At 33.0% G+C, this 144,179-nt stretch overlaps 8 protein-coding genes and 1 long non-coding RNA gene across 9 annotated transcripts in view; 6 read left to right on the top strand and 3 right to left on the bottom strand.

Moving 5' to 3' along the window:
* LOC134718886 (heat shock 70 kDa protein 12B-like) overlaps window positions 1–2,318 on the top strand; it is an 11,272-nt gene extending 8,954 nt beyond the window's left edge. Inside the window, exon 5 of the mRNA XM_063581723.1 lies at window positions 1,190–2,318. Coding sequence (XP_063437793.1) covers window positions 1,190–2,271 — 1,082 coding nt within the window. The 3' untranslated portion in view covers window positions 2,272–2,318. The remainder of the gene's footprint in view (window positions 1–1,189) is intronic.
* A 5,791-nt stretch (window positions 2,319–8,109) lies between these two features.
* Window positions 8,110–10,486, bottom strand: LOC134719688 (E3 ubiquitin-protein ligase TRIM36-like). The gene is made up of 2 exons (XM_063582661.1): window positions 10,383–10,486; window positions 8,110–9,791 (listed from the first exon to the last, which is right to left on the bottom strand). The coding sequence occupies exon 2, from the start codon at window positions 9,783–9,785 to the stop codon at window positions 8,115–8,117; it is 1,671 nt and encodes a 556-aa protein (XP_063438731.1). The 5' UTR covers window positions 9,786–9,791; window positions 10,383–10,486; the 3' UTR covers window positions 8,110–8,114.
* Window positions 10,487–27,523: 17,037 nt separating this feature from the next.
* On the top strand, window positions 27,524–33,113 carry LOC134719687 (uncharacterized). Its single transcript, XM_063582660.1, has 3 exons — window positions 27,524–27,783; window positions 30,673–30,816; window positions 32,824–33,113. Exons 1-3 carry the CDS (start codon window positions 27,534–27,536, stop codon window positions 33,003–33,005), a joined length of 576 nt encoding a protein of 191 aa, XP_063438730.1. The 5' UTR covers window positions 27,524–27,533; the 3' UTR covers window positions 33,006–33,113.
* Window positions 33,114–39,973: 6,860 nt separating this feature from the next.
* Window positions 39,974–43,168, top strand: LOC134719686 (isatin hydrolase-like). The gene is made up of 2 exons (XM_063582659.1): window positions 39,974–40,263; window positions 41,457–43,168. The coding sequence occupies exons 1-2, from the start codon at window positions 40,064–40,066 to the stop codon at window positions 42,064–42,066; spliced, it is 810 nt and encodes a 269-aa protein (XP_063438729.1). The 5' UTR covers window positions 39,974–40,063; the 3' UTR covers window positions 42,067–43,168.
* Window positions 43,169–47,243: 4,075 nt separating this feature from the next.
* Window positions 47,244–49,926, bottom strand: LOC134719685 (uncharacterized). The gene is made up of 3 exons (XR_010107659.1): window positions 49,777–49,926; window positions 48,614–48,698; window positions 47,244–47,424 (listed from the first exon to the last, which is right to left on the bottom strand). It is a non-coding gene; the product is annotated as an uncharacterized LOC134719685 (long non-coding RNA).
* A 975-nt stretch (window positions 49,927–50,901) lies between these two features.
* Window positions 50,902–52,529, top strand: LOC134718000 (isatin hydrolase-like). The gene is made up of 2 exons (XM_063580498.1): window positions 50,902–51,119; window positions 52,154–52,529. Exons 1-2 carry the CDS (start codon window positions 50,914–50,916, stop codon window positions 52,527–52,529), a joined length of 582 nt encoding a protein of 193 aa, XP_063436568.1. The 5' UTR covers window positions 50,902–50,913.
* Window positions 52,530–55,939: 3,410 nt separating this feature from the next.
* LOC134719684 (isatin hydrolase-like) lies at window positions 55,940–58,546 on the top strand. Its single transcript, XM_063582658.1, has 2 exons — window positions 55,940–56,265; window positions 57,793–58,546. The coding sequence occupies exons 1-2, from the start codon at window positions 56,039–56,041 to the stop codon at window positions 58,418–58,420; spliced, it is 855 nt and encodes a 284-aa protein (XP_063438728.1). The 5' UTR covers window positions 55,940–56,038; the 3' UTR covers window positions 58,421–58,546.
* A 4,553-nt stretch (window positions 58,547–63,099) lies between these two features.
* Window positions 63,100–65,857, top strand: LOC134718885 (isatin hydrolase-like). Its single transcript, XM_063581722.1, has 2 exons — window positions 63,100–63,368; window positions 65,210–65,857. Exons 1-2 carry the CDS (start codon window positions 63,160–63,162, stop codon window positions 65,832–65,834), a joined length of 834 nt encoding a protein of 277 aa, XP_063437792.1. The 5' UTR covers window positions 63,100–63,159; the 3' UTR covers window positions 65,835–65,857.
* Window positions 65,858–68,534: 2,677 nt separating this feature from the next.
* On the bottom strand, window positions 68,535–102,751 carry LOC134717998 (balbiani ring protein 3-like). Its single transcript, XM_063580496.1, has 12 exons — window positions 102,672–102,751; window positions 99,950–100,052; window positions 97,825–97,974; window positions 94,313–94,477; window positions 93,500–93,670; window positions 90,387–92,206; window positions 78,416–78,512; window positions 76,436–76,549; window positions 75,512–75,676; window positions 73,190–73,366; window positions 69,717–71,570; window positions 68,535–68,626 (listed from the first exon to the last, which is right to left on the bottom strand). Exons 1-12 carry the CDS (start codon window positions 102,723–102,725, stop codon window positions 68,616–68,618), a joined length of 4,881 nt encoding a protein of 1,626 aa, XP_063436566.1. The 5' UTR covers window positions 102,726–102,751; the 3' UTR covers window positions 68,535–68,615.
* Window positions 102,752–144,179: the final 41,428 nt, after the last annotated feature.

Here is a 144,179-nt window from a genome sequence, read left to right as displayed (position 1 = left end):
TGTCTGCTACATGATTAATTTGCAAATATGAAAACAAAATCATAGAAAGCGTGAAAAAGTAACACACGGGCATACCATGAACATTCTATAATTGCAAAGTAGAGAATTTATTGCGAAGTTACTTGAAATTTTTAACTTAGTCTAAACTAGATTTATTGTAGATCTATGTCCACTTGTGTTGGAAAATCCATACATCTGAATGTCTGAGTATCCTTTGATGAAACAAGTTTATAGTTTGTTGTTCGGAGTGAGCCAATGTTCTGTGTTGAAGGCCGTTCTTTGACCTATACTTGCTTACATTTTACACATTGTGACTTGTAAGGAGGGCTGTTTTATTGGCACTAATATCACATCTTTTTTTTATTTCTATTGTTCGATTTGTCATTGCTTTATATTTATGGTTTGTCATTTTGGGGCCTTTTATAGCCGACTATGCGAAATGGGCATTGACAAAGACCGTTCGGTGACCTGTATAGTAGTTGTTAATTTCTGTGTCAAATGGTCTCTTGTGGAGAGTTGTCTCATTTGCAATCTTGCCACACCTTCTTTTTCTATATTGATGAAAAAGTATAAAGATGCCAAAGGGGAATCAAAACGTGCAAGACCTCGGGGGAAAGATAGACAACACCCGGTATTACTGTCATTAAAACGATGAAGCGCATTTATTGTACACAGAATCGGGAATCAACCAATCAAAATATAAAAATAAGATTTGATATGATTGTCAATTCCTACCAAAGACGTTGAAGTTAGCAACTATTATCTAGGTAATCGTTCGGCCTTGAGCAATCATCAATGAACAAAACACATAACGCATAGCAAGCTTGTCCGAATTTTGTTTTATACCAAACTATGTGCACTAATAACGACAAAGTTCTCGACTATCGAAAAATAGAACTACCGAGCTGTCTGTAGCAGTTTAGGGGTGCTGTATTGAAAGATATTACTTTCACAAATAACCCGGCGATCTCCCAGACCCTTATATGTGATATAACAAATTCGGGTCATACAATCCTGGAGTCAGTTTCACAATAAAACTTACGACTAAGATTGGTCTTAAGTCGTGAACAAATCAGTATACTTACGATCAATCTTAGTCGTAAGTTTTTTTTTGTGAAATTGACTCTTGAATTCTTGCCAATCAAATAATAAATTATCTCTTAAAGAAAGTATGCTGTTATCGTTTCAGGTGGTACGGCGGATATCACGGTTATCAAGGTAATAAAACGTGTAGAGAAACTGACCTATATAGAGCACGTGTACAGAGTTACAGGAGGGGCATGGGGCGGTAACCAGGTCAATAAGAATTTCGAAAACTTCCTAGAAACGGTTTTCGGAAATGACGTCATCAACGAGTTTAAAAGAGAATATCTTCCTGCATACATGGAGATGATGAGCGATTTTGAACTGAAAAAGAAAACACTCTCAACTTCCGGTGCAAAAACTGGTGTTGCAGTAAAAGTTGGAGGCGAACTTTTTCAGATTTTCAAGGGTAAGCGAGGTAAAGAAATTAGTGAAGAACTCAAAGGCAAACTGAAAGGTACGGTTAAAATAGTAGGAGACAAATTGCGATTTGACGTTGCAATCTTCAAGAGATTTTTCCAGGACTGTGTAACAAAAATTGTCAATCACATTAATGAGACTTTTTTGAAAAGAGGATGCGCATGGCCATCTGCGATGATATTAGTTGGTGGATTTTCAGATTCTCCGGTTATCCGAGAAGCAATTGTCGATGCTTTTCCCGTTATCAAAAATGTTGTGTCGCCTGTAGCGACTTCATTGGCCGTTTTGAAAGGATCAGTTATATTTGGTCATGAACCAGCCATTGTTACTGGCAGAGTTTGTCGCGAAACGCTAGGAGTCACCCTGCGTCGGCCATACATCCCAGAAGGTAACACAGAAAAGAAAACGTTTAAAATGGACGGGGAACTGCGAGCAGACAAAAGTTTTCAAAAAATGTTTTCAATAAATGAAATCATTAAACTAGGGCAAATACGAACTGTTGACATACAAGATATCCATAAAAACAAAGAGTTACGAAAACAACCGAAGATTATCGAAGTTTACGCTTCAGAAGATGAAGACCCAAAATATATTACAGATTCCGGATGTTCCCTAAGAGGAAAAATCACTGTTAATCCGCCGAACGGTCAATGGCCGGAAAATGCTGAAGGTTTTATTGATATGGAAACCGGAGGAACTGAAATAACCGTACGTTACAGAGACAAACATTCTGGTCAAGTTACCGAAGAAAAAATAGATTTCATGTGATTTGTATTTGTCTGAATATAGTTTGCTCTACAAATATTAATATATAAAAAAAAAATTAAAGTGAAAATAAAATTTTAAATAACTTTGATGAAGTGTCTCAGTGTACTTATATGTGTGTCACTATGTATCTGCTGTATTCGTTACAACTCGCTTTCAGTCATTTGAATCACAAATCGGCAAATTAACGTAAAGCAACTGTTTTTTTCTTCATTTTATAAATGTCGTCGTTACTACAGTCCCCTTCCCTTTCATAAATGTGACCTACCGAATGAGACTATTTACCGGATTTGTTATCTTACAAGCAACACGACGGGTACCACATGTGGAGCAGGATCTGCTTACCCTTCCGGAGCACCTAAAATCACCCCTAGTTTTTGGTGGGGTTCGTGTTGTTCATTCTTTAGTTTTCTATGTTGTGTCATGTGTACTATTGTTTGTCTGTTTGTCCTGTTCATTTTTAGCCATGGCGTTGTCAGTTTATTTTCGATTTATGAGTTTGACTGTCCCTCTGGTATCTTTCGTCCCTCTTTTATAAAGTATTCCAATGGACGTTTATGAGCTTCGCTTCTTGCTTAGAAATTGCTCTCGTCTTTTCTTTGTTCCGCTGCTGTCTGGTTGATATTTTCCACAAAACCAGCTGCAGATGTTTAAGCTACATATACTCTGTAAATAATTCATAATTATTTTCCTGTTTTGAAATTTTACAATACTCATCGTTCATTAACTTATAATAGATTACTAGTGTTATATACATATTTTTGTTATAAATAATGGTTGCTAGTTCACAGTCTGGTATCTATATCACTCCGGAATCTGAAAGGGTTATTCCGTATCCGGACTGACATTACCTCTCTCTCTTTTTCTTGTCGATGAGGGTAGCAGGCGTTATTTTTAGCTCACCTGGCCTAAAAGGCCATGTGAGCTTTTCTTATCACTTGGCGTCCGTCGTCGTCGTCGTCGTCGTCGTCGTCGTCGTCGTCTGTCGTCGTTAACAATTTTTCAAACATCTTCTCCTCTGAAACTACTGAATGGATTTGAATGAAACTTAGCATGATTGTTCCTTAGAGTATCCTGCACAAAGTGTGCGCTTCGATTTTTGATCCGTCAAAAAACATGGCCGCCGTTACTTAAAATAGAACATAGGGGTCAAATGCAGTTTTTGGCTTATATCTCAAAAACGAAAGCATTTAGAGCAAATCTGACATGGGTAAAAATGTTCATTAGGTCAAGATCTATCAGCCCTGAAATTTTCAGATGAATCAAACAAACCATTGTTGGGTTGCTGCCACTTAATTGGTAATTTTAAGGAAATTTTGCAGTTTTTGGTCATTATCTTGAATATTATTATAGATAAAGATAAACTGTAAACAGCAAAAATGATCAGCAAAGTAAGATATACAAATAAGTTAATATGACCAAAATTGTCAATTGACCCCTTTAGGGGTTATTGTCCTTTAATGGCAATTTTTCACAATTTGTTCATCATATTTGCTAACTTTAAAAAATCTTCTCCTCTGAAACTACTGAATGGATTTGAATGAAACTTAGCATGATTGTTCCTTAGAGTATCCTGCACAAAGTGTGCGCTTCGATGTTTGATCCGTCAAAAAACATGGCCGCCGTTACTTAAAATAGAACATAGGGGTCAAATGCAGTTTTTGGCTTATATCTCAAAAACGAAAGCATTTAGAGCAAATCTGACATGGGTAAAATTGTTCATTAGGTCAAGATCTATCAGCCCTGAAATTTTCAGATGAATCAAACAAACCATTGTTGGGTTGCTGCCACTTAATTGGTAATTTTAAGGAAATTTTGCAGTTTTTGGTCATTATCTTGAATATTATTATAGATAAAGATAAACTGTAAACAGCAAAAATGATCAGCAAAGTAAGATCTACAAATAAGTTAAAATGACCAAAATTGTCAATTGATCCCTTAAGGGGTTATTGTCCTTTAATGGCAATTTTTCACAATTTGTTCATCATATTTGCTAACTTTAAAAAATCTTCTCCTCTGAAACTACAGAATGGATTTGGATGAAACTTAGCATGATTGTTCTTTAGATTATCCTGCACAAAGTGTGTGTGCTTAGATTTTTGATCCGTCAAAAAACATGGCCGCCGTTACTTAAAATAGAACATAGGGGTCAAATGCAGTTTTTGGCTTATATCTCAAAAACGAAAGCATTTAGAGCAAATCTGACATGGGTAAAAATGTTCATTAGGTTAAGATCAATCAGCCCTGAAATTTTCAGATGAATCAAACAAACCATTGTTGGGTTGCTGCCACTTAATTGGTAATTTTAAGGAAATTTTGCAGTTTTTGGTCATTATCTTGAATATTATTATAGATAAAGATAAACTGTAAACGGCAAAAATGATCAGCAAAGTAAGATCTACAAATAAGTCAATTTGACCAAAATTGTCAATTGACCTCTTAAGGAGTTATTGCCCTTTAAAAACTTTTTTCACAATTTGTTCATCATGTTGACTTACTTTTAAAAATCTTCTCCTTTGAAACTGCTGTATCAATTTCAGCTAAACTTAGGCTAAATGAGTTTCAGAGTTTCAGAGTATCTAGTATACATTTTATATTTCATTTCCTTGTATGTCAAGAAACATAGCTCCTATGGCTAAAATAGAACATAGGAGAAATTGATTTTTTTTTGGCTTTTGAAGAGAATAGGACGATTTAAAGAACATTTAAATAAATTGAAAAGCCAAAATAATCATTGATGAGAGATTAAACCAAAAAAATTCAGGTGAGCGATTCAGGCTCTTGAGAGCCTCTTGTTATTTGAGTGCAAAATATTACAGCAAAAACTATCTTATTCCTTAGTAAATGTGTCCTTACTATACAAAAGTCCCCTAACTAGTAAATAGTTTATCAGAATGTTTATATGCCATGCTATACTGGGAAGCGGACATTTTGTTTCCTGTGTGTACATTGCTCTGTTCGTGTGCACGTCTCGTTTCGCTGATAAAGGTTTTGGTTCATGGCGGTTAACCGTGAAGTTGCATTGTGGTCACATGAACTTGAAATTTAAGACACATATTCATTTAAGAATCAAGTTGCTTCTTTTTGTAAATTCGTTGGGGTGTAAAAGCGTTGACCGAAGTACACTTTGTCACGATGAAAAAAATATTTGAACTGAAGAACATGGTGAAGTTTCACATTACCGCAAATAAAACTTAATGCATGGTAACTGTTGCAATACTAATCTTTATAAATGAGTAACTCTATTGTTTTCTATAATAGGATCACTTAACACGTTATTTTTGAATTAATGACTCGGTTGTCGACACGAAACTTTAAATGGAAGGTTGAATTTTAAAATGGTTTTAACAGAAGGTAAATTTGAAATTCATATAAAATATTTCGATGTTATCATTTTGATGAAATGTAAATGCACTCATCAGACAAAAATATAAAGATGGAGAGTAATTCCTAATAATCAAAACATTCAACGGTAATATATGACTAATGTTTAAAATACTTTGAACTGATTTTATGGAGTGCAATTAAATTTTGTACATGTATACCGCACTGGTTCTTACTTCGTAACTCGTTACCGAGCCGTCACTTGAAGATACAGTTGTGATCAGTTGTATAAATGGACTATGAATCGTTCACTCTTTTTGATTTACTGTTTACTTACAAACGAATATGAAAGTTGGGCATTGACAATAAATTTAAATAAAAAAAAGTGCGTTTCGGAATCCGCCATTTTTTTAATTATTAACATATTTTTTTTTAAAGAAAAGTACTAGTAAAACTGAGATAAGATAGGACGCTATGTTCTAAAAGACAATGTGTAATCGTCATAAATAAATTAGGTAGTAACACAGTAGCTGAGGCTTATGAAACCATTTTTAATTTGATCTTTTGGTGTTTTTGGTTTGTTTCCAATTGCCATTGATTCATTTTCGCCTTTTTCATATTCATGTATTATTTTAGAAATTAGGTTTGAAGAACATGGTGAGAATTTGACAGTCGTTGGCAAAGGCTTAGCAGTGACGTGGGAGCCAATTTATTCTGGTGGTTTGTCGTTTACAAACTTGCCTGTCAACCAGGGCGATAAGATCACTGTCCAATTATCTGGAAGTGGTGAGATACGGTTTGGTGTAATCCAGATCGACCCAATTTTCTTTGGTAACCTCAGAAAACATGTGCATGGAGCTGATATAATTTCACAAATAAGTAGCATAACACTCTCGAACGTTTCACCAATATTTGTTTCGATCAAGCGCGGTAAAAGACAAGATGGCGATACTCTGACTTTACACTCAGCTACTACAGGCAAGCGCTTTGCCAACGTGAAAAGAAATAGAGGCGCTTGGATTGTCTTTGAAATAGTGTATGGCACGGTTTCTGTTGAAATAGGTAAGCAATATACTTTTCTATAGTTCATAATATTTTTGACACCTCAGCGTTTCGTATGTATCTATCAAGAAGAAATGGTATGAGTTTCCCAAAAGACTACCATCACCATGGACCAAAGACGTAAATGATGTTAGCAAGTACAGTTACGACCTTCAACAAGGAGCAGTGTGTTGTTTTATCGTAGAATAACTGCAGAACGTTTTTGGGATAAGAGTAAACATTTTGACATATGCAATGATCCATCAGGCAGTTTTTGAATCCTTAAACTGCATTCCTCAATAAGTTGTTAAAGATTGCTTTTCCATCACGCTTTTTTTGAAAAAATGAATGATTGAGTAACGTTTGTTAAATTTATGGCATGGTGGGGTTGGAAAGCGACTGACATTCTATACATATAAATATATATGCTTTAACAATAAAACTATGGAGTCTAAATAAATAGTTAAATGCAATCTATATTTTTTTCCAGTGAAAATTGGTGGTTACAAAGATTATAAAATTCATGAAAACATGGATGTTAACGTCATATCAAGAAATGGAAGTGACGCCATTACTAGTGATTTGGTTAGAATACTGTTTTTCTCTCCTACAAAAATAAGCTTGGTCCATCCAAACCCATGGACATCGTGTACTTTGAACAGACCAATTAATCGAGGAGAAATAATAACATTCAATTGCCAGCCTATTGCTAGAGGGCGTAGAAAACCCAAATTATTTTACTTAAAAATATTAATATCGGAATCGAAACTGGATTTAACTGCAATTGAAATCGCGGAATATTCAGGTGTTTATCTCACAAAAAAGTGGGAAAATGATGAATGTCAAGGCTATATACAGCTGTCGTTATCTTATAGTGGACATTTGATAATAATAAACAGTAAAGGTGATTACTGCACGGCAAACATTAAGAAAAAGAATGTTTGTGTGGTTTTCACATTATTCAAAGTCAAAGTTCGATTTCTTACATAAACGTCGCTGGCAGAAGACAATGGTTAGAGCTGAAAATCAAATATGTTAAAAATGGTTATAATTCGCCTAAACTTGGAGACCATTTACAATTTGAACCAATAGCAAAACAAATTGAAGTCAGAACCCTGTAGTTCAGTGGTTGTTGTTGGGTCATATTTGGTTTTGTTAATAGTTTTGTTATATTTAACACCCTCGGGACCTTTTATAGCCGACCGTATGGCCTTCTGTATCATTGTTGAAAGCCGTACGGTTGTCTATAATTGCTTAAATCCACTTCATTTGAACTTTTGTGGATAGTTGTCTCATTAGATATAATACCACATCTCCTTATTTTTGTATGTAGAAGTAATTGAAAAAGCTGACACTAAAATATAAAAAGACTGTGTAGTCAACATTAATATTAGGTTACAGAAACACATGTATATAAAAGATGAGGAGAAATATCTGATTATTTCACAAAATTTATTTTAAAATCTTGCTGGGAAAGAAAATCAAATATATTTACAAGAGAAAACAGAAATAGATTTCCCTAGATCATTTGAAATGTATAATTTCGAATAGTTTTTATTGAACGCAATGCATCTTGGAAAGTTTAGTTCGTCACTCTCCGTCAACATTTCTTTATGAAATTTTCCTTTAGGAAGCAGGCGGTGCAGGTTATGAGACTTCATTCCGAGCAGGTATATATTATCCTGCACGTCAGTTGCCATGTTAACTGGCCATCGGAAATCCTCGGAATTATACGTAAACATGACTTTTCCATCTAGGAGTCTAACACATCGGAACATCCCGTCTTCACCCTCGCAGCAGTAGATGGTCCCGTTGATACCGGAAGCGAGGCTGTGTATTATTCCCTTTCCGAATTCCAGTTGTTTGATACGACCCCCTTCCTTGTTGATAATGACAACCTCGCCCCATCGCCCCAATGCAATATTATCGTCTACCAAAGTTATTCCATAACATTTAGGAACTTTAATTGGTGGATCGACATTCATAGAATCCGCATCTACATGCTGAATACAACTGCTTTCCGGAATGGTTAACCATGCTTCGTCCGAATTCGGTACGATTGTTATATCCCATGGTTTACCTGTTAGTGCTAGTTCGGAGAGATACTGTATTTTACTGGAATAAATCATCAACTTAGAACTGAGCTTGTTACAGAGAATTAAACGGTCATTTCGTGTAACTCCAATCCCCGTTACCTCAATCTCAGCATTGTTTTCACTCACCTCAAATGTTTTATCCAACTTAAATCTCGTAGGCACGTAGTTTTGTCGGCGCTTGCCAATATTGTCCGTGGCAAAACCACATTCATAAGTATAACAACCTTCTTCATTTATAGTTTCAACAGTTATTGTTCCAAGAGAGTTAATTTCAGATATCAAATTTGATTTTTGAAAAGAGACCTCCGTTTGCGCACGTGATGTCAAAGCTACTTTGAGATCCTCTAGATTTTTCGCAATAGTTTTCGAATTAGAATTTAGAACAACGAATAGATCGCTATCTGTTCCATTCTTTTCGAGATATTCGTACTGATTGCACATTTCGTTAACGTGCTCCGCTTGTTGATCAATTATATTTACCTCATTTTCAGCGTTCGATATAATAGATGAAAACACCGAGTCAACTTCCACCATCAGTTCTGTTTCAACACTATCAATGTGTTTAATAATGTTTGATTTAAATTTTCGAATCCGTTTCTTTATTTTAGCCTTGTTGTCAGACAGATCTTCTTTGTCTTGTTGTGTTTTCTCCTTAAGCTGGTATACCGTTTTTTTCATCATGGCAATTGACTTTACAAAATCATTAAACTCTTCGGATTTTTTCACGCCTTTCGAAGCAACATCGACTGGTTTTACTTTGCCACACCTGCTATGTCCGTCTCCTATGCACGACTTGCAGCAAAGACACGCATGCGCGGTACAATAATATTCCATTTTGGAACCCGGATGTTCTATGCAGAATCTACTCCTCAAAAACGCATGTGCGTCAGTTCCATCAATGTCTGTGATGCGGTGAGTGAGCAGAGGTTTAAACGTAGCATGGACTTGGAAGCATTCGGAACACAACGTTTCTTCGCAGTCATGACAGTGTTTTACAGCAACGGATGACCTCCCACTTCTTGAACATGGCTTGCAGAACTTTTCAGACTGCGTCATTTTTATCTGAAATATTTTTCAAATCATTTAACTCTCTGATTTATTTATAATAATAACCCAAAGACATTTCACAAGAACTCAATAACTTCGGTCCTCCACTCATTTTTCGTGTCTTTTTCCTATGTGATTTTGAAATTTGTTCACCGTCTTCAAACAAAATGTTGAAACAGTTCAGCGAGTAAATTTGTCTTATTGGAAAAGCTTAGTATTGATATAAAAAAAAAATATACATGTTCTGTATGTATGTGCCTGTCCAAAGTCAGAAGCCTGTAATTCAGTGGTTGTTGTTTGTTGATGTATTACATTTTACATATTTGTTTTTGATACATTATTTTGTATAAAAATTAGTCCAATATAGTTTTCTCATTTGAATTGTTTTTTATATTTGTAAATTCGGGGCATTTAATAGCTGACTATGCGTTATGGGCTTTTCTCATTGTTAAAGGCTGTACAGTGAACTATATAGTTGTTAATTTGTCTGTCATTTGGTTTCTTGTGAAGAGATGTATTATTGGCAATCTTACCATATCTTATTTTCATACCATTTTTAAATTCATTTCTAATTCATTTAAGATTAAAAACAAACTGTATTGTTACCTTTTGCCTGAATTACACCAAGTATATGTCACTCACAATAGTTATATGTAATATCCAGATGTATAATATGCTGAATGCATACCTTAGCAACCTATATATCAGAGAAGACCATACTATATAACTAAATAATAAAATGTTCACAAACATAAGACGTTAGAAAAACAATACCAAAATAGGTAGATACAATCAGTCGAACAATACCGTGCAGCTTTGATACAATCAGTTCAACAATATTACGATGTGATGATGACTGTGACTATGACCCATGACATGTAACATTCAAATTGGACAATGAAACATAAATAAAAGATGTTAATATTAGAAATAGTTTAATGATTAACTAAGGGATTTTAAATTTCTATTACACGTTTAAATATACCATTGAAGTTGTGTTATCTCATTGAATATCGATATAACCTTTTTATTCTCTTATATCGTCTCCTACATTCAACTTGTCTTCATCATCCGATAGAAGTGTGAATTGAAACCAACAATATGCATTATTTCCATGGACTAGACTTATAAAGATTGGTCATCCAAAATTTTTACTGGGATATACAAAAATATGGTCACACCTGTTCTGACAATATAACACAAAAGTGGGAAATCTGTTTGGCTGTGAGAATGTGTACAAATTGAACAACAGCGAGGGGGAATCGGGACAGAAAATACATGCGTTGTTAATTAAGGACGCTTGGATATTGCGGTTTCTATAAGTAAAAGAACCATTCACACAACTCGGTGATTGGTCCGTAAATAGACGGTGGCAACAAGACTGTAACCATTCCCCCATTTTCCTGTGGAATTACAAATGTCTCGTCCTTCATTCCCGTCGACCTACCCTAAACAAATCTATCGTATGAATTGTTAATTTGTTATCTCCCTAAATATACATGAAGTATTTTCCACTGGACGTTAACAAGCAATGATCAATCATTCACACGAAACTATTGGCTTTAAGTATTAATACAAGTGGTGATTTTGATATTATACCAATAATTAAAAAAAAATCTTATAAAATACTTGCTTTATTCTCTTTCTTTTCACACACAAACATGCTTTTGATTTTTACAGAAGAAGTTTGAATAGCAAACTGCCTTAAAAACAATTTACTCTTTAACATATCTTTTGTTATGTCTTTAAATTACCATGATATTACTTTTTGATAAAGCATGAATAATATATTCAATTCATATGTTAGCTGTATTCACTGTTTACGATTTATTTGACACAAATTGCTTGATAAAAGCGAGACAACTCAAACAGCATCTAGTCGTTGGTTGTCATTGCGAAGATACGATGCGAAACAGATAAGAAGTAAATCGTTTAGAATATGTTGTGTTTTACAAACCATAGCACATAGTCTTGAAAGAATTCATCTATTCTTTATATATATTTTATCACTCTATTTTTTTTATATTCTTACTTTGTGTCCCCGTAATTTCTTCATTCTTGATTTTTTGGCCAGAATGTTATCTCGTCTTGACCCAAACTCGTATTATTTTCTTTACATTTTACATGTTTAATGGAAATATTATCAAAAATCTAAAAGAACATAAAATCAATTGGAAATCGTTTTGCTCATTGGATTTATTGTTGTATACTCCTCCACTTAGTCGCATTCTATCAATGTATGGTTGTGATGTATTCATTACTAAGTATATGATACGAAGCCAAATTTTGCAGAACATGTTTACCTAGTATTAGAGGGACTGGCTGGAGTTTATAGAAAAGAGAATTATGACAAATTAAAAATAACAAAATGGAGAAAAATGAGCACTTTAAATGAAAAGAATAGAGAGAAGTTGGAAAAAGGTATACAGAATAACTTATTAGAATAAATTAAAGAATAAGATATCATGTTATATCCGCAACATGCATGATGGACAAAATAAAGAAGTAATCTTGCTACAGAAAATTTTATTTGAAAAATCATCTTCTGGAATTATGTTTACATATTATGTGTTATATTTTAAGAATAACTGTTATAAAGTTCACCTCACTTTATTGCCGTATCATCTGTTACAGTAATAATAATTGACAGATCACCAACTCTAACGTGTCTGCACGTTCTTAAATAAACATGTAATTAAATAGATCAATTGAAGTTCTTATACACATGTTGTCATTCTGTAGTCTGACCATCAAACGATGTACTTGTTAATAAATTAGTTAAAGAAACTGGATTGTATTATTACATAGCAAATATATTACAATTACCACTTTCCATAACTCATACTAAACGGTGAAAAATATGAGCAGGGCTTCTATTCTCTTTTTTTTCATTTGAAAGTTTTACATGTACCATGTCATGGTAAGTAATCCGCAATTATTGATCCCATATGGACCACATGTAAAGTACATATAAAGATAATTATTTTAACCCCCCCCCCCCCCCCCCCCCCCCCCCCGAAAAAAAGGGGGTGATTATCGTATTATCGGGCTCTGTCAGTTATTTGAAATAAATAAAACTGGAACCAATATATAGACGAAAATAGTTACACACTATAAAATTAGGAACAAATTAAAGGCAATAATTTCGTCCGCCTGGCATACATTATAAACAATAACAATTAATATTCTGATTATAGACCAACTTTGAAAGTTTATAGACACCCCTAAGAAACAAATGGTAGCTTCTAAACCATGAACGGCTGTACATTTGTAACGTGTAATCCTATTTTTAGCACATGTATGTTATAGCCATAGAAATACACATGATTAGTAGAAACGATAAGCACTGTAGGTTGTCTCGCACCATTAACATATCTGCTTTAATTAAGCACTTCTTATGAACGGATTATCGTAATTTATCTTATGCATACAAATACATACATTTACTGTGCAAAAACATCATTAACATGTTTTATATAAAAAAGAAATCAGTTGTTGAAACAAAAATAATTTTACAAGTGGTGTGTCGTTAATTTTAGTCAGCATACTTGTTTCTACGTACGGATCTAAAATATACTGACTGACCATGGAGAAACTTTGCCCGGTTGCGTTCGGAGTAATTGCTCTGTTGTTACTAGTAACTGGTGCATTTTCACCGGGATGGATGGTGATGGATTCATCGAGTTTCACCGACCTGAGTGAACAAGACATTTCAAATGTAGATACTTTACATATGGGATTTTTTTAACCTTCTTATCGTGGGAAAGGATTTCTCAATGACTATAGGATACGGCTCTATCCCTGATGACCTCGGGATATCTTATAATAAGCTAGGTATGTTACGGCACTTTGTCAGGGGAGTATATTTCCTGGATTTGTTGTGTAGTTAAGGAAGTTCGCTTCTCAGTTTCAAAATAAATAACTTTTCATTAAACGAGTATATATCGATATGGGATTAATTGATGAATAAAAAAAAATAGGGGGCAATGTACTTATTTTCGAGATATCAGCCATTGAAATTTTGGCGAAAAAATGTTCTCTCTTGATTTTTCATAGCTTTATCATTGATCAGTTAAAAGTTCTCAGATACTTTAAGAAATAATAAGATTTTATAAGACTTTTACATATTATAATTATGCTTGTAAAAGATTTATAAAAAGAAAAATGGGGTCAATGGGCAAAATTTTGTAAGGTATTCAAATGGATAAAACCAGAGAATTTCGAAAATGTGACAAAAATTGTAAAACATGGCAACCAAACATCCTTATATATACTTTCCTATGAAGTTAGTTATTTTAAGGTACTGATCTATCGGTAAGGCATATTTTTATTGTAAGATATCTTTCCTGAGTTAGTTGTAATATCTCTGAATGTATTACTCATTTTGTTTTTTATGTCTAGTATTAAATTAGTAGCATGGAACGTCAGGGGTGTCATGTCCTCTACTATTTGTCTTAGTAAATTTTTAAAGGACACTGATTGTGATATATGTGTTATATCTGAACATAAATTGAAAGAAAGATCTTTACATTATTTATCTACTATAGAAAGAGGGTACAACTGTATAAGTAAAGCTGATGCATTACCCATAGGATATAACGCATATCATGGTAAGGGTGGTATTGCCATATTATACAAAACTTCACTTCAGTTTTCTGTAAATGAAATAAGTGACATTAACTCCAGTAGAATAGCTGGTATTGAACTTAAAAACCAGTCTTATGGTTCACTTTTTATCTTTGGTGCGTACTTACCATCTGATGACTCTATTGAAAATTATAAGAGTGAATTAAATATACTAGATAATTAATATACATACTATAGTGTTTATGGTAATTGTATAATTGCAGGTGATTTAAATGCTAGTTGCTTAGATAAAGACAGATCTATGTCAAATAATTATAAATCAAAAGAGTTATTAAAATTTGTATCTAGGCATCATTTGTTGTATGCCGGGGGTGAAATACAAATTAAAGGGCCAAATTATTCGTATATAACAAAACAAACAATGTTAGATTATATCTTATGCAATGAAAGTATGTATAGAAAACTAAGGTACTATGAAATCCTTGATGAAGGGAAGATAAGTAGCACGTCCGATCATTTGCCAGTTGTAGCTGAATTTGTGATAGACTCAAACCCGCATCGTGTAATGAACTCTTGCGACAAGTTACCTGCTTGGCATAAAGTTTCAGACGCGCAGATAAATGAATACAAAAAAACTGCTGAATGATCCCGTTGATATGTTGATTGATAAAATGAGGTCTTTTTCTTATGTCGATATTGACGCCATCAATGACGAATTCGTTAACATTTTACACACTGCTGCTGGCATTGCAATCCCGAAATGCGGTTTTAATCCACATACAAAACCTTACTGGAACGCAGATGTAAAACGAGCACATGACGATGAAAGATCAAAGCGTAGATTTTGGGTACTAGAAGGTCGGCCTCGAGGCATGCATTTTGACTCATATCGAATGTACAAAAGGGCCAAGTCCGAGTTTAGACGTGTACAACAAGTGGCTAATGAACAGTATATACAGAGCTGTTATGATGATCTCAATGAAACTGCCGAATGTGATGTGCGTCTGTTTTGGAAACAAATAAAGCGTTTTAAAGGTCGTTCGTCTAAAGTTTATCCCGAGATTGTGTACGAAAACAAAGTGTGTAATACTCCTGAGTCTGTAGCAAACTGTTTCGCCGAATATTTCCACGATAAGTATATATCTTTATTTCCTCCAATAATGAAGAGCATTAGTTAGATCGATAGTTGAAGTAAAGTTGGAAGATAGGACAGTATATGTACATACAATATATCAAAATTAACCTTTACACAAATATATAAATCGGAAGAATGCGTAAAGAGAATAAAATTAAATGTTTATCAGCCTAAGAAAGTAGCAATTAATGTTCACACAGTAAAAATCTTTAACATAACTAATTGTCTAATATGTAGAAATTGTTCTTTTCATCTAATTCAAGTCGCACACATCCAGTATATGTTTGTGATGCAGGCCCTTTGAAACATAGTCCGTTCATCTTCGTTTAGATCGAAGTCTGTATGACATGATAAGATGCATGCTAAAAAGTCTTCGTCAGTTAAGCTATGTAGATAAGCACTGAATTCGATTGGACCTATATCTATTAAATCACACCAAAACTTGTCCCTTTTTGACTGGAAATTTCCACAAGAAAGTACGATGTGAATAGTTATATCACCGAAAAACCTTCCGCACTTGTCACACAGAAAAGACGGTTCTTCATATGGACGGGGTAAGGTACATAGATTGACAATAAAACGGCACTGTTCTATAAGTAATGGATGTTTTCGGCTAAAAGTCCAAGCAGGATGAAGACCTTTGGAAAGTGTATGTATACGACTGAAGAATTTAAAATCTTTGTCTATTTGTGTCCTGAAACGCCACAACGATTCCTCGATTTCTTGGACGGCAACTTTAACTTTCTTCTTCCATTGAATGTAAGTTGGGAAATGACCTGTACTCAGGTAAGTATCAAAGTCTGACAATCCATAATTGATCAAAATTCTATGTATATCGGGAATAAATCCAAGTTGGTGTTTCACACAGTTATATTTAAATTCCATAGCTCGGGTGAGAAATATCTGCTTTGGAAGCATAGAGTCTTTCATTAGTACTAACTTTCCAAGAAATAATAATTTCCGTTCATCTATGTATGACTCGGCGGACTTCCATCCAATCAACGCATTTACCATATCAGATCTAGTTTGCCTTGGTAGTCCCTGTATAGATTTACACACATATCGCTGTGCACGTTCTAATAGTAAAATCTCGGTGTTGGTAATTTCGGTCCACAATTCACATCCGAAAAAGGCTTTCGTGAAACATACCTGACGAACTATACGGTTACAAGTGTCAATACTGATAACAGAAGGATGTAAACCTGATTTGATTAACCCTAATGCTGAAGATCTTAATGTTCTGCAGGCTTGAAGTGTTCTGTCCATAGAATTAAGGTTACTGTTCAATAGGACTCCTACGTGTCTAGCGGAAATTTCCAATTGTATGCTGCTGTTGTACAGTAGAATATCCGTATGTTGTTTTGATTTGGAAAAATTAAGTTGAATGCTTTTTAGTGGATTAAACTTAAATTTCCAATCAATGCTATAATTTTCGCATATTGTTACCATCGTTTGCATGTTACAACAGTTAGTACTGATCAAAGCGATATCATCTGCTTGAACGGGTGATGAAATATGAATGTCCGTTACGAGTATGCCGCGTCTACAGTCGGAAAGCTCTTCTAACAAGTCATTAATGTATAACAAATACAATTTGGATGATAAGCTGCTCCCTTGGCGAACACCACGATAAATTGGGAAGAAACGTGAGATTTGTCTGTTGTAAAGAACTGCACTTTTAGCGTCCGAGTACATATTAGCTATAAGCAACCATAGTTTTCCAGTTACTCCATATTCAAGCAGTTTGTACAACAATCCGTTGTGCCAAACCGTGTCAAATGCCTTTGTTGAATCAAGTAAAACAACTATAACTTTTCCAAGTCTTTCAATATGGTGATAAACGGATTCATGGATATTGAATTATGTATGTAAACACGATAGACACTGTTGATATGCCGTTTGCTGTGGGTTTGGAAAACATTTGTTGTCTTTCTTCAATTCAAGTTTTAAATCAATGATTTTATCAAACACTTTTCCAATACACGGTGTTAAACTTATTCCTCGATATGAGTTTGGATCACTTTTACATTTGTTTCCTCCTTTAAATAAAGGAACAATCAAACTTGATTTCCAAGATCTTGGAGAATAAAAGTTGTAACAAACTAAGTTAAAAAGTTTTGTCATGTGATTTCTCAAACTGTTTCCACCGTATTTCAGATGTTCATATTCGATGTTATCCAATCCAGACGCTTTATTATTTTTTAGGCACTTCACTACCTTTTCCACTTCGTTAACTGTAATATGTAGCTTAGTATTGTCATAAAATGTTCCTCTGAAATCTTTGTGAGCAACCTCAACAGTCTTGGTTATAGCCCGTTCCTTGTCACTAACCGGTTCTGATTCAGTATTTTGTTTGAAGATTGACTCGAAGTGATCTGCCCATCCATCTAAGATATCATCCTGAGTCGAACATTGTCTTCCATTTACAATTAGTTTTGATAAGCAGCTTTTAGACTTTTTATTTTTGTTCAGAAATGACCAGAGACGTTTTTGATCTATATCGAAATCCTTTTCGAGTGAATCATATGTTTCTTGCATATGCTCTTGATATGCATTTCGTAATTCCCGTCGGAAGTTTCGTTTGGCTGATTTGTATTCTAGAAATATGACGTGTTCACCTCTTGGTCTATTACAAGAAATCCATTGTTGGCGTTTTGAAGCCATATTTTCATGCAGCGCTTTTACGTGATGAGTCCAGTATGGTTGAATACTTACCTGGTGGGTTGGTAACTGAAAAAGAAATTACTGAATTAATAGGACAGTTAAAGTATAGAAAAGCCGCCGGACATGACAGAGTCCAAAACGAACATTTGCGTCACGGAGGTATCTCTGTTGTGAAGTGCGTAACTGCTATATTCAATATCATCGTCAAAAAAGGGCGAATACCGCAGAACTGGAAGCTAGGTCTCCTTGTTCCTATCTTCAAAGGTGGAACCAAGTGCAAGACTTCACCGGATAACTACAGACCAGTTAGTTTACTGTCCTGTATTTTGAAACTATTTGAAAGCGTTATTAAAGCTCGGTTAATAAATTTTGTGCTATTTGATAAAAACATTCCGAATCTCCAACAGCAAGGATTTCAAAAGTACCTTAGTTGCTTCACAGCATCATTTAACCTACATGAAACTATTTATCATAACCTTGAATTATTCAGTAAAATATTTGTTGCATTTTTAGATAGTAAAAAAGCTTTTGATACTGTATGGAGAATTGGGTTAATGTATAAATTGTATAATATAGGGGTAACAGGTAAAATGTGGTCAGTTATAAATGACTGTGATATTGGTACCATGAGTTCTGTAGTTGTTAACCAATGTCATTCTGATTTTTTTCCTGTATTACAAGGTGTAAGGCAGGGGGGAGTATTGTCTGGTTTATTATATTTAATATTTATAAACGAAATGTTGGTTGAACTTGAAAAATGTAACCAGAAAACTGGTGTATATCATATAGCCAGTTGCTCTCCTGCTCTCGCTGACGACATTTCATGTATTGGCACAACCCCGTCAGGTTTACAGCGAATGTTAGACACATGTACTGACTATGCTAATAGATGGCGATTTTGCTTCAATGCGAAGAAATCTTGTGTAATGCAATTCTCACTAAATCCACGAGAAGTTCGGTTACAACACGATTGGCATATTGCAAACAGTGTTCTCCCGTTAGCAGAGGATTATACTCACTTGGGTATTGAACTAAATTATAAATTTAGATCGGCAGAAAGGACCTCTAACTCATGTAGAAGAGGCAAAAACTCATTTTTCGCTCTTAACGGTGTATGTCTCAAGTCAGCAAATCCATGCGTTCTACTTAAACTGTATAAATCTATTGTGTTACCTACTGTACTGTATGGTTGTGAAATGTGGACTCATTTAAAGTCAAACGATATAACAACGTTGAATTGTTTTCAGCACTTTATAGTCAAGCGTATTTTAGACTTGAGAACTTCCACTAGGTCGGATATGTGTCAAAGTATACTTGGATTGCATCCCATTACTTCAACTATAGAGATAAAGAAGTTATATTTCTTACAAAAACTGTGTAGCCTTAATGGTAAATTCTTGACGAAAAAACTATTTCTTGTGCGCCTGTACTCTTATTTTATTGACACCGAACGTAAACATTATGGGTTCATTCAAGAAATTATGGATATCTTATATAAATATTATCTTCATGAATATGTGATTATCTTTATGCGAGATGGAGTTTTCCCTTCAAAACAATCTTGGAAAATTATAGTAAATAATACGGCAGACAAAGTACAAACTGATGAATGGACTCGTCGAATACAGAGTGACAATAACTTTTCTCGTTTTAGAAACATTCACCTCTCGGTCAAAGTCCCTGATTTCTGGAAATGCGCTAGATCATCAAGAGAAATCATAAACGCATACTTCATAACAAAATTACTAGCTGACATCCCTTACAACACGGGAAGTACTTGCGAGCTATGCGACAGACCATTTCTAGATGTGTACGTACATGCGTGTTGTAGTTGTTGTGGTATTCAATCAATCAGAGATGCATGGTGGGATTTCATTATTGAAAGGTTTCCATTGGAATTATTTGTCGAACTGTATTCATATGATGATGAACAGTTATATTGCACTCTTTTGGGCAAGCACATATCAACAATAAATATCGACACTGACAGTTTTCTTAGTTTGTGCCACGTACACGTTGCACTCTGTGTTGCTGAGTATAGCAGAGTAACGAGAAGGATGATACAGTAGCGTGCTAAGTATATGAACTGTCGTTAGTGAGAGCAATTGTCTTAAAATGAGATTTTGGTAATTTGCTTTAGTTATTGTAAATAGTGTAATATTGTAATGTTGTATTGTGTTGCCTGTTATGTAAACTTTTGTAATTTAATTTGTTAACATATATGTTGTTCATTGAATCTCTTGATAGAGGAAATAAAGAAATGAATGAATGAGTTTCAAAACAATTAGCTTTCGATAACAAGTATATTGATAGAGGGTTAATTAAGGATTGAAAAAAGTTAAATAAAAATAAAATAACAAAAAGAATAGAGGTCAATATACTTGTTTTTGAGATGCTAGCCTTTGAAATGTTAGCGGGAAAATGTTCTCTCCTAATTTTTCATAGCTTTATCAAGTTAAAGTTCTCAAAAACTATTAAAAACAATTAAGATATATAAGACTTTTACAAATTACTTACAATTATCACAGGCACTTTTTTTCTGTCAATGTGGGGTTTACTATCCATACCCAGTACAAAAAAACTGTGTCTTCCTCCTATTCTCACTTTTAAAAAATACTATTCCTTCTATTCCCACTTGCAAATAAGAATAGATGTTTTGATAAATAATTTGTTTTTATAACAATCAAGGTTAATCATTATATTTGTAAAATGTTTCTTTTTTCATCAAAGAAATACTTGAAAATAAAGAAAAAATATGATAAATAGATTGTAGTTAAGAGGTATTTAAAAAAAATGAATTTGTACTTAAGTGCCAGTCTTTGTAAGAATCAGGCAATTTAGGTAAACATTAAATCATGATTAGAAAAAAACCCACCGAGATTATCATGCTTTTTAAAACTATGCATCATCCTGAGTTAAAAATTATTAGTCTTTCGTTTGTCTGTGTCTGGTAATATCAAATAACTTGGTTAGAAAATTGGTTAGAATAATAAAAAAATACAGAGTTATCTCCCCTTATTCGTTAATTTCTAGTGCATTTCATCCAAATAGTATCTTCTATTACCAGAACAGAAAATGGAAACGAGTGTTATTTTTGTGCATAACTATATATTATGAACTGAAATCAATGTCAAATTGGATGTTTTTTTTGTCATGTTTTCACCACTGTCGATTCTTAGGCAGACTGGCACTTAAACATAAAAAAAATATGCTAAATAGATTGGAGTAGATTTATTTTCAATTTTTTGAATTTTTACTTAAAAATAAAGAAAATTTATGATAAATAGATTGGAGTTAGATTTATTAAAAAAATATTGAATTCGTATAAACCTGAAAAAAATTGACTGCTGTACTAATAAATCATGATGTAAATAATATTTTAACCAAGTATAACCTTAAGATGTGGAATAGAAGTATACATGTACTCTAAATATATAATTACTTGGACCAATAATCAAAGATATGAACCCTTACAATGGCTTTCATTTTACGATTGTAAAATTTGACTGGCGTAATGGGGAGATTATTTCGACTTAGTAGAATCCTGGTTGTAATCAAACATTATGAAACTAATGCACAATGCTAATTACAACACTACTTTGAACAAGCACGAATTTAGGAAGCTTAAGTTTTCACCATTTTTGAGTGATGTCTTTTTCTAGCGTTATATGCAAGCGATGTAAAATCTGTGTCCAGAGGTGGATTTAGGGGGACATGGGTTCCGCCCCCCTTCTCTGGAAAAAATTTGGTTGATTCTACAGGGAATCAATGGAGCATGATCGGAGCAGCCCCCTCTTAGGCAGACAGTAAGCCCCGACTTATAAACATTGCTGGATCTGCCACTAATGTCCTATGACTGTGTACACATTACACGTTTATTAAATTATATAATATGAAATGTCTTTTTGTTCTTTTTTTCAGATTGAGATTTATTAGAATAATCATAACCGGAAGCGGAAGTATAGAAATATAATGTTTTTTTTCCTCTTTCAGGATGGAATTTATTAGAATATCAGATCGAGGTCATCATTGGAGTTGTACTATGTATACTTACGCTGATACTTACTTTAGTGTACAACAGAGACAGATCGCCATCTATGTTACTGGCGCCAATTATTACAAGCGCGATTGCAGGTATGATCAGTTTCGTTTTTTCATTGTTTTATATGAAATTGAGAATGGAAAAGGGGATTGAGTCAAAGAGACAACAAAACAATTCAAATTTACATCAATGCACTTTTATTTGCAAAAAGTCGTTTTAAATGTGTCGGAATTAGTTATTTTATTTTATATAACATACATGTAGGTATAAAGATTATATATGTTTTCGGGTTTAATCTTTTTTTTTTGTTTAATTTTTTTAATCCGTTATTCTCTCTTTTATTACCTGTTATGTTCATAGCATATAAGTTAACATTTAATTTAGGACAGTGTATGGCTTGACCAATGAGCAAAACCCATACCTCATAGTCTGCTATATAAAGACTCCAAAATGACCATTTTCGTACCTCGGGTACAAACCCTATGGATTTTACTAACCCTCTATGAATCCGTAGTGGGTCTGTTGCAAACATATTACTTATAATGTGTTACAATTCAAACGAGAAAACTATTCGCCTGATTTATGTACAAAATGCGTTAATTCCTGATTTTCGTAATCATTTTGCCTGATAAAATGATACTGTTTTATAAATTGTAATCAATGAAATTTAAACATTTTTTTAAAAACAATATATATAGGACCCTGACTAACATTAAAATATTGAAAGTTGACATAGGCATCATCTATAAAATTGGTTGTTTTATTGGGAACATCGTGTAATGCTGAATAGCACCAATAGTATCGTGCGTATTAATATACGTCTTTGTAATTTCGTTCAATACATCGTATATCGTAAACAAGACTGAAAATTTATGACAAATTGCACGACCCCTCTTGATGAAAAAAGTCTGGATATGGGGTCTCCCATTTCTGTATTCTTTTAAATTGCTTTTGCTATTTTTCTGTATTCTTATTAATTTGTCAGAATATCATTTTTAGGAGGAGCAACCGGGGTGGCAGTTTGGCGGTGGCTTACTGGAGTAATTGTCGTGGCAACACAAACGAACATAAGCATGGGAGTTCCCTATTCCATTATTTTGAGTGGACTCGGTGGAATATTTTGTTTCATTTTAATGATTTTATTAATCGTCATGTACAGGCAGCACACTCGATGACGTCAGAACAGGAACAAATGACTTAAGTAAGGGACTTTTTTCTGATGTCGCAATGACAGCATATCTTCCAGAACAATTGAATTCACAGCAATAAACACATCAACAGACGAATAATTGCTTTTAATGAAGGTCATCGAAAGCATAAACTTTTGATTTTGTTCGTATGTTATTTTCTTATGCAATCTGTTTCAAATCATATGGCGTTGTGTTGGCGTACTTATTTGCCGTTTCAGAATCAAATGGATTTTGGGTAATGTTTTCAAAATTGGACACCAAATTGTCGTAAATCGTCAGTTAAAAAACAAATAACATTCAGAATGAAAATGGGGAATGTGTCAAAGAGACAACAACCTGACCATAGAAACAACAGCAGAAGTCCACCAACAGGACTTCAATGTAGCGAGAAATTCCCGCACCCGGAGGTATTGATAATATATCTTTATTGCAAAATTACACACATAAGGGTCAAGCAATACACACAAACAATCATGCATTTAAAATACAATACAATACAGTGAAATCCAATACAATATAATAGAATATATTTTAAGAGTTCAAATGATGTAGAAAACACAATCATAAGCTTGTCTGACATGGGTCTAACCCCCCATTTCTAAAGACTGCTTAACGAAGACTCCAAATATGACAAACTAGTTCAGGGGTGATACATGAATTTTAATTAAAAATCGTGTTTAGAAAATATACACTTGTATTTCATGTTTAGTTTTGTATATGTTTAGGATTTTGTTTAATATCTTAACACATGTCTTAGTAATCACATCACATATAAACATGTCTTCAATTTAAACAAATATTTATTTTTAGAGTTTGAATAGGAATACAACATTTATGTGTGAGCTAAACATATTTCAAACTTAACATGTTTAGAACTGATACGTGTTAAGACCAAAACGTGTAAAAAAGTGCTCAAAAGATGTGTATAGAATAGTGGGAAGGAGCTCAACACCATGTTTATGTAAATGTATAGTGCTCTATTGTTATTATCTATTAAAAGAATTCAGTTTTGGTAAATGTTTTATTACTATGTATCATTTTTTTAAATTATTTTTTTCATCATTTGACATGAATTAAAGTTATAGATCTTAAGACAATGTCTGTATTAAATACCATTTCCACTAGCATGGATACTTCTAGTTATTAGTAAAAATTGCCCCGAATAGATATCATGTATAACCCCGCTCTGAAAAAGTGGGTGTAAACTCATAACTCTGTCCTTCCGTCAGTCTATCTGTCCGCATCAAAATTTGTGTCGCCTCGTTAGGGACTGCAACATAAGATTTGCATGATTTTAAGGTTGATATAAGTCACCTATATACCGTGTGGTGCGTTTAACTTTTCAGATTCATCACTCAACAACTTCCAGTTTACAGAATACTTGTATCATGATAGCTATAACTTTGCCATGGCGGTTGAGTAACATTAAACTTTCTGGTCAGGCCGGGTATATTGAAATAACGGATGATTAAAAAAAACCACATGTTCCAATAATTCGTTGTCTTGTTGTCAAAGAAATAAACAAGTAAATTCACTAATCTATTTAATAAAATTCCATTCGTAACACTATTTTACATAACATACAGTTTACAAAAATGTATAGTTGAAATATTCATTAGCAAATTACTTTCACACGGTATAAAATCGGCAACAGTGTCTAATACTGTACACACACAAAAACCCACGCATAGCGTCCAATCCTATGCGGACAAAACCACGCAACAGTGTCCAATACTGTGCGGACAAAACCACACTTCAGTGTCCAATACTGAGCGGAACCACGCAACAGTCTCCAATACTGTGCGGACAAAACCACGCATCAGCGTCCAATACTGAGCGGAACCACGCAACAGCGTCCAATACTGTGCGGACAAAATTATAAGAAATAATAATAATTTCAAAGCTATCAGTAATCAGCAAAGATATATCTAAAAATGTTATGAGCTTGAATAACAAAAATATGAACCTTATATACACATCATCTCCAAATATTCTCCAAATATTCTCCAACTGACCTAAATATTCTCCAAATATTCTCCATCTCTTTGTTTACAAAAATAAAACATATAAATCAAATAAAAGTTAATACTACGTGACCTTGGAGAACATGCAATGCTAATCTCTTATAGCAGGATAGCCATTTGACTTAATGACTTTAACAGATGATAACCAAAACATTAATATGACAAAATTAAATACAGTGGACATAAAATTACATTTGTACAACTTGACAAACATTTGTCACATTTTACTCAAGAACTACACTTAAAAAGTACGCGGCCACGTCCACTTGTATTGTTGTCCATGTGATGAGTTAAGCCTTTTTCAACAGATTTTTATAGTTCGTTCTTATGTTGTAATTTTCTACCACTGTCCCAGGTTAGGGGAGGGTTGGGATCCCGCTAACATGTTTAAGTCCGCCCAATTATTGATGTATGTGCCTGTCCCATGTCTGGATCATGTAATTCATTGGTTGTCGTTTGTTTATGTGTTACATATTTGTTTTTCGTTCATTTTTTTTATTTGAATAAGGCCGTTAGTTTTCTCGTTTGAATTGTTTTATATAAAAAAGAAGATTTGGTATTATTGCCAATGAGACAACTATCCACAAAAGACCAAAATGACACAAATATTTAAAACTATAGGTCACCGTACGGCATTCAACAATGAGCAAAGCCCATACCGCATATTCAGCTATAAAAGGCCCCGATAGGACAATGTAAAACAATTCAAACGAGAAAACTAACGGCCTTATTTTAGTAAAAAAATTACGAAAAACAAATGTGTAACACATAAACAAACGACAACCACTGAATTACAGGCTCCTGATTTTTCACTGTCATATCGGGCCTTTTAAAAATGACTATGCAGTGTAGGCTTTTCTCATTGTCGAAGGACGCACGGTGACATGTAGTTGTTAATGTCTGTATCATTTTGGTCTCTTGTGGACAGTTGTCTCATTGGCCATCATACCACATCTTCTTTTTTTTTATTAAAAGATATCCAAAATTCGGTTTCAGGGTTTGAATGAGTTATCTGTACATGTACCTAGTGATACGTTTTCAAATTAATTTTATCATCTGGCAACTATCTGTTTACATAACACTTACATCATTGCCCGCCCATCCGTCTCATGAACATTTTTTTGTCGCATCTTCCTTAGGAACCAAAGATTTCTGAAATTTATTAACAGTGTTTATAAAAGTAAGCTATATATTGTGATGCGTTTTCCTATTCATCACTAAACAACTGTGCGGGCGGGTGGGGTGTCATCAGTTAACATATACTCTCACCTTTTACTTCTGATATGTACATGTTCTATGCTCAAGTAACTAAATGTTTTGGAAGTATTTGAATAGCATATTGCTATGAGGTATGGATTTGCTCATTATTGAAGGCAGCACGTTGTCCAGTAAATGTTAATTTCTCCATTATTTGTTCTGTGGTGGAAAACGGTCTCATTTACAGTCATAATTCATTCTTTATTATGATTCCCATTTTTTTAAATTAAGAAAATCCTTCAATTTGATAGCTGCTGGGTAAACAGGAGTTTGAAAAAAGTGAAATATAACCCATACGCTTTCCAGTTTGCGATAGGAATCTATACGAGTATAATTGCAGAAACAATTGAATTTCGAATGGAAATAAAATAATTTATAATTGTTCATTTTTTTCAATGAACAAATTTTCTTCTTTTTGCAATTACCAATAATTTGAAAGCAAACATTATAATTACGTCTAAAACAAAATTTCTGATCACACCAAAGTTTATATACACACTCCTCAGAATAAAATAGTTTCTACCTAACCTTGAACCACAGTACATTCCTATTTTTAGTACGTGAATGCTATTGCTATAGAAATATATACATGATTTGTAGGAACGATTAGCACTGCATGTTGTCTCGCACCATTAACATATCTGCTTTAATTAAGCACCTCTTAGGAACGGATTAACATGATCATGCAAATTCAAAGACATGCACATACTGTGCAAAACACATCATTGAAAGACTGGAACACAATATGATTACGTGTTGAATCAAAAATAAGTTTACTAGACTAAGTTGTGTTATTAATTTTAATCAGTATACAACAAATTTTTAGTACAAACTGATTTATATAGTACACTTGAGACAATGGAGAAACTTTGCCCAGGTGTGTTCGGAGTTATATCTTTGTTGTTTCTGTTTGCTGGATCATTATCACCGGGATGGCTGGTGCTGAATGTTTGGCATTTCACCGACTTGAGTGATCCCGATACTGCAGAAGACGCCACTTTACACCTTGGATTATTTTACTTACTACAAGTTGGAGAGAACGTCTCAATTTCATTAGGATACGATTCTATACCTGACGAAGGGGCATCTTACGGCGCGGAAGAGTTAGGTATGTTTGCATGTTGGTCTGTCGGAGGGATAAATCTCACCTGAATAAGTTATATATGTACTCTACTCGATTGTTGGAGAAAAACCGTTTTTGGATTGCCAACTATATTGCTGCTCTATATAGTAGTATATTTCGCAGTGGCGGATACAGAACATTTTGTAAAAAGGCTGAAGGGACGTTGACTGACGTTAATAAAGGGTGGTGGGGGCTTATCGGTCATGCTTCAGTGATTCCCTATATAACCCAATGATACTTTATTTAAGGGCATACATTTTGAAATTTTTCTCTGATTTTAAAGGTAAGAGTAGTTTTTGGTTTTTAGTTACTCACAGTAATTAAGTTGCACAATGGAAGTTTTGAAAAACGAAGAAATTTCAAGAGCTATATATGTTTATATATATGTAACACTCCCAAACGTGTCCTGTCCCCCAAACGAGTCCGATTCCCCCAAACGTGTCTATTCTCCCTAAACGTGTCCGTAATATCCAATATTCCCCAAACGTGTCTGATTTTATAACCCCAAACGTGTCCGATAATTGCAATTCGCCAAAACGTGTCCACTATTTAACGCCAGGACGTCTCACGTCTTTTAGCGCTAATACATGAATAAAATCAATAACGTTAACGGCAATTCTATAATGGGGGACACAGTTGATGAAATGATCATTTATTAGTATTAGTTGGTTCAATGCCGGTTGTTATTGCAAATTTAATCTGTAACATATAAAGCGACTTTTAACTGAAATTTCTTATATTCCAGTTGCAAGTATTATGCTCGTTTAGAGCGCACATACATGTAGAAACAATTCTAGTTCAGTTGTATTAAGCGTTTACCATAGGATAACACCAAATTAAATTCAAATATAATATATTCAGGTTAAACTATGCCTATACATATTGTTTAAAGATGTCAGTCTTATTTACAAAGCTTGTATTAATAATTACACAAACAAAGCAAGCAAGCCAAACAAAGTTTTACTTTGCAAGCATTAGGAAATCAGCTGTAATCCGCGAATACTGCACGGTAGGATTTTAAAAGAATTGACTTCCTTTTTTTCAATATTTTAAAAGATATTCAAATCATAAACTGGTTATCAGGTATTTAATAAATTTTAGATTTCCAGCATGATTCTCTTAAAAAAATCTCTAAAAATCTCTAAAAATTATAAACTGATAGTAAGGTTTTTTTTCGAGCCTTCGACTTTAGTCGAAAAAGCGAGACTAAGCGATCCTACATTCCGTCGTCGGCGGCGTCGTCGGCGGCGTCCACAAATATTCACTCTGTGGTTAAAGTTTTTGAAATTTTAATAACTTTCTTAAACTTTAATGGATTTCTACCAAACTTGGACAGAAGCTTGTTTATGATTATAAGATAGTATCCAGAAGTAAATTTTGTAAAAAAATAAAATCATTTTTTTTCGTATATTACTTTTAAATGGACTTAGTTTTTCTGTGGGGAAACATTACATTCACTCTGTGGTTAAAGTTTTTAAAATTTTAATAACTTTCTTAAACTATCCTGGGTTTGTACCAAACTTGGACAGAAGCTTATTTATGTTCATAAGATAGTATCCAGAAGTAAATTTTGTAAAAAGATAACTCCATTTTTTCTGTATTTTACTTTTAAATGGACTTAGATTTTCTTCTAGTTAACATTACATACAGTCTGCAGTTAAAGTTTTCAAAACATTTATTAGAATCATTAACTATCCTAGATATTTACCAAACTTGGACAGAAGCTTCTTACAATCATAAGATAGTATCAAGAGGAATATTTTAACTGATTTTTTTCTTTATTGTTGTTGAGCCTGCGATTTACATCAAAAGTAGGCGAGACACTGGGTTCCGCGGAACCCTTACAAATTTTTTATTATGAACTTTTAGTTTCGAGCATCACTTAAATACACGCAAACAAGAGACATTACGTCCAGTGGCAAATAGTTCGTGCATGGACAGGACGACAACATACTTTGGATAAGTAATATAATGAGATGCAGAAGAATATTTGCCGGAACTCTTTGATTGTACCTTAATTATTCCGGGAATTTGGGATTAGGCTTAAATGAATTGTGTACAGTTATAAGAATTTACACTTTACGGTTTTTAGGTATCTACACTAATCGTAATTCGAAATTAAATTATATTTTTTTGGGGGCGGAAAAGGACAGTTTTATTTTTACGGAAATCAGTGTAACAATCTTTTAGTTCCCTTTATATTATAGGACAAGTTTGGGGGATTGGGCACGTTTGACGGATTTGACACTTTTGGGTGTTTATTAAAAAATGGACACGTTAAGGCGTTTAAATAATACAAATGACACGCTTTGTTTCACGCCCTTTTACAACAAGACATGTTTTGCAGTTCAGTGACGTCGATGTGGACACGTTTGGGAGTATCGGACACGTTTGGGGGGAAGGACACGTTTCTGAGTGTTACATATATATGAATCGATTTCCGTATAGTTTATGCACATACACAAATTTGCAAAGTGGAAAGGGATTAATATAAGTTGTAAAACTTGTTTCCCAATCCACTATAAATAAATATGTTTAAACTAACCTGCTAATATCAAACTTGTTTTGATGTAATAAACGAAAATAGTGTATAATGGATACACAAATATAATATGTTTGTATTACTTAAGAAATGAAAAAGTTTACCTTCTTCAGACTGGAATTGATTAGAATGACCGTAGCCGAGAGTTGAAGTAAAGGACTATACATAGACTATTTTCATTTTCATTCTGTGATTTATTAGACTTTCCATAACGTGAATCAGAATGATACGACTATTAATGAGATTTTGTTTTCTTTCAGTCTTCGATTTATATGAATTTACCCAACCGGAAACGGAAGTATATAAATATCAATACTTTTTTGTTCTTGCAGCCAGGGATTTCTTAGAATATCAGATCGAGGTCATCGTTGGAATTGTCTTATGTATACTGTCGCTGATACTTCTGACGTCATGCTACAAACAGTACAGTCCGCCATCTATATTAATGTGGCCAATTATAACTGGAACTGGTGCAGGTATGATCATTACATTTTTTTGCTTTTATTTGGAAAAAAATGCCCCCTAAATTTATTTATTGTTGAAATCAGTGCATTTTTTACTTGCTATCGGTTATGTATAAAGTGTCCTGGTAGGTTAATTCTTATAAAATATGAAAACCGTATGAAAGTTACATTAACTTTTTTCTATGTTTGATAAGAGTGTATTTTCTTGTTCATTTAAAAGGCAATCATACATCATCTTGGTTATTTTTAACACGGTCATAAAACTTTCGAGCATGATTTTCGTACTCAGACTCGAAAATCAACCAATCAAATTGCTGGATTTCATATTTCGAGCATAATTTTGTGCTCCGAGCACTGAGCAAAGTTTTATGCCCTGATGGGTTGTCTTTAATATGTTATTCGTTTAAATGCTTCTGAATGAGTTACTTTTATAAAATGTAAATACTCTACGAGTAAGGTTACTTTAACCTTAAGGTGATATGGGTGTCTTCCTCCATCTTTGATTATAAAAAACAGAGAACCAAAGGTCCAGATTTTCTATCAAGTCAGAAAAATTTGATGCAGGAATGCAATTATTTAATGTGAATTTTCATTAAAAAGAACCAATTTATATATACATGATAAAACTTATAAATATTAATATTTTTGCAAATGTTGATTAATTATGATTGTTTTATTTTTTTTTGAATTGGCATTTTAAGGGGAGGTAACTCTAAAACTGTGCATTTTCTAAAAGAATCTACATGGAATTTTCCTATTTTGTATTTTAGCCGGGAAAAAACGAACGGTGACCCTTATCTTTTGATATTCTCAAAGCATTGTCTGAAAGCTATCTTTTCCTCTAGTATTTAACAATTCTATCATTGTGTTTAGTTTCTAATCCCAAAATGGTGTTTTTTCCTGTATAATCCATACACAATATGTCATTTTGTCACGTCCTATAGCTTGAGAAAAATGCGCGGTGACCTATCATTTTTATTATATTTTTCAACATATATCAATAGATACTACGTTTTGGCAAAGTATGAACAAATTCTATCATTTTTATTTTAGACTCCCATACCACCTTAAGGTTGTTCAATCCTCTTGTTTTGAAATGCATGTCGGATATTCAAAATCCTCGGGTTTTATCCATATATTACACTAAATATATTTCCCTGCTAACCTCTACCTTTCTTTTCATAATTTTATTACGTGTAATTTATATGGCCGTAATTATTCTAGGAAAACTTTATTATTTTTCATTATTTTTTAAAGAAAAAAAGTGCTGATGGTATATATTTGAGAAGTCTAGACAGCATGTTTTCCCGCCAAATTTCCAATGGCTTATATCTCGAAACCAAGCATATGGAACTTTCATATTTGTCTGCCTTTTGAATTTCTGTTTATTTGTATTCATAAATTTATAACGGTCTTTTTAAAAGATTGTTATTTTAAAACGGAGAAGCAAACATCTTTAAAGGCGTTTGCAAATATTTCTTCATTTAGAGTCTTTAGAGAGATGCAGCTCTTTTATCTGTTCGAAGTTCAATTTTATAGAAGGTAAATGCATATAAACAGAAGGGAGCTACATGTATACACATAAGTCACCCTGTTTATGTAATAGTTATACAGCCTTTGCCTACGATTGCCACTGATGGTTTGGGTGGTGAGAAAAAGGAATAAGGTGGTCCTTCATTTAAGTATTCATAAATCTTAGGCTATTTTCCATATTCTTTATACTTTTAAAATTAAGAATGGAAATGGTGAGTGTGTTAAAGAGACAACACACTGACCAAAGAGCAGATAACAGCCGAAGTAGGGCCACCAATGGGTCTTCAATTAATCCATTATAACTATATATCTCTGGTATCATTTTCTTTTGGACCGGTATAATCTTGTATTTTTTGCCCTTCATTGCCTATTCTGTTTACTGTAAACCCCCCACACTATCAATTGCTCCTTGGTCCTCGACCCTACTTGCATTATTATTTGTCAATGATAATATATAACTATATAATTTTATATTTTCATTTACAGGAATAGCAACCGGGGTTGCAATTTGTCGGTGGCTTACGGAAGTAATTGTTCAGGCAAAAAAAGCAGACGTAATCATGGAAGTTCCTTATTCCATAATATTAAGTGGAATCGGTGTACTGTTTTGTAGCATATACTTGATTTTATTAATTGTCATGTACAATAAGCATTTGCACAACGGATGACGTCAGCCCCATAACCCGATGACGTCAGCTCCATTACCCGATGACGTCAGATCAAGATAGGAACGGTATTTTCTATTATTACAGAATAAAGAGTATTTTAATGTTTTATTAATATTTCTATACTATTTGCTATTTATCTGACATTTTTTGTTCCATGGTATATTGCACTGGAAATTATCGTTCTATTGCACCTATTGAAGTCTATTGCACTGACCTGTTATGACCTGTTATTCTGAAATATGATAAGTTGAGAGGTATTCATGTTGTCCAATCAAATTGGGTCTTTTAAATGTTCTTATGTATGTATTAGATACTCAGTATGTGTTAGGTAATAAAACAGTTATTGAATGTGTAACAGTGCAATGCATTATAGATAGTGGAGGAACGAAAGATACCTGAGGGACAGTAAAACTCATAAATAGAAATTAAACTGACAACGTCATGGCCAAAAACGAAAAAAGACAAACGGACAAACAATAGTACACATGACGAAACATAGAAAACTAAAAAACAAGCAACACGAACCCCACTAAAACTAGGGGTGATCTCAGGGGCTCCGGAAATGTATACTGTAAATTTTAAATATAAATGTGTAACACAATGTTTATATGTATATATTATATCTTAAAAGTCTCTCATATTTTGTTTTACATTGTAATTGGTGCATACAATGCAAATGCTTTAATGTATCAAATCTATTTATCTATGTGAATATCATTTTATGTTTGTATGTGGTGAGATATTGAATCTAAATCTGAATTAGATAAGGTGTAACATCTTAAATTAATTAATTGGTGGTAACAAAATCTTTGACTTAATGATATATCAGTTTTACATTAAGTACGTTGATTTAAATCTAAAACTTCATTAAAGGTATAAACCACTAATTGAACAAAGTCAGCAAAGAGCAGTACACATTTAAAACAAAATAGTTCCTTCGCTTAGCTGTATCTTTGGCAATAGGTTAAATATTTAGGCAGTTTTTGGTATCAACTGAAAGCTTGGTCTCCGACAGGTAAGCAGACCGACAAAGATCACACCTGCTCCGAAGGGTAAGCAGACCGACAATGATCACACCCGCTCCGAAGGGTAAGCAGACCGACAATGATCACACCTGCTCCAACGAGTAAGCAGATCGACAATGATCACACCTGCTCCGAAGGGTAAGCAAACCGACCACGCTTCACACCTGCTCCGACGGGTAAGCAGACCGACAATGATCACACCTGCTCCAACAAGTAAGCAGATCGACAATGATCACACCTGCTCCGAAGGGTAAGCAAACCGACCACGCTTCACACCTGCTCCGACGGGAAAGCAGACCGACAATGATCACACCCGCTCCGAAGGGTAAGCAGACCGACAATGATCACACCTGCTCCGAAGGGTAAGCAGACCGACAATGATCACACCTGCTCCGACGGGTAAGCATACCGACAATGATCACACCTGCTCCGACGGGTAATCAGACCGACAATGATCACACCCGCTCCGAAGGGTAAGCAGACCGACAATGATCACACCTGCTCCGACGCGTAAGCAGACCGACAATGATCACACCCGCTCCGAAGGGTAAACAGACAGACCATGCTTCACATCTACTACGAAGGTTAAGCAGACCGACCATGCTTCACACCTGCTCCGACGGGTAAGCAGACCGACAATGATCACATCTTCTCCGACAGGTAAGCATACCGACAAAAATCACACCTGCTCCGACGGGTAAGCTGACCGACAATGCTTCACACCTGCTCCGACGGGTAAGCAGACCGACAATGATCACACCCGCTCCGAAGTTTAAGCAGACCTACCATGCTTCACACCTGCTCTGACGGGTTAGCAGACCGACAATGATCACATCTGCTCCGACGGGTAAGCAGACCGACAATGATCACACCTGCTCCGACGGGTCAGCTGACCGACCATGCTTCACACCTGCTCCGACGGGTAAGCGGACCGACCATGCTCCACATCTGCTCCGAAGGTTAAGCAGACCGACCATGCTCCACACCCGCTCCAACGGGTAAGCAGACCGACAATGATCACACCCGCTCCGACGGGTAAGCATACCGACAATGATCACACCTGCTCCGACGGGTAAGCAGATCGACAATGATCACTGCTGCTCCGACGGGTAAGCAGACCGACAATGATCACACCCGCTCCGAAGGGTAAGCAGACCGACAATGATCACACCTGCTCCGAAGGGTAAGCAGACCGACAATGATCACACCTGCTCCGACGGGTAAGCAGACCGACAATGATCACACCCGCTCCGAAGGGTAAGCAGACCGACAATGATCACACCTGCTCCGAAGGGTAAGCAGACCGACAATGATCACACCTGCTCCGAAAGGTAAGCAGACCGACCATGCTCCACAACTGCACTCATCATTTCAGTAAATGTTAATACGTTCTGCACAGTATACTTCATTCGTTAAGTACATATACGCACACGCAAATCAAATCAAACTGCTTGGTTTTATAGTGGTTTGAATTGAATACCCAGCATATATATGTTCGAATTTGTTATCTTTCTACCAAATGTAGCATTTATTCGATTGTGATATTTTGATGAATAGTAAAAGATGCTTATCCGGTCCTGTCAATGCACAAATTTTAAATTTATAAACTTTTCTGGATTTTGCTTTTCATTTTCCCCCCATTCCGATAGAAGGTGCAAACATAAACTTAGTTTGGAACAATGGACAATATATGGACAACAGACATCTGTTAACAATAGGTGATTTAAACTGTGTAACTGAATTGACCGTATCAAATGAAACTCGTGTGTTTGTTTATTTTGCTATCTTCTGCAGACTGGAAAAAAATGGACGTCAAAATTCAGTTAAGTATTAAGTAATTTTCTGAAACATAGAATAGCATATTAATCGAATGTAATAAAAATTCATAATAACTAATAAAATTTGTAATAAAAATTCATAATATCTGATAAAATTTGTAAATTTAGCTAACAAAGTACTTATATTTGCATAAAGTACCATTGTTTATAGTGGAACATTGTTTTAACGTTAAATAAGCTACAATTAAAAATTGTTTGCTAGTCCCTCTCTGTGATTAATATTAGATAGCTCTTGTTAATTTCTCAATCAATCTATCATGAAGGATACATGATTAATTTTAAACGTTTCAAATTTATGAAATTATATTAGTTCATCAATGTTTTTGATACACCAATAACAAAAAACTAATATATATTGAACTGATACATTTTGTAATTATTCAAAATTATATCAGAAACATATACTTAATTATAAAATAATGAACCTGTTAAAGGGAGACAATCCTCGCATTACTTTTTTTCGAATCGGCACATAATGCAAAGGAATGTCACTCTTGCATACAAATGGCACATCAATATAATTAATTAACTGTGCATTCGTGCTCCACCTTCAATGAAGATTCTAAATTATAAGTATAACCAAAAGTTTTTAATCTATAGGAAAGTGAAGACTAATGAAAGCTAACCGACTGTAAAAATATTTCTTTGAATTTTTTTTTAAACTTCCTCAGAAAAATGCTCGAGCCAATTGACTTTCATAGCTCATTATTAACGTTTTTACACAATATTTTAATTAAGTAGTTAAAGATTATTTGCTTTTCAAAGTGTAAGACGCAATAAAAATCGTATGCATGCATCATCTTACCCAAATACAGATTTAATAAAGTCCTGAACATTTCGACATTTGTTGGTTTATTATAAAATTTATATAAAAATACCGGTTTGTAACAAATCACAAGTGCATGTTAAGATCCGACTTAATACCGATATCCCGACATCGTCAGTTAAATACGCTACATAGTCTTCGTATATCGTGTATATACCTAGGTCCATCAAAGCATTAAAAGTTTCCTAGATACATCAGTTTGTCTGTTCTCAAAGTAGATTTTTGGGTGTATAAACAGCAATATTTTTCAATTCCTTCAAATGAACCTGAATAGATATAAACATCGGCACGATTAATTGTCATTAAACAGATCATTGTTGGATGATATCATAAATGATTGAGTCAGAAAATTGTGAAAGATGTTTCTATAACAATCATTGAAGGTTAAAACAATAGACAAACACGAAAGATTATAAGCTTATTCATTTAATTATTGTAATATTTCTTCATCATTTTTGACGCTGGAACTGTTGCAAATATTCTGGCAGGTGCTCCACTCCCATCGTATATGTTTATAGCTGGAACAAATACGATGGATCCCGAGGGAGGTATTTTGTCGAGATTGGCAACATTCAATATCACAGGTATGTTTCTTTGAAACAGAAATATATGAAATTCTTGATTTCGACAACCCAATTAATGGAGTGTCGCCCCCAACAACGTTAACAGAACGAAATTTCGCTAAAAATGTAATTGCATTAAATTCAAAGGTTGTAAATCGATAAGATGTAACATCCGAAGTGTTTTGAGTATTGAGCACTTTATACGGATCTGGGAATCTTTTATCCCAACCGGAATTCATCAACACGACTGCTACCTTCGGTATTCGTCCATGAGTTGCCTCCCATCGTTTAATATCCGATACTCGTACTTTATAGTTCACGTTTCTTGAGACCTGTCTCCTGATATCTATGATAACTCCTGGTCCATATAAAGGAATCTCGTGCATGCGTTTTCTGTTTCTGTAGAACTGTAAAGGGGCGTCAATGTGTGTTCCACTATGCTCTGTTGTGGCAATATAGTATATTTCAAACCTGAATAATATCAAATACAGATTAAAAGTAGTGTTAGCTGAAATCTTAATTGTGTTTTAATTCAAAGTAAAGTTTTGACCAGTGCGTGTTTATGCCTTTCCGGATTACCTGAAATCAATCCCTTTTGGGGAGTTTGTGTCTTCTAGACGAGTTCGCAATTTGAATATATCATTGAATGGAAAGTTCATCTACACTTAGTCTGCTATTTTGTCCAAATATAGGGTCGTGATTCTATTTCTAACATTTATAAGCCTTGAAATACTAAGGGTTTAAACTTTTATTAAAATTATGTACACCCCTTCCTCAATTTGATTCTTCCATTCAAATCTAGCCGCATCTATTTGTACTTATTCTTGTAAATTGTAATGTCTCTACAAAACATCGTGATCATATTCGGGAACAAGAAGGTAAACAAAATAAAATATATATAAAAGTATGTGTATTTATACTGGTAATATTCCCAGGTTTTGTCTCTTAAAGGAATGAATGTAATATTTTTTTCTGTCTATAAAGAAATGACAAAAAAATGTGGTACACACTTAATAACTCGCGTAGTGTGTTATTTTAAGGTGTGCACCACATTTTTGATGTTAGTTCGAAAAGGCAGAAAAAATATTGCAAATCTTTCTTAATTCTTAATTTTGTTTTAAACTAGAGCAAATCATGAACAATTGATGATGACGTCACGTTCACATGACAAAATTATGTCTATGAACTGATAAACCAAACATCGTTGCCAATCATTAAATTAAATTATACGACATGAATTATAGAGAACATATCGGGTAACAAGTAGATTAACAGAACAAAATATCTTTGAATATTATACATCTTCCAATAGATTAACGGTACCAATTTTCTTGCACCATTAAGAGACTAATGAAACAGTTGTATTTACAAAGTGTAAGAACTGTCATCTCCAAACCTGGTACAAGCAAAAATTACTAAAGAAGATTCTATCAATGACATATGTTACTCACCAATTACCTCTAAACATCGGGCTGTACGATCTGTTCACAATGGTAAAATTTTACTGTGGAATGAATGGAGCCGTCAACGGTTTGGGCCCATGAACGTGAGACAGGTCTACAACACGAGTATCCGAACAGCTTGAACGTTTTGAGGCAATAATTCCGTTTACAAGACTCAGAATTATAACGATATTCGTGACGAATGACATATTCGTTAAAAAATATATTCGAAAGTCTTGTTGTGCAATGAATATCTTGTATTTATAGTTAAAAAATAAGACAGTTTGTTGCACATCATTTAAAAATGATGACAACCGATGTATTACGAATATTGACAAATAATTTTTATGTCTTTAAATCGCAATGGAAACCACAAAACATGTATAAATAGTTATTATTTGTAACATTTTCCAAAAAAATATTGCATTGTGTAATTTAAAACCACAGAAAAAATAAAAAATAAATTTTTTTGTTAATGTTGTTTTATTTTTAATTTTAGTTTTTTTTTATATATATTTTGGAGATTAGTATGACTGAACTATCGAATTTTATACCCACAAAAAATAAGAATTAGTCAATATATAAGTCGACCACATTTTTCCTAAACTTTTATTTATACCAAAACTTTTAGGGCATACAAAATACAGGAGAATTTTCAAGGTAAAACATTTGCATGTACCCGCGTGTGCGTGACGACCATGACTTGATAACTGACTGAAATATTAAAAAAATAACCAACCTTAATTGATGTGTAGGGTTACTCCCAATATAGAAATTTTTGTTGCATTTTGATTTTTATGATCAAGTTATCAGCATCATGTCAAAACCCCGGCCGAAAATACTGCTGTTCATGTTTTATTTCACAGTATCACTAAAAGCCGATTTCAAAAGTTTAACAGAAGACAAACAATTTTAACAGTAGTTTAAATTCCAGTTATTTATACCTGATTGTAGTCCTTGCATGAGTTCCAGATGAAGTCGTTTGCATAGCCTGGATTTGCAACTAACAAATATATGATAAGGCTTTCCATAAGAATATGTCATATTATAGGAAATGCAAATCATGTAATAAATTGAGGTGACAGATGGACATATTTCTTATTCGGATAATTTTGTTTATTCCCCTAAGTAAGGTTATTAATATATATCTAATGACTTATAAATTTTTATTTGTATATAAATACATGTCTTAACGCACTTGGAAACTAATGATTAATGACCTAAACACATAATTATACTATTTTAATTATAATTTGCACTGTTGATATGTTTTACAAAATAAACCACTTAAATGCGTGTGAAAGAAAAACTTATTTAAGTATGACATGTATTACGCAACTGGATTTTTAGATTTGTAGAAGAAAATGCGTTGCACAACGAAAATCGTTTTACTTCTTAGCTTCGTAAATGAAATATTTGCCACACAAGGTTCAAGCTGTTCTGATATTCGTGTTGTGGACCTATCTCGTGTACATGGACCAAAACCTATCACGGCGCCATTCTTTCCTCAGTATAATTTTACAATTGTTAACAGATCTTACAGCCCGGTGCTTGGTGGTAATTGGTAAGTAGAACAACCCTCAGAAAAATGTTAGTTATCAAAGGTACTAGGCTTATTATTTGATACACTAGACACACGTGCTGTCTACATAAGACTCATCAAATTAGTTAGAAAGCCAAAGAATTATAAAGTTGAAGAGCATTGTGGACCAGAAATTCTATGAGTAGAAATTGCAAAAGTTTAGTAAGTAAACGATGCAACTGGAAGAATGTGTTTATTAGTCTCAAAATGTAATTCACACACAATGTGGCACTAAATTCAATACCTTGCAATTAAAAGAAAAAAAAGCGAACTATTTGGAGTGGATTCTTCTAGTCATAAAGGTGTAAAAAGGTAAGATCTGTTTATTTAATGAATCAACTGATAATGCCAAGAATACTTTTCAGAATGAATATGAGTTTAGGAAAAACAGATACAAGTTCAATCCATATTCAAACTGCTAAGAACGTTTTTAATATGAGCAAAATTAAAGAAACAATTAATTTCAAGTATTTCAGAAATATGTTTAAGATATTTCCTTACAACCAAAGTGTGATACATATCTTACCAAAGAAGGCTAAAACGACATTGTATTGTCCAATAAAACATTAACAACAAGTTCGCGGCAATCCCTATGTTAGTTTTTAATATTTAAACAAGTTATCATTTAATATGTATATTTTTTTGGCACCTGTGATCATTGTTAATGATTGCATTTATTATAAGAGATGTACAACGTACAATATTTTCCCCAACTGTTTACAATAAACAAAGCGATCAATTATTCCCCTGTCATTCAATGAACATGAAAATCCAGACTTGTAAAAGGTTTCTAAGAATTGATTTATACTTGTGCAATTTTAGTCAGATATGATATAAAATGTATTTTATTCTGCTTGTTATAAGAAAAGTTTTTAAGTAACTATAGATGTCAGAAACAAAAATGCCTTTTTGGACAATCAACAAATATGAAGTTTGTAAAAGAGAAAGATACGTTTTTACAGTCAAGGCCATAACCAAATTGATTAATAACTCATATGTATAATTTTGTAGGTTTTCAATAAATGTTATGATACCGAAATCTATATTTTATTATATAATTTTTTTTACAAATAAAGATAAAATCTAATAGTTCTCGATATTTTTTGCTTTGATATATGCTTAATTATGAACTCTACCAACACGGCTTTTAATCTGTTTTTGATATATATTTTCAGGTTTGAAGTGAACTATATTGGTACATCAGAACACAGCGGAACACATATAGATGCACCTTCACACTTCTATAGAGGTAAACTACGCATGCATCAGATTCCATTGGAAAGATTGTATGGAGCGGGAGTTATCATAGATGTCAAGAATCAAGTATCTAGGAACCATGGATACAAAGTTAGCATTTCTGACATACGACGCTGGGAGACATATCACGGACGTATTCCGAATGGAGCAATAGTTTTGATGAATTCCGGTTGGTATCGAAGGTATCCTGATCCATTTAAAGTGTTCGATACTAATAATATTTCGGATTTTACATCTTATCGCTTTCCGTCATTCAACGCACTTAAATTTTTAGCCAATCAGCGTTCCGTTCACGCTGTCGGAAGTGACAGTCCGTATATTTACACTTCGCCTTCATCTCCACCAGAGTTTTCCGGATTTGTGGTTTTGTTTAAAAGGAATATTCCCGTCGTGCTGAGTGTTGCGAATGTTGACAAACTTCCTTCATCTGGATCGACAGTGTTTCTACCAGCTATAAACATTTATGATGGAAGTGGGGCACCAGTCAGGATATTTGCTACAGTTCCTGTTTCAAAAATGAGATATTAATAGTAAAGTTAATATAAACATATTAACTGAATATAAATTATGAATTAGGATTATGTTTTTTTTCACGGGTTCAACCGAACATAAAGCATTTCTTTTTTCATACAATGCTAAATAACACAAAACACAAATATACTATGGAATGTAGGTTTGCAGCATCCAGTCTTTTAATAAAACATTCGGAACATAATAACATGTGATAAAAAAAATAGAATGGCAGGTGTTACGTCCTTGTCACATTCTCTTTACTAGAAGTATGATCAACAGCCTGAACAATCTACAATATGTAATTACAAAAATTAGAAACAATTCACAACTACATGTAAATGAATGAATAGAGAAAATTGATTAAATACTGCAAATTGGACAGTAAACATGTGCATCTATTGAATTGGACAATTCTATAAGAAGAATCTTAATATATATACGTGTGAAAGACAGTAGAACAACAATTATCCTTGTTAAAATACACAAAACGAACACCATTTCTCGGGACACATACTAACATCAATGGCAAGGTCTCTTAAGCTTTTTCCCTCATATGTCTTTTAAAAAATATTCGATTCGAGAGTCACTAATTGTCTTTTGACATCGAAACGTCTGGTGTAGACAATATCAATGATGGTATCCATGATGATTTTGTTTTCGGTGCAACAGAACAATAACATGACAGAATCACGGTGTATCGTATATTGCTATTCGATTACTGACATTCTGTTGATATGGAGAAAACTTCGAAAAAAGAATGACAATTAAATCTGCTTCCATCTGAGCTTTAAATGCACTTTTTACACTAAAAACATTTTTTTGAACCATAGCTGGATTTGCTTTTTTGAACTTTCAGATGGTTTTAAAAAATATTACTGCAGTATATAGATTCCGAATCTATTGCGAATAATCCTACTGAGAGAGTATCTCGATTATAAGAACTGCACCTGTACGCACATTGCAGATTTTACCTAAATCGAAATAATGAAGATTGCTTTTTGTTAATTTTGAAAAATACACTCCAGTGTTAAATGCGCACAATAATTTCTGAATTTTACAGTTACTTTATATCATGCCTTTGTATTTGCTGAGGTTTAGTGCTTTTTGGTTTTCACTCATCATTATAATATCAAACAATAATACATCCTTTTAATCTAAAAGTAAAATTAACCGATTCATTGCAATTCTCAAGTTCCAAACGATTTAATTGAATAGAACAATGAATTAAACTTCAGACCAGAGACATTGTCTAAACAACCCGTATTACAGTTTCATATACTTAAAACTAAACAATGTCGAGCCTTTTTTGTACTGACATATATCGTAAAATGGTACCCTATATATCGACTAAAATAGAGTCGCTCTTTTAGTTTGCATCAAATATTTTGACATTATATTTACTTTGATCTATTGACAAATATATAAAAAAAGATTTAACCACAAAACAGTTTCACAAACATTGTTACGATCTTTGAGAAGTTTGATTTTTCTACATTAACAGTATTTGATTAAAAGGTTTATCTGACTTTTAAAGAGAAAACACATTCCACTGTTTTTTATCGAAATATTTGAATCGAGGCAGGATTGGCACGATTTATGATAATGTTTCGGATCTATTGACGGATCCGTCTTAGTTTGGTATGTAAGAGGATTCATTTATGAAAATAGCATTTCACAACAACAGCAATTAACTAGAAATAAACACTTAGATACCTACATCTAGTCCGAATGCACTTATCAAACTATAATACAATAATGATATTTTTTATGATGGCTGATATCCTATTTCTTTGTTACATATATGGCGTGGTTCTGTACTTATACGTCCCGTCATTGTGTTAATGTACTATGATAAATGTGTGTATTCTTGTCCTCAATTTTTGCTGATATGCTTGATCTATATGCAATTTGGTGCTTCTTTGTTACATATTGTTTTTGTGGTTTAGATTTTAAAACAATGTTGACTTTTGTATTTTTGACATTCTTACCTTTAATGTCTGTTTGTTTTGTTCAATCATCGTTGTCAATAAAAGGGAATTTAATGCGACGGGTATACAAGTGAGAGGTTGAACTAGCTATTCAACCAGGTCTAAACTACCATTTTGTACATAAACAGCCTGTGCCAAGCAAGTAATATGACAGTTATTATCCATTCGTTTGATGAATTTGAGCTTTTGTTTTCGCCATTTGATAAGGGACTTTCTGTTTTGAATTTTCCGCGGAGTTCAGTACTTTTGTGATTTCACTTTTTATGATACAAATAAATATCAAAGACGAAATAAGTAATATGTGAAATATTGCAGGTCATCAACATTCGCCGTTATGTAATTTATTAAAATCACCAAGATGAGAACAATTAATTATTATTTAATAACCGGCTGTTTTATACAACGTCAATACACGACAAGCAGTGGCGACGTTTAGCACGTTTGCTGTGATCGCTCAATAAAGTTAAAACTCATATATCAAGGGATAAATAATCTGTTATAAATTAAATCCAGTATGAATTCCATGAAATTGTTTTCATTAAAACTATTTTGCATATAGAATGAATAAGTTATGAATGTTATTTTACAAAAATTCTAATATTTTCACCTGTGTCCGATTTATATATCAGTTACAATTTCACTGATATAATATTACCAAAATACAAAATATAACCGGAAGAGTTTTGTTTAGAATTGAAACATCATTCAAATCAAGCTGCTTTTCTGCTGCAAAAAGTTAATCAATTGCATATACTTTTATGTCTTTATGCATTTTTGAAAATGATGGATAGATTGTTTTTCATGCTTTAGTTATAATTGCTTCTCCGACAACTAAAAAAGCGATAACCCTATTTGTCCCGAACATAGAAAATGCACATTGTAAGAACCACAACTTTTCCATAAGATATTTCAGTGTCAAACTCTTGTCATTCGATAATATCTTAATTTAAAAATTTATCCGAGTAGTTCATCTTTAATTGATAATTATCATATGTCTTTTTTTTTTTTGTAGGATGAGAACATTTCAGAAATATTATATAACAATGTTACTGTTTTGCTTATGTGAATTGATTGTTATAAAACATTACATATGAAACACGAGGAACATTACATCTATTGCTATAGAAATTGAACTATATGTATTTACAGTTCAAATATCTGACATAAGACGCTTGGAGAAATACCGTGCTTGAATTCCTAATTGCGCAATATCTCGGATGAGACCAGGATGGTCTCTTAAGATAACCGGATCTAAATGAAGACTGAATTAGTTGTACATAGTAAAGAGACATTATTCTTATTGTTTTTATCTTTTGAATTCAATGCACTAACATTGTTATCAAATGTTTGTTCTGTTCCCGCTGTTAAAAGTGACACTCCGTCTATGTTCAGTTCGTCCGATAGGTAATTTTGATGCACCCGAGTTTGTTGTTTCTCTTTCATAGAAACAAACTGAGTGTTGTCAATATTACTGCTTCTGGATCGACAACATTGCACTTGTTATAAACATAACTGATACTGATAGTGGTGGACAATTACCAATTTTACTACGACTTCAGTGAATATGGGTTGAGTTAGATATTGCAACATAAAAGGTTTTAAGGACTCAATGGTTGTCGTCTGTTTATGTAGTTCATACGTGTTTCTCGTTTCTCGGTTTTATATAGATTAGGCCGTTGGTTTTCCCATTTGAATGGTTTTACACTAGTAATATTTGGGATCCTTTATAGCTTGCTGTTCCGTGTGAGCCTACCCAGTAAACAATCCAACGTTGGCATTACGTCGTGACAACGTAATACTATCGTTGTGACAACGTAGTGAAATTACGTCGGTACAACGTAATTTTGTGAACTCCAAGGCACGTGCTGACAACCATCCACACAACGTTGTCACAACGTAATTTGTGACGTAATTTATGACCTTCATAAGACGTTGTGACAACGTTGCAACTCAACTGTAAATGACCCTTGTCCTCATTTGATTGATAAGAGCAATAAAATTTCATTGAAGAAGTAAACAGGGCCTATATTTTCTTCTTTTCACCTGTTTTTTTAGTAGTAAAATTTTCAATGTAGGCAAGTTGGACACAATAGATATAGGAAGATGTGGTATGAGTGCCAATAAGACAACTCTCCATCCAAATCACAATTTATAAAAGTAAACCATTAACGGTCAAGGTACAGCCTTCTACACGGAGTCTTGACTCACACCAAACAACAAGATATAAAGGGCTCCAAAATAACTTGTGTAAAACCATTCAAACAGGAAAATCAACAGTCTAATCTATATATATATATATAAACAAGAAACACCTATAAATTACATTAAAAAAACAACAACAATGTTGATAAGTGCTTTACTTCCAAACTGCCAGCAGTTTCCAATATGGTTACCTTTTAGTCAGGTTTAAATATCAAATGTATTTTGTCCAATTCATGATTCACACAGTTTAACGTTAAAGTTTTATTTTTATTTTTTGCAATACTGAAGTACAAGATTTACACATTTACATTTAACAAAAGCAACTTTCCTTCTAAAATTTAACACATAATACTATTCAAAAGGCGAGATTTTGTATGATGGCCAATGAGACAAGTAAAACCCTCTTTCCTAAAATCAAATATTAAATATGTTAGCAATTATGGTAAATGTACAGCCTTCAAAATGACACTTTGGTACATGCTACAACTTCTAAATGTTTAGGGTTTCAGTGTCCTAGACTAATAGTTTCACTATATGACGGTGGAAATTCTAGAATCTAGATTTCGTTTTGACAATGGAAACATTTTTCAATGAATTATTCAGAAGTACAAAAAAACTACCACATATACCTTAATATGTACTGTAGAATCATTCAGCTGGATTCCCTACACAAGAACAGGCTACGAAAAATGTTTGGAAAAGTCCCCAAAGTCTGTAGTTTTCAAATATATATTTCTACACAACTTATACAACTCGTCTAAACATCAACCTAACAATGTTAGGTCTGTAAATTTGCTTTCACAAATTTTTTGTTCTTCCCTCGCCGAGATTCAAACTCATGCTACTATGATATCGTGACACCAAATCGCCTGCACAGCAGCCATACCACTAGACCACACGACCAACTTATACACACTTCTAAAAATATCCCACAATGAAGAAAATAACTGAAATTCAATCAAACCAACTATTGCTTTTTTCCATTGACATACCAGAGAAAGACCTACCCAAAAGTTAGGACTTCTTTTTTCTTATGTACATGAACCAATAATAAAATAATAGTATGTTTCTGATTTTTTGAAATTTTATTCCAAATTCTAGTCTTGTGTCGGTTGTATACGTGGCATTCAAAGTTTTGGTTTTCTGCCCTCTCATCAGCTGGTCTTGTGTTGGTTTCCAGTCTCTGAAAAAAAATTCATATATATTATAAAATATTTTTTTTTATCCCAACTTAGGAATAACAGCAGTTCTTAAAACATATCCTTGTTTAAACATAATCAATATTTTTTATGCGCGGTCGGTGGTATAATGAATCTTACAGATTCATAATCATGTTGTGTTGTTACTGAGATGTTTGTATCTGCCAATTTTATAAACATATTTTGATAATGTATGTTAGAAATTTGAACATAATTTCAGCAGAATATGATATTTATAACTTTTAGTTAACCTTTGTCCTTGTTTAAAAGAAAATATGTTATGAAATTATGGTTGTTTCCACCCCCAGGGACAACCTTTTTTTAAACCCCCAGCACAGACAGAATGAAAAATATATAAGAACAACACTCCCTTTAATTTGCATCTTGGTATTTCAAAAACAACCACCTCAGTATTAAAACAGGCGTACATGTATTAAAAGGAAGTATATGGTTTCTCAAAATTGTCATTCATCAATTCATTTAAGATATTCTTAGGATTTTACCTTAATCTGACATGTTAATAAATTTATCATTCACATCATAACAGCAAGACCTTACACTACAACTCAGGTGGGTTTTGCTTCGTCTACCCGTTCACAGTGGGAGTGAGCACCGGGTGGGTAAAATTACTAGCTTGTTAAATCAAAAGACTTGCAAACTTACAATCAATTGAAAAAATCAGATAAGCAATTATAATCAATATTTCTTACAAAAAAAAAAAAGAATTATAGCTGGAGTGGGCACAGGTGGGCTGTTCACGGTGGGCCGGTGGAAAAAACAAAATCCACCCAGGCTGTTGTGTATATCATATATGCCAATGAACCCAATCTTATTATTATCTATAAATGAACCAATTATCATTTAATTTATAAAATTAATCAAAGAATAAAGTGTCCATGAGCCACAAATGATGTTATCATTGAAGGACATACTAGTAACTTATAAAGAACAGTTAAACAGATGGTCTCAAAAATCAAACTCTGCGTTTTATGATAACAAGCATTGTGTATAAATTTCATAACATGTGGTTCAGGCAAACTAAAGTTAGAGTTCAGAAACCAATTTTGAGTTCAATGTTCATGTACATGTATGTACATACAGTACAAGAGTAAAACCATATGGCCCAGTGAAGGAGGGCATAAAAAGAGCTGATCAACTGATCATGATGTTTACCTTTTTATATCTTGGTCCATCTTGTGCATTCCACAACCTCAGACACATGATCACACATTGGATCTGTGAATTTTTATACAAGATTCTGGAAAAAAATCATAAATACAATCAATTATCTTCTATATTGATCAGTCTGTGTACATACATGTACTACATGTGTGTCAGTCCAACAAATCTTTGGGAGAACCAGGTACAAAAAAATGTAAGTGAAAAATGTACATGCATTCCATACCATAAATTGAAAAGCAAATAAGACTTCGCTATATACTGTTTTTTTTAACCCCAGTAAACTAGGTTTTACCCTAACAAAAGGATAATTTTACCCAATTTTTCCCAACTGGTATGTGCACATGGATCTTAGTCTAAATAATTATGACATCTTGGAAGGTTTTTTTTTTAAAGTTTCTGTGACGCGTATCTATGACAGTTTTTATTGGTAAAATTGTCTATTCCTATGTCAGACCCAGTTAACCATTGATTGATTGTTGGTTTCGTTATGTTCAGTGGCAAATATTTCATGCAGGTCTAGGACGACCACCAGTTATAGACTAGTCTTCACGCTTGCGACTGGTGATACATGTAGTATTATCATTAATAGGACGAGTTTGTAATATGCCAAGTTTGTAATGTGCCGAGATTGTATTAAATGTGGCAAGTTTGTAATGTGCTGAGATTATAATCAGGTAATGGGGCGAGTTTGTTATGTACAGAGATATCTAAAAAAAAATGTAGCTTCGCATTTGTGATATTGATCAGACTTTTATGATTCCAACAATATTTAAAAATAAGTGCAAAAAAACTTCCAGCTTTTAAATATAAGGATTATAAGAGGTGTCATGGAGAGAAAACAATTGCCCTCCCCCTTTTTTACTTTCTATAGTCAATTGCTTAATATATCTTTAAAAAAAACACAAGTTAATGGAGAAGTTTGAAAATGGTTTCATAAAACACAAATGTTGGCTTAAATATCCTGTACAATGTACCAGTGCAATAATATATTGACATTAAAAGAAGAAGTATCATATTTCAACTCGGTAACTAGTCAATGAGTCAACAGATTTGAACGAGGCGTCCTACACGGCGACAGATGTTATATTTTTTTGAATTATACTTGTTGTTATCATGGAAAACCTTTTTGAAGTAATGTGCAATTTATATTTTACCTTTTTCTTTGTTCTGGAATCTGAATCGAGATAGATTTCACTGCAACTTTTATCACTGTTTTCAAAATTCAGGCGGTAAAAGTGCGCATGCTCAGAGTTTTCGTAGTATGCGGCGGTAAAACCCGAGGATTGCTGAACATGCACTATTATAAAACGATTATAAAATTATTAAAAATAATAAATGACAAAACTTGATAATGGTATATATTAAACAATAAATATTCATATAAAATATTTATATGAGAACATTTAATTTGAATTTGTAATATTTTCTTGGATATATTGGTGCAAATAATTTTAATTATGTCTGTGCGGGGAAAAAGGGGTGATATTTTGAAAATCGAAAAAATCGTTAGCACATTTCAATGAAGGTGAATGCTGTATCTAGTCAGACTCATAACCACAAAATTCTCCCATAAAACCAGATTTTAATGTGTAAGCTGGTATTTACAGGGTCTGTTCACTACGTTATTATAATGTTGACAGAACGTAACAAAATGTTACGTCGGATTATGACTGTTATAAGCACGTCGTCACAACGTAATAAAATGTTACGTCCTGACAGGGTACTAAATTTACGTAAATCCGACGTAATTTTATAACGTCGTCTCTACGTCTGCATCCAACGTTGGGATTTTACGTTCCCACAACGTTGGTACGACGTACAATCCAGACATGACGTTCAGACGACCATTAACCGACGTTGGGAGTACGTCGTGTGTTTACTGGGTATGTTCCGTGTTGAAGGCAATACTCTAACCTATGATGGTTTTCTTACATAAATGGTTACTTTGATGGAGAGTTGTCGCATAGGCTGTCATACATCATCTTCCTATATCTATCATAGTTTTACTTTTACATTCTACTTTTATTATTTTTATGCAGTTTTACATAATTTTATCTTACCTTTTATGTTTGGAAAATGATTACAGATAACAAACTAATGCATATGATTTGGTTTCTTAAGTGGTTTTAAAACCTGATTAAACATATTTGTAAATATTCTTGATAAATCGGTTGTCAAAACATTGTCATAATTTTAAATGGATGCGCAGCAACCAGCTTTTACTAAAAAAAAACCCAATAAATACGAGAATCGTTTTGAATCAATTCACAACATAGTTACATATTTATAGAATGAAAATGCGTTGCACTACGACAATATTCGTATTTCTAAGTTTAGTAACCGGAATTGTTGCAGCAAGACGCTCAAGCTGTTCTGATATTCGTGTAGTTGACCTATCTCATGTACATGGACCTAAACCTCTTACGGCTCCATTCTTTCCACCGTACAGTTTTAATATTGTAAACAGATCCTACAGTCCGATGCTTGGTGGTAATTGGTAAGTAACATATGACATAAATAGAATATATAAAAGTTATTTTTTTGCAAATGGCTTTATCAAGTCAGGAATATGTCAAATGTTTCCTATCGTTGTGTTGGTCGACCGTTTGTGAAGCTTCGTGTACTTTCATTTAATTTATCTTGTAGTTTGTTGCTTTTATTTATACCTTTTTGTAATGCGGATGCAGTATTAAACCATAAACCCTATAATCTTTTTAAAAGTATTACCACAATCATTTAAAGATATTTGTATTTCAAATGCTGCCAATGAAAGAATGTTTGTCTTAAAATATACCTCGCTAATAATTTGTTTGGAACATTGCATTTTGAAGCTTGACCAATATGAAGTGATTGCAAATTTAATTAACTGTGTATCGAGGTAATCTATGTTTGTATAATTATTGCATGGTAAAATGCCGAAAGCAATTTCTAATCGTGGTAAATAAAGAGAAACGTGACAACACATATGTAATCAACGGGTTGTTTATTGATGTTTATCAAAACATTGATTTAAATGTTCTCTGAATTAGAAAACGCTTATTATAAGTTCAGTTAAAATACAGGATACAGAAAAGAGCAGTAAACATCTAGTTATAATATTAATCAGTGGAAAAACAAACTAGCATAAAAGCAAAGAAAAACAAGGAGATATATATTCTTACCAGTACATATTATTCTTACGCCGAGCAAATCAATCTTAGATCTTACTCCTAAACACTGCATACTTAGCAAAACGTTGCAAATACCTTTTCCAAGTCTATAGTTTGATTTGGCCGATGTTCGAACCCCGACATTTTGCATGTGTGGTCAACAAGATACAATGAGACCAACAAGGCGGTATCTCCTATTGGCAAAGAAATATTACTTGCATATAAATTGTTTATTAACGGTTCAAATGTCCAATATACCATTTCAAAAACATGTCTCAAGGTACTGCACGCTCAATAACATTTGTGTTGGCATAATTTTGTAATGAATCCATTAAAAGATTCAACACTGCTTAAAAACGTTGAATATCTTTTATCTATACAGGTTTGAAATTAACTATATTGGCACATCTGAACACAGTGGAACACATATTGATGCTCCATCACATTTCTACAGAAACAGAAAACGCATGAATGAAATTCCATTAGACAAATTATATGGACCAGGAGTTATCATAGATATTAGGAGACAGGTATCGAAAAACGTGAATTACAGAGTAAAAGTATCGGACATTAAACGATGGGAAGCAACACATGGCCGAATACCGAAAGGAGCAGTCGTTCTGTTTAATTCCGGATGGTCTAGCAGACATCCAAATCCAAATAGAGTGTTCAATACCCAAAACACTTCTGATATTACCTCCTACCAATTTTCATCCTATGAATTCAGTGCAATTTTTAGCGAAATTTCGTTCTGTTAACATAGTTGGAAGTGACACTCCGTCTATTGGTGACTCACCTACCAGTAGAGTTGATTTGTCCAATTTCACATTTCTATTTCAAAGAAACATACCTGTGGTACTGAATGTTGCCAATCTGGACCGACTCCCACTTTCCGGATCGACAATATTAGTTCCTGCTATCAACATATACGATGGAAGTGGTGCACCGGCCAGAATATTTGCAACAGTTTCAGCGTCAAAATTGAAAAGAAGATATTAGATTAAACTGAATAATAAACATTAATCTTTTATAGAGTGAGTCACATTCACATTGATAAAAATCGTTTAGTTTTTCTTTTTTTTAAAGAGCTGTTCCTTTAGCTTCTTCGTACGGTGTGTGAATTTCAAAACTTGTTTGTGATGACCACGTTTGTGTTGACGTTGAATACGTCATTAAGTGAATTTGATGTTTCACTGATAAATCATGACCTCAAAAATTTAATTTTTACTTGTATGTCCCTTATCAAGTCAGAAAAATGGCAGTTGCATAAGTTCGTTTCTGTGTGTGTTGCATTGACGTTTTGGTTTCTTGTTGCACTTCAGTGTTTCTCTTGTTTCGTTATCTTCCTATTAAAGTGGATGTTTTCCTTTACTCAATTTGAGTTTGTAACCCAGTTTTGTTTTCTCTCAATCAATTTTTCACTTTCGAACAGCGGTGCACTACTGTTGCATATATTTATTAAAGTTAAACATGTTTAAGTAAACGTTTCACTTGATTTTCTAATATATCCACATATAAGGTTTGTAGTTTGTCTCAATCTGTAGAGTTCATACGAAAAACGGGATATCATACCACAATGTTTACGGTTATTCTGTTTAAATCGCTTTTTGAATTGTGTTATACTCAGTTAAAACTCATTTGTCAATGGGATAAACTTATTCTCAAAGGTTATCAATTCAAAATTAATTTTCAGTTGGTTGTTTGATGTGTTCCGTGCTATTATGTTCGGCCATTTGGAACTTATTTGTTTAGCCTGTTTTTATATTGAGCTGTTCCAGGTGAGACGCGGATGAGGAGCTAACATTCATGTTGAACTACGCCATATTCTGTAGTTACATGTCTAATGTCGTTAGACTTCTCATAAAATCCATAACTATCATAAGCAATTTTGTTAAATCTAGTTTACCCTTTGTATATTCTCATAATACCATTCGTTCAAAAATGGAACTCGATCCAAGACCATTATTATTTATCACTTTCGTTTGGTTAAAGCATTGTTCAACACACAAACACATTATTCTTTTCCTGATGTCAATTATATTAACTAATTTTATAAGGATATTTGCAAACATATACTCATTCTTCTTCAAGGGATTATCGAAGACAGAATGAAAATCTGCATCAGTTATAGAGTAGATATCTGAAGTTATTTATTATGGCAATGGTCGATTTGTATAATTGACAGACAACCGGTTATAATTTAACTATGGCTAGAGACAGTTAAGTAAACTTGCATACAGGGATAATTACACAATTACACAAATTCCCCTAATAATTTGTTTCTCATATGTCGTTTTTTGGCAGTACGATTAATTTGACTACCTGGTACATGTGTCCTGGAGTTGACAGTACTTTGATATATACTATAATTTCAATGTCATTGTTGTTGTTGTTTTATCTTTTATTTTCATATTTATTGATTAATGTATGTTAAAAGGGATGATATCCATGCAATAAAGACGAGATACGTGGTAGTTGAACTGTGTCATGTAATTTATGTAATCAATTCTAAACAACTACATGTTTAAGCATAAGAAAATATAACCGGAAGCGGTTCATTGATTTGAAACATTAATTAAACATGCATTTTTCTCAGCTACAAAATGAAATGTATAAGAGAGCCCTTTATAGCTTGTTGTTCGGAGTGAGCCACGGTTCCGTGTTGAAGGCCGTACATTGACCTATAATGGTTAACATCTTTCTATATCTATTATGATTGTTTCCAATTGTTAAATTAAAATTGAATTGCCTAAGAATTCCGAGACCTTGACATGTGATTACATGTTTATCCTAGTTTGGGTTTCGAATTGATCACCTGAATCTTAAAGCAAATTTAATGAAATATATTGTGTCGCAAATTTATCACAAGAATTGCATATCAGCCAGACCTGCTTAATAGCTTTGAACTAATTTTACCGCTCAAGTAGTGAAGTTAGTGTTCATGTATAAGCCATTTGCTGGGTAACTTTTTGCGACCAGTGACCCGTATTTGATATTCCTCTAATTCTGAGCTCATTTATACTTTCCCAGAAAGTTTTTGATACCAGTTCCTCATTGGTCTAAATGCAATTCTTAGTCATACCCTTGCTGTCTTCTGGTTTTCTATTTTGTGAAGACAAAAACAACGATGCACTGAAGATGACTTAAAAAGAACACATTCCTCTTACACATCATTGAAAAGTATGCCTGCACATAAAAGATCACGAGAGAATCAGATTTTACACTGCATCAAACGCAATACCATATACACATTTCAAATCGTAAATTTATAAATTGAACTGTTCAAAAGAAAACTGTGGTATCAAACTCGATGCAGTGAGAGAACATATATCTTTTGTGAGCCATATACATGGTATACGTCAGTCGTATATTAAATTATATTTTTGCCATAATATCATTATCTAGTTGTAACATGCTATATGTATTTATTTAAATTGATACAGGAAGATTTGGTATGAGTGCCAATGAGACAACTCTCCACCCAAGTAACAATTCATAAAAGTAAACCATTATAGGTCAAGGTAGGCCTTTCAACACGGAGCCTTGGCTAACACCAAACACCGAGCTAAAATGGGCCTAAAAATACTAGTGTAAAACAATTCAAAGGGGAAGACCAACCGTCTAATCTATATAAAACACTTATAACAAACATTAAGGAACCATATAAACAGACGACAACAACTGAGCATCAGACTCATGACTGAGGACAGGTGCAAACTATTGCTGCGGGATTAAACGTTTTAATGTTACCATAGTTTCCCCCTTTCCGGAAAAAAAGTATCACATCACAACTATAAAATATCAATTGGAAGGCTTAACTCAATCACAAAACGTAGTAATCCAAACTAACACACAATGAACGATTACATTTGTGAGACAATGCAAATATATAGTTAATAAAAAATAGGGAAGGATAATTAAGGTAAACAGTAAATAAATAGGTTTAAATTGAGGTAAAGATATAAAACCGCTGTGACTCAATATTTAGAAAAACATCAACTTTGAAACAAAATTACGTCATATTATACACAGGTCAATGAAACTTATTTTGTTGTTATTTAATGTTTTCCAAGAAACATATTTACTTCCTAGAATTTGTAATGCTTTATGCGGTCTTAAGGGGGAAATATACATTTTGATACATTAGTGATATATGTGTTCTTAAGGTCATTGACGTTGTTATGTAATTAATTATGGACGCTAATATACATGTAATATTGAAAACAATTAACACAACATACTATTTATAGTCTACACAAGATGATGTATGTTTCATACAATGAAAATGCATTGGACAACTAAGACTGTGTTTCTTGTTTTATTTATATGTTCAGTAGACGGAATTAATGCCGCACCATCTTCAAGCTGCTCTGATATTCGTGTAGTGGACCTATCTCACGTGCATGGACCAAAACCTCTGACGGCTCCATTCTTTCCACCGTACAGTTTTGAAATTGTAAATAGATCTATCAGCGAGGCACTTGGCGGTAACTGGTAAGTTACGCATGTAATTACAATGGATATAAGGAAAAGATAACTAGGTTTCTAAAAGAATGTTATGAATTGACAGTTTTACACTTAAAAAGTTTTTAAGATATAATTTGACAGGAAATAATTCTTGCTTTTCATGCATAAACATTTGCACCTACTTTGTTTTGACCATTATAACCAAATAACAAGTACTTTATAAAAACTTTAAAAAATATCTTTTTAAACTGTATGTAATTACGTTATGAAAAAAAGTAGAGTTTAGGGTTCGAGGTTTTGTCATGAATATCAATAATGTAGTCATTTTTATAAATTTCCGGTTTACAAAACTTTGTCTTTGTTTGGCTTAAAAATATGGTTTGAGCGTCAGTGATGAGTATTGTTTTAGACGAAACACGTGTCTGGCGTTCTAAATTTTAATCTTGGTACCTTTGATAACTATTTACAGATGATATTTGATGTTGGTAATTAAACAATTTAACGAAAATAATATGAGTTATCAGTTTTAGAAATCAATGCAAACTCATAGTAATAATAAACTTAAAGTTCAGTAAAATCTCAATAGGAGTTTGAACACCTAAGCAACTCGAGTTGACGGATAGCAGGATCAATAAATTAGAGTGGTAGCATATAGTTCTATCAAAATATCATGGAAAAGGTCGAGTGAACATGGCATGAAGTTACAATAGACAAATTTATGAAAATAATGTATACAAAGTTATGAAAATAATGAAAACAAGTTTTTGCAAATAATGTTTACAATTTTTTTTTAAATTACCAGATGCATACAGAGTTCGTAAAACAACTGCTTTTCCTAAACATTTCAATATTATACATATCTTACAAGAAGACGTTTGGGCATACTACTATTGAAAGTACAACCCATGTATAAGAAGATGATTCATCGCGGCAAATGAGACAACAATCCACCAAAGATAATATTCAGCGTATTCAAATGTCATTATAAGACAAAACCCATATCGCATTGTAAATGATAAAAGTGTATATTACCAACATGTGAAGCAATTCAAAGGTTTATGGTTCAATGAGATAAATAGGACGTTATTAAAAAGAAGATGTGATATGATTGCCAATGAGACAACTATCCACAAAAAACCAAAATGACACAAGCATTAACAACTATAGGTCACCGTACGGCCTTCAACAATGAGCAAAGCCCATACTGTATAGTCAGCTATAAAAGGCCCCGATAAAACAATGTAAAACAATTCAAACGAGAAAACTGACGGCCTTATTTATGTAAAAAAAATGAACGAAAAACAAATATGTAGTTGTTTTCATTGTCATCATAGGTTTTGCAGAATTATATGCGATAGCTACAGATTATACAAACATACATTCTAAAGGTGTGGAATAACAGTTAACAAAGTTGACAAATGTTTAAATAAATGTAATCATTCTTTAAAAAAAATATCTCACTATAATAAATGTCAGAACAAATATTTTGGTGGGCAGGTATATTTGCTTCATTTTACTAATGCTCTGGTTTTAATATAATTTTCATCCATTTAGGTTTGAGACTAACTATATTAGAACATCTGAACACAGTGGAACTCACGTCGATGCCCCTTCTCACTTCTACAGAAACAAAAAACGTATGCACGAGATTCCATTAGACAAATTATATGGACCAGGAGTTATCATAGATATCAGGAGACAGGTCTCGGGAAACGTGAATTACAGAGTAAAAGTATCGGACATAAAACGATGGGAAGCAACTCATGGCCGAATACCGAAAGGAGCAGTCGTTCTGTTTAATTCCGGATGGTCTAGTAGATACCCAGATCCATTTAAAGTATTCAATACTCAAAACACTTCTGATGTTTCTTCTTACGAGTTTCCATCTTATGAATTCAAAGCAATTACATTTTTAGCGAAATTTCGATCTGTAAACATCGTTGGAAGTGACACTCCGTCTATTGGCGACTCACCACCGGGTAAAGTTGATTTGTCCAATTTCACATTTCTATTTCAAAGAAACATACCTGTGGTACTGAATGTTGCTAATCTGGACAGACTACCACTTTCAGGATCGACAATATTTGTTCCTGCTATCAACATATATGATGGAAGTGGTGCTCCTGCCAGAATTTTTGCAACAGTTCCAGCGTCCAAAATGATAAAGAAATATTATGGTTAAACTTATAATATTTCGTATTGGTCTATTGTATTGTTAATTACTGCTATATATAAACAGTTCAAGCGTCACAATGAAAAAAAAGATATTAGATTAGACGTCATGATTAACATTAAAATTTGTATCATGTTTCTTTTGTTGACTTTACTTGCTATTAAAACACATTTATTTTTTTAAAAGTTTTTGATAGTGGTGTTTTTTTTACGATGTGTTCATTTCAAAACTTGTTCGTACTGACCGCGTTTGGGTTGAAAGCATTTTGATTGAGGAGGGAAACGATTAATGTAATCTCATGGATAAATAGGATAGCTTTTATGTGTTTCGTGCTAATATTTTGAACTTGCCTATTTTGAACTAATATGATCATGTTACTACGTGTTGTGCTGTACCAGGTGACACTTAGAAGAACCCCTCACAATCATGGTTATCCCCGCCATATGCGTTATGTGCCTATCCAAAGTGAGAAGACTTCACTGGTTGTCGTACATATAGTTGTTAGAACTGTTTTAACATTTTTCTGATCATTACCTTTTATAATTGAATATACATTATATAAAAAGACCTGCGTTTGATGACGCATAATTACTTTTGGCATCTTTCCTTTCGTTTGGGTATTTTAGAGAACAAAGGTAGCGAAAACCAAATGTATTAAAAAGTCTAATCACAAAAAAAAACTGAAGTCCGAGGAAAATTCAAAATGGAAAGCCCCTAATCAAGTGGCAAAATTAAATGACAAAACACATCAAACGAATGACCAACAACAGTCATCTGCCTGACTTTCATTTTCAACAATTTTTAAAGGCTTGACCATCTAAAAGCATTATCAGAACAACCAGAACTATCTTGAAGTTTGTTTATAGCATTCCCTATGTCAATTATATCTACTCTCATATGTATGTTAGCATATTCGCTAAACAAATCCGCATTCTGTATTAAGAGAATACTAAGGACAACAGGAAATTGAAAAGTCTACATGAGTTGAAAATACTTGACTGAGAGTTTTTCGTGTCTGTACATAGCTTTTATTCGATGCAAAATCATTGACCTTATTTTTCGGCAAATTCAAATCAAGTCTCTTCTATAAAAGGGGAAGTATAGGTAGTTGTAGTAGTTACCAAATTACCGATTCTTGCACAATATTCACAATACGAACCCTATGAGAGTGAAATTAACATCATTGGTGTATAAAGTCACTATGGTTTGCGAGTTACCCCACGAAGATAAAATTATCTGTAAGTTACTAACTAGGTTTTATCCACAGTAACTTATTATTTTCAAAGGTGAGATAAAAGGATTGGAGACAAACAGATCATTACAAAACATGATATTAACTTTCAATACAATTGAGAATGTCAAAGAGACAACAACCAGACAAAAAGCAAAAACCATCTAAAGTCTACGAATGTGTCTCCAACACAGCAAGACATTTCTCACCCGGAGTCGGATCGCATATTTTTTCAGTGAAAATGGACATCATCCTTAAATTCAAAACCTACACATATACATATACATCATGTACATATAGATAATATAAAAAACACAAAATTTCATAAAAAAAATATTCTTATATGACGTGCTTCTTTTGTTTTATGGATACACCCATGCTCTTAACACAAAAAACATGTTTTGCGTATATTGTCAACTTCAGAATAATGAATTTTATCAAATTAGCATGCATTTAATATATTTCATTAACTTTTAACACTTCATACTCTTAAATGATGCACATGTTGTTACTATATCATTTATTATGACTGTAATGTTTTGCTTTCCGAAATTGACATATTTATCCTAGATACGACAACCGTTCATGCTGGCTGTTCAAAAACTCCTCTGTCTGAAAAATCACAGTGCCATCCGTTTGCTTCTTTACAAACAGAAAAGGGAGGTTCATGGAGAGCCTTCATCATCGTTTTACCCTTATGAGCAAAGTCCATACCACATAGTCAGCATTAAAAGGCCCCGAAATAATAAAATGACAAACGAGAATACAAACACCCTAATTTATGTACAAAATATGAACGAAAACAAAATGTTACACTCCAACAAACGACAACCACTGAATTACAGGCTCCTTAAACATTCTCCGTTGAAAAAAACCCCACACAGACATCTAAGGTCAATTAAACATCTAACATCTGCATAGTATAGTATAGAACTAATTCTAAAAAACCAGCAATCGATATAACTGTAAGCTTTTAATATAGGAGGATACTGATACATTGACTTGATATGGAACACATTTGCTGTATGGATTTTTTTAACCTGGAGACCCACACACATATTCTATAGTTAGTGCAGATAAGTCTTACAAAATTGAGTATGCCTAACATCAACTTTACCATTTTGTATTTGCAAAACTCAATCTTTGTATCTCTGGTAGTAATATCTTCATTTAGAACATTTGGTATAGTTATCAAAGGTACCAAGATTATAATCAATCGGATAACGCCCCGACAACATACCACATGACGTAAAAGATAACAACCTGAGTCATCGTTCGGCCTACAATAATGAGCATGACCATACCGTATAATCAGCGATAAAAGTCCCCGGAATGCATATATAAAATTATTTAATAGAAAAACTAGCATCATATTTCAAACTTCAATGTACTAGTATTGTGGATTCATTAATAGTCGTTGGATCCTATTTTTTTGTGTGGATTTAGTGGGTGCATGGGAACCCCGATTTTAAATGATCAACGAATTACAAATTTTATAAAGGAATGTATCAAGACTTTACCAAAACCACGAAATTAAATTTCAACAAATATGCAAGTTTTCCTCAATCCACGAAAATTGGTACCCATGAAAATAAGTGAATTCAGAGCACATATGTATCCTGTTATTGCAATGCTTGATTCATATAACGGACAGACAGCCTGATTTAGTTGAACTATAGCTAAAGTCCGTTGAGTATAATTGCGTACATGGATTATTATATAAATTCCCCTAATAATATGTTTCTCATCATATGCGTCGTTTTTTTGTAGTACAGTTCGCTTGACTACCTGGTTTTGACAGTACTCTGATATACACTATACGTTCAATGTCATTGTTTATTTTATTTTTTTCATATATACATATTTATTGGTTAATTTATGTGAAGAAGGATGGTATTCATGTAACGGAGACGTAACTTCATAGAACAAGTAGTAGTTTAACCTAGGTCATGCACTTTTTGTAATCAATTTAAAACGACTACATGTTTTAAACGTAAGCAAACATAGCCGGAAGCCGTTTGTTTTATTTTAAAAGATGCACCTTTTTCAACGTATAAAGAACATTGATAAGAATAGTTTGATGACTCCCACCACAGACGAATATTTTTGCATTTAACTATATGTTCAAAATCACTAAAACAAAAAAATATTATTTACATAAAATTTCTATTTTGAATCGTACAAAATATTAAGGATTGTCTAACCAGACAAATATTACTTTAGCCGTATACATGGTATAAGACAAAACTTTCCAGAATTTTGGTTCTTTAATGCAATTTTATTTGGTATATACTTTAACCTATGACATGTATACACTCTTATATACGGGTAACTTAAATAAGGTTTCAAACTGTTAGTTACAAATCACATATAATAAAAACATTATTAACCATACAAAGCGTAACATTTCAATAAGTTTGTACATAAAATCAGAAATAATATAATTAAGATGACACTCATTTAATAAAAGCACGTGTTACATACACCATATACCATATACCATATACCATATATTCCAATCATCCAATCTAAAGTGAAGCCCTTAAAAATTTCGAAAAGTTAACAAAAATGGTGTCGAAATTGGCTTCAGAATTTATCAATCACATGATTGATGAAAGCAAAAATTAATGAAACATATTAAGTTTTAGTTTGTTAGGAAGATTGCATATCAGTCAGACAAGCCATATGTCCTTGACCTGATTTTCATGTTCTTATAGTCAGGTAAAGTATGCAAAATTAAGCCAGTTAATGGGTAAATATATGTGACTGGTGACCAATAGCTGATATAAGTGTTTGTATAATTTTCAGACAAGCCATATGTCCTTGACCTGATTTTCATGTTCTTATAGTCAGGTAAAGTATGCAGAATTAAGCCGGTTAATGGGTAAATATATGTAACTGGTGACCAATAGTTGATATAAGTGTTTGTATAATTTTCCAGAGAGTTTTGAAATGATTTCATTATTGGTCTAAAAACAATTCAAACGTCGTATCACCTTTGTTTATCTGGTTTTCTTTTATATCCAGACAAAAAGCGATTATGTACAAAGATAACCCACGACAAAAAACACAACTATTTTGCAAATCATTTGAAATAGTGTTCCTCCGTACTAAATCATAAGAGAAATAGAGTCCACACTATAGCCAATGCAATGCAACATATATATATGCGTCGTATCTCGTATCTTTGTATCGTATCTATCTCGACGCAGTAGAAGAGCTAATATCTATTGTGAACAGTACACGTCCGTCTGAGGTTAATTTTTATCACTGCCTCGTATTATTTAGTGGTTGCATACTTTTGTCACGATGTATACAAGTTTACTTCCTAGAACTAGTTTCTTGTGCGGTCTTAAGGGGCAATTTTATTTTAAATATATATCCGTGATATGTTATAAAGGTCATTTACGTTATGATGTAATTATATACCGATGTAATGAGAATGTACTACTAAAACAATTACAACACAATACTATTTATATGCTTCACAATAGGATGTCAATTTCATACAATAATAATGAATTGGACAGCTAAGACCGTGTTTTATGTTTTATTTGGGAGTTTATTAAACGGAATTAATGCTGCCACATCTTCAACCTGTTCTGATATTCGTGTCGTCGACCTTTCTCATGTACATGGACCAAAACCCCTGACGGCTCCATTCTTTCCGCCATACAGTTTTGAAATTGTAAACAGATCCATCAGCCCGGCACTTGGGGGTAATTGGTAAGTAGCAACAGATCATTAACGATGTTCGCTAATGTTATGTCTGTTACGATCTTTCTTAAGCCTAAAATACGTTTCTCTAAAACTGGAGTGGCATACATATCTTGAAAGAATTCATTTTGGCTAACTACTTTTGAAATGAAATTTGATAAATTAGTAGAGGTGGAATGCCTACAAACAAGACAACTATATATATAAGATCAAATTCAAAAATTAAGAAACAATTCAATCGATCTTATGATTATAAGACTGCCTTGCAATTTGACGATACGAGGATGTTGATATATATCGATGTTTCCCACTTAAAGAAATTAAGTTAGAATACGAACAATCTGTAATTTCATTTTTGTTTATTTTGTTATTTAACGTTTACCTAATTTATATTATATCTCGTCTAACTGTTTTTTAGTAGTCAATATGAAAATAAATTTTAACTTCAGTTTTGTGTACTCCTTTTAACAAAATAATTATATTAACCTGAACACGTTATTTCATATAACACCTTTTAATCAAGTTTCTTTCTGATATTATTTTTACATCTCCCTTTGTTTCTATTAATATTGAATTTAATATTATGTCATAGTCATAGATAATATTTATTTGTTCAGTGTATGTGTACATGTTTTTTGTTGATATGTCTTGGATTGAGTCAAATCATTTCAATTGATATTTTTTATTGTGTCTATCTATGTTATGATATTACACTATTATTTCAGGCTAATACGAAGGTTAGCGTCTGTTAAAACGTTTAAACCCGCTGCATTTGTTTTCCTCTGTTCTTAGTCTGGAACCTGTTATTAAGAAGTTGTCATTAATTTAGCTAGTTAATTACTGATTCTTAATTATTATACATATTCAACCGTTGGGTTTGAATGCTTTCAAACTTTTTATTTAGTGCCCATTATAGCTTGCTGTTTGGTGTAAGCCAAGGCTCCGTGATGAATGTCGTACTTTGATGTATATATAATGGTAATTTTTTACAAGTTGTGCCTTGGATGAAGATTTGTCTCATTTGAACTCATGCCACATCTTCTTATACCTTTTTTGTCAAGCTAAACACTTCTTTTATCAATAGTTAATTACAATAATATAATAATGAGGTCACATATAGTTTTTGGAGGTGTCCATGTTGCTCAGTAACAGTTTTTTTGTTGTGTTTTGTGTATTTTATTGTTTTATATTAATATCTTATGTTTGGCTTATGTTTGTCTTTTTTATCGTTTTTAACAATGGCGTTGTCAGTTTATTTTCGACTTTGAATGTTCTTTTGGTATCTTTCACCTTGTTATTGTATTTAGAAGTAAAATCATAAATATGCTGAACTCAGAGGTTAATAAAAAATATAGAAAGTCCCTAATCAAGTTACAAAATCAAACGCTCAAACATATCAAACGAATTGATAACAACTGTCATATTTCTGATTTGGAACAGGCATTTTCTTATGTAGAAAATGGTGGATTGAACCTGGTTTTATAGCTCGCTAAACTTCTCACTTGTATAACAATTGCATCAAAATGATGGTCGCTTAAAGTTCATGTATATTACTTTTCATTATATGATTTACATGGGTAGCAGCGAAGTTATTAAAGTTAAGAATTAATCGCTAATATTTTTTGTGATCTTACTTTTTCAAGCAATGGGCTAAAGAATGAACCTCTGTTTAAGTTTGATTTCAATTTTAGAATCAAATCATTGGCAAATAACGCATTTACAATTGACAAAAATATATAGGACTACAATCAATGCCCGAAAAAAATATTTGGTGGTTCTGTTAATTTGGCTTCAAAGTATGTTTTGTCTTTTACTAACTATGTTTTCAATATGTATTTTATTTTATGTAGGTTCGAAACAAACTATATTAAAACATCAGAACACAGCTCAACACATATAGATTCCCCTTCACACTTCTTCAAAAACAGACTACGCATGCACGAACTTCCATTAGAAAAGTTATATGGCCCGGGAGTTATCATAGATGTCAGAAAACAAGTCTCGAAGAATTCGAACTACAAAATTCAAATTTCGGACATAAGGCGATGGGAGTCAACCCATGGACGAATCCCAAACGGAGCAGTTGTTCTGTTAAATTCCGGATGGGATAAAAGATACCCGGATCCGAGTGTCGTTTTTAATACTAAAACCACTTCCGATATAACTTCATATCGATTTCCATCCTTTGAATTCAATGCAATTACATTTTTAGCGAAATTTCGTTCTGTTCACATAGTGGGGAGTGATACTCCGGCTATTTACTTGAATTCCGCCAGAATTGATTTGTCTGGATTTACTTTTTTGTTTCAAAGAAATATTCCAGTAGTATTAAATGTTGCCAATCTAGACAGAATCCCTCCTTCAGGGTCAACCGTATTTATTCCAGCTATAAACATATATGACGGGAGTGGAGCACCGGCAAGAATATTTGCAACAGTTCCTGCATCCAAAATGGTAAAGAAATATTATGGTTAAGCTGATAATACTTCGTGTGGGTCTAATGACAGCTATATAAACATCTTTCACAATTTCTTGACTCAAAGATCCATACAACAATAATGCCCATGTTTATATTTATCAACTTTTTCTGTCAGAAACATAAGGCGAGTGTATAATATAAAAAACTTAAAGGATACAGGGTTTTTATTTAAAGCAAGGTCGATCAACTAACCATTCTAGAGCATCTTTGATCATTGTCGGTATATGGTTTCGTTTGTATTCCTTGTTATTTGTCGTCTTTAAAAACAACTATGACATTTTATGAAATAAGAGGGCGCATGTGCCGTTGTAAATGATAACATCGAAAAACAGATTATCAATTAGTACTGTAATCATCGTCAATTGTCAATATTCTTTGATGAGACACCAGTTGACAGATTAAAACAAATCCCATATGAAGACAAAACAAGTCTTCAACAATAGATATTCGTATGCAAACTATGTTCAACTCAACAAACCAGAGTCTATACAACATGAAGTTGTGGATAAAAAAACCGAACCTATAAAATCTTCATCGACAGCATACCGGTATTAAATTGAAAAAAAAACAATTGACAACCACTGTCAAATTTTCTGACGTCAGACACTCAAATCAATCAATGTGTTCGTAGATAGTGGATGTTTTTGTGTTTTGTTAAATTGTTCCTTTTAAAATTGTTATACGATGATGACTGATGTACCCATATTTTGACTATTTTATTTATTGTGGTTGTTTATTTAACGCATCAAATTGAATGTAAATATAACGGAATTTGATGAGACTGTCATTAAAGTGAGAGGGTTAGCGCTTTAGAACCAGGTTTAATCCACCATTTTCTACATTTGAAAATGCCTGTACCAAGTCAGGAATATGACATTTCTTTTCCATTTGTTTTTGATGCATTTTGTTATTTGATTTTGCCATGTGATTATGGATTTTCCGAATTGATTTTCCTCTAAGTTCAGTATTTTTGTGATTTGACTTTTTTCCATGTGCAGGATACGTAAATGGAATATGTGGCGACATTAAAAAAAAGAGTACAAAAAAATCCAACCGCGATCTTCAAGTGCATGTAAAAAAAAAAAAAAATCCCGTTAGAAAAGTAAATAAATACATAAAAAACGATCACGTTCAAAATTTCCTAACAATATACAAAACACAAAATAGAAAAGTTAACACAAAGCAAAACAAACACAAAAAAAGAGGAGATGATCTCAGGTGTTACGGGAGGTTTAGCAAATCTTGATCAAACTAGTCTTCCACATCTCACCAGTTTGACTTTTACTCAGACTTTTTACTAACCGTTTATGATAAATACTGTATAAATATGTTTGTTCTTTATTATCAAAATAGGTTATAAGTCTCTGTCGTCGAAATCATACTCACAAAAATATCTGTACGTTTGATATATATTATGGTAAATGTTTAAATATTATGAACAAATTGTGATTTTTTTCATTTCAAATTTTGTAAATTTATGTTTATACTTTGGAATCTGCATTCGGATAATTAACATGGATAGATACGATTCTTGTATATATTACTCATATGCGTTTTACAAGTATGTAGGGTCCGAATTTCATCCTAACTTTTTTTAGACACACCCGATTTAACAATCTTAACTGTGTACTTCACGAAACGGTAGCCACAATACTATCGAAGGAAAATTTTCCATGCTAGGAACTCTTGATTTAAATTGAGTGTTTGGTTCGATGACATTCTGATCACTTGTTCACGAAACTCGTCAGCATTTTCGACTCTTTATCTTCAAGGTGTGATAATCAGAACATCTTTTGACACGGTCTTAATATGTGTGGTATAAAGGAAAACCCGTTTTCATAGTCTGTTATAACTGCAATTTAACGTTTAATGTATATAAGAATAGTTGAGATATTAAGATAAGACGTGGCACGGTACTTGTCTATCCCAAATTCATGTATTTGGTTTTGATGTTATATTTGTTATTCTCCTGGTATTTTGTCTGATGCTTGGTCTGTTTCTGTGTGTGTTGCGTTTCGGTGTTGTGTCGTTGTTCACCTCTTATATTTAATGCGTTTCCCTCGGTTTTAGTTTGTTACCCCGATTTAGTTTTTTGTCCATGCATTTATGAGTTTTGAACAGCGGTATACTACTGTTGCCTTTATTTATCAAAACTGTACCTTGTATCGTTTTGTTAACGTTGTTAGGTTGTACAAGTACTCGGCTGCGTCCGCTCTGTGATTTTATTACATGTATTTTTATTTGAATCAATCTAATAAGTTAAACCATTTTCAAGTGCTTTTTATAGTTCGTTCTTTTGTCAGACTGTTACACCACTGTGTCAGGTTAGGTTGAGGGTGAGGATCCCGTAGCATGTATTACCCCGACAAATTAAGTATGTATATGTGTGTCCTAAGTCAGGAGCCTGCACTCAAGTGCTTGTCGTTGGTTGCTGTGTTAAAAATTTGAGTTTCTTTCATTTTTTTTGTGCATTGATTATGCCGGTAGTACTCTTGTTTAAATTGTTTTTCATATATAATTCCGGCACTTTTTATTCGGTAGTTGCTTTGTACATGGCTGAAGGCCATATGTTGACCTATAGTTGTTAATTTCAGTATAATTAGGTAGTTTGTGAAGAGTTGACTCATTGGCAATCATACCACATCTTCATTGATACATATATGTTTGATTAATATAGGAGTATACAATGAATCATGTGATTTTGGGTAAATTTTATTTGTTTCAATCAAGGTTTTATAGTTTTTCTGTAATGGCAGCTGGATACCACGAAAACTACTCTATTTTCCATCTGAAAAACAAATATATTATGAATGATACAAAATATAGTATGGTCTCTGTTGCAATTAATTACATTGATTTTCCAGTAAAAGAAAAATCGATTATTTCACATGTCAAATAAACGTGGTTATTGCACTCCTCTGACGTCATACAACAATAGGCATTGTCAAGACGTCGATAACGTCGGATTAAAACAAACTTTGAATGCGTCGAAAACGATATAGTTCCTTATATTTTCTACTTTAATTTCATAAAAAAAATATTTGCCAATGTAATAAAAAGAATAACTATTAAATCAAAGAATTCAAATATCGAAAAATATTCAACTCGTGACCGATCAACACTGATAATAAACTCATGTGCTACGCGCATTCGTGATTAATGTGTTGTTTGGTCACTCGTTGAATATTTTTTGTCTATATGGATAAATATAACTATCCATTAGATTGACAAAAAGTATGTCCTGAGTGAAAGACAAACTATAAAACTGTTTACCAGCGCAGTGGTATTACCATATTTGGATTTTGGGTGGTATAATTGCGATACAAACGTACTGTCAATTCAGAAATGTTTGTTACGGGACGATTGAAGTTTGGACATTTCAAATGAAAGAGGGAGATAGGGACACATTTACAAACCCTTCATAGATGTTTTAAATATGCACAGAAATTCTAGGACTAACCTACTCTACATGTACCCTTGAATGTGGTTGATCTACCTAGAAGAGTCAAATGTGAACATATCTACTTATAAAGACAACTTGAGATGGACAGGGCATGTCTAACTGACCACAGATAAACACTTAATAAATACCAGGATTTCTATTTCATATTCGCGCCATTTACGAGTTTTGTCTACAAAAGTATCAATAGTGACGCTCGAATAAAAAAATGTTAAAAAGGTCAAACAAAGAACGAAGTTGAAGACTTTGGAGGACCATAAATCCTGAAGTTTTTGCCAAGGCAATCTTTTCCTGAGGTAGAAAAATCTTAAGTATTTATATTGCAAACCCTTGTCAACCATTATTTTTAGTTTGTTTAAAACTATCCGATGAAACAATTTCAAACTGTCATAGAATACTACATTTCAAATATACTTACATGGAGCGACGCATTGATTACTGCATCCTGTTCGACAACATTTCTTAGGAGGAGTACAGTCACTGTCTGAAAAGCATTGGGCCTGGAAACCATGTGGGCAAAATGGATGTGGATTGGCGTTTGGTGGACAGCCTCCAACACCAGACTTACACTTACATACTTTACATCCTTGACTGTCAGTATCGTATGTCACTCCATTTTTACAAGGCGGACAGTAAGTAGCTTTACATGTCTTTGATTTACATTTGCATATCTTGCAGCCATGACTATCTGTTACGTATTCGACGCCATAAGGACAGTGCTTAGGACAAGATGATGTTTGGCATTGATAGGTTTTGCATTTACAAACTTTGCATCCGTTGCTATCCGTGACATACTCGACTCCATGTGGACAGAAGATGGGACAAGTCGATGTTTGGCATTGATAGGTTTTGCATTTACATATTTTGCAACCATGACTATCTGTTACTATTTCGGTGCCATGTGGGCAGTCGATAGGACACGATGTTTCTGGGCAGTCATATGGTTTACATTTACAAACTTTGCATCCGTTGCTATCTGTATCATAGATAACACCATATTGGCATTTAGGGCAATACGTTTTCTTGCATTCATATGATTTGCATTTACAAACTTTGCATCCGTGACTATCTGTGACATATTCGACACCATGTGGACAGTAAATAGGACAGGACGATGCTGGGCAGACATAGGTTTTACATTTACATATTTTGCAACCATGACTATCTGTTACTATTTCGGTGCCATGTGGACAGTTGTTAGGACACGAAGTTAATGGACATTCATATGGTTTGCATTTACAAACTTTGCATCCGTGACTATCCGTGACATATTCGACTCCATGTGGACAGAAGATAGGACAAGTCGATGCTGGGCACACATAGGTTTTACATTTACAAACTTTGCATCCGTGACTATCTGTTACGTATTCGACGCCATATGGACAGTGTTTTGGACAAGATGGCGGTGGGCAGTCATATGATTTGCATTTACAAACTCTACATCCGTGACTATCTGTTACGTATTCGATGCCATATGGACAATGTTTTGGACATGATGGTGGTGGGCAGTCATATGATTTGCATTTACAAACTTTGCAACCGTGACTATCTATGGAGTATTCGACGCCATATTTACAATATTTTGGACAAGATGGTGGCGGGCAGTCATATGGTTTGCATTTACAAACTTTGCATCCGTGACTATCTGTTGAGTATTCGACGCCATGTGGACAGTCAAGAGGGCATGATGGCGGTGGGCAGTCATAGGTTTTGCATTTACATACTTTGCATCCGTGACTATCTGTTGAGTATTCGACGCCATAGCGACATTTTTCGGGACAAGATGGTGGTGGGCAGTCATATGTTTTGCATTTACAAACTTTGCATCCGTGACTATCTGTTGAGTATTCGACGCCATGTGGACAGTAGATAGGACAAGATGGTGGTGGGCAGTCATATGATTTGCATTTACAAACTTTGCATCCGTGACTATCCGTTATATACTCAACCCCATGTGGGCATTTAGGGCAATACGTTTTTTTGCATTCATATGATTTGCATTTGCAAACTTTGCAACCATTGCTATCTGTCTCATAAGTTACACCATATCGGCATTTAGGGCAATACGTTGGCTTGCATGTCCAAGGCTTGCATTTACAAATCTTGCATCCGTTACTGTCTGTCTGATAATCATAACCATTGTTGCACGTTTTCGGGCATGCGTATGGCAGACAAGGCGAGGGTTTACATTTACAAATTTTACATCCGTTGCTATCTGTCTCGTAAGTTTGACCATATCTACATTTACAGTAAGTTGGCTTGCAATGTGTGTCTGGAACGATACAATAGTTCAGTGTAAGTCGATTAGTCTTAAAATGGAACAATTTCGAATGAAGAAATTTGAACATTGGATTAAAAACATTTTCAATTTTAGGTGAGACATGCACAAAACATTACAATTGCAAATTATGGCTTAAGAATGTTCCTTTTGGTTTTTACATTGCAATATAAGCAGGAGGATTGACTAGACAAAATAAAAAAAGGTTCAACTCCCCGTTTGTTCTTAATATGTCCTGAACCGAGTCAGGGATATGGCATTTTTTTATCAAAGAGTCCGTTTCTATGAATCCTTGTATATGGACGTTTGATTTTGTTGCAATTGAGATTTTTTGTTGTTCGATTATTTCCTTTTACAGCTAATGTATTTCCATGGTTTTTTTGGTAACCAGGATTTGATTTCTTTAATTCAATTTATGGCTTCTGCAGAGTAGTTTACTTTATTTAGAAATATCATAAAGTTTTTACCATGATTCTGACTTTTCTATTATGTGCTTATGCGCTTCACACATTAAAAATAAAGAAATAGTTGCCTGTACGATTCAGAAAAAAACAGCCTTTTTGAGGGTTATCTTTAAAAAATATTCTAATGTTACCTACTCCCCCTTTTCCAATCTATTTTTGCTATATTTTGAATAAAGGCAACGCGATTTTACCGACTATTAGATTCGTTAGTCGATTGAGATGAGACAAGCCAAGTTGGGAACCATGAAGTAAGTACCTTCGGCAATGGCATTCTTTTGTTAAAACGTACTGTTGCCTTTGTCTTTGATGAATTTTGATGTTGATCCCAAATTTAACATTCAATGCTTATATCATGTATAAAGTATCGTTATATTTTTTTTCTTCAGATATTAACATAATGTTAAGATTTTTTTTTCATACTATTGAAGATCTTATATTAGTCTTCAGATTTGCTTTCATGCTTTTTGTGGCGTTTAGGTTGCTGCTTTATTAGCGTAAACTCAATATTTTTATTTTGTATTGTAAATATCTAAAACAAATTGTTTGATTTTTATCTCCAGTTATATAATGATAATGTACAGTTTGGATCAATCATAGTTCTTGCATTCACCGTATGTTAAACAAAATACATTATTATCTGATAAATATCACGTGATTATACCTATTGTGAAGCACTACAAAAAATAACTTATATACCAAACGTAAGCCGTTAGTTTATTCGTTTCAATTGTGTTACATTTTCATTTCTTTGTCTTTTATAGCTGACTATGCACTTTGGGTTTTGCTTATTGTTAAAGACGTACGTCGTACGGTGACCTGTAGTTGTAAATTTCTGTGTCGTTTTGTCTATTGTTAGGAGTTGTCTCATTGGAAATGCTACACATCTTTTCTTTATATTGAAAGCAAATTTAAGATAGAAGATAGAAAATTCTTAAACAAATGGTAAAATAAAAAACTAGATCAACTGTCGTTTTACTGACTGGGTTAATTATTTTCTTTTGTAGAAAATGAGACAAATTACATTTGGCTAAAGGTATCATCAAAGTTATTTCCCACATGTATTCTTTGTACATGTTATATATTTATTTCTAGACTAGGAAGTGATTCAATATATTATTTTAATGTAAATGTAAAATGAGCAGTACTTACGAGGATTGTGTCTTTTGCATTGTTTGTTACAGTCTCGTCTGTTTGGGAAGTTATTACCATTGCCACCACACCCAGAGTACCAAAACAGAATACATCTTCCTTTCTGTTTATCATATCCCCAACGTCGAGCGTGCCACTGACAGGTGCCTTTCACGATTGGTGCGTCACAGGTGTATCCTAAAACAAAAATATGAAAAACGTTTTCGTTTTTCTTATATCCATTACTTCAACCGTACCGATCAAAAATGAATTTCATAATGGGGAAGTCACATGTATAGCCTACAACGAAAATGTTGAATATGATTACGTTATTACTCATGTTGTAAATGTCCATTATGCCAATCACATACGTCTTTCACATTTGGAGAGTGACAATTATAGCTAACACTAAATTTGTTTAAATATGATTTTATTTTTCTCATATCCCCTACTTCGAGAAATCCAATTAAAGATGCATTTTACAGGAGTGCGTCACATGTATAGCCGTCAATGATATTTCAAATATGATTCCTTTTTTCTCTGTAATGCTATCGCGTGGAAGTTATCATGACATCCCATTTTGCTATACATTAACAGAAAAATAGGATACAAAATAACTAACTTGACAGTTTAACATTAAATTTCCAAAATTGATTTTGTTCCGATATCAATGATATATTAGATTTTAATATATTTCACACTAAAATGACAGATTGTAATCGACAATATTCTATCGCATGGCTTAGTTGGAGACATTTATTTAGATATCCTTCTGTCGAACATACCAATACAAAAATATCAATAATTTCATATATTCAAATGTTGCGTAATGTTTGTGCCTTTTAGCCATCGTATGTGACGTCATTTTAAAATTTATGATTTACTGCGTTTAGGCCTGAACTGAGTTGGGTGTGTCTATTCTGTGTTGGTCTTAGCATTATGATTTCGGGTTTAGTTTTCAGTAATTAGTTAATACTTCAGTTTCATTATGTATATCTCTTTCATATTCATTTGATAAAATTTACTGTTTACAATAGCATTAATTGTTCTAAATAATAAGGATGTTCTTATCCCAAGCATATAAACTAAGCCGTATTTGACACAACTTTTTTCAACTTTTGATCTTCAGTGCTGTACAACTTTGTACTTTTTTTCACTTTCGATCTTTTATATCTGGGCGTCACTAGTGAGTCTTGTGTTGACAAGGCGCGTTTTTGACGTATTAAAATTTAAACCTGATTCTTTTTGTTATCTATTAATAATGTGTTTCTTTGTCTAATATGTTCTATTTTTTTGTATTGTAGTCCTGTAATATTATGTTGTCATTTCAATGTTATATTTAACTTTGCCATTAAAGTGCGAGGTTTGGCATACCACAAAACCAGGTTCAACCCACCATTTTTATTCCCCTTTTAAAATGTCATGTGCCAAGTCAGGAAGATGGCCATTGTTATATTATTGTTCGTTTCTGTGTGTGTTGCATTTTAATGTTGTGTCGTTTGTTTTCTCTTATTTTTGAGATATTAAGATAACACGTGGCACGGTACTTGATTATCCCAAATTCTTGTATTTGGTTTAGATGTTATACTTGTTATTCTCGTGGGATTTTGTCTGATGCTTGGACCGTTTCTGTGTGTGTTGCGTTTCGGTGTTGTGTCGTTGTTCTCCTCTTATATTTAATGCGTTTCCCTCGGTTTTTAGTTTGTTACCCCGATTTTGTTTTTTGTCCATGGATTTATGAGTTTTGAACAGCGGTATACTACTGTTGCCTTAATTTATAGGACATTGAATCGAAAAAGGTGAAGAACAATACTTTAAAAAATCGCGCATAAATCGATAATAATCTAACAACGCTATGCTAAAAAAGACAAAAAAAGACAAACAGACAAATAAAAGACAAAAATATCTTGATTGGTTTCATATGTCACAGCTGCCTATTAGAAACCGAATGACATTTATTTATTTGTGTGGTGTCAGTGTAAAGTTGTTGCTGTTAATTACCTGTGTAGCGCCGGTGTAAAGTCAATGTTATAATCACCTTGGTAAGCGTCATTGTAATGTAGATGTTATTATTTAATTGTGTAACGTCCTTGTAGAGTTGATATTATCATTTACCCGTTAAGCGACAGTGTAAAGTCAATGTTATCATTACCTTGTTAAACGTCGTTGAAATGTAGATGTAAGTGTTTACCTGTATAGTGCCAGTGTAAAGTGAATGTTATGATTAACCTGCCAATCGTCGATTTAAAGCTAATGATAGTATTGACCTGTGTAGCGCCGGTAAAAAGTCAATATTATTATTACCTGGATAAGCGTCGGTGTAATGTAGATGTTAGTATTTACCTGTATAACAACGCTTTTGACATTCCTGGTGGGAAGCAAAATTGTTTCCATTTCCTTTGCATCCCCCATAAGAAAATCTGTGACATCTTCTTCTGTGAGTGTCAAAAAAGTATCTGTTTATATGGCCACGACATGGACCTCTACTCTTGGGCAGGCTACAAACATCTGAAGAGGAAAAAAAAATTGTAAAAATGTGAGATTTTGCCGGACGAAACCCAAAACCGGTTAAAGCATGGTGATTTCAAGACTAGGGGCTGATGGATGGACGATCACGTGATGTAAAGTGGTTACATAACTTCTTTATTAAAAAATCCTTCATCATATTTCAACTAAGATCACTGAAACTACCTAGACATACAAGGCTGCACACAGGACAATATCGTCCAACTACTATTATGGATTTTTTTCAAATTTGATGACTTCAATATTTTCAGTAGAATTGACAAACCCTGAATTTCAGCCTATCCTACCAATTCGAACAGTATTCCTAAGTAATATATATTGCAACCTGGCAAAATAACACTCCAAATAATTTTTCATTCTTCGTTGTCTAAACAATTATGAGATTTTTACATTAAATTAGCTCTTCATTAATATCAATGAATATCTCCTTTAGCAACGTCTTATCATTTAATGTGTCTACATATTTCTACGTCTTTGGCTTTTGAGTGTTCAAGTTTATGCCTTCTTGGTGACGATAACTACAGATTTTTTTTGTTAATAACTTATGTCATCATTAAAAAGTGATGCGGCGTTACATTTACTTGTAAACGTATTGACTCATTATTAAAATTGTATATTGAAGAAACGAAGACGACAGAATATTTTCAGGCTGCGGTACAAAAAGATGATATTGTTATCATTAGATATTTTGTTGCAGGGTGTTAAATGAGATCTTAAAGTAAGCTGTACACATATTTTTACCTCCTGTTGTTGGTGGTGGCACCTGTGGATGTGGTGGTGGCGGCGCTGGACCTCCACCGCCAACGCAGTGTTTACCACATGCAGTAGGGGATGCAAATGGACAACAATTTTGACCTATAATATACAAAAGTAAAATCATGATTTTATTAATACAATACTCATTATTTAAGACTTATTTTTATGCATTTCTTTTGTATTGTTTTGTCTTCCCTTCTTTATTTTTTATTTGAATGACTGACAATATAATTGTGTAGTAGCATTACATATAAGCGTAATACTACTATACACTATATTACATATAACCGTACTGGATGTACCACAAAGAGCACATTTAAAACATAGAAAAGTTACCATATGATTGTGTTTAAACGTTTTTGCAATTTTCTTGTCGGTCTCATACTTATAACTGCATAAAACATATGTTGCATCCATATTTTATTTATTTATGGAATTACCTAGATAGATATGACATATAGGTCTTGAAATAAATGATTTAGAAACTGCACATGGACTCATGATCAATATCCATTAATAAAAAACGGCGATGCTCGATAGCTGCGTCATGTCATGGATTTTATCTTTGGCTTATATTCTTAATCATAAATATGGAAGCCGATGTACATTTAAATAAGTAAAGTCTATTTAGTAATTTAAAGACATTAAGGAAAGACCACCAGCTTTGCATTATTGAAACACCATTACTCGCAGAAGACATGCCCAGTCTTGAAGCTTGTTGTTGAGAAAAATATGAAGTCCGATTTTTGTATTTAATTTTTGCATGATGCAATTATTGTGGTAGTTTTTTAAGCTGTCGACATAAGAGTTTATGTTACCTCCTTACATTTCTAGGAATGTGATTGGTTAAAAGCGCCTACGTGGAGACCGTGTATTTTTCATATTAGGTTAGTAGGGAGATAGGGCTTATCTCATACACGGTGAGAAGTGGTGTCACGTCCCTGTATATACCATATTAGGCAGTAGAGAGGCGGGGCCTATTTTATACACGGTTAGTAGTGGTGTTACATCCCTTTATAAAAACGAAACGGTACTGAGAAAAAATCGTCAAGGTTTCAACAGACGAAGAAACTGATGATTAAAATTGAAATGAATTCATAAAACACATTCAAACATAACAAGTTTTTATTGTTGGTATCTTGTTTTGTAGGATAAATGGAAGTATTTTCTTAATGCTAACAGTATTGAAGACCTGCTCATTTTGATAGGTCACTACTCTAAATTGCACACGTAAAGATAGTCGGTAAGATAAATTCGTTACATAGTGTGCTAGTGACCTAATACGGTATATATCATCTTCGCTGGCCAAGGGTTACGATCCACTTCCTCCCTCTTCACCCTTGGTGGATTGAGATAAAATTTCGGAGACACAGGGTAAGGATTTTTATTGGTTGCAGTCGAAACTCGCTGCATCTAATCAAAAATCGCCTTTAACATGATCACGTGTAAATGTAGAAAGTGTTTGTAAACAATTGTCACGTGTTTATTGTGCAACAAATCTTTACATCCCTAAAAATACGACTATATTTAATGACAACTTAATTGTTTTTAATCATCTTATAGAAGTTCCTGTGTATGTTTCATGCACAAATGTATGAATTTTGATGTATATTTTCGTTTCCTGCTTAACCAAGTGTGTAGAATCTAGACACTACCGAGTTTTTATCTCCTAATTGAAGAGTTCAAGTGCTTCTATTGGTCAAGAATAATGTATTCGGAATGGACGTGACTTCAATCTTCCTGCAGATGGCGCAACATTGTTTTCACAAATGTTGGCTCAATCCGCCAAGGGTAAAGAGAGCGGGAGTGGATCGTAACCCTTGACTAGCGAAGATAGATGGGTATATATGGAGTCACTAGCACACTATGTAACTAATAGTATTGTTCATGTTCTGTCAGAATATATACAAATAATGGAAATGTAACTATTTCGAACTTTGAGATACTGATTAATGTTATACAAACCTTTTGGACAAGTATTCAGGTGGCCACATTTATTCACATATAACTTTGGACATTTAAATGGATGTATTTGAGGACATTGTTGCACTACTGAAGTACCCTGAAAGTAAATGGAAAAAAGATATATGCATGTTGCATTAGCTTAAAGTTTTTCTTATTTTGACAGCCTCGTCATATTGCGATTCATTGTCACTTTTGTTGTATGATGATTTAGATCACCGCATTTAATCATGTATAATAGGTCCGAGTACAAAGTTATCGTCCCTTGAATTTCGTTGTCCACGGATATAGTCCATAGTTAGGACAATGTGTCACTTGCCAATTTTTGTTATACCTCTTATATATTTCTTCATTGTTTATGCCTCAAATAGCAAGAAAGGGGATTGAAATACACTGTGAGAACAAATTGATTCATGAATTTGAAAGTAAAGTAGTGATATGGACTAGCCGAAAAAGGTTACAAATTAGCATTTCGGGAGCTGTCAAAAGATTTCACGACCCCATGAACGTAAAATTGTCCATACGTTGAGTGAGAGCCGATGAAGTTTTCTATAATTTTGATATAATTTGTCTCAAAAGTAGGACACCACACTGTACAAATATTATTGAAAAAGCGCAGGTGGGATTTTTTTTTATTTCCATTTATTGTCTAAAAGAAACGCACTGTGTACAAGCACCAATACATATTAGACTACATCGTTATGGGCAATTCTGCGAAAATCTCCTCCATTTTGTCGAATTTGTAAACTGTAAAGTAGGAGCTTATTTCGAATTATTATTTTGTATAATGTGGCAACTGGGTCATCTACCGCATTAAATATATCCTTGTTTAATTAAATTATTAGGACTTTAAATTAATGGAAAAAAACAGTTTATCGCTGCATTGAAGACTTATTGGTGGCATTCAACTGTTGTCTGCTCTGTGGTATGATTGTTGTCTCTTCGGTTTATCATTTTCATTCTCATAGAATTTCAAGATTTCAAATAAAAAATAATGTAAGAAAAAGTGGTTGTATTGAATGGCTGTTGCTACGCAACATGTGTATTGCTCGGCTCGATAGAATATTTGAAAATAAATGATTAAATAAATGTTTTAATACACCACCGTAGAATAAAGCCAAATTTTTAAAGATTAATAAACTCATACTTCACACAAGAAATATAACTATTTTTGCAACTTTGTGAATCAATATTTGTTTGGCTATCTTGCTTGAAAGCACCAAGGCAAACAAAACTAGACGGACGTTTGCTAATATTTCTGTCACCTCCGTTTGTGTGACATATTGTTATTTTACGTTTACCTTACTTTTTATTAATTTTCCTTTTCTTCCACTTCTTTTTCCAGATTATAGCCAGGAATTGTAACATATTTGATTTGTATACTAGTAGACAATAGTTCTAGGATTTATACCATTTAGTGCAATCAGATTATTAATTCTGTTTTCGTTTAAATGTTCTTTGCTGTTGATCAGTCTCATTTGTTTCGCTATTTTCGAAATACACTAGATATAGATCTGTATATAGCTATATAAGAAAGAGTGGTATGAGTGCCAATGAGACAACGCTCCATCCAAGTCACAACTTAAGTTAACACTTATAGGTCAAATCATGGTCTTCAATACGGAGCATTGGCTCACACCGAACAGCATGCTATATAGGACCCCAAAAATGACGAGTGTAAAACAATTCAAACGGGAAAACCAACGGTCTAATCTGTATTGAAAAAACTGAGAAACGAGAAACACACTTATCAACCATTTCTACAAACGGCAACTATTGAACATCAGGCTCCTGACTTAGGACAGGTGCAAATAAAAGCAGCGGGGTTAAATGTTTTTAAAGGTACCAACCTTCACCTTTACATGAAACAATAATGAAAAACATCACAACGTAAAAAGACAAACTATGAAATATCTGTATTTATTGCCTTCTTATATTCTTGTTTTATTACTTTATCTGAAAGTTGAATAGAGTAAATATAAACACTGTGTTTATCTGCAAGTTATAACCATATATATTTATGATCATTTTCAGAAATCTATAATAATTAATATTTTTTTATTGGGAATAAAGGGAATTACGTCGGGTTTTTAACAGATTTCTGGTTTGAAATATAAACTTATGTGTAGTTTGCCAAAAATTGAAAATAAACAACAATGAAATAAACAAAAGTAATTTATAACAAATCTATGGAGGGAATCAAATGTTTTGGTTTGTTTAGATCATGGGTTTGCTTTAATTTTGAAAGCGTACGTGATTTTTCCTTCTTATACCTCGGACAAAGGATAAACAAAACACTGTCTATGTGCATACAGCTTAGTGGAATATAGAATAACTAGTTAAAACAGTCGAATATCAATTAAAATGCTTCATCAGTTTTGATACCATCAATAACTGAGATTAGGTCCTGAAAAGTTCAATAACTACAACATTAAGAGAGCTGAAATGGCTACTAGGCTAATTGTTTTTTGAAAGGCGTGTTCGAACAAACTTTCAACATCTCTTAAACAATGAGGTATGCGATGTACACCCTAATACATACTGGAATACTATGCTGCTTAGTGTCAATTGCTTAACCGTACAATGTTCGATATTGATCATTTAATTTCCTGCTTTATTATTTATCAATCAATTTACAATATCGAAGGTTTTATGTAAATTATTAAATAGTTAAAAAAGTTTGTGTATGCATACATAAAGAGAATTCAGGCAATAGTTTGGGAGAGTCCTCTATCTAAGTCATGACAAAATACTTATTCAAAAGACTCCTCAATATGAAGATGTTACTTCGTGTATAACTATCAAGAAGGAGATTTTGAGTGTTGTATGAAGTTTAGATGTGCTGAAACTACTTTTTGAGAATATTCAGCAGTGATTTTGTTTGCCTCAAATTAGTCGAGAATAAAAGCTTGTTCCCCTGGAGAAGAATTCCAATTAGGAAAGAAAATGGCTTAAAATTATTACCAAAAAGACAACTTTTTTCCCAAACAGAGCAGTATCAGAAGTAATTGTGCATGAATTCAAACTCAAAAACACTTATTTATACATTTGTCATGCCTAAAATAACTACATGTGCAGATATGAGGGTATATCTATGTATCATTAATGACAATAAGGAGTCACATTCCAATGCAGGACTTGACTCTGGAAAGGGTGTATGTAAATAGAAGTTTCAGTCAAATTCATGGTTTATCCGAAATTTCCTAATTTGGTGAAAATTGAGCATATTTTCCCAATAAAAAAGGGTAGAGGTAGTTTTTAAAAAAGTCAACAATATCACTGATTCAAAAACAAAACTTATTTTAATGTTAATCCAGTGACGCAAACTAGTAAACTGTAAGCTATATCTTCATATCTTCAGAAGCTTTTTCTCTGGCATAATGTTTTGGCGTCAGTAAATACTGTTTTATCACATGATTTTCTCATTCATTACTGAACATAAGAACTATTTCAGTTTATTGTATCGTTTCTAAAAATATATGTTTGAGCTTCAGTTGCATCCGAACGTTATTTGATCTGTGACAATTTGCTTTGGAAGTCCGTTTTTCCTCAAATACAATAAGACTTAAATCTGCTATACTTTGCTCCATGAAATGTTTGTGAGGTATTCGTATGATGCAGTTATATATCTGACCTTAAACTTTTTCTCGATTCATTTGACAACATTTATTTTTTGTGGTTAGATCAGTTACGCAGATTAAGTTAGCAATGTGTTAAGTATTTGGTGTAAATGGAACGATAGTAAGATGTATATGTTCGTTTGATAGGTACTCTGATATTTCAATTGACCTACAACTTATTTATAATTGATTGTTTAAGGTTATACTTTCGTTGTTTTGTCAATTTCCTAAATTCTACATTTCAAGAATAATAACATTTCAAATAATTGTAAGATACAATATCTTAGTAATAGTAATCTTAGATAGTAATGTGAGTTTTTACTGCTAGCAGGGTGCATCAAGTCCTAACTTCATCTTAAAGGTTCATTATTTAAAAAATGTTTTCGTTGTATGATGTAAATTTCATTTGGTATATTGAATGACGGTAAGTTGTGCATATCCGTATTTTAGGTTGACATTACCCTGACTTTACTGCAATGGATCAAGCTATGGAATGAATGTATCAAAAAAACAATGCCAAAATATTTTAAGAAACAACTCGTTCACGATTATCTCAGGTAAATATTAATGTTTCACTGTTGATATTTGCTAAATACTGAGAAGATAGGAAATAAGGGCGGAGTGGTGCGCATCTATCACTGTTCCATCCTCATAACGCTTGTATCTGTACTTAGGATGAACATGCCTGTCCTTTGAAGCATGCATTACTATTGTCAATATGTCTATAGTTGTGATCATATTTGCATGAGCGTTGGTGATTTAAAAGGTAAGTCCTGATTTGGTTTACAGAAGAAAAAAGAAGTATAAGAAAGAAACTAATTGGGTGCTAAATTGTACATATGCGAGAAAATAAAAAAATAAATCATAAATGAGACTGATACTCTATCCAATCATCTATTATTCTTTAGAAAGCTTAAAATTATTCATTTGATCCTTTGAAATATTAAATCCAGATAGAGAACGCATAATAGGAATACAAGCAAATGACATAAATAGGGGAGGTCAAATGTTCCTATAAGACCAGGTTGAAAACGTTTTTTTCTTCTCAGAATGACTATAACTGTTATTCACATTCGTTGTGATGATAATTACCGAAACCGAAAAACATGTGTTTTCAGGAGGTTTAATGTACTTCACTGTTTTAGAATTTACCTCAGAGTTCGGTATGTCTTTAAATACTTTTTTAACTACCAATATATATCATAAAAAAGAAAACCAATAGTTGATTTTGATACTTAGTCATATTTTTCCATTTAACAATATGTTAAACCGTAGGTGTTGTTGCATGTAACACGATTGGCCTATAAACAACAAAATAATCTCCCTTTTGTTAATAAAATCCTCATTCAAACATGATATTGTAACAGTTTGGTATAATCCGGATTTTTTCCGTCAAGACAATGTAATGGGTTTTGCATACAAAGAATATTTGTGTTTGTTTAAGTTAGTTACCATTGATTATATTTTGTTTCTTTGACACAAGACAAAAGTACATTTGGTTAATTGAATATAAATTAAGCAAATACACTTGCTGTATAATATTTTCACTGTAGAATTTTTTTTGTATCCACTTACTAACATATTTTTACTTCCCGCCCTTTTACTGGAGAATGAAACCTATTTTATATTAGCTGTTTGGCCAGACTCCATTATTGGATAAGCCTTTGCAAATTATAATATGGTTGATATATGTGTTAAATTACACACGAATATTTGCAGAGATGAAACTTTTGTCATCGCAGTAGTCTTCTTTTCGTTACATTTGATGATATAGTTTATTTTTAAAGATCCCTCCCAACTCTGAACTCCTTCATTTGAATTTACCTCGAAGCTGGGTATTCTTGTTAAAAAAACTGGTCATCAAAGCCAGTGTGTTCAACAGTCAAAAACAATTTCCTCGAAAATACTTTATCAATATAAACCAACCAATAGTTGTTCACATCATGATCACTGTCATTAGGTCTTGTCTAAATGTAAGTCACGCCAAATGGCCTTACTTTTCATCAGAAACACATTGTTTTTTGATGTAATGTAATATATCGGATGTTTAAAAAGGCCCACAAACATGGAGTTGAGTGTCGAAAATTTGAACAACAAACACATTTAACATAGCTACTAGTTGATTATCCCTCTGATAATTTACCTTATTTTGAACATTTCCATTATAAAAAAATCTCGATCTTATTGTCATTATACACCAAATACCAAAAATGATATTCTAAAAAGGGCATGTCGCTTAAAAAAGAACGTTTTACAAGCAAGTACCCCTTTGAAAAAATAGTTCATTTTCATGTCCCGCAATAACATAAATAATAAAAGTGAACGACACAAATCCTTATTTGCTCTTTATACTTCCGTTACTAAAAAAGGAAATTTGAAGATCAATGTATTGCCAATCAATCGTCAAAATGTATTGTCAAACAATCGTCAAAGAGGAACATACTACAATACTTTATAGGAATGATGCATTTACCAATAATCATCGTTGACATATACATTATTTACTATTTACATTAGAAAAATTACTATTATGGTTACAAAACTGAATCAGCGTTTGCGTATGTTTTTGCACCGTTATTCCATAGATGTTTTTATGTAGCGATTATTAACAAAGTGCTTAAGAATAACAAGGAAGAGGTTTGAGTTCACGAAACAAATTGAATCCTGTCACAAACCCATTGCGAGTCTCAAAACAGACCATTGTCAGTGTTTGTCGTGTGTCATATCTTAAGTCATTTTATTTAAAGCACTCGCTGCTGAGAGAAGAATTATTATAACTTTGGTTTCTCCTCAATTTGACTCGACTCTAGTTGACCAAGAGCTAAAAGTATTGCAAGGAAGCATGTCTTTTGAAGAAACTGCTTTTACCGGGTATATGTTTAGAGATATTTCTGATGTTTCATTAATGTATTACCCCTCATCTCTTTTTTTATTAAAATTTCTAATTTCTGTTTTACAATTTCCTAATTTGTTTTATTTTCTTGATATTACGAAAGGAACAAACAATATATCATTCTATTTCTTGGTATCGATAAAATTAATGTGTTTCGCCAGGTTTTGTTTTTAAAATACATTTGTCGGTAAAAACTACAAAATAACTGTGTTGCGACTAACGTTTACAACAAAAAGAACGGCTAAACCGACATGCAATTCCGAAAAAAAAACCATTTACTTGTAGTTTATAGGTTTTATTTGTTGAAAGAAATATAATCAAGCTTAGTTAACATGATCATTTTGCAAATAAATATATGATTGAAGAAAACTCATATATGTTAAGATCAATATAGTTTATTCCTTTTCTCTTCACATATTTTATTGTTTAATACAAAATTATCAAATTAAGTCATTTTACTTACGACTATTGCTTTCCAAATGCCACAAAAAAGAATAATGAATAAGTAACTAGCCATGATAGCCGTTCAACTATAGCGTCACACGCTATATAAGATATGCCGTTAAAAATATTTCTTATATTACATTTATACAAACTTAAAAATCTACACAAAAGTTTATCCGACTTATACCAGAAATACGGTCATTTGCATATACAATATTTTATGCGTTCACATACAATTTTAAAGACCGATGATTTTTAGTGTAATAATAGGATAAATGTACATGTGTTTCACCATGCAACAAATTAAATTTATCTAATGGAGCGAATAAATTTCCACACAATAATTAATTTCTGCAAATATATGTCAGCATGTTATTTTAATTATCTTAGCACTATCAAATTAAGAGTTAATTGTCGTACAGTAGAAACGGTTGAATGATTAATGGATGAGATAATTTAAAACGATGTTATCGAATTTACAAGATAGTTTAAACGTTTAAACAAGTTATATAGCATATCGCAATAATAAAAAGTATGACAATGTAGAACCAATGAATTGGCGGTTTATCGCTTAGTGTCAAGATTTTTTCAACTGTTATTGAAATACTTCTGTATTGATTTTTTTATGTAAACTTTTCAATTGTAACATTGACTTATCTTTATGTTCTCTTCAGTTGATTTGATGTTAATCTAATAATCTTATGTAGGATGACTGCAGGTCAACGTTAGGAATCTCTGCTTCAGAGTTGCACCACTTTTTTTACGAGATCTGTATCAATTTTATGTACTTGAGATTTGAGCTGAGTCGGATTGCAATTCGACATTATGAAAGTGCACGTATACATGTACAACACTACATGCATAAAACCTTGATTGATATTGGAATTTGTAAATACGAAATAAATGATGGAGTTTATTCTGTTTGCTCATTTTTTTGTATAACAACTGTTACTTTCTTGCCCAGCTATGGCCAACATATTTTGTTCTTTTTTTGGTTTATAGCTTTTCATCCTTTTGATAAATTTTAATTTTCAAATATTTTTGGCGTCCAGTATCTGGTGCAGATATTATGGTACCGTTTCTGTGTATGTTACATTTTAATGTTGTGTCGTTGTTCTCCTCTTATATTTGATGCATTTCCCTCAGTTTAAGTTTGTAACCCGGATTTTTTTGTTCTTCTATCGATTTATGAGTTAACAACAGCGGTATACTACTGTTGCCTTTATCTATATTATTACAGACAAATTGAAGATGTTTGACAGTTTCAGAGGGAATCACAAGCCATTATTGTTTTCTGCAGTAGATTTATTTCAATTTCGATATTTTTTCATGGCTTTTGTAAGATGGTTAAGACTTTTTTTTAATTTTTTTTTTATTTGTATTCGACCTCGTATACTTCCAAATATAAAATATTTTACTTAAACCATTGTTTTAATTAGAAGATATTCTGGGTTATTTCTTACGGACTAAGAAAAACTTATATGTAGTCATAAGACAAGAAGTACGTCAAATTTGAATCGTCATTAGATGTTTTAGGTATACCTAGAATATCAGTACTTGTTATTATGAATTTTTAAAATGGAACTAGGTCACATTTGTACTCATGGGCTTTGAGCAATTTAACATTTTCTACTCTACAAGCACTCTACATTCGTGTTACTCAAGCAACTATGAATTCGGAGATATGTCGCATGCTTGTACATTTTCACGACCCTGTTTACTAACATATTGTATTGAAATAGATGGGCATTGTTAGAAACTGTTAATAAAGACCAATTTATTATACGGACGTGATTTGAAACTGCAATGAGACTAAATAAATGAAATTGAACTTGTCTATTTTTTATTAAGTCTTAGTGAGATTATACTATAACTATATTTTTTCAATTAATTAGCTAAGATGTTGGTCGATGCAAATAGATAAACCCCAATTCATTTTCTATGATCACGAGTTAGGGATACCTTGCAAAACGGCAATTTAGTGATATCACAAAACTGTGCTTATTGTTTTACTGTACAGAATGATGTTTACAGAATAGAAACATTGGGCGACAAGTGCAGAATGATGGATACAGAATGAGAATAGATAATTAATGTAAGCAAAGATATTTTGCTCTTATTGTACTGTCTTAAGATACTAAATCAAAACCAATAAAAACTAACACAGTAACATAATTTTGGAAAACAACACATTGAATGTAGATATCATCCGATGTCCGGAGAAGCGACTTAACTGATTTAATGATAAATATAATGGTCTGACAACTAATATATCAACAAATTCATAATTTGCTGGATTGATGTTTGATTGCATAACGTTTAGTGATTTCATAAAAATACAGCACAACTTAAAATCAATACAATATTAGGTAAATCGACGGGACAGCAGGGCAGGTAAACGGTTATAACGATTCACGCACAAATTTGATTCAAGCGTTACACGGTTAAAGATCTGTATAAACACATGAAATCTGTAATGATGACCTCTTTGCTTCAATTTTCTTTTTGAAGTTAATTCGAAAAGAGAGCGAAGAATGGTTTTTAATGTACTTTATATTTTCCGGCGTCTAGATACACGTGAAAACGAACAAAAATATTCTGTTTTATAGATATATACCGAATTTGTGAACTTATAAACCTTAGTTTTGTTAACAAGGGGTATTCGAATATTCTGAAGACCGGCAATGTTTTTCGTTTTGTAATGCATTTGATATTTTTAGTATGTCTATCTGCCCTAATTAGTGTCTTTATTAATAGTTATCAAAAGTACTAGGCTTATAATTTGATACGCCAATTTTCCGTCCACTTCAGCACAAGAACGTGGAAAAGAGAAAAGAAGAATTTGATGCTAATTTTAGATGGCAAAAAGTGAATTACCTTAGCTGTATTTGGCAAAACTTTTAGGAAAATGTTGTCCTTAATGCTTTGCAACTTCGTACTTTATTCTGCCTTTTTTACTTTAATTGAATCCAGCGTCACAAATTAGTCTGTAGTTCACAAAACACACGTCTGGCGCATAAGTTTTGACTCCTGGTATATGTGATGAGTTTATATATTCGACCTAGTTACTTTGGAATGCCATGAGTCTGGCACATGCATTTCAGTTTCATAACTAGTCTTAACTATCGTCATCAACCATATACCTTTTATTTTAATCATAGGACATTGACTTTATGATATGGAGATAAGCTATTCATATTTGGAACCGTAAGTCGAATAAAGAAAAAAAACCAATAAAATGACCAGTCTGAGAGCCATAAGGGAAAAAATCAACAATCCACAAAATATAAGACATAAATCTAGGATAAAGCAACACAAATCTACCGACACTAAGACATAATCCATGTGTTCATATGAATAGAAATAGAAGGAAGTTATAGCTCCGTAAGTGGCACCTGGTGGCTCAAGGCAAGTAAACAAATTGTTGACAAGTCACGTTCGTTATTGTTATATTCGAGGAATAAAAGGCATATGTAGTTGCTCCGTGGTAATTTATTGGGTCTGTTCTATCAATTTGCACACATACAATTCATGATGGCAACAGTTTACCTTGTATGTTGTTCTAGCAAAAGGGGATATGGTGTTAAAAAGGTAAATAAACTCATCATAAATACCAGAATTAAATTTTGCATTTGCGCCAGACGCGCGTTTCGTCTAACAAGAAACTCATCCATGACATTCTCCATTATAAATAAATTCGCCTTGTTTGAACAGGAACAGTTTCTGATACCTATGTTCGTCTCCTTTATTTTCTTTCTTCATGATATAGTCGATAGTGTTAAATGGTTTTTAAACACAGCCATATTTTAAAATCAATACATCTTAACACATTGCAACATTATTTCTATTTAATCCTTTTAAGTACACCCAAATGACCCTCATCTTTTGGAGAGGTACGTGTTGTTCACTCTTTAGTGTTCAATGCCTATTTAGAAACTGTTTTTATTTGTTGGTATAGTTTTCGTATTTTTGTCACTGCGTTGTCGGTTTTGGTTTGAATAACCCTTTGGTGTCTTATTATTTCTTTTAGAAACTATGTAACCAATAACTAGTTAAACTAATATGGAGCTCTGTTAAAAATCGTGTATCGTTGGGAGTTGAATTGTAACTGAACATTTCTGCAACTATACAAGGTTTTATGTTTGGTTCAACTGTGTTTTGTCAAAGAACGCCTCGTCCTTTTTTCTTGAATTATAGGCCACAGACATGCATTCTAAGTTTGGACATTTTATCCTGGTATATATGTTAGTTTTGTTTACACACCTTTGTCAATATAATGGAAATGTATGCGTACAAGTGAGAGGTTTAACAAGATTTAAAACCAGGTTTATTCCATCATTTTCTACGTAAAAAAATAACTGTGTCAAGTACGGAATATATATAGCTAATATCAATTCGTTTCTTGTGTTTTGCCATTTGCATAAGGACTTTCCACTTAGAAGTTTACTATATTTGTTATTTCACTTTTTGATAGCAGTTTGTTATAACTTGAAAATGTTTGAATATAAAGTCATTCCAATATTTTATTTATATGATTACTTGTACATGTATTTAACTTATGTGTTAACAATTGAAATAACAATATCAATAAACATAACAAAAACACCACAAACTTCTTCAAGTGCAATAAAAACAAATTTATTACAATAAGAAGTTTTGCTTTCCATTGCAATGGACAACAATACATAACTTAAATATAACAATAAAGCTCTACTACATTTAACTTTCAACAAAAGAAATACATCCTAGTTTACAATAATAAGTTGTATTTTACTTCAAGATGAACCCAAACCCTAATTTGTAGAACAGTAATGTTGACAGTGTTTGCATAACATAACTAATGATTACAGTAGCATGTTTTGCATCCATGAGAGTCATTTTTGTAACCTAGAGGACATCGAGATGTACAGTATGTCTTTTTGCAGTTCCAAGTATTACAATGACACGTTGAACATCCATATGAGTCTTTCTTATAACCATTGCTACATGTGTTGGGACAATATACTTTTTTACATACATATGGTTTACATTTACATGTTTGGCATTTATTACTGTCCATCTCGTATCCATGGAGACATGTTATTGGACAATCAGGTTTTTTACAAATATATGGTTTACATTTACATGTTTGGCACCCATGATTGTCCAACCAATAGCCATAGTTACACAGTTTCTCACAAGATGGTTTAGTACACACCCATGGTTTGCATTCACAGGTCTGACAACCGTTGCTGTCGATTACATATCCATGAGGACATGGTTTAGAACAATATGGCGTTTTCGGACAGACATACTTTTTGCAGGTACATGTCTCACATCCGTGACTATCCGTCTCATATCCATGAGGACAGGGTTTAGTACAGTATGTTTTTTTAGGACAAACATACTTTTTGCAGGTACATGTCTCACATCCGTGACTATCCGTCTCATATCCATGAGGACAGGGTTTAGGACAGTATGGTTTTTTAGGACAAACATACTTTTTGCAGGTACATGTCTCACATCCGTGACTATCCGTCTCATATCCATGAGGACAGGGTTTAGGACAGTATGGTTTTTTAGGACAAACATACTTTTTGCAGGTACATGTCTCACATCCGTGACTATCCGTCTCATATCCATAAGGACAGGGTTTAGGACAGTATGGTTTTTTAGGACATGGTTTACAATCACATGTGTCACATCCGTAAATGTCGATCACCACACCATGAGGACAGGGCTTAGGACATGGTCTTGGTAAACATTTACATTCACATGTATCACATCCGTAAATGTCTTTCACGACACCATTAGGACAGGGTCTGGGACATGGTTTTGGATAACATTTACATTTACATGTCTCACATCCATTACTGTCAAGCTCATACCCATCTGGACATTTTTTAGGACAGTATGTTTTTTTCGGACAGACATACTTTTTACATTTACATGTTTCGCATCCGTGACTATCCGTCTCATATCCATGTGGGCATGGTTTAGGACAGTATGGTTTTTTAGGACATACATACTTTTTACATTTACATGTTTCGCATTCGTGACTATCCGTCTCATACCCATGTGGGCATGGTTTAGGACAGTATGGTCTTTTAGGACAGACATACTTTTTACATATACATGTTTCGCATCCGTGGCTATCCGTCTCATACCCATATGGGCATGGTTTAGGACAGTAGGTTTTTTTAGGACAGACATACTTTTTACATATACATGTTTCGCATCCGTGACCATCCGTCTCATATCCATGAGGACATGGTTTAGGACAGTATGCCTTTTTAGGACAAACATAATCTTTACATTCACAGGTCTGACAACCGTTACTGTCGATCACATATCCATGAGGACATGGTTTAGTGCAGTATGTTTTCTTCGGACATTCATATACTTTACAGGTACATGTTTGACATCCATGACTGTCCTTCTCATACCCATGTGGACATAGTTCAGTACAATGTACTGGGTTACAAACCCATGGTTTGCATTTACAAGTCTGACATCCATGACTGTCTTTTACATACCCATGTGGACATGGTGTAGGACATTTTATTAGTGGACAAACCCATGGTTTACATTTACATGTTGGACATCCGTGACTGTCCTTCACATACCCATGTTTGCAATGGCGACGACAGTACGGTTTCTTACATTCCCATGTGTTACAGTCGCACGTATCGCACCCATTGGAATCTTTCTTGTATCCATTCAAGCAGTTGGTTTTACAGTATACTTTCTTACAGTCGTATGTTATTGGTTTGCATTTACAAAGCTTACACCCATGAGAATCGGTGTCGTACCCATTTGAACATTGTAAGTGGCATTTGATTTGTGGACATGGTTTATCTGAAACGATATAATACAAGTAGTATAAATATACCATTAAAAGAGCAAGATCTACATTTTACATATGTTAAGGTAAATAACTCGTATGAATCACTTGAACATGTTCATATATATACTCTAAGCTTCTAGGATACATAATTATAAATTCACAAGAAATAAGTATATTTTTAGTTAATATTTTGAATTCTTTTCTAATCATAAACAATACCTTATACTTCAGCATTTAAAAATATTAAGGTAACGTCATTGTTCGTCCAACAAGCAAAATTTTATTTATAGTACGTGGTTTTGGTACATATGAAATTGGTCCCAAACAGAAATTAAGGTAGATCATGTATTTGTTTCTTAGTATCACTTATGGACATGTTGCAACTATTTGTTTTAGTTAAAAACGCTTAAGTTAGTATATAAACTTTAAAATTCGAAGATTAAACTATAAAAAAATAAGTGTTATCTAAAATTGAGAAAAAATAAATGCCGATATAATATACTAAACTCCGTAAAAATTTTGTGTTTTGTTTAATTAGTTATCAAAAGTACCAGGATTATAATTTAATACGCCAGACGTGCGTTTCGTCTATATAAGACTCATCAGTGACGCTCAGATCAAAATAGTTGTAAAGCCAAACAAGTACAAAGTTGAAGAGCATTGAGGACTCAAATATTCCAACAATTTGCTAACAAGAAAAAAAGGACTGCGTCCCCTGTATGTATTTTTTTTTGTGAATTCTAAAATTTCAATTAAATCTCACAGAAGTCTATTGTTTAAATTATTCTCAATAAGGAAAAGTGCATTACACCGTATATAATTCATATAAAATAATCTCGATTTCATTGATTCCGATGTGTTTTAACGCGAGAGAGAAAAAAGAGAGATGTGAGATCGAGTTTTTTAATTTGAAATTTGAAAGTTTATTGACCAGGAGGTATTTTCTAAGTTTAAGAATAATCTATCGTTAAGCATTTGGGATTTTTAGGGTTCCTCACTACCTTAGTTTTGAATAACATTAAAGGTCTATTTTTGTCTGCATCTGATAAGCGTTTGGATTATAGATAATTTTTTAGTGATGTTTATGACCGAAACTTTAAAAGTCAAAAATGTATTTACGACAATGAAGTGCTCCAAATATTAATAAAAAAATATAGCCATGGTTTCACAAAGAGTCAGAAATTGAAAGCAGAAAAATATATTCCTTAACTTAAAAAGACTGACAAATTTTTTAACAGCAATGTTTTATATAGAAATTTCCGTATTTTCAAGTCCGTACCGAAGTACGAACGGATATTACTTACAGTGTGTTCTGCAATATCTTTTGCAGTCATGTTTACTTGGAAAGTTGTTGCTGTTACCGCCGCAGCCTGAATACCAGAAACGGACACACTGTTTTTTCGTTTTATCGTAGCCCCAACGTCTAATATGTTTATGACAAGTTCCTTTGGTTATTGGTGCGTAACAGTCATACACTGCAATACAAAATTTCAAAATAAACAATCAAAGTATTATGCAAATGATACACGTGACAATATTGTTGATCTTGATATATCTCAGTCATCGTATGTATATAAATTTAAAAGTAAGTTACATTACAAAAATATAATTAGAGAGAAAAAAACAATGAAATACACCAAAAAAATAAAAAATAAGAAGCAATATGTGAAATGTATTTTTTTTAGAATAATCATGTTTGTCAATTTTCAGGATTGTATAACACTTCCTTCTGAAAACACCTGTGTGGGATTTGTTCTGTTCAGATTGTTTTTTTTCTTTTTGTTAAGTTGTGTATTATTTACAGTTGATGTTGGCCGTTCAAAATGGATAAATACTTGTAATAAAAGGGTTTTGTGTCTGGAATTATGTTACACCCCGCCACATTCGGTATATGTCAGTACAAATTAATGAGCACATAATTCAGTTGTTGTTTATCATACTATTTCTTTCGTTTTTTTAACAGCAATTTGTTCATTGTTTAATTTCTGAACAGTGACCTATAGTTGCTAACTGTAATGTCATTTGTGTTGTCTCTTGTGGGATGTTATCTCATTGGCAATAAAACCGACTCGTGTTCATCTATATATTTTGCGTAACCAATCAGTTTGCTTGCTTACCTTTGCTGCACGCTTTGTTGCAGCTGTGTTTTGTGAGGAAATTATTGGCGTTTCCTTTACAACCTCCATATATAAATTTACGACACTTCATTCTTCTATGGTCGTAATAAAACCTCGGAATAGAACCTTTACATGGTCCAGGGTCTTTACGAAGTTGACATACATCTGAAGCAAACAAATGTTCCATATTATTATTAACACCACGATTTATATCAGACATCCTTTAATACAATTCACAATGGAACAAAGTGACAACCCGACCAACCAGGATGTAACAGCATAACGCAACTTATGGCTTCGACACAATGTAAGTAGTGTTCCCAATTATTTGTTTATTCCTAATTGTGAACATATCTGATGGCCAGTTTCCTCAAGTGTTATTCACATTTAATTTTTCTTGTAAATTTTTGAGATAACGTAAGGACAGGATCCTCTATTTTTGAAGCACAACATAATTGTAAACAATTTACATCTAACGTGAGCTCGTCCAAGTATGCATGTAACATTTTGTAAATGAACAGTTATAAAGTTGTATTAATATTTTTATACGCATTATTTATTTATAATTCGGGGGATAACCACACAAAAATATATGTAGCAGTACACAATTACTTTACAGTACAACATAAGCTTTTAACTTGCGCTGTCCTAAGCCCGGAATAAAGGCTACAGTAGTATATCGCTGTTCAAAAGTCATAAATCGATTCAGAGAAAACAAATCCGGGTTACAAACTAAAACTGAAGGAAACACATCAACTGTAAGAGGAAAACAACGAAGTAAAAGAACATAGAAGTGTAACACAAAACAAACAACAATGCAAGATTCATAGAAACGAGCTGTTAGATAACAGATACCATATTCCGGGGCCTGTACTTCAGTTGTTGTAATAGGTTCATGTTTATAATACTAGATTATATAGCCCACTATACGGTATATATTTCACTCATGTTCGTACGAGTGCCTATAATTAGTGAAAATTTGCTTCATTTCAACTTTGTAAGACAGTTGTCTCATTAGCATGCATATCACAACTCCTTAGTATTATATTATAAGGTTGAAGTTATAAGGCGATAAATCTAATATGTTCCGTTCAAACAGTTCTAAAGAAATTCTCCACCTCAAAATTCGTCATAAAGATTGATTTGTCTTTTAATTGAATAAATAAGTTTAAAAGCTGGAATTATCTATACATAAAATACAAATATGGTAACATATTGTTACTTATATATAATATATACAGTTATAAGAGGTAAATTATGATAAGAAGTTATTTTTTTGCATAAATATTGATAATTTCGAAAAATGACTGTTTATTTTTTGTCTGACGTCAAAGGAATTTGATCAAACTTGTTTTTCCGTAATTTGAAGGATCTTGAAAATATCACATTCGTTGTTCATGATGGACAAGTTCATATATACAATGAGAAAAAATAGAGTCGGTGATTTATTTTCTTACAGATCTATTAGTTCATAAAGCTGGCAAGACAAAAGTTTGTTTGACTTGCTTGCTTTGTTTGTTTCCTCGGGCATTTTTATTATTATTGACATATAATACAATACAATACAAATATGTTAATTATAGTGACATTGTGTATAACAAAATATGTACAATATTGAAATATTTCAATTAAATTACACACGGCCCAATGGACCTATACGTCACTTCAAATATATACTATAGTATTAATTCAGATTTTAATCAGGAATTATTTAAATATAAGTGTTGCCTACATTTTGTTAAAGACTGTTCTAAGTATCGAGCTGTTTTTCGAGGATAATCTGACAATAATAAATTTAACTTTTCTCTGTTATTTAAATTCAATACGGTTTCGTTAGGTCCAGAAAATACGTAGTTCATTGTAAAATTGGCATTCAATTAGAAAGTGTAGTTCATTTTCAGCACGTCTTGATTTACACATTCTACATATCCGTTGGTATTCAGGATCACCAACAAAACGTGCTAATTCTTATCTTAGCGGAAGAATGCCACATCTAAATTGGGTCAGTACTGATCTTTCTTTACGTTTTAAATTTTATTTAATATATGTTTCTGTTGAGTATGTAGAATATACATATTATGACACCTGCAAGCAATATAAGTAGGCCGAGTTAAACCTGTGTTTAGGTGAATTTGATTATGTGAAAATGACCAAACAAATCTAAATAAAATGAAAACAATATTAAATCCGTCTTTTTTTGGCGTATCCAGATGTCAATCTTGATTACAATGCTCAAGCAAACATTGATGCAAACAAAGCAAGCAAGTCAAACAAACATTTGTCTTGCTAGCATTTTGAAAAGAATACCGACGTGTGTGCTTTGTAAAGAATATTACAATAACAAATTGGAGGTGAAAAACCTGAACGAATACGATTTCTGCATATTGAGTTATATTTACAAATGATTTCCTTGCACAGATGATAAAATTTAGTAAATGCTTTGACTGGTTTGTGATATCGAAAACCCTGGTGTTAAAGTTTTTCAGTAATACACACATTTTTCTCGCCAAAATCTAACACGTTGTTACTTACTAATGTACACGAGCTAATCCTTATAGTTGAGATATATAAACACCATAAGATGGCGACAAGGGAATGTCACAATCTAGAAACAGATAACTAACGATAGAAAATAAAAAAAAAAGTTATCTCTTTTATCATAAATTTTGGTATTGAGTTTACCGTTTATGATATATATAGATATATATATCAAGATCGAGGAAAGGGCAGTGTTCATTATTCGTATTAGCTTTATTTAAATTTAGTTCAACAGGACACATATCTTTAGTATACACAATGAAGTCGTCTTGATGGAGCCAATATATACATCCTCTAAATATCTAAAAAATATTGTTAAATTGTTGTATCAGATGTTGTTCCGATGGGTCTTTGTTGATTTTAGTCATGAATTTTAACTCATAACAATACTGAACAGTTCCGCAATACGTGTTAAACAGTTAGTTCCCATTGTTATTCCGATAACTTGACGATAAACGGAATCTCCAAAGCAAACAAAGTCTCTCGCTCTCAGTTTATTAATCAGTTACATTCTACTATTTAACGCGAATTGATATCAGAAGACGGAGTATGACTGCTTCTAAGGCAACTCTCCATTCAAATCGTAATTTATAAAAACCAAAGAATTATATGTCAAAGTGCTACGGTCAACACTAAACATTGGCTCCCATTGAACAGAAAGCTATAAAGAGCACCTTAAATGACTAGTGTTAAAACTATGCAAACAGGAAAACCAATGATCTATTTATAATGTATATAAAAAACGAGAAACGAGATACACTTATGCACCACATCAACAATGACAACTACTGAACAACTAAGGTTGATGCAAACAAGTGCAGCGGGTTTTAACGTTTTAACAGTTGTCCAACTTCATCTCAACCTGAATAGAAAGACACACTATAACATATCAATTGAAATGGCTGACCTCTATAAAAATGGCAAATTAACATAACAATACACATACACGTATCTTTACTGAGATTGATACATACCGTGTGGTGGTGGTGGTATACCCACGTGTGGTGGTGGTGGTGGTGGTGGTGGTGGTGGCGGCGGCGGCGGCGGTAGTGATGGTGGTCCTCCGACATTAATACACTTCTTGCCACATTCTCTTGGCGTAGCAAATGGACAGCATACTTGACCTAAAAAAACGTTAACCTTAAATTAGTAATTTGTAGTTGACATACAACGTTATTAGATAATTCTTGATGATTTGCAAATCTATCTATAGCCATATGTGATTGGTCTTCTAGAATATTTATTGTTGGTTTACACTTCGATATACCATGTTTTTTTCGTAGTTTCTTGGTATTTTTTTACGCGATATTATTTAATGGAAGCCGTGGTCAGTAGGTGCTTTAACCTTGGGAATATATATATTGATTTTAAATACTATTCCCTGTTTGAACTGGTCCCGCTTGTGACCATCAGGTCACGTAAACATGTTCTAGCTACGCCTCTGTTGGGTCGAAGAAAGAATTACAATAATTACGTATTTTGGTAGTGTACTATATATTGGTATTTAACACATGTTTTTGTAAAAGCGTCTGAATGTTAAATTGGGGTCTGGAGCTGTGACTTTTGATTGTCAGTGTCTGCGAATAGTCCTTTTTTATTGTGTGTACAATTGTCATTTTGCCATATCTTCTCCTGTTACCTTTTCTGACATTGGACTTCTCATAGACTTTACTGTGCGTGTGTTTTTGATTATTATGTATTGGATATAGGTATAGGGGGAAGGTTGAAAATTATCAAAACATTTTTATCCTTTTAAAATAAGTGGGGAACATCTGGCCTTTGTTAGTCTAGTATGTGTTTTTTCATAATTTATTTTATATATTTCGGAGTTTCAATTAGTTTGATGTACATTTTTGGTTAAGAAGCCAGCTAAAACCTGTCTCCGGGTGCGGTATTTACTCGCATTGTTCAAGATCCATCAGTGGCCTTGGGCTGTTTTATACTCTTTGGTCGAATCGACACATTCCACATTTGCATTCTCAATTTTATTGATGTGCACACTTGACCACTACAACATGCACTAAATCACAAACTTTACCCACAATTCCTTCCATTTTTTTTTTATTAATCTTGTGAGTAAATCGATTATCAAAGTTCACTATCAATCAATAACATCCCGGCAAACAGTATTAAATCCTAATTAAATTGAAAGTTTTATTAACGGGCATGTTAATTGAAATCGTTGAGTTTAATTAAAAAATGAAGACTATTAAAGTATACTATTTTTTCGGCTCTTTACTCTTGAATCACCCGTGGTTTCTAAGCTCACCAAAATGTAAACACACTTTGCATAAGCTACTTACGATTGTTTTTGTAATGTGATAAGATATTCATGATAATTGATTCGAAACTCGACTAGCTAGTTCAATGACCGAGCTTGAAATCAATATAATGGTCGAGTAAACATTTACGAATAATGACTAGTTCATATATATTACTCTTATGATTTTTATGAATAATGAGACTTGTGGATCAGCTTCAACCAACATATTCAATTGTTGTTTAGAAAAACAAAATGGGTAGATAAAAAAATAAAATGAAACGAGATGTTCAAAACCTAATAAATTGTTCTCATTATTTAAGGTCGTGTAGTTGCCTATGATTGCTAACATTTACATCATTTTAACTTTGAAGGATAGTTGTCTCATTGGAAATCATACTTCCAGCTTTTTTTTTATTTTGAAAAACATATGAGAAGACGAATAAATAAAGTCAAAGTAATTTGCTAAATTTCAGTTAAAGAGAGGCAAACTGACAGTATACCAAAGGGTCATTTAAATTCAAAAGTAAAACATAAATTGACAACGCCATGGCTAAAAAAGAAAGAAAAAAACATACCAAAAAAAAGGAAAAAGACTAAGCAACACTAATCCAGCAAAAAAAACCCTGGTGGATCTCTTCTCGCAACACTTGAATGTATTGGCAGAAAGGGATCCATACGTGTCATTATTCATAAAAAGTATAGAAGCAATACTAAAAAAGTCATTGTCAAAAATGTTCAATTAAATCATTCAAAACTAATGGTTTAAGTTAAACGAAGGCTGATCAGCTTTCAAAGAATGAATGGTCATAAATTCACTATATTTCCAGTAGACTCACCTTTTGGACACGAATTCAGATGGCCACATTTATTGACAAATAACTTCGGACATTTGAGAGGTGGTGTTCCAGGACATTGTGGGACTTTATAGGGTGATGTTGCCTGACAAAAAGAGAAAGAAGACTTTATGTTTAAACATTTTTGCATTGCATCAATCTGATGCGATTGTCATACAAGTGAGAGGTTTAGCTAGCTTTAAAACTCGGTTTAATCCACCAGTTTGTAGTTTTTGAGATTTTGTTTTCGCCATTTGATTAGGGACTTTCCTATTCGAATTTTCCGTGGAGTTCAGTATTTTTTTTATTTTACTTTTTTCATTAAAAATGTTATCCATGTAATCTTTAAAATAACAAATTATATTTGCCCATCCTCTTAATGTATCCAATGCTTTGTAATGTAATCCTTTTTTTTTCTAAAAGAGGGAAACAACTACTCAAAAGTGTATGTTTGAATGATCAGGATGTGTAAATACGCTGCCACGTCAAGTAGATTAATCATACGATTATGAAGAGTTTTTTTTTCATATTTAAGAACCATTGGAACAACACTTTATTGATAATGTATATTGTCTGCTGCATATCGTGTGTTCTGCCTTAGTTAAACACATCCTTAATGTGTAATTGGACCCAAATCGTGCCTCTCGTCCTGATCAACACACAGAAAAAACTAAGTATCAACTATAAACATGAATATTTCCATAGTACACGGGTGCCTCACTCGCACTTTCATTTTACATGTTCACTGGACCGTGAAATTGGGGTCAATACTTTAATTTGGCATTAAAATTAGAAAAATCATATCATAGGGAACATGAGTACTAAGTTTCAAGTTGATTGGACTTCAACTTCATCAAAAACTACCTTGACCAAAAACTTTAACATGAGCTTCACACTATCTTCTTCTTTGTTCAGTGGACCATGCAATTGGGGTTAATACTTTAATTTGACATCAAATTAGAAAGATCATATCATAGGGAACATGTGTATTAAGTTTCAAGTTGATTGGACTTCAACTTCATCAAAAACTACTTTGACCAAAAACTTTAACCTGAGCTTCACACTATCTTTTTCTTTGTTCAGTGGACCATGAAATTGGGGTCAATACCTTAATTTGACATTAAAATTAGAAAGATCATATCATAGGGAACATGTGAACTAAGTTTCAATTGGACTTCAACTTTATCAAAAACTACCTCGACCAAAAACTTTAACCTGAAGCGGGACGAACGAACGGACGAACGAACGAACGAACGGAGGCACAGACCAGAAAACATAATGCCCTCTACTATCGTAGGTGGGGCATAAAAACATTCTTGTCCTGAATGTGCATGTTATTATTGCCACTGAATTCTAGGCAAGCAATAATCAGCCAAATACTACTACGTGGCATATAGATACGCCTGCACACAAGGTCTACATAACTACTCTTTATGCAGTGAATTAGGAGAAACATTATTAGTTTAAAAAAAGTTATTGGAAACAATATAAAAATGATCTTGTTATATAACGGGTGTCACATGTGGAGCAGAATTTGCTTTCTCTTTCAAAGCACCTGATATCACCTCAAGTTTTAGTAGGCTTCGTGTTGCCTATTTTGTCTATGTGAACTACTGTTTGTTTGTTTATTTTTTTCTTGATAAGCCTTGGCGTTGTCAGTTTATTTTCGATTTATGAGTTTGAACGTCCCTCTGCTATTTTCGACCCTGTTTTTTTTTATTACAAATTTCAATTAAGCTTTATCGGATTTAAAAACAATAAACTGCGTTTTGTTTACACTTTTACAGTATACACAAGAAGATTAGGTATTCTTATGCAATTATATTGTATCAATGGTTCTGATTGGATGACAGTTAGCGTAAAATTCTCTATTATTGCCAATGGGACAACTCTCCACCACAGACCAAAAAGTGTAGAACCTAACAACAATTGGTCACATTATGGCTTTCAGCATTGAGCAAATATCATTCTGTATAATATAAAATTTAGATTGGAAATAGGGATTGTGTCAAAATAAATCAAATCAAACAAACTAAACTCCGAGAAAAATTCAATATGGAAGGTCCCTAATCAAATGGCAAAACAATGGTCATAACAGATCAACCGAATGGATACCACTTTCATATTCCTGACTTGGAACAGGCAACAATCCGCAAGCAATCGACCAAAGAGAAGACAATTGACGAAGGTCATCAATGGTTCTTCAACACAGCGAGGAAATCCCGCACACCTGAATGTAATTAATATTTTTATTCTCTATAAATTTCAAAACCCCAAATATGAAAAAAAATATAACGTCTAGCCATATCTACAAGAGACCAAATAGCATAGAATTTAATAATAAAAGGTCGAAATGCAGCCTTCAACAATGAACCAAACGCATACCGCACAGGAAATCCCCGTAGTAAGCTATTTAATGTCATGAAATAATAAATGCAATGATTTCGCTTATCTCAATAACTTTCCAAACAAGTTACGGTCAATGTACGGCCTTCAACAATGAAGAAGAAAATTAAGTTATCAAAGTCCGCGGATTAACAAATGTAATGTATTTGCTTACCTCTGTAAATTTCCAAACCCCAAATATGAAAAATATAAATAAATATCTAGACATATCTGGTCAGGTCTAGTGTCTAACCCCTGAATTAATGAGGAAAAAAATAAAATATAACAGGAATCCGTGACGTAGTACACAGAACGCAACAAATGTAATGTATTTTCTTACCTCTATAAATTTCCAAACCCCAAATATGAAAAATATAAATGAATATCTAGCCATATCTGGTCAGGTCTAGTGTCTAATATCCTCTGAATTAATGAGGGAGAAAATATAATATATATATTATATCAATTCTAATAAAATATTTCAATTTACGATAAGGTTAATCCTATTTACGGCTATTGTAACAGATATTTACATAATTATGGCAGTCTTATTCATTAAATCGCCATACTTAAAAGTATTTATTTCTTATATGATTTTGTAAAAAGAATATTTTTGCTAGAAATACTAGAACAATGTTTCCCTTTTTATTAGCCGATTTATCCTCTTTTTCGCTTATAGATATAGTGTTTTAAAGGATGTTTGCTACTTTTATTTTTGACATTGTATCAGATATTCGGAATCCTCTAGTTTTATATATGATGTGCCATTTAAATTTGCCGGCTAACGCTACTTTTTTTTGTTTTGGTGTCAAAAGTCATGATAAAAAAAACTTTTGAATTCTTTGTTATTTTTCATAGTTTTTGAAACACACAGGATGTCAATGTTATATATATGAAACATCTAAAGACAATCACTTCCCGCCAAATTTTCAATCACTTAATATACACATATATCTCAAAAACAAGGACCTTTTGCTGTTGCCTCTCTACATTTTTTTATCATTAAGTGACACTTCAGTTTAACCCACACTTATCGAAAATGAAAATTTTATGACGTATTCTTTTGAAAGTATAACTATCTAAGCCTAGCCTTTATGTCTGGAACCAACATCTTATAAAGATTTGGAAGGTCGTATTGTTATTTCGAAATATATATTTTGAGTATAGAAGCGCATTGAAAATGTACATTCACTCATATAATTGTTAAAAGAGGGATCGAAAGCGTGTTGTTCCTGAAATAACAACTATAAAACAACTATTACACGATGGACAACAATCAATAGCTTCACTCTCATAACAAGTCAATAAGTGGTTTATCATACCGAAAAAAGAACGTTCTAAAAATTCTACATACACTACTTATCAAAAACAATCAAACATAACAACATTATTTTGTCTGTGTTAATTGTTTAATTTTCTTCATACATAAATTTTATTCCCAAACCTTTGAAATTAATGTTGTTTAAGGTGGTACCCAACATGTTTACTAAAATTAATTTGGCTCGTTTAATTTTCATATAATTTTGACAAAGTATTTACTTTGACCCCTTGACAAAAATATAAAAAATTCCAAAAAATTAAATCAACCATTTTGTCAGAAAAAATTACACTGGTTATATAGCAATTTGACAAACACCGATTTTGATCATTAAGAAGCTTAATATTCCATTAACAGCACGACGTATTAATGAAAACTGATTTTACAGAGTTATCTCCCTGTAGTGTTAGATACCACATTAACTAATTAGCAACTGTGTTGCTATCGGCGCTGATCTGTTCTCTAATTTGACGAAAATTACGTTGTCGGTGTACAAGCACATTTTCGTTATTGAAGGTTATAAATATTAGGCCGTTGAGTTTCCCTTTACAATTGTATTACGAGCAACACGAAGATGCATTGATGAATCTATTTTTAACATTCAAAGATCATTAGATAAAACAGGCTTTTTGGCCGTACTTTAACCCATAATGGTTTACTTTTTAAATTGTTATTTGGATGGAGAGTCGTCTCATTGGCACTCACACCATATCTTCCTATATCTATTTGATTGGGTAGATATATAATTTGTATTATATATATAAAAGGAAGATGTGGTATGATTGTCCATGAGACAACTATCCGCATGAGACCAAGTTACACAGCAATTAACAATTATAGGTCAACCATAAGCAATGTCCATACCTCATAGTCAGCTATAAAAGGCCCCGAAAAAGATATAAACCAATCCAAACGAAAAACCTATCGGCCTTATGTATCTACAAAAATGATCGAAAAATATAAGACACATAAACTTAAACGACAACCACTGAATTACAGGCTCCCGACTTGGGACAGGCCGTTGGTTTTCCCGTTTGAATGGTTTACCACTATTAATTTTGAGGCCCTTTACAGCTTGTTGTTCGGTGTGAGCCAAGGCTCCGTGTTGAAGGCCGTACTTTAAACCTATAATGGTTTACTTTTTAAATTGTTAGTTGGATGGAGAGTTGTCTCATTGGCACTCACACCACATCTTCCTATATCTATTAACATACACATGGAGTTCGTTTTTTTTAGTAGTGCTTTGAAGACTGTTGTTGGTCTTTAAAGCCTGTTATATCTGACTACACGGTAAGGATTTAACTCTTTGCAGAAGACCTTACAATTAGGATATAACTGTATTGTATTTTAAGCTCCGACGGCATCAATTGGGGATTTGATGGTCGCAAATTAAGTTGACTGGCGACGCGTTAGCGGAGACAGTAAACGGGTATTTGCGACCATCAAATCCCCAATTGATGCCGTCGGAGCTTAAAATACAATATTGTAATCTCCATTTTAATGAAACTGACAGAAATCAACGTTAAAACGTGTATTAAAAATTTGTCATATGCCGTCTGCGCTTGCGCGAATGTCCCATAGCATCAATTGTCAATAGATGCCATGTGAATAAATGACGTTATCCAATTAAAATGAACGTTACAAACGTTGTTGCATTAGAATTACTTGTACATTATTATAATTATCCTTTAAATCCGTTCCATTGGTAAGTTTATCATTGGCAATAACGTCACATATCCTTTTTTGATAATCAGGTTTTGTTTCGTGTCGTACCATAATCATTATTTCCCGGGTTTTGCTTAAAACACTGGCTATGATTAGCCGCTAAAATGTCAGAAAAAGCAATGGTGAATTTGATATCTACCGTTCGTCTTTACTAGGTGATTTCCCTACATGTAACAGAATGCTGTAGATTTAGATATTTTTGCGTGCATTAATTAGAGCGAAAGTTGCAAAATTTATTTAAATGCGAGATCTCATATTGCGATTTCAGGAAAATCTTTATTTTGATAGAAGTATCAGAGATCAAAATTATTAGAGTTTTTATAATCGAAACTAATCGATTTGCACTATTTGCTTTTATAAAAAGCTCGCAATAGTTTTTGAATTTATAACACCAGTCATTTGCTAGAAGGGAAATCGATTATTACTTAGAGGGTTAACAAAGTAATCACTATGTCGTATCACATTTAAATAAATATACAACATTAATACATTACTGAACAACTACTGAATGCATTAGCTAACTTATGACTGACTTTTTCTAACATGTCGTTTTCATCGACTGATTATTTGAATAAGACCCATATCGCGTATAGTCAGCTACGTGTATAAAAGCCGACGAAGTGACAAAATTGAGAAAATGTATGAAAAAATCAAGCTCTTAATTTATGACTAAAACACTAAACGTAAAACTAATACACCAGCTTCAACCCATAAATTAAAAGCTCATAAATGGGGACATGTACATGTACCTAAAAACTGTGGCAAGTTTGTATTTTTATTTGCTTAGATATTTCAGATTTACCCTTTGATAAAACAAATAAAGCTCCTATAATTGTCGTTAATTGTCTTTGTTCGCATTATACAGACTCAGAACAGTTAATATGGGAAAAAATAAAGAGTCTAGCGATATCGTTGAATATTATGTTTTCCTAAAGCCGCGGTCACACCTTACCGGATATCGCGAACGGACGCCTAACGAATAACTTTTGTTTTATCCGTTCCTGTCCGTCGTTTTTATCCGTTAGATGTCCGTTCTTATTCGTTAGACGTCCGTCCATATCTGTTTCATGGTCATTCAGCGTCCGTTTTATCCGTTGACGTCCGCTCTGTCCGGTGGAAAATTTTGAGCATGTTCAAAACTTTGAACGACCGTCCAACAGATGAAGTGTCCGTTGCACTCGTTCGTTCCGTTTCCGTTTTGTATCCGTTTCTTGTCCGTTTTACATCCGTTAGATACCAATTAAGCAGCTTTCGTCAGAATACTTGGCGCCATTTTGAATAATAAACTAAAACCAGTTACAGAGAAACTGTTTTATTATTCTAAGGTCACGTGTGTGTGTGATTTACATCTTTTATTATTGCAGCCTTCAGTTTTCCGCTTATCTTATTCATCCGTTTTATCCGGTTCGCTTCCGTTAGATATCCGTTTTATGCGGTACTCGTCCATTCAAGCTATCAGGCAAGGTGTGAGAACAGCTTAAACGTTGTCTGTTTGAATTGATAAGACCTCCGAAATGTCGCCATAAAGTCTCGTTTTACGCTGAATTTCATTTCTCTACTCATATGATCACTGATATATTAATTTTTTACAAGTCACTTATAATCATACTGTCCGTCTGTTGCTTGTTTTCTGTTATTGAGAGAGAACACATCTGTTACAGATTGTTTTTGGTCATCAGCATCAATGCTTAAATAATCACTGGAGCAAAAAAAAAAACTACAACTAACCCTTCAAAATCGCTTGAATTACCTTAAGGTTTACGTAGAAAAGCTCTATAAATATCGTGCTTATATATTTTCTGTGATTTATTTCGATGTCTGTGTTGTTTGTATAAAAAAAAATTCCTGTATATTATTTGATTTAAAGAACGCAAGTCTTCGTGCTTTTATTTGAAATGATCATGAACCGCAGAACACCACAGAACACAACAAGATACTGAAGAAACTATAAACACAATCTGATGGGTTATTGTATACAACAAGAAAATATGAAGCGTAAGAAATCAAGATGGTTCATTATTTAACACAACAAGACACCAGAAAACACTAGTTAGTGTTGGATATGGAGATGTGTCATTGAAGACAACACATACTAGGAAACACTTAATAGGAATAAGTTTCAAGGAGGGTCTATAAACACACAAAATGACAGGGAAACGCTTAATAAAGTTTGACGCCAAAAAGGGCCACTGCACACAACAGGAAACTTGGAAACCTTTCATATTGTCAGAAATCAAGATGGGTCATTGAACACAACACGAAACAAAAAAACATTTACAAGACTTAGTGTTATAAATATAAAGATGGTTCATTGAACACAACAAGACGCTAGAAAACACCTAATAGCGTTGTATATCAACATGTCCAATTGAACACAGCAACAATAAAAGAGGAAACAGTTTACAACATCAGATAAAAGACGGATTATTGCATACAAACCGAAACTAAGAAACATTTAATAAGGTTATACAGTCATGTAGATACCAAGATGGGTCATTGAACACAAGCAGATAATTGTAAAATCATTTAAACCCTCAGATACCACGGAGGATCACTGAACACTAGCAGATACTCAACATCATAATAAACCATGACATGTCTTTAAACCCAACAAGATGATGCTGATAACCTGAATTAAGGAAACATTTAAATGTTATTTAAATAATACTTTTTTCAATTTTTATGGTACTGATTACATTCGACCCGGATGGAGCTTTGCAATTTAACGTTTAGCTAAAATGTCATTTTTAAAAATTCATCGATTAAGGTGGCACCTAGCACTAAAGGGAGATAACTCTGTAAAGTCAGCTACACGTTTTAATTACGTTGTATTGTAAAGGAAATAATAAGCTTTTCAAAGATCAAAATTGGTGTTTTTCAAAGGGCTATATAACCAGTGTAAATTTTCTGAAAAACGGTTGGTTCAAAATTTTTGAAATTTTTATATTTTTGTTAAAAAAGGGTCGTAAATACTTTGTTAAAATTTTATCAAAATTAAACGAGCCAAATTAATGTTAGTGAAAGTGTTAGGTACCACCTTAAGTAAATCATTAATGAATTGTCCCGACAATGTATCATGCCTTTTTGTTAAGATTTATAATTCATAAAAGTAATATCAATAAATGGTCGAAACTAATAGAAAATTATCCAATAATGCCATGAGGTAGGCTTATATGGATTTCTAAATGTTCATTAAATATCAAATGTCAAAACAACATATATAATTTCAAAGATATTTTACATGTAGTCACGAATTTCAAAGAAAAAACAACGTTGATCTTTCTCAACCTCATAAACTTAAAAGAAAACATAAAAAATATTAAATATTGCTAAATGACTGTGTATTGTAGTATTTATTATAAAAAATGTTTAATAGTGTTTGATCTAACTGCTGTTTGTCAACTCATGTTTCTAATAATGCCTTTTAATGTATGTTCTCGGGATTATATTGTCCTTCCTCCATTTGAACAAATTGTGGGCACGTTTAAAATACATCATTGCCGCTTCATAAATACTATTTTATTAACTATAGGGCGTTATAAATACATCAACGTTTAGGCAACAGATGTCTATTCATAGATTATATAGTCATTATTTAGATTGAACAAATAAGCTGATTTGTAAACAATTTGATGAAATAGTTTTAAACCCGATGATTCGGTGCATTTCTATAGCTAACGTTGCAATCGGCTGATTTCGGATTACCCGAGGATTGCCGATAGTTCTAATCACTTCGGAAGACGTCTACAGCTAACGTTATAATACCTATGATAAACTGTTTGTGCATTTATAACGTGATACTGGTGATAAAAAGCTATTTCTAATTAAACTCGCAATTGCAATGTATGTCCCCATTTTCAATTTTAACAGCAAACATACGCAAAACTAAGAAAAACCACAACTTTTGCCTGATGAATAAGCATAAAATGATGCAAATCTTTGCAAATATTTCGTGGTTCACAGCTCACACGAGGGATTATATATATATGTGTTTGTTACTACTTATTAATAAGTCTTAAAACTATGAAAAAAATAATTCCTTCCGTGATAAAGTTCGATTAAATGTGCCTCGATTATCGATCAAACAATTAACCCAGAATAATAACAACAATGTACTTATATCGAAGGCCTTTTTAATATTAGAACGTAAATAATAGTATGTACAAACAAATTTAAAACTATAACTAAAGGTTCCAGAAAAACTGGTATCGACATTATATGTATTAGTTTTGAATCATTGGTGTTTAACGCTATTTTTAACACTATTATATTATTTCGTTGCAACCAGGTTGTTTTCTGGTGGAGAAGCCGAAGTACACGGAGAAAACTATTGACCTTTGGAGAAAAACTGACAATCCCAATAACTAACAATTGGATTCAAGTGCACCTTCCCTATGCGTGATTAAACTGACACACCTCAATGTTTTACCAGCTAGTGGTACATCAGTTCGACACCCCCGAGGCTTCTAATGTTTTAAAAAGAGGGCTTATACATGTATCTTCTGAATCTATCTCGCACCATGGTCAATTTCATAAAGCCATACAATTCATGCATTTACCAAGTTTTTTCATTTAGTTTTATTATGTGTACTTACAGGTTAAAAAAAATATGATAGTAATACAATTTTGGATATAATCAAAACAGAATTTTTGACAGATTTTCGAAAATATGTAGTATTTATAAGCAGGATACCACTAATTACAAGTAAAACCAAGATCATGTCTGAAGTAAAACTATATATTGTCTTTCGGATGCACATTACTAATTTCTATATGACATTACTCAAATCTAACCTGTCATTTCAAAATCAACGTTACGGGTTTTTACCACAAGGCGACCTTATGCTTCATATATTTTCTTATTTGGTATTAATCCAAGACTAGTACTATCATATATACTGTTTGAATGAGTATGTATGTGCCTATATACCAACTTAGCTCATTAAAAGGCTTGTTTTTAGTTGTAAAGTTTTTATAATAAACAATTTCAAAATTCATATTTGCAACTTTCTCGAAATCGATTAAGCTGCTTATCTCAATTATAAATTGGATGTGAGGAATTTACAGTTGAAATTAAGAAAACTCTAGTTTAAAGATAAATTAGTCAATATGAAACTGTAAAATGTCAACATCGAGAACATATAAACTTCAAGCTGAGACATATGAATTTTGAAATGAGAAATGCCAATTTAGAAATGAGAAATGTCAACTGTGTTTTGACGGATTTCAAGATAATAATATTTATCATTAAACTCAGATGCTTTATTTTAAGGCATTTTCTTCTGATTTATTTTGTCTTTCCGTAATAGGAGTAATAGAACGTTTATATAACTGATATTGCATATCCACAATTTGGATACAGGATTATTATAGATTTTTAATTGAGACATCTATTTAATCCATTTTTAACCAGGTCAAACCTAGAACGAATATACATTTCCATTTAGTAAAATCATCTGATAAAAAATGAATTCATACTATGTTTACGGTGCTTGCTTAAATAATCATAAAGTTTAACATTATTTCTCAGGCTATCGCATCGTGTGGTTTTATTATTTTACTACTAATTTGGCCTCGGTGTATATCAAATATCTGGGGTTGATAAATAATCCACTTTATCAAAATTCAATAATTGCATAATATAAAAAAATCATTAGTCGGAGGAACAATATTTGTTATAGTGTCAATAACTAGATACGTAGTGGTATGACTTAACGTAGTTAAAGAATATATCGTGTTGGACAAAGTCGGTATAAAAGTGATGTTCAGCTGACTTACACTTCTATTATCTAAACCACACGAAGAATATCGTTATACCTGCATAACTGGGATTTGAAACTTCATAATCTAAAAAGCACCACTTTCAAACGTATTCAATTTTTGTTGTCTTTATTCCAGGATGGTAAGCAATATTTATTACCATAGTGCACTTCTAATTAATCTAGAAACAAATTCTTGTAATGGCTTTTTACGATAGAAAATTAAGAAAAAATCTTTAAAAAAAAACACGATTGAGTGGTATTTAAAACTTTTTAAAAAACTTTATTGCGATAAAAAAAAAATTGATTGTAGCTGTTAGGCACCTGCCGATTTATGTATTACGTTTTCTGCATATTGATATTGTAAAATATCAGCTGCGACTTATAATATAAAAGTTTTTGTCTATTGGACTTAGCGAACGAGACCAACACACTTCATATTGAGATTATCTTTAATTTGATGCATAGTACGATCGTTTAAAAAAATTTAACGTTTTTTTGGCTACTACATGTACTTTGAAAAAAAAAAAATTATTTTATACCTAGTATGAGGTACAAGAAATTTACATATGTAATACAATTTATTGTTATAGTGCATTTGGTATGTAAGATAACCTTGATAAGATCGATATTGATCACAGATGCAAACTTAAGGGACGACATAAAAATGTCAATGTAGGATAAAAAAAACTTAATTCAGATAGTTTTTTTAAAGACCCCCTACCCCCTCTTAACTAAACTTGGGAAAAATTGATTGACCCATATGGATATATGTAAAATCGATGTAGGATAAACAAAACTTGCAGCAAGTTTAACCACCCATCCCCAAACTATTTGAATTAAGTTTTTTATCCTTCATTGATCTTTTGATGTCGTCCTTAAGTTTTTACCAAAACAATATACTGTATCACAACATGTCATTGATATCAGTCATAATAGAATATTTTCATAGCAGCGACTTTTTAGTATATTTTTTCGATAACTTACCTTTTTTTTGGGCCAGCTGAAGCCCGCCTCTAAAAGCGTTATTTTTGTTTGCTGTGTTGGAGAATCTTTGGTTACCTTGGGCTGTTTTATGCCCCATGGTCGGGTTGTTGTCTCTTTGACACATTCGCAGTTTTCATTCAGGTTGGGGAAAATGTTTATCAGTTGTGTTCAAACGCTTAAAACGCTGCATTTGTTTGCGCCAGTGGTTGTCGTTTGTTGATATGGTTCATAAAATGTTTCTCATATCTCGCTTCTTTTTTATAGATTGTAACGTAGGTTTTTCTGTTTCAATGGTTTTACACTATTAATTTTAAGGCCCTTCATAGCTGTGTATTTGGTGTGAGCAAAAGCTGTATAATTGTTTACCTTTAACAAATTGCGACTTGGATGGAGAATTGTCTTATTTGTACTCATACCAGATCTTTTTAATATTTACAGAAAACAATTCATTACCTAGCCTTAGTATGTATTGTACAAACCTGCTTAGTACACACAAGAGGTACTGATGGGCGTGATCCAAGAGAAGATGGTATGTATCAAATTGATAAAATAATGGATAAAAAGGAAATGTGGTATGAGTGCCAATTAGACAACAGGTTGCATTACGAATAGTAGTCTATCAAATTGATCAATTATTCTAAATATGTAGAAGATGCAACCGTCATGACCGTTGGTTTATACAAAAACATTTATTTCAATCGTCAATCATCAATTTCTTCATCAGTTGTCCGCACAAAACGTTACTTATTTTGTATCGACGGACGTAACACCATCTCTTATCGTGTATTAGAATTAACCAAGCCTACTTAACTCATATGATATATACACAGCCTCTAGAACAACGTTATCGCTTTAAACCAATGATATTTCCAGAAGTGTATAGGGGGTAAGATAAGAAAATATTCTAACATGACGGATGCACATGTGGAACAGGATCTACTTACCCTTCCAAAACACTTGATATCACCCCAGTTTACGGTGAGATTCGTGTTGCGTAGTCTTTATTTTTCTATGTTCTGTTTTGATTATTATTGTTTGTCTGTTTATCTTTTTCCCTTTTAGGAATAGCATTTTCAGTTTATTTTCGATTAATGAGTTTGAATGTCCCTCTGGTATCCTAATTTCGCTCCTCTTTTTAACTCATCACAATGTTTTTTAATCATAATTATTCTTTTGCTTCTTTTTGTCCAATCAGAATCAAGAACACGAGCAGCAGACGGAAGTGCTACTTCAGCATCCTCAACCACAATACAACATAGTACAACAACTTCAGCATCTTCGACAACAACATTACAAAGTACAACCTTTGAAGGGGGATATTTAGATGTAACAAAACCACCAACATTTAGTTCATCTTTAAATGTAGCAAAACAATCAACACCCCGTTCAACTGCACATGTAGCAAAATCAACCACACCCGAAACTGGTCCTAACTCAGAAGCTCTATTATCATCAACAACTGTAGGAAGTGGAGCAGAAACTGGACCCAAAATTCAATCTGTCAACTATTATTTTGGTATTGTTATCTGCATTCTGGTATGTAAAAATATAACGACACTCACTATAAAATAAGAAGATGTGGTATGATTGACAAGGAGATGACATTTCCCTAAAAAAACGCATCATTATCAATCATTAATCATTATCAAGGCCAGAAATTGTTAGTGGAGGTTTTTACGTTACAGGTGCTTTTAATGAGTTTATTGACTAGTAGTTTAAGTTTTCTGACGAGGTTGTTGTTTCTCTCCAATCTCTTCGATTTTCTTCTCAATTAAAACAGTCACTTTGTAACCAATTGTGTAGAAAAGGTGGGGTTAAACTCGAACCATCAATCAAGCATAAAAAATCACTTCAACACGGCGTAAGGTTTGTGTTTACTCAGGATTTAATAAATAATTTCATTGAAGATTTTAACAGACATTTTGAAGCTATAATATATTAAGGTATCTAAAGAGAAAGAAAAACTAGATTTTGTTACTGAACAAGGAGATGATAACACAATGTTGACTGCTGTATCCATTTATTGACATTTTAACCTATTGGATCTGTTTGTTTTAATCACGCATCGATATCAAAATAATTGAATTTGATGCGACGGTCATACAAATGAGAGGTTTAGCTAGCTGTAAAACTAGGTTTAATCCACCATTTTTTACATAAGAAAATGTATGTACAAAGTTAAGAATAGGACATTTGTTACTAGTATCCAATCGTTTGATGTGTTTGAGCTTTAGAATTTGGCATTTGATAACATGTATGTATTTTGAATTTTCCTTGAGAGTTCGGTATTTGGGTTAATATTTTACGTTTCACATTGTGCAAGTAAAAGTTTTTTTTCTCTTTCTTAAAAATTCAGATGACTACTACGGATATTAATTTATCGTAACGATTGTCAGTTTTTTAGATGCTAATGTAGTATAACGTATATCAATCTGGTCATCTGATATAATTTCAATTCAAATTATTCAACAACTTATTTTTGATATACCATTTATCTCTGTAAAGGGGAGGGATACACTTTATTAATAAGTTCTTGAAAATAAAATAGAAAGATACAAAATCATAGATATCATTACTATATTTTACGCAAAGTATTGAACAACATTGTTTTTTTTTTTTTATAATAGTCGGTTTCTAAAGCAGCATCCCTTAAAATTTGTGTCCTTACCAATTTTCTATTCAGGACAATATTTAACATCCTTAAATAAAGGCAACCGTAGTGAACTGCTGTTCAAAAGTCCTTAATTGATTTGAAGAACTTGCTGTGCCATTTAGTACGTTCAAGAATACACTCACACTAATAAAACCAGCTGGTAAACGAGAGTTTTCTATGTTGTGTTTCGTCGGTATGTTCGTCTTTTTATAATTTTTCGATTTTCTGTTTTGAATGTCTTTTATTTTGTTTTTTTGGTATTTTAAGGCAACAATTGCATTTAAAAGAGGGACGAAATATATCAAAGGGACAGTCAAACTCATAAATCTAAAACAAACTGACAACGCCATGGCTAAAAATGAAAAAGAAAAACAGACAAACAATAGTACACATGACACAACATAGAAAACCAAAGAATACACAACACGAACCTCACCAAAAACTAGGGGTGATCTCAGGTGCTCCGGAAGTGTAAGCAGATCCTGCTCCACATGTGGCACCAGTTGTGTTGCTTATGTGATATCAAATCCGGTAAATAGTTTTATTCGGTAGGTAACATTTATGAAAGGGAAGGGGATTGTAGTTACGACGCAAGGAACATATCCGATATCATTTGTGAAACGGTTATTCGGTCAACCAAATCATGATGGCGTCCGTAAAATTTACGAAGGGATGATTTCAACTTCACTCAATATTCTAGTCTATAATTGATGAGATTTAAATTCATAAATGCGTTTGACATTGTATTTTTTTTTTATCATTTTTGTCTATTCTTACAGATGCTACAACTTTGAAGAGAAAGGAATGGGTGCAGTGCAGTTTTAGAAGACCATATTGTGTCCATAGCTCGGTAAAGAATGCTTGAACTTTGTATTACATTTCTCAGCTTATTGAAAACATATCTATGACATTGGTCATTGTATATATGTGTGACAGTGTAAATGTACGTTTCTTATCTTGTTTCATTTTGTTACTATTTGATGTGTATATGTAAGATTTTCATTTTATATATTTTTTAAATAAAATGTTCATTTCAAATATTAATGACTTCACAAATTTAATAATTCACTGGGACAAGTATACTAGAAAAAAACCTATAGATTGATGTCAAATCATTCGATCTGTAAAGACATTTCATTTTCAAACTGGTCTGTTACACAACAAAGTTCAAGAATGAAAATGATGATCATTGCAATACATATATCAAGGTATGGTCGCAGTAGCTGAATCGTGTTTAAAATGTTTATGTTGGTGTGAGCCAAGAATCCTTGTTGAAGACAAAACAATGACCTTTATTTGTTAATTTTTATGCATGGGGACTTGTGACCTTGATGGAGATTGGTCTCTATGGTGCCTTCATACCGTATCTTCTTAAATTATAATCCTAGTACTTTTGATAACTACTTATCTAAATTATAGTAGATAATAACGTCCCATTCTTATAAGTGGATTTTTATATCAAACATTAGGAGAATATCTAGTATGTAAACAGTTTAAATATACTTTGCGCAATGTGATAGAGAGGAGAAAGAAACCAAAGGGATATACATGTACAAACTCCATAGGTAAAATAACAAACTGACAAAACCATGGCAAAAACAAAAAAAGACGAAAAGACATAGAACAGAACACAAGCTTGTGTAAGTACCTATGTATAATTTAACATGCATCATATATCTTATAGACGTTTAGCAAATGCAAATCTAAACTGTCGTTTGTGATGCTATATCAATTCGGTCCTGGACCTTCTACTGTTCATTAATAAAAGAGACGAAACATACTAAAGGGTCATTCAAACTTATAAGTCAAAAATAAAAATAAAACAAAAGTGACAAACAACAGTACACTGAACATACAATAAAAAGTAGCAACTTAGCAAACCGAACACCCACCGAAAACAGATTGATCTCCGGAAGGCCTAGTTCCCCACGTTGCATTCTTCATATTAATCATGTACTACATTTGTAAAATCCCTGTGATATGTCTCATTCAGAAGGTCAAATTCGGGGAAGGAGACGAGATGTAATTACGACGATTGAAACATATTCGTCGTTTTACTCATGTTAGTACAAATGTATCAATCTTATATCGAATGAACATTCAGTAAATGAAAATCTCAACTGTGTGATGGTATAATGCCTGGTTCCTGAATCGTCTACTCGTCATTTTAAAAAGTATCGATAGAACAATAATTTATATGTAATACTGTTTTCTTAAATTAGGCCTTTAGTTTTCGGGCCCCTTTATAGCTGACTATGCGGTATGGGATTGCTCATTGTTGAATGCCGAACAGTGACCTGTAATTGAAATTTCTGTATCATTTTGCTCTCTCGTGGAAAAGGGTCTTATTGACAGTAATACCACATCTTCTTATTTATAGAACATGTGGAAAACTGAATGTTTAAGATAGAATTGAATATGTTTTTTGGTAATATGAGATTACTTCTCAAAAGTCAGAAGGTAGACAACACCCTGCCAAAAACGAAAAAAAAACTACAGTTAACAAATGTTTACTAAGAAAACTTAAGACGGAGTACCATGATTGCAATCCTAACCCTAATGTTTACAAAATTGTGCCGGCTGATAGTAATCAATAATTTGGACTAAAACAACCAGGAATGAACGTATCGCTGCGCATATACTCACTTGTTTTGTTCCTCCATTAACCTTTGATTCTCAAAAGCCAACTGTATATTCCAATTACATTTTTAGTAAAGTTTTGTCTGAATGAATTAGAACCTTAATTATAAACATTTATCAAGCTTTTAAATGAACCAATTTAAAATTTGGGCTGATAAATTGATCGCCGCTGTTTCAGGTCTAATGGACTATATTGTTTGATTAAAAGGCCGATCATATTTACACAAATATTCAACAATGACATTACATTCTATTGGCTAAAATAAGGCCCCGATTTGTTCACACAAAACTACTACCTATATACATACAAAGCGACTGAAATTCGATACAATGGATTTAAAAAACTTTCTTGACATATAATATATAAAAATAAGTAAATGTACATGCAGTTTCATTCTATTTAAATTGAAAATAAACATTTGATTCCATATTCTACATGTTATTGTGTACTTATTAACTAATGTATCAATGATAATAGTTTTGTTTACATTCACAATTACAAACCTGGTTTAAGCTTACTACAAGATCTTTTTAAAAACCTAATTGGATATTTCTAGCAATGCTATTCAAATACTTCAATTCTGAATCTAACAGTTTAAAATGGCTTCAATAATCTAAATATTGTCTTACAAATGAAATATATTAGTAGAAAGAGAGACAACTGTAGATTTAAAGTCGTACATTGTACAAACATGTCCTGTCCATAGTATTTCTGTAATATATATAAAATATTTGATAGTAATCAAATGTACCAGGATTATAATTCAATACGCCAGACATTCGTCTACATAAGACACATCAGTGACGCTCATATCAAAACAGTTAAAAAGCCAAACAAGTACAAAGTGGAAGAGCATTGAGGACACAAAATTTCCTCCATCCAAAAGTTGTGCAAAATACGGATAAGTATTTATATACGAGTATGTTATTAAATGGCTTGGTATAGTTTGAATTCATGTACAAAGAATGCATACATGTTCGTATATCACCAAGTTTTCGTTTAAACTCTGGACCATGACAATAATTCATCATTTGTTTTACCATGTAAATACATTGTAAAATGACTGGACAAAAACATACAAATACTATGTGAGTTTGAATTTTACCGTGCCACAATAAACATTGAACAAACACATTTCTCTTGCAATCGCACGATTATTCAATTATTTAATCATATGCACAATTCACATGTCGTTACTAGATTGATTTGTTATATTATCAATTACAAGATAATCAGTGGTGTGTCTGAACTTAGTAAAACAATATCCTTTTGGATAAAGATAGTATTAAAGTGACGTTTAACCGACTTATACTACTATGTTTTCGTTAAGTTATGATAATCACGCGAAGAATACCATATCATTTACGTACTCGAGAATTAAAACGGAATGATATAAATAGGGTAAATTAAAAAGGTTTAGTACGATGATTTGAGTTTCCGTTGATTGTATGTCATCATGGTAAGCGTTATTTTTTAGTATAGTGATAGTTAACTTTCGCTGTTATTATTCTGCTAAAGACACATATTCACATACAATTGTTATCTCATATTTCAACTCATAACTTATATTTGCTTTTGAAAAAATGCAATGGAGGACACTTAATCGAAATGGACTTATTTGCATCTACAAGACAACATGTATTTGAAATCCCGTCAGTCTCAAATATAGCGGTTATACACACATGGTTCTTAAAAGAGCAGGCTTATAAATATGGTTCAAACAATATTGATAATCGTTATGATAAAAGAATCAAATAGTTATATGATGCTCTTGTGTTGCCCTCTAGATGTATTACTTTATTTTGATTCTCTTCATCGTTCATATACGGCTTTGGCATGCTTGACAAATACCCAACACCGAATATAATTCATGCTAATATACAAATATTATAATTACAGAAAACGTCATATTGTCTAGTCTTATTATGTATGGTACATGTGTGTATAGTGAATGGGGCCTATGCTTTAAGAGGAAATGGTATGTTTCAATTGATGCACATGTTGTATTTTTTTTTAATTTGCAAAAGTTCAACCGTAACAAGATGTCTTAGAAACGTGAAACAAATGCACGCATTATAACTGGTTTTCAGGTGTGCACATTAGAAGCATGTAACACAACCTAATCCAGCGAATATTTGCAATTTCAATATTTCGTGAACTTATAAGCTTAAAACAGAATTATAAATATTGCATTTATATGATCAATTCATCCAGTACTATTTATTTCTCGTGCATGTTTTTTGCATAGGTATATAATTAGTTCACGTTTAAAGTGACATGTTTGAAAATCTTTTAAAATCCTTATTGTTTTACCTATTCAAAAAAAAAGTTTCAATGTTAAAATAAGAACAGTCGCTGTCTAAACAGGGTCATATCCTCCTTTACCAAATTCGGTGATACATGTTTATATTCACTTTCAAAGTCTTTTTAAAAGATTTTTATTTTGAAACGATGTATGAAATATTCCTGAAGACACCGTAACAAGACGTCTTAGAAACGTGAAACAAATGCACGCATTACAACTGGTTTTCAGGTGTGCACATGAGAAGCATTAAAAACGTCATGTTCAAGACAAATACATATTTCAGACACTGTACAAATAAATACTTTCCAAATCATGTTTGATAATTATAGTAATTCTTTTTTTATCTTTCCATTGGCAGAAATTAGAAAGAAAAGACAAAATTCTGCTACAAGTCTTCCTACAATAACAGTATCATCTTCATCAAATTCAGCAATAGATAATACATCAACATCAGCAAGCACAGAAAACACTACAATACCAATTCCACCTTTAACAACCACGCCAAACGTAACAGTACCAGCTTCTGTCAGCAATGAAAACTCAACACCTACTTCAACTGCAGGAACAACAAAATCTTCAAAGAACACAGTATCAACAACTGCAGGAAGTGGAGCAGATACTTCTTCTATAGTACAATATTTGAACTATTATCTTGGTATTTTAATTTGCTTGATGGTATGAAATTATAACTGTTCAGTTTTCACAGTGCTATATCAATGCACTCAGGTCTCGAAAAATTACACTATAGCACACAGGCGATATCGCTGGTCCCCTACTGAATTAAAATACCTACGTTATATTTTTCGCATGAATTTTAGTATTGGTATTATCATCTGATAACGTCATGCTGATTACAAGATCCAGATTTTTCTCTGCTTTCAAAATCTTTCTGTTTGAATACATCCTTGTTTTCGTACTATAACTGAAAACCATAGGTGACATATACTATTGGTATCAGTATAGGATTCAACACAGAGCTTGTTAATAATTGGTTATATTAATCGTGTGGAAAAAACAAAAGGGCCTGGAATGAAATGATTTTTAAAGCTTGTCTTATTTTACTTATATACTAGAATATAAAGCGGAATTCTTTGATTCGTCGTTAATCTGGCTTGTAGGATAACGAATTGTACCTCGTTATTTTAGTAGTATAGATATCATGACAGTTTGACGTCGAATGTACTTGACATGATCAAAAAACAAAGTTGACACTGACTCATAATGTATTAAACCCTCTTGAATGTAGCTGTTTCACTCAACCAAACAACTCCATATCATACCTGGTACTCATGATGTAAGCAGAAGAGTATTTGACTATGATCTAAAGCACTGGCACTTGTCATTCCTGTAAACGGTAACTGTTAAAAAAGACTGTTACCATGATCATCATGTCTTTAATCGAGTAGATAATGATATCTAATATTTTACCTTTCTTTCAATCCCTCGACCTTTAGCTAGTGAAATTCATATTTCCTAATTTATAACACTTTGTCATTTAATGGGCAAAAGCACAAAGATGATATAAGAAGTTATAAATCATAGAAAATTCTGTATATTATTGTCAGTTTTATAGTCAGCTTTATTATTGTCAGCTTGGTCCGTTTCTGTGTGCTGTTGCGTTTCGGTGTTGTGTCGTTGTTTTCCTCTTATATTTAATGCTTTTCCCTCGGTTTTGGTTTGTAGCCCCGATTTTGTTTTTTGTCCATGGATTTATGAGTTTTGAACAGCGGTATACTACTGTTGCCTTTATTTATAGCAAAGCAATGATATACTAAATTTGCATTAAGCACTTTTAGCTATTTTGGGATGGTCAGTTATCATTGTTAAAGGTGATCGGATGGGCCGATGAGCACCACCGACCATCGGAGGAAAAAAGAAATAAAGACCGGAATCTAGTGCACCTGCCACAAAAGGGGGGGGGGGGCGAAATCGAAACCTCAGTGTTGACAGGCTAGTGATTCATAATGTATTTAGACCATTTGCTGAGCCCAATAAGCATTTTAAAACTTTATTACAGTAATGGTAAACTTTGACTGTGAATAAACTTATATATAAATACAAAAAAATATTTAAAAAGTATGAACCTGAACTTGATATTTCATAATATATTAATGATTATATTATGGAAGAATTGGAATCTACAAATGTGATACTGTTCATAACAGTTATATATTTTCATTGCAGGTGGTGCAATTTTGAAGACAGACGGAGGTTGAATGATGTGTGAATACTTTGTGATAAAACATAATTAACGCTTGAACTGTGTATTTCGTGTTGCATATTGTTAAATGTCCTAGATATGACATGTGTATGTATGCAGCACATTTTTATGTCTATTGTTATATCCGTCGGAATTTGATTCTTTAAACAACAATTTGTTAAAATTTTATACAATCTTGAGATTTATTTAGTGTTTTCTGCCGTAAACTTCGTTCTTGGTCCCCCTATTTTAATCTTTTCAGAGGAAACAAAGGGAGATTTGGAATACATTATTAGGACAGCAAACAAACGACACAACAACACCTGCAACATCTACCAGTAATCATATCTGGTTTTCAAAATTACACAAATACACCAGAAAACACAAACAGAGGATATAATGCTGATATTTGTTTGGTGTTATGTAATACGATTAGTATAGTGAGTTAACATTCAGTTTTCGAGTACTGGTAGAAAACATTTTAATTTATTTATTGATTATGCGGATATAAAATTTCAATACAGCAAAATAACTTATAATGTTAAATATATCACAAATACAATGTACTCATTATGATCAAAATCGGAAAATTTGGCTGACGCTTTAACGAATATTCCAAAGAATTATTTAAATTGGATTTGAGATTAAGATTAACTTCATAAAAGACTATTTTGAATGTTAATCTTAACACTGGGATATGCGTTTGGGGAATGATTTCATTAATTTTTGTACTATGTTTAAATGATCATGATGATATAATAATGTAGATTACACATAAGTTGTATAGAGTAATAAGAATTTGTCGTTTATGATTTTAAATTGCCTTTAAATAATGAGGATAATTAGCAAATTGGGTTATCCACTCAAATAACTATATTAATCATCACGTGATATAAACATATTGAACACGTGTCAGATTTACAACTGCAAGATATGTTATATATATAAGAAGTGCATCTCCTGAAGCTAAATGAAAAAGATTATTCGGGCTACCCTTAGAAAATCTAACTTTTAGCACAATGTTATTTGAGTTAATATTAATGCAGAAAGGTTTAAGAATGCGTCATTTCTTACATGCAGCAGGTTTTGCAGCTAGTGATGTTAGATAAATATTCATTGCAAGAATGTTTCCGATATTATCACATCGGAATTTTCCATCGCATTCCGGACACATTGCTTCTAGTATCGATCCGGTAAACTCGGTGACCAAGGATACGACTTTACATAAAGGACATTCATATTCTGCCTTCTGTAACCCGATATATTTTTCGATCATCTCATGTGCTTTTCTTTTCCCATGTTCCTTGTAATATGCTTTCTCATCGGTAGTAAGGTTGTTGGAATCCCAGAATACATCAATAAATCGCATATTCAGAACATCAGCATTTTCGACTCTAAAGAAACCATTATCTCCCCATTTCTCACCCCAAGATGACATAAACCGGAGGCTTTCTGCGTTAAAACTGGTAAGGACAACAGCATGTCCACTGAGTTCGGAAGACTTGATCATTGGGTCTCTTGTTGTAATGTCAATGTCCTCTTTTGAAAGAATACCCATAGGGTTTTCGTTAAAGAAATCGCAAAACGTTTGATGCTCATCACCTGTAACCCCGAAAGTAGCAACAACTGGTCGTTTTTCTGTTATTGCTTTTAATGCACCTTCAATTCCTATATGTCGGCATTGCAAACGGTATTTTGGACATACTTCCTTTAAAACACGCAATGTACTTGCTGCCTTGGTTCCATAACACTGTATGATATCATGCAGAATTGTTTTAAAATCTGGGTAGTCGCCCTCTCTTCCCAAGATTCGATACATCGATAGATGAATTACTGTAGCTGCAACAAACGCATAGCAAGTTTCATCATCTCCTTGGTTCCCTGCTCCTAACTCCTTGGTTCTTTTATTGATATATATATCTAGTGAAACGTTCACCAACAGATCTGAAAGTGCATCCTGAGAACAAACAATGGTTTTCGCTAAATCACAAGCGTCATGAATGTTGTCTGGGTGATTTACTTGTAAGAATAACCTTGTTTCATTGTTTAAGCTATCGATTTTCCATCCACGCTTTACAAATATTGAACGGTATAATCGATCTGTAGGAATAATTGAGCTCAATCGGTACAAGAATTTTGCACCATTATCCCACGATGGACTTTCTTCACAGAACAGAGTAAGCGGCGTAACATCGTTTAATCTCGTAATGAAACAAGTAACAATTGTTATATCCAGATTTTTGAATCTAGACAAGGCTCTAGGAAGTTCACCTTCATCGGTCGGATCCCCATCGGATAGGACGAACAAAAGTTTCTTATGTTCTTTAAACTTATTCCGTAAAAACAGTGTTGTTGCCTCCTCGATTGACGTATACAGAGGTGTCCTTCCATAAATAAAGGGTTCAACTATTTCCATTAGCTCGTCGATTCTTTCGTCTGTTAGTTCCTCTTCATCAACATATCCATGTACTATTTCAGAGGCTTCGTGTACTGTGTATACATCTTCTACTGGCTTCAACAAATATGATTTGGCTTTTTTTTCAACCTCTAACACATGACCTTCTGTAGCTGTGTAATACTTAGTGGCTGTGTTCACGTATCCATTTTGACACTTGTACATAAATCTGACACCAAGCTCATAGTACCAATTTGCCCTAGATATCTCTGTTGGTTCTCTTGTCCAATCTCGACAGGATAACGGTAAACATTTATACACAAAGTTTTCGAGAAATTTTTCATTGGATTGCAGTTCTTCTAATATCAAAGCAATCGTATCAATATGAGTTGTATTTTTTATTACTGCTGGAGTAGCCCATTTTCGAATTGTGCGTGCTCCTCCATTCTCGAGGACTGTAAACAATCTTTCTAACATGTCATCATATGATTGTTCATTTTTGGATTTTATATGTCGACTTTGAAACTGTTTTACTGTTTTTAAAATATCGAACGTTTCATCACTGCACCCCCCAACACCTATCGCAAACACTTGGTTATTTGAAGATACGTCATGCTTTACCAAGTCATCAATAACTTTAAAAACTGACCTTGCCCATTCGCCACCTTCTTCATTAATCTTTCCCTTTGAATTTTCACGCATGGAAGCAGACACGTCTAGAAGGATGCCAATTAAAGTAGACATACTGGTCTAAAATTAAAGATAATCTTTTATAAGCTACGAAGTCATTTATTACAGAACAAATACATACATGTATAGGTTTGATTATAAACATCACTATATGAGTTCGGATGCCAGTAGTGTACCAACTTTTAAATGTGAATCATGCAATGTAATTCGTAGATCAACCCTTAAATAGTTATCAAAAGTACCAGGATTATAATTTATTCATAAATATTCGTTAGATAACAATTTTCTTAAATTTCGTAAGGACAGGTAACACATGAGTTTAAATGTGAAATAAATTACACCTGTGTTTAAATGCTGTACGCAGACTTTGGCAAACAAAATACATTTGTAAATCAAATATCCACGAAGATACAAGTTTTTCTCAATTCACGAAAATTAGTACCCATGAAGTTGAATGATTCCACAGTAATGCAAGATTATCGACAAATATGCATAAAGCAATGTAAACACTATTTTAGAATATATGGTCGAGCACCAGCTATATAAATCTATCATAAAAGTTTTACTCACATTAGCTGTTTAGTTATTAGCGTGTCTTTACATATTAGATTACGTGCAGGAGAACACAGCTATTTCGTCAATATAATCTGTGTCGTTTCGGTTTCTAAACTAAATAATAACATGACATATAAATATGCACATACTATAGCCTTTTACTTAATAACTATGAAGATGTTTGATAATATTCGATTATATATATTCCTTCAGTCAATAGACATATCTTTGTTACGTTGATATCGTGCCCATTCTATATGCACTATCTATCGACAGATGCATAACACTGATTTTATTTTGAAGTGTAAAAATTTTATCTTTGAATTTCTAATTAACTATTAAACGTTTACAGTTTAAGGTCATTTCTATACAAATTTGTTGGTAACGTTATACAAATACATAAAATGTTAATGAACACGTATTTTTAATAGGCCACAACCCAATTTGTCATTATTTTTTATGAATGTCTATACTCCAATGTGTGGCTATGATTTAAACGAAGTCCACTTTTAGGAATTTTTTTATCCTCAATGCTTTTCTACTAAGTACTATATTTGGCCTTTAAAACATTTTTTTATTCGAGCGTCACTGATGAGTCGATCTTTTGTAGACGAATCGCGCGCCTGGCGTAAATAGAAAAAAACTTTAATCCTGGTATCAATGATGAGTTTATTCATAAGAAGTATACGATATAAGTCTATCATTACTAAGACCCTCACAATATCAAGCATCAAGCAAATCTTTAACTTATTTTTTTTCTTTTATTCACACGGGATTTCAACGGAAGAACAGCACAACGAAATTGCGAATGACTGTATGAACTCAAACAAAAAGCAAGGCCTTGTGCGCCGATACGGTATTCGTCTCCTATATGCACGCATCACCCATGCAAATAACACCTAATCATAATGTCATAGTCGGGAAAAGGACACAATATGGTTTATCACAAACAAAGAGAACCCTACAGAAGTATATAATGTATATGTCGTCAGTGAGTTTAGACACCGACGTATCGTTTCAGTCAATCGATTTGAGATGGTTGCCCTTAAACTTCCGCCTTGTCGGATTCAGTGGTTCTTTCTCATAACTCTATTGGAGCTGTTTCTTTGTAGAAAAACTCAACGGCACTAATGAAATTAGTAACCCTACTTATGCAATTAGTATATTGTGAACGTTCGCGTTAGTCAGGTATTTACTGAAATACGAAAAATGAAGTATGTAAAGTGTACATTTGTTAATGGTTTAACGAATTGAACTTTATATCCAAAATAAAAAAATGTCATCATTATTATTCTCGTATCACGACGTATCTCTATTTACAAACATGTGTTTAAATAGATATAATCTAGGGGTTATCTGCATATCTAATAATGACTGATTTTTAATCATTAAAAAGAGGGAAATATAATAAGTCTTTTAATGATAATTATAATAAAACTGTAATTCTGTTAAATATAGTGTCTATCATTTTCCATAATATTTGATTTGCTGATAGTTTTGAAATATTTGCATTGTACCAGGAAGCATTTGTCTTTTTTTCATTAAAAAGGACATTGAATGTTTTTTTATTTTAACTTTTTTAATTTTACCTTTCTTAGAAGACATAATAGTGTAACTTTTATGTTTATTTAAATATAAAAATCATTAAATCCCAAAACAAAAACAAAAACAAACAGAAAACAAAAGAAGATTCAAAATGTTACATCTCGAAAATGAATAGACGACGCTTTAATAATTGAATATAACTCTTTGTTTATTTTGTTAAATCTGGGTCAATATGCGCAGTTTACTTCAAGTATGCGGTATGTGTAGCATTTCCTAAAATTCTTCTATTCATATCGTAAACTTCGATATGCATGATAGCTTGTTTTGAAGTTGAGACATTTTCTCATATCTGTTTAAATTTCTGGAAGCGAAGCGATTCACTCTGCGCTTAAAATATCCCTATTACATGTTGTCTTTTAAAAATTATCTTGATTTGCGTATTTTTTTATAATTTCTTATTTTTTTAATCATTATTTTATGGTCATCTGCTCTTCTAGTGATAAAGCTCTGTCTCTTGTTGAAAAAAAGTAAAACAACAAAAGTACTGATCACCGAGGAAAATTCAAAACGGAAAGTCCCTAATCAAATAACAAAAACAAATGATAAAACACATCAAACGAATGGACAACTGTCATATTCCTGACTTGGTTCAGGCTTTCTCAAATGTAGAAAATGATTAATTGAACCTGGTTTTATAGCGCTAAATCTCTGAAAACCCGAACGTGTGCAATATCCCTTCACAAACATTATTTGTTTTTGGACTATTTTGACTTCCTCTATTTGAGGTGCATTATTTACAGATATTAACCAATATAATTGTTAAACAAAAATATCTTAAAATAATCATGGTTATGTTCATTTTATTATATTAATTCCGTTATTTGAGTTTTGATATTTTGAAAAAAACGGGACATCGGCAATGCAGTATTCGTGAAAATAAGAACGCTCGAAAAAAACACATAAGTATTAATCTGAAATTGATAAAATGATTTGCCTAATATCACACAATTACATATCAATATCCTATAAATCAAAAGTAGAAACACAAAAGTTAGCAAACATTATTTCAAATTTGGAATAAAAAGTTCCCTACTTATTTGTTTGAAAGTCAAAAAAACTTTATAACTTTTATATGAAAGGGTCAGCAAAATTACGACAAATGCACAGATAATGGTCGACTTACTTTAAAAAAGAAATATACGTGGCATATACTTCAGTTTCTTAAGAATGTGTTATTATCTGTAAATATACCATACATGACCAGATAAGATCGTCCTTCCTGAACATGTTAATGTCTAAACGTACCTTAGAAAACTTCCTGTAGTGATTTAAAAATTCTAAATATAGTATTGTGTAATCAAATGAAAAAGTTTTCATTCTATTGTAAATATCTTTATAGATTTGAAACAAATTGATGATTTTAAAATTTGTACTCGTTCAATTTGTACTTACCAGACGATTTTATGATTTCATGAGATCCTACAAATGTTTTGAAAATCCCGTTTTTATGATTTAAAAAAGGACAAATACAAATAAAGTAGTAATTTTATGTCTATTTTATATTTTGACAATTGGGCTAAGTAATTACTTTTTCTTTTGTTTCAATTAAGAAAATTTCATTATCATTGAGACTATAGAGTTTAGTCACCAATTTGTAAATTTTCACTCTGTATATGTCTTCACAAAGCAATGCACAATACAAGTGACGTAAACTTCAAATTAGTTGAAGGCGGTCATTTCAAAGTAAAAGTAGAAGTAGAAGTAGAAGAAACATCTACATTATATGTGTTCAAATATCTTGACAGGAGTTATCGTATTAGTTAATGTCTGTCAGTCTATCAGCAATCACAGTCTATTGATACTATGCACTTATCGACGATACAAAGTTATGGCCTGTAGAAAAAGGTGATTATCAAAAATAGTCATGCCGAAAAAGTTATTTTAAATTACTGAGGGCACTGTCGTAATAGACTGCAGTGTTTGGATATAGTGGGTCAAACTTTGACTTTACTGGGTAATATATTGCCACCGTTGAACATATTTTGCCACTGTAGACTTGTTCGATACAGTGGGCCAAACGTTGACAAAGTGGACTGTATTTTGATACCGGAGACAATATATTGACACAATGGACAATTCTTTGGCACAGTAGATCATATATTCAGACTAAGTCGACCTAACTTTGACAACGTTACTTTAAAAGAGAAAGATGTGGAAGATTATAAATAATAAGACAACTATCAGCATAGAACTATATCTACTGTGAAAGACTAAACCGTATCTTGAAATAATTAACAGGACTTTGACACATTTGACTAAACTTTGACACACTGTTTTTTAATTGACAGATAAGACTATACTTTCAGTTTTCCGGATTTTGACATTTCGGTTCTTGTTTCACACAGTTGAACGTAGTTTATCACAATTAAATGTACTTTAGTTAATTGAACTGAATTTGACCAACATATAGACTGTCCATAGGCTGACAAAGTAGTCCGTACTTAATTGTATGGAGATCTGCAGTTTATTATTTCCCATAATTTTTTTTTCTTTGAAAAAAATAACTCAAACGACTTGTAAAATTGTTCTATAGAACGAGACTTGGCATAATTGACAACCACATCAAATCAGGTTCCTGACTTATTTGATTATTGATTCATATAATAAATATGAAAGTGGAATTTGAAACTTAAAACTTAACGGTTAATCAATTACAGAGTAAAAATCTAGATTTAAAATACTTAATGACTTTATTTAACATGTTTAAGGGAAACTTTTTCTTACTAACATACCGATAAATGTAACTTTAATTACAAAATGTACCATGATTACTATAGTAAATATCAATGCTAAAATTACATAAAAACAAAAATTAACTAAACAGTTTATGCAACTGATTATAGGGTGCAATTATAATGACACTTTATCCAATATGAATTCAACGATTACAAATTCGTCAAAAGTCCAGTACATAGCTTTTATAACTTTAAAAGTCCAAAATTGAAAGCCATGTAGAGGGACATAACTCTTAATAACATTAAATGTACATGGCGAAGAATGTATTGATTTTAAAAAGCAAAACGAATAGATTAATTGATAATAGCTCCAGAAGTCGTAAAAACATGCTCGGTTGAAATAAGAACAATTGAGTGACAATACACAAACCCCAACCGAAGAGAAGGAAACCAGCCGAAAAATAATTCGGAGTCAAAAGTCGATAATATAAATCAGTCTATTACGCCATGAGTGCAAAAGAAACGATACGGGGATAACTGTTTAGTCGGTCTGCACATATCACATTACATAAAATTTGTACTTCATATTCCTTCTGGCTGATTGAATAAACAGAGACAAACGTCAAGCTTATCTAGTAGCAATATTAAAAGAGGATTTCAGTATTTAAATTCATTACGCAAAGACAGCACATAAAAATGATCGAGACAGCTCAAACATCATTATAGTTTTGGAAAACCATCCATATAATAATGGAATAACCATTAAAACAGGAACTAGGTGACACAGATAGTTCTGCCAATTGTTTTCGTACGTGTGTTTTTTTTTTATAACAGCGCAACATTTTCTTTTTCAAGTCGGGACTATTATTTAATTCTTTCTAATACTGTGAGCCTCGGAGGAACATCTATTTCTATCCAGTAGAGAGATTATCTGTCAAAAAGAGTAAATACGATTTAAATTGGAATTTTAATGTATATGCTTAAAATCAAACAAACATACATTTCTACCTCTATCACACGAATACACAATAATCTTATCACCAAAAACAATCCACTGGTCGTAAAAATCATGATTTGTTATAAAATTGATAACAAATCAATTTCATCGGTATGACCTTACTAGGCACTACACTATCAAGTTGGATCAGAAGGGTGTTTAGGGGGTTTAAGCTAACCTAAACTACAACATTGTGTTAAGCTATGACAATATTGCGAAATATATCGTCTTAATTACGTACTCCAGAATTAAAGCGGAACAATATAAATTCGGTGAAATAGAAATCTTGAATTTCAAATGAATGTTACCGCTATTGAGTTTACTGCATAATGGTAAGCATAAGTTATTTTCACAAACTACGCCGTTAAGAAAAATCTTATTATCAATCATTATGGATCCATTTTATATTGGTTTCATTAACATGCTTAAGCAAAGGGATTTGTGTCTGAAGAAAACGCGTAACTGAATAACTGAAATAACTGTACTTACTTCGACTTCTTCAATAACACTATGTATGTGTTTTTGCTTAATAGACAAAGGGTCAGTTCTGTAACAATATGTGCTTAAATACATTAATAGTACGTTTAAGTTAATCAAAACATGTTAATATTTTTGCTTACAGAAGCATTTATGCCTAGCCATACTATGTGTACTATATGTATTGAATGGCGTGGATCCTTCTAGAACAAATGGTATGTCTATTTCAAATAATGCATAGTTATTACTTCTATTATGTTTACCCGACTAAAGCTAACGAAAGTTAAGAGAGCGAACAATTAGTCTCTACATCTGCATAACACAGTAATGTATTTACATGTTTATAAGATATCAGATCATACGAGATTACGTAGACATCAACGAGACAGCAACCACACGACTTACTCAATAGGTTACATGTTATCGTTAATTATACAATGTAGATCGTTGGTTTTCCTGTTTGAATTGTTTTACACTTGTCATTTGTATAGCTTGTTGCTCGGCGCAAGGCAGTGATCTGTGTTAAAGGTCGTACTTAGACCTATAACCGTTAAATGTGTTTATAAATTGTTGGAATCGAGAGTGTTCTCAGTTTTTGGAAGTCCAGAGGCGGATTTAGGGGGCGGTTAACACCCTCCCCCTTATTGTGTGAAAAAAAAAGTTTTATTTTATAGGGAATAACTGAAACATAACTGGTGCCCACCCTCCTTTAATGTTTTGGAACGGCCACTGAGCACATTATCCTCCTCTTGAGAGTGGTGGCTGTTCGTTAGTTGTAGATGTCTAACTTGTTAACAGAATCTCTCAACTGGAAACAAATCGAATCATGACATACAGTACAAACTGTTCTTGAGGCCTAGGATACAATTGAAATATCCAATCACGATATTCTAGACAAGTTACTGAAATAAAGACGTAAGGCGGAGTTAATCTGCATGTATACATTTTTTTCTCTCTCACTATTTGAACCCCAAATGGGAGGTTGATACTTTTTCATCAAAAGCATTTCACGGCCTTGCACAGTGGATTTAAAAAGTAAAGAAAAAATATATATATTGTTACAGCATACAATTCAATTCAACTTTGTAAACTGTCGTCTTAATCCCATCAGAAGAATATTATATTTGATAGAAATTGTTTATATTTTCAATAAAAAAAGAATGGAAATAGGGAATGTGACAAAGAGACAACAACCCGAATGCCAACAATGGGTCTGCGGTGCAGCGAGAAACTCCAGCAGCCGGAGGCGTTCTTCAGCCGGCCCCTAAACAAAATTTACTAGTTCAGTGATTATGGACGTCATACTAAACTCCGAATACATATTGTATTTGTATTGTATTGTATTGTAGTGTATAGTTTTTATTAGTACAAATAGAATGCTAAAGATTCAATGTCTCCCAATATTACATTAGTAACAAAATCAAAAAAAGTATAAGACAAGTTAATTAAGTTGTTTTTACTAAAGTTTAATAACATTCATATATATTTGCAAGGACGTGTATCTGCATACACACTTTTATTTTACACTCTTTGCCTTATCAGGGATATTTAATATGCATATACTGGTCTCTTTGGTTTAGAAAAAAGAAAGAAAAGTTATTTGATGATTATAAAGTCTGAATCAGCACCTACGAAGAAAAAAGTACAAGTCATCTGGCCAGAACTAGATTCTTTAGCAGGATTAGAAGATGGAATCAACCCAACACCTAGTCCAACAGGAACCACGAGATTAAATCCAACACCTAGTCCAAAAGGATACGTATACACAGGACCGGGTCCAACACCTAGTCCAACAGGAACCACGATACTAAATCCAACACCTAGTCCAGGACTTGGACCTGACCTAATGCCAACACCAAGTCCAGGAAATGGACCAGACTCAACGCCAACTCCTAGTCCAGCAGGAACCACGAGACTATATCCAACACCTAGTCCATCAGGAAACATAGGACTAGACCCAACTCCTAGTCCAACAGGATACGTATACACAGGACCGGGTCCCACACCTAGTCCATCAGGAAACCAATTATTTAATCCAACACCTAGTCCAGCAGGAAACTCAGGACTAAACGCAACACCAGCAACACCAGCAACAACAACTTTAGGATTAACGACAACTCCTTCACCATTTACTTCCATAGTATCCAACGGTGCTCCAACATCTAGTTCGACTTCAGAATCAAGATCAACAAAGGTCACACCGACGATCGTGAAATTTTCAACGACAGCACAAAACGGAGCTGGGAAAGCTGAATCTACAAACTTGTGTATTGTATTTTATTGCTGTTTGATTGTTTTAATGAACTATTAAAACACTGATAAAAATATTTGTAAACACGGACATGTAAACTTAGTTTTGTGTTTATGTTTATAGGTTTTACTATTTTACTTTTAACCCGATATGTACTTCTGCAACAAATCCATGTTCAAGTAGGCCAATTTAAGATCTGAATTTGTAAATTAGTGTTGTTATCGGTATTTTTCAGGCTTGCTGCGTAGGTCTGTTTTATTTTATTATGAATGCATTTCGATATTCACTAGTATAACAAGAATACATAAAATAAATATTTCAACAATGGATGAGAAAATCAAATTTTCAAAAATAGATATCATTGTAAAGTTATAAATTCTGTATACCTAATATACTTTATATACGTATTGCAGAGATTTGACGAGACTATAATTCATTTCTACAAATTTTATGAATAACTGGACATTTATCAAATAAAATATAACTGTGTATGTTTTCATACATGTATCTGCTCATATGCCATACACTTGTTTTTATATTCTTATAGTGTATCAGTGTATGTAAAGTGCGGATCCTAAAATATCATTTTTACTGTATATGCCATAAATGTCTAATGTAGAATGATAAATAAACAGACGAACCTTTTTTAATTTTCGAAGAAAATGAGGAAAATTAGTTAAAATGTTTATGTTCAGAAATACATAATGCTAATAAAACAAAGTAAGAGGTGCTAGCGGGGTTTTATCGCGCCTAAAGCCATCCAGCTGTGAAATATATACCAAAATAGGTGAATATTTAGGACATTTCCCGAACAGATCGTGCAGGTGCTTTATAACTAACATGTAAGATGTTGTTACAGTAAAAAATATTCATTTTAATACAATTATTAAAGTTGTGTAACGTAGAATATGTTTTGTCATTCAGTTTCTTCATATTTAACTAAATTCCACTATGATGATTTCGAAATGCTAGTCATGTTTACTGTCGAATAATGATACTATTCTTTCATTTTCACTGTGGAGCGAATCATTAGTATTGTATATGCGGTGCATTTTCACTGTATAATTATTTTTATTTTTTTATCTATTACAGCTCATTTCTTTAAGCATGTAGAGCAAGACTTTAGTTGATTTGCTTGTTTTTTTATTTTATTGAATAATCATTATGATAACACCCAATTTAATTCAAATATTAAAAATGCAGGTTAAACTATGCCTATTCATATTGTTTAAAAATGTCAATCTTATTCACAAAGTTTGTATAAACAATTTTACAAACAAAGCAAGCAAGCCAAACAAAGTTTTCCTTTACATGCATTAGGAAATTAGCTGTAAAGCCTTAATTTAGCCGACTTGCTCAAACAATAGATAAAGTAAGAGAATGATTTGATAAAATTTAACTTACGGAGGAAAGTTGGTTTTAAAACACTCTAATAAATTCAATAGAAATAATATTTATTTCAAATGTATTCCATTTAGTTTCTTATAAAGCGTATAGGAATCTTTATCCTTATTTTTTTTATCCATTTCACCACTAATTACGTACATCTTGATATATATTGTACCTTTGTTTTCCCGTTTAAAAGGTTTTACACTGGAGCCCTTTATAACTTGCTGTTCGGTGTGAGCCAAGACTCCATGTTGAAGACCGTGTTTTGACGTGTAATGGTCTACTTTTATAAATTGTGACTCGGATGGAGAGTTGTCTCATTGTCATATACGACATCTATATATGGCTCAAAAACGAAACGAGACGGGATAAAAAGGGATACAAAAATCCACGCTTGTTTTTTAATATATTTATAATGGGCTTAATATGAGTCAAAATAGAGTAAAATAGTGGGTCGCATTTGGGTATAAGCGTCACGCCGGATTGCCGATTTTTTGCAAGCGTGACAGGTAAAAGTCAAATGATTGTGTAGTGAAAAACGGGAAATGAAGTCTAGCGGGACACGGATAATTACAAAAAATTAGAACTGCATAGTATAAGCGGGATACGGGTATCTGACAAAACAATAAGCGGAATACGGGAATCTGCCAAAACAGTAAGAGGGATCCGGGATCAGAACCCCCCAATGAGACCCCAGAATAAGATATTTTTGTATATTCATCCTATTGTTACAGTCATGCCTTTTATTTTTTTATATTTTTGGTCCCTTTTTCAATTTTGTGGGGTCCAAATTTATAGACAAAAGTCCTTTAATATAGATATTTGGAATTCGTTGAAATGCTGAATCTAACCTTGTATCTAGTTAGGGGATTTTTTGCCTAGTTGCTTAAATAGCCCACATAGAGTTCCAAAGGGTCTAAAATCAACAAAAATGAATTGTAGCATGCATTTTGTGTACAATAACCCAAATGTGCATGGTTTTACCTCTGCGGTAGTATCCATTCGCGGATCTAGATTTTTTCATAAGTAGGGGCCCACTGACTGCCTTAGAGGGCCCGCTGCTGTCACGCTCCAGTGATTCCCTATATAAGTTAAAATCATGGAGAAACGTAATCTGAAGAATACAATATGATATTTTGAGAATCGCTTTTGTTACAAGTTTGAAAAGCTATATATTTGATGAAGAATGAATGAGGAGTTTGTATTTCAATTTGAAAATACATGTATCATAAATCCTAAAGTCATCAACTAAGGTTTTTTTCATTTGTTGCAAGTGCATTTATCATCACATAATTCTACAATAAAAATTCCTCGCATCTTTGAAAATTCTACATTAATAATGACTGCACTAACAGTGATAATTCATCGCATCTATAGTTAAAATGGATCGCTTTCAATAATCGATATGCTATATTATGATGCTTTTATAACACTTATTTGAACTTTAATGCTATGTTTGTATATAATAAAGACATATCACAATGAAAATATGTTAAAACTTGTCTTAAAATCCTTTAACTTGATATTTTCAAAACGTAAACAAATACAGTTTTCCCATGATCCTTTATTCTACAATAGACATACCCGCATATAACAGTAAAAATGAACTAGCTGGATTCGCACTTTATATACACTGGTGTATTATATATACTAATTGGATATCTATTTCTTTTATTTTCTTTTTGGGCTGCTTGTTTGTTATCTATATCAACCACACTAAAGTCTTGCATTAAAATGCATTGGTATTTTAAAAAAATAATAGTATAGATTCTATTCTTTAAGAACTTATAATAAATAGTTCTCATTAATCTGTTTTATGTCATCATTTGTATTGTATTATGAAAATTAATGATGATGTAATGTTTATGCCCTTGGGGCCCACAATTGGAAATAAAATGTCTTCTTCTTACATGTCTAATAAGAAATGAAGTTTTGCAAAAGTATGTGAAAGAAACCAGCCTTTAACAGCTTTTTTCAATTGTTACAGCTATAAGGAGATGTTGCAATATTCCCAAACAGCACAGAGACCCAACAACAAAAAAACATTTATCTAACAAAGGACATCTAGATGTCAACATCACGGGGGGGAAAGGGGGGGAGGGGTAACTTTGATATTTTTTTTGGTAGTGGTGTGCCATTTTTTGCCAAAAAAACGTACCCATTTTAATTTATTATTGAAGATCAAATCAGGAGACAAATTTCCGGAATTCATTTGGGAACTTATTTTAAAGGTGAACTTAATAATTGACCATTAATAATGTAAGATTCTCAATAGCATATTTATATGATATGAATATTATACTCCAAATCAATATACAGTTTTCAAACGTAAATGCATTTTAATATAGGATGTCCTTAAAAAGGAGGGTCAGTCTTATATATAAAATCTCGCAAAATTATGACCCATATTTTTGTCACTTCCCCGTATACCCAATAGTCAACAATACGCATACATTTATAAGAGAAGCGAAATATACAAGAAGAATTTCAAATTCTTAAATAGACAATAATAGTGCATTGACTTGACATATCAACTGTAACGTGTACACAGGGTAAGCGTGTCTATTTTAATTTAGAATGTGTCCGTTACCAGTTTGATACTGGATCCAAAATTGCTCTATTTACAAAATGTATAACAAATAATCTACATTCAAATATATACGCCAATGAACCAAAATATATACAACTGCTCTTTGCAATCTCCAATAAACTATCTTAAACAATTCTACTTTAAATATATACAACTGGTACAAATTTGTACTCTTACAAATTTGTCCTTGGGTCAGGAACAAACTTGTCCTCCTGGTACAATAATGTACCCTACAAGTTTACACACTTGTCTTTGTTCCTCTTGTACAATTATGTACGTTACAAGGTGGTCACACAGACTCACACTTGTCCTATACGGTAAAATACGGTTCCGCTTGTAAATGTACAAGTCCGTATTTATAACAGGCACCGACCTGTTCTTTATTACACTTAGTAATAATAACACAATATTTAATATATAAGAGACAGCGATCTCAAATATCTACGTACCGTACTTCAGGTCTTCGTCTTCAAACATATGACAATCGACCCTGAGCTAGGATTCTCTCCAGCTTATATACCCCAATGGTAGCCGTACCATTATTGAAGGAGGGGTGTTCTACCAAAGTGCCTTCTTTACTCGTATCTGAGTTTCCTAAGGAACACCCCTTTTCATTGAACCTGACCCAAAGTTAACCCGCGAAACATCTTACTCTTTTCTATGTTTATTAGAATATTATACAAATATATAAAACAAGGCTTCTGCCGAACTGTAACCAATATAAACAATTTAACCATAGATACAAAATCATCACATAACCCACGCCTCAAAAACACATGCGTCCCGCATGTCTAAAACTATCTTTAACATGTTTCAAACGAATAACACATAGAAATATTATATACACATTTTAATATTCAGTTAAATGTACAAAATCTATTTAACAATATAATCTGCCATCCAGGCTGGTTTTCGCCTTGTACGACGCCCTTCAACACTAGTTTCCTGAGTTTCCTCAATAGGCAACGTTGACTCGTGTACAGCTATGTTTTGCAGATATGGAGTCTCTATCATGTCCATAGGACCATCTTCAACACTATTGTTTTCAGTGTCTAATGGAACAAAAGTGTTATCCGATTCTGTCCTTAATGTCTGTTTGTTCTTTTTCTTAAGTCTGTCGACATGTATGACTTGTGGTTTCCCTCTATATCCACAGTCAACTTTGTATGTAAGGTCACCATATTTGTCGAGAATTTTGAAAGGACCTTTCCAGAAACTAGTCAGTTTTGAAGACATCCCAGGTTTCTTTACTGGGAAATAAACGTATACCTCATCATCTTTTCTGAAATTTTGATATGACAGTTTGAGGTCGTGATAGTGTTTCTGTCTGCGCATTTGCCCTTTTATTTTACCTCTAACAAAGCTGTGGGAGATTTCTAATTTTTCCTTAAGCTCCCAAGCCCACTTATGTGCAGCTATATCTTTAATAATCCCTTTTTGAAGCATTTTGTCAAGGTTGTCATTTACTACCTTGTTCAAATGATACGATTTACGACGAGGTGGTTCTTTAAATGGCCTTGCGTTTCCCGTATTGATTTCGTGTTTTACGAGATTGGTCCTTCCCAAGTCAACATCAGAAGAAGCAAACATGTTCTGATTTTCTATCAACAAAGATTTAACTGTTTGTTTGTCTTTCGAAGTCAATTCATCTGATGTCCTGTCTAACAAATTTTGTAAATCTGGTCTAAGTCCGTTATGTGTCTGTTCATTTGAACCAATATTACCATCTAGTACTTGTTCAACACCAGACATTTGGGCTATAGTTGTACCAGGATAGATTGTCTTAGGATCTAGTTCTGTGTTCATTAATCTAACAGGGACTTTTTCGCCTGACCTTACCAACGTTCTAGCAGTCAAAATGTAGTCTTTCCCTGCATGCTCATTTGCCTCTAACAAAGCATTGTCAGCAGGTAATTTCTGACCTTCTGCTAAGCAAACCGTGCCATTAATGACTATTTCTGACCTTGGCGGTATAACAACCGCTTCTGAAGCATCCACTCGGTAACAGCCTATTGATCCCTGAAAACACAAATCTACCCTAAAATCACCAATACAAAAGTGCCCATTCTTAACATCAATTAAACAATTATGTCGTTTCATGAAGTCCAATCCAAGTATACCATCAACTTGCAGATTAGTCACAACAGCTTCAGATTGCAACATATTTGGACCGAAATGCAGATTAAACCTCCCTTTTCCACGAAGCTCTAGCTTAGTACCACACACTGACCTAACAGTTGTCTTAACCTCGCTTAGATATGATTTATCTAACGGAGTCAACATATCATATAACTTAGAAGATACCAATGTCAAAGTTGCTCCTGTATCAACCACAAACTTGGCTTCTATGTCTCCTACATTTAGTTTGACATACATACCAGCATCTTCAGATGCTGTTGTAACCGCACCTTCATTTGTCTTACGGTTATTTTGTTTCCTAGTTTTCATTAATGTTTTGACAGACCCATCCTCCTCATTTCTATTATAATGGTTCTGATTTCTTCGGGGTAGGCGACAGTCCCTTGCTAAATGACCAAATTTGCCACAATTGTAACAACCCTTATTTGTCCTTTTACTTTGGGTATATCCCGTTTTAGCATAATAAGACCCCTCATTTGTACCACTAGATTTTAATTTTGCCATCTCTGTCGTAAGTGTACTTAGACTTTTCTCCATTGTTTGCATCCATGATGTAATGTCTTTTGTTGTAGAGTCACTATTTGTAATCTTTTCTTCCCTACTTAACTCGTCATCGTTATTAGTTTGCCGTAAATAACCTTGTCTCTCTCTTACTTTATTTTCGGCTTTATTGTACGCCTCTAGTTCAACAGCAAGTCTCACGGCATCATTTAAACCTTTCGGTCGCGATTGTTTTATTCTGAGTCGCATTTCCGAATCAACGAGCGCGTCAATAAACTGCTCTTTCCCGAGAGTTTCACGTACGTCCAATGGGGCAGTAGGATATGCCAAGTTGGACAATCTCCGAATTGACTGGCCTAATTCGGGAAGAGATTCGCTGGCTTTTTGACGTCTTTCTTTAAACTGAACTCTGTATAACTCAGTTTGACTAGAAGGCGCGAATCGCTCTTCAAGTGCGCTGACTAAATCGGAAAAGTTTTGTCTTTTCTCACTTGGTAAATCTCCAAGTACAGCCTGTGCTTGTCCAATTAACGATACCGCCAAATATAACCCTTTTTGGTTTTCCGACCAATTATTTACAAGTGCACACATTTCGAAATGGGACAAATAGTCCGTCCATGATGTGCTACCGTTATATTGACATGGTTTAATTTTCACACCAGAATTATCTGTGTTACCAGTATGTCGGTACTTTGATTTCTCAGTTTTGTCTTTTTCCCTAATGTAACTATTATCTATGGGTAAAGGCAAAGTGTCCCCTTCCTTTAAATCAATTTGGGAAAATTTAACAGTTTTGTGCGTATTCGGGTTGTTGAATGTTGGTAAATCAACTTTGTCATTATATCCCTTTCTTGACAATGAGGACCCTCTTGATCCCAGACCCGAATCATTTCTTGATACAATATTATATTGTTGACGAACACCTTGATCTTTTGGTGTTGACGAAACAAAACTGTTTCTATAAGTTGTTCCTTCTTCCATATCATAAATTTGTTTCGTGTACTCGTCTATTGTATCATAAAAAGACATGTTTGTACTTTAATTTTCGATTAAACCATGCATTCACAATATAATAATATCAACACAATGTCATAAATGTACAACGTAATAAATGTCAATCAAAATTTTGCCTGTACCACTATCGATCGTTAATCCCTAATGTAAATAATAATCGTAATTTAACCGTGGGAAATTTAAAACATTAACAGGACAATTTTGATCTGTGCAAAAGTGAACAGTTTGAACAAAAATGATCTGTGCAAAAGTGCATGAACAGTAAATTCTCACAAGACAGTTCGGATATACAATTATGAGATGTTCAAAATTGGATATAATCTTTCACTATGGATTTAAAAATGAACAATTTGGATCCCACCGCTAGCCACCAAATTATGTAACGTGTACACAGGGTAAGCGTGTCTATTTTAATTTAGAATGTGTCCGTTACCAGTTTGATACTGGATCCAAAATTGCTCTATTTACAAAATGTATAACAAATAATCTACATTCAAATATATACGCCAATGAACCAAAATATATACAACTGCTCTTTGCAATCTCCAATAAACTATCTTAAACAATTCTACTTTAAATATATACAACTGGTACAAATTTGTACTCTTACAAATTTGTCCTTGGGTCAGGAACAAACTTGTCCTCCTGGTACAATAATGTACCCTACAAGTTTACACACTTGTCTTTGTTCCTCTTGTACAATTATGTACGTTACAAGGTGGTCACACAGACTCACACTTGTCCTATACGGTAAAATACGGTTCCGCTTGTAAATGTACAAGTCCGTATTTATAACAGGCACCGACCTGTTCTTTATTACACTTAGTAATAATAACACAATATTTAATATATAAGAGACAGCGATCTCAAATATCTACGTACCGTACTTCAGGTCTTCGTCTTCAAACATATGACAATCGACCCTGAGCTAGGATTCTCTCCAGCTTATATACCCCAATGGTAGCCGTACCATTATTGAAGGAGGGGTGTTCTACCAAAGTGCCTTCTTTACTCGTATCTGAGTTTCCTAAGGAACACCCCTTTTCATTGAACCTGACCCAAAGTTAACCCGCGAAACATCTTACTCTTTTCTATGTTTATTAGAATATTATACAAATATATAAAACAAGGCTTCTGCCGAACTGTAACCAATATAAACAATTTAACCATAGATACAAAATCATCACACAACGATATAAGGATGAGACTTAGAAACGGGGAAATGCGAGGCTGTGCCGAGCATTTTCCCCGTTTCGGGCCGAATCCTTATATCGTTGATATGTCAAGTCAATGCACTATTATTGTCTTTATACTGCAATAAAAAAAAAACATTTTCAAGTGTTTTTTAGTGTGTTAATGTTATTTATTTGATTTAAATACTGGAAAAATCCCCCTTTAAAAAGGCCTCATATCACACAGGCGGAGAAATATACAACACGATGAAATGTACATCATAACGCAATAAATGGTGAACGAATTCGTTTGATTACAGACTAAAATATCAACAATAAACATAAAACATAATTATTTATAGGTTGCAAACAAAAAATATTAATAAGTGAAATATGTTTTCCCAAAAATTGTAAAAGAAACAAGTTTGAGTCGTTAAACCCATCGTTGCTTACATTGGAGACAAGAACAGGTCGAAGAGGTCGTATGAATATTTAAATATAATCTCGGGAATTTCTATTTAAATATTCATGAGGAAAAGTGATATCAGGTCAGTGACTGTATATGACATAGAAATATACGGTCAACACATTTTAACTGCTCAAATAGAACGAGTGCAGTATAAATGTAAAATACACAGACAACGCCATGACTAAAAAAGAAACAGACAAACAGACAAATAATAGTACACAAGACAAAACATAGAAAACTAAAGAATAAGAAAGAAACACGAACCCCTAGGTTCTCAAGAACGGTAAGACATAGAATATGTCAAGATGGAAACACGTGCTACAAAAAATATCAAAGATTGTTCATACACACTAATTTCCTGTTTCAGAATTTTATGCATTCGGGGTAATATTTCACAAAGCGTACTCCAAAACGCTGTGATTGGTTTAAAATGTTCTAAACAATGGAAGTTCAACCAATGACGTGACGTTATTTTCATTTTGGTGTACGAACAATGAGATTGTTTCTTGATCTTTAGACTCTTTATCTTGAGAATTACTAGGACAAAAACAATTAAGGAAAACAATAGTTTGTAACTTGATATAGGCGTATGAATATATAGCGATGTTTGATATGAATATAAGGAGGTATTTTACACACATCAATGACGTATCAACCAAACGAAAATAAACAAGACATTTACAGGACAACATAGACCTTCAACCGTTTGAACACTTTCTCAAGTTCTGAATCACCTTACAACTATGATTATGTTTAGAGAAGCAATCATGTATACCCGATTCAGCAGATAACGAAATCATTTTAAAGATTAGGGATTTAATTCTCGTCTTATTTTTTTGTGTCACTGAAATCTTAGTTTGGAACAAAAAGTGATTTAAAAAAACAGACACACATATATGTTACGCACAAAGTTTTACATTGTGCACCCAAGATATTATTTTAACGCAAAATCTTATTTCATGAACCTATTTTAAGTCATTCGTGTAAATAATTTATATTGTTTTCCGAGTAAGTTTCCAATACCGCAAATAGGGCGTCGAATTCGGATTGTACGATTGTGGATCCTGTGAGAATCCCGGTTTTAAATTGATACAAATAAAAACGTGACTTTAAGCTCCGAAATGAATGTTTGCAACTATATGTGTCGTGTGACCTTCATCAATGAGCAAAACTCATCGACTATAAAAGCCCTTATTAAGAAAAAGTAAAACAAATCAATTGAGAAAACCAATGAGCGGACAAAAACACGACAAAATATATTTGCAACGAGTAAAAAAAGCTTAATTACAGGAACCATGATTGGGGACAGAAACACAAACATTATACAGATTAAAGCAGGAT

The sequence above is a fragment of the Mytilus trossulus genome, chromosome 5 (assembly GCF_036588685.1).
Source record: "Mytilus trossulus isolate FHL-02 chromosome 5, PNRI_Mtr1.1.1.hap1, whole genome shotgun sequence".
Lineage (NCBI taxonomy): Eukaryota > Metazoa > Mollusca > Bivalvia > Mytilida > Mytilidae > Mytilus > Mytilus trossulus.
This window is presented reverse-complemented; position numbering and strand designations above follow the sequence as displayed.

Coding starts and splice junctions, on each gene's coding strand:
- LOC134719686 (XM_063582659.1), top strand. CDS start 40,064: ATGCGTTGCACAACGAAAATCGTTTTACTTCTTAGCTTCGTAAATGAA. Junction 40,264..41,456: donor CCGGTGCTTGGTGGTAATTG/GTAAGTAGAACA, acceptor ATATATTTTCAG/GTTTGAAGTGAACTATATTG.
- LOC134719687 (XM_063582660.1), top strand. CDS start 27,534: ATGGAGAAACTTTGCCCAGGTGTGTTCGGAGTTATATCTTTGTTGTTT. Junction 27,784..30,672: donor TTACGGCGCGGAAGAGTTAG/GTATGTTTGCAT, acceptor TTGTTCTTGCAG/CCAGGGATTTCTTAGAATAT. Junction 30,817..32,823: donor TATAACTGGAACTGGTGCAG/GTATGATCATTA, acceptor TTTCATTTACAG/GAATAGCAACCGGGGTTGCA.
- LOC134719684 (XM_063582658.1), top strand. CDS start 56,039: ATGTTTCATACAATGAAAATGCATTGGACAACTAAGACTGTGTTTCTT. Junction 56,266..57,792: donor GAGGCACTTGGCGGTAACTG/GTAAGTTACGCA, acceptor TCATCCATTTAG/GTTTGAGACTAACTATATTA.
- LOC134718000 (XM_063580498.1), top strand. CDS start 50,914: ATGAAAATGCGTTGCACTACGACAATATTCGTATTTCTAAGTTTAGTA. Junction 51,120..52,153: donor CCGATGCTTGGTGGTAATTG/GTAAGTAACATA, acceptor TTATCTATACAG/GTTTGAAATTAACTATATTG.
- LOC134717998 (XM_063580496.1), bottom strand. CDS start 102,725: ATGGCTAGATATTCATTTATATTTTTCATATTTGGGGTTTGGAAATTT. Junction 97,975..99,949: donor TCTGAATTCGTGTCCAAAAG/GTGAGTCTACTG, acceptor ACGTTTTTTTAG/GTCAAGTATGCTGTCCATTT. Junction 73,367..75,511: donor TCAAAAGCGTTGTTATACAG/GTAAATACTAAC, acceptor TTTTTGTTTTAG/GATACACCTGTGACGCACCA.
- LOC134718885 (XM_063581722.1), top strand. CDS start 63,160: ATGAATTGGACAGCTAAGACCGTGTTTTATGTTTTATTTGGGAGTTTA. Junction 63,369..65,209: donor CCGGCACTTGGGGGTAATTG/GTAAGTAGCAAC, acceptor TATTTTATGTAG/GTTCGAAACAAACTATATTA.
- LOC134719688 (XM_063582661.1), bottom strand. CDS start 9,785: ATGACGCAGTCTGAAAAGTTCTGCAAGCCATGTTCAAGAAGTGGGAGG.